The sequence below is a fragment of the Delphinus delphis genome, chromosome X (genome assembly GCF_949987515.2).
Source record: "Delphinus delphis chromosome X, mDelDel1.2, whole genome shotgun sequence".
Taxonomy (NCBI): Eukaryota; Metazoa; Chordata; class Mammalia; order Artiodactyla; family Delphinidae; genus Delphinus; species Delphinus delphis.
The window spans coordinates 106,000,447-106,123,975 of NC_082704.1; the positions used below are offsets into that span (position 1 = coordinate 106,000,447).

Below are 123,529 nucleotides of genomic sequence, written 5' to 3' on the forward strand. Positions count from 1 at the left end.
CTAAGGATGTAATTCAACAGAATTAAATGACAATGTGAACTTTCACTTATGAGAAAATGGTAGACTAAATATTCTGAAAAAACATCCCACTGCAAAAGCCACAGAAACCATAGATAAAATAAAATTTAAAATCTTTCAAAAGGTATAGTTGAGGAACTTCCCTGGTGGTCCAGTGGTTAAGACTCTGAGCTTCCACTGCTGGGGTGGGGGGCGCAGGTTTGATCCCTGGTGGAGGAACTAAGATCCCACATGCCGCGTGGTACGGCCAAAAAAAAAAAAAAGAAAAGAGAAAAAAAAGGTATAGTTGAGCTTGTAAGAATGAAAATCCTCAGGAGTGAAAAATAAAGAGGGAGCTACACACTAGCACATTTGTCACTCCCTGGAACCTAAAGTCTCAGGTTTTAATTTTATTTGTTTACTTATTTATTTTTCGCCACATCTCATGGCATGTGGGATCAAACCCCCTGCAGTGGAAGTGGGGAGTCTTAACCACTGGACCACCGGGGAAGTCCCTGAAGTCTCAGGTTTTAATGATCTCATGTATGTGAGAGACAAAATCGTGGGCTCAGGTAAGGTTGGAACTGAGACCTCCGCATAAAGCCAGACTCTCAAATAACAGTGAGGTGAAACAAAACGGAGATGGAAGAGAGAGAATGTGGGACAATCTTCTTCAGTACAACTGAAGAGCACAAAATACAAAGAGAAAAGAGAGAGCATCTAAAAGGCACAACATAGGCACAAATAGACTGGCAGCAACAGGGGAACAATAACTTCAGATTGCTGAGAGAAAACCATTGTCAATGTAGAATTTGATACCTACTGAAATTATGTATTTAAGAATAAGGGTGAAATAAAGACATTTTCAGAAAACCAAAAACAGAGTTCTCACCAAATGATGCTCATTAAAGAAGTTTTCAAGCTTGTTCATCAGGATAAAGAAAAATAATCTTAGAAAAAAGTCTGAGATTTATAAAACAACAATAATGTCTAATTTGGAGGTTGAAAACAAGGTGGTGCTAAAATATTGGATAACAATAACTTTTAAGACAAGGGGATGGTGATTAGCATTCTAAGACCCTTGGATAAATTTGGAGAGGGGGGGAACTATTGATTTAGATTTCAAGTACACATGCTAAACTTTAAGAGTAATCACTAAGAAAAAAATAGAGTTATAACTTCCAAAATAATAGAGGGAAAAATGTGGAATCAAAAGAACAATCTGAAAGAAAACAGGAAATGGGAGAAAAGACAGAAAAAATCAGGACAGATAGCACAAAATAAAATGGTAAAGATAATTGAACACATCAACAATTAATTAAAATCACAATAAAGTGTAAATGGTCTAAACTCACCAGTTAAAAGAAAGATATCCTCAGCCTGGACTAAAACAAAACAAAACAAAACAATCCAGATATTTCCTGTTATCCTAGAGAAAACCTAAAACACAAAGACATGGTATATCAGAATAATTAATGTTAGCTGCTGTAACAAACCACCCCTAAGATCCCTGGGGCTTAACACAACAAAGTTTATTTCTTGCTCACATCACAGTTCATCAGGTCAGGGTGCTGCTTCGACTGTTGCGCCTTCAATCAGTGACATAGGAATCTAAGATCTTTCAATCCTAGTTCTACCATTTTGGAGTTTTTTTGCCTTGAGCCATGTGAGCAGCTGAAAGAGTACATCGAAGACCATGTATAACGTTTTAGGGGTCAAGCCTAGAAGGGGTATACATCACTTCTGCCCACATTCCTCTGGTGGTCCCAACATAACTGCAAAAAGAGCTGGGAAATGTAATCTTGTGTTCCCAGGAAGAGGAAATGGAATTAGTGAACATCTAGCCAGTCTCTGGCACATAAAAATGTTGCAAATAAGAAAAGATGCAAAAGGATATGCCAGGCAGACACTAACCAGAAGAATGCTAGAGTAGCTCTGTTCATAATGGACAAGTCTTCAAAGAAAAATGTATTATTAGGAATAAAGATAGTAACTATAATACGTAATGATAACAGATTCAATTCGCCAGGAAGAGATGCAGTTTCTGAAATTATATATGTACCTAATGATATTTTCAAATAACATAAAGCAAAAATTCACAGACTTATGAGGAGAAACCAACAAGTCCACCACCATCATAGGATATAACATATATCTTTCTCAGTAACTGATAGCATACAGACCAAAAATTAGTAGCATAGTATAGAAAATATAAATAATAAAATTAACAAGCTTGATCTAAAGGACATGTACAGAATGTTGGACCTAACTATAGAGAATGTACATTTTTCTTAAGAGTACAAGAAAGACTTATAAAAACTGACCATATACTTGGCTATAAAGTCAGTCTCAACAAGTTTCCCAGGATCAGTATCATACAAATCATATTCTCTGATTACAGTGCAATTGGGTTAAAAATAAATAACAGAAAGATAACCAAAAGGGAGAAGACTGTGTATGAAGATGTTCACTCTAGTGTTAATTACCTACAATAGTGAAAAATTAGAATCACTGAAATATCCAGTGATATGGATATGGTTAAGTAAATTATGCCTCATCAACCCAATGGGGTATCATGTGGCTATTAAAAATTATTTTTTTAAAATAGACTATCTTCAAGATGTAATATTAAGTGAAAATTTAGAATCTATATGTTACTTATGATTACAACCATGTGAAAATGTGTGTATTTAGACACATTAGAACAATATGAGCAAATGAAAACAGTTGTTATATTAGAGTAATGAGATTATATGTAATTCTACTTTCTAATTTTTTTTTCCATGTGGCTTGCAGAATCTTAGTTCCCCAAGAAGGGATTGAACCCGTGCTCTCAGCAGTGAAAGCACGGAGTCCTAACCACTGGACCACCAGTGAATTCCCAAAATTTTTTTATTTTTTATTTTTTGTGTTAGTTTCAGGTGTACAGCAAAGTGATTCAGTTATCCATTATAGGTTATTACAAGATATTGAATATAGTTCCCTGTGCTATACAGTAGGTCCTTGTTGTTTATTTTATATATAGTAGTGTGTATATGTTAATTCCAAACTCCTAATTTATTTTAAAATAGACTATATTTAAGATAGATTCTAAATTTTCACTTAATATTATATGATTACAACTACAGTAAGTTCCCTACATACGAACGAGTTCTGTTCCGAGAGCACGTTCATAAGTTCAATTTGTTTATAAGTCCAACAAAGTTAGCCTAGGTACCCAACTAACACAATCGGCTATATAGTACTGTACTGTAACAGGTTTATAATACTTTTCTCACAAATAATACATAAAAAACAAACACACAAAATAAAGAAAACATTTTTAATCTTACAGCACAGTACCTTGAAAAGTACAGTAGTACAGTACAACAGCTGGCATACAGGGGCTGGCATTGAGTGAACAGGCAAGAAGAGTTACTGACTGGAGGAGGGAGAGGAGGTGGGAGATGGTAGAGCTGAAGGATCGTCAGTAATAGAAGATGAAGGGCAAGCTGCAGTTTCACTCATGCCTGACGTTTGTGGCACAGGTTCTGGTTCCTTGCTGGACTCAATTCTATCTACCCTCTTGAAAAAACGATCCAGTGATGTCTGGGTAGTAGCTCTTTTTTTCTCATCACAGATGACACGGTAGCACCGGATTGCATTCTGAATGGCTGCTGCGACCTTCATGTACTGTTCTACATTCAGGTCCTATGCCTCAAAAACTAACAGTGCCTCCTCAGATAAAGAAAATCCCCTTGCTATTTCCTGTGTCATGAATATCTTCGGTTCTTCAGTTACTTCTCCTTCCTCTTGTCTCTCTTCGTCCTTTCTCTGGGCCTCCAATTCCATCAGGTCTTCATTAGTAAGCTCCTCGTGTTGCACAGCCAGGAGTTCAATGAAGTTGCCTTCTTGCAGATCTAGCTCCAGCTTCTCGCTGAGGGTCACTAAGTTGTTGAAGACCTCTTTGGGCTCCTCATCCACCTTCTCAAATCCATGAAAATCATGAACAAACTTTGGGCAAAGTTTCCTCCAAACCCTATTCATGGTGACAGCCATAACCTCACACCAAGCAAAGTCTATTTTTTATGGCCTTGTAGATGTTATAGACCTTCCAAAATTGTCACAAGGTTGTTCTTGATTTGTCACTCGCCTTTACTACCTGACGAAAAGTGTGATGTAAATAATATTTCTTGACAGTCGCTATAACTCCCTGGTCCATATGTAAAGGATGTACACACGTGACAAAGTACGCCAGACACGTGAACTAACTTATGTGATTGGACATCTGAATGCACATTTGCATCTTTGAAAGTTCGCAACTTGGACGTTCATATGTAGAGGACTTACTGTATGTGAAAATATGTGTGCATTTAGACAGATCAGAAAGATATGAGGGACTTCCCTGGTGGTGCAGTGGTTAAGAATCCACCTGCCAATGCAAGGGACATGGGTTCGAGCCCTGGTCCAGGAAGATCCCACATGCCGTGGAGCAACAAAGTCCGTGCACCACAACTACTGAGCCTGCGCTCTAGAGCCCACGAGCCACAACTACTGAGCACGCACGCCACAACTACTGAGGCCTGCGTGCCTAGAGCCCGTGCTCCAAAACAAGAGGAGCCACTGCAATGAGAAGACCACCACCGCAATGAAGAGTAGCCCCCGATTGCTGCAACTAGAGAAAGCCCATGTGCAGCAACGAAGACCCAACACAGCCAAAAAAAAAAGAAAGAAAGAAAGAAAGAAAAATATGAGCAAATGAAAACAGTTACTATATTATAGTAATGGGATTATATGTAATTCTACTTTTTTAAAAAAATTTTATTTATTTATTTTTGGCTGCGTTCGGTCTTCCTTGCGCACATGGTCTCTCTATTTGCGGTGAGCGGGGGCTACTCTTTGTTGCTGTGCACGGGCTTCTCAATGTGTTGGCTTTTCTTGTGGAGCACGGACTCTAGTCACGCGGGCTTCAGTAGTTGTGGTTTGCGGGCTCTAGAGTGCAGGCTCAGTAGTTGTGGCACATGGGCTTAGTTGCTTTGCACCATGTGGGATCTTCCTGGACCAGGGCTTGAACCCATCTCCCCTGCATTGGCAGGCGGATTCTTAACCACTGAGCCACCAGGGAAACCCCGTAATTCTACTTTTAAAAGGTACTTTTTTTTTTTTTGCGGTAAGCGGGCCTCTCACCGTTGTGGCCTCTCCCGTTGCAGAGCACAGGCTCCGGATGCTCAGGCTCAGCGGCCATGGCTCACAGGCCCAGCCGCTCCGCGGCATGTGGGATCTTCCCGAACCGGGGCACGAACCCATGTCCCCTGCATCGGCAGGCGGACTCTCAACCACTGCGCCACCAGGGAAGCCCGAAAAGGTACTTTTTTTGTGATGTGGTTTCATTGTTTAATGTGAGTTAAAAGAATAATAGAAGGCACATTTCTGTCTGGCAGCTGATGTTAGTTATGCCTTTTTTTAAAAAAAATTATTTATTTTATTGATTGATTTTTGCCTGCATTGGGTCTTCGTTGCTGTGTGCAGGCTTTCTCTAGTTGCAGCGAGCAGGGGCTGCTCTTCGTTGCAGTGCGCGGGCTTCTCATTGCGGTGGCTTCTCTTGTTGCAGAGCACAGGCTCTAGGCACTCGGGCTTCAGTATTTGTAGCATGCGGGCTCAGTAGTTGTGGCTCACGGGCTCTAGAGCACAGGCTCAGTAGTTGTGGTGCACGGGCTTAGTTGCTCTGCAGCATGTGGGATCTTCCCAGACCAGGGCTCGAATCCGCGTCCCCTGCATTGGCAGGCAGATTCTTAACCACTGTGCCACCAGGGAAGCCCCTAGTTATGCCTTAATATCCATTATCCCTTTCTTTTATAACAGCAGAATTTTAGTTGGGTACATAACTGCCCAAAACAGGAGTACATTTCTCAGCCTCCCCTGTAGTCAGGCATTATGATGGGACAAAGTCATAGCTAATAAAATATGAGAAGTGTGTGCCCTTAAACGTAAAGAGTCTATCCTTTCTTTGACCTTTTCCTTCATCTCGTTACCTGAAATCTTCCTTAGTTTTGTTATTGCACATACTATGGGTGGACTAGATCTGATATGCATTTGATTAGATGAGGGACTGCTTCCCAACTTAATGAATGAGAATATGTGTGACTCATGAGGACAAATATGTATTTTCTATTCAACCGGTGTCCAGTACAAGCTCTGAAAACAACAGGATTATCCATCCTATTTTTGGAAATCTAATGAGGATATATTAATATTGAAGAGTACACATTTATGTAAAATATATTCTAGTGGGAATTATGTACATTTACTCCAATATTCTTTATCATTTAAGACAATGTTTTAGCAGAGGATGAGATCCATTTATAGGCTGCTTTGCCTAAGTTAAATCAGGAATCAACCTCTACATTTTAAATGTCAAGCAAAATCAAAAAAAGAAAGCCCAGAGATAAATCCACGCACCTATGGTCAACTAATCTATGACAAAGGAGGCAAGGATATACAATGGAGAAAAGAATGTCTCTTCAATAAGTGGTGCTGGGAAAACTGGACAGCTACATGTAAAAGAATGAAATTAGAACACTCCCTAACACCATACTCAAAAATAAACTCAAAATGGGTTAAAGACCTAAATGTAAGGCTAGACACTATAAAACTCTTAGAGGAAAACACAGGAAGAACACTCTTTGACATAAATCACAGCAAGATCTTTTTTGATCCACCTCCTAGAGTAATGGAAATAAAAACAAAAATAAACAAATGGAACCTAATGCAACTTAAAAGCTTTTGCACAGCAAAGGAAACTACAAACAAGACGAAAAGACAACCCTCAGAATGGGAGAAAATATTTGCCAATGAATCAACGGACAAAGGATTAATCTCCAAAATACATAAACAGCTCATGCAGCTCAATATTAATAAAACAAACAACCCAATCCAAAAATGGGCAGAAGACCTAAATAGACATTTCTCCAAAGAAGACATACAGATGGCCAAGAAGCACATGAAAAGCTGCTCAACATCTCTAATCATTAGGGAAATGCAAATCAAAACTACAATGAGGTATCATCTCATACCAGTCAGAATGGCCATCATCAAAAATCTACAAACAACAAATGCTGGAGAGGGTGTGGAGAAAAGGGAACCCTCTTGCAGTGTTGATGGGAATGTAAATTGATACAGCCACTATGGAGAACAGTAAGGAGGCTCCTTAAAAAACTAAAAATAGAATTACCATATGACCCAGCAATCCCACTACTGGGCATATACCCAGAGAAAACCATAGTTCAAAAAGACACATGCACCCCAATGTTCACTGCAGCACTGTTTACAATAGCCAGGTCATGGCTAAATAGCAACCTAAATGCCCATCAACAGATGAATGGATAAAGAAGATGTGGTACATATATACAATGGAATATTACTCAGCCATAAAAAGGAATGAAATTGGGTCATTTGTAGAGACGTGGATGGATCTAGAGACTGTCATACAGAGTGTAGTAAGTCAGAAAGAGAAAAACAAATATTGTATATTATCACATATATGTGGAATCTAGAAAAATGGTACAGATGAACCAGTTTGCAAGGCAGAAATAGAGACACAGATATAGAGAACAAATGCATGGACACCAAGGGGGGAAAGTGGCAGGGGCAGATGGTGGTGGTGAGATGAATTGGGAGATTGGGATCGACATATATACACTAATATGCATAAAATAGATAATTAATAAGAACCTGCTGTATAAAAATAAAATAAAGTAAAATTCAAAAAATTGTATTTTTAAAGTTCAATAAATAATGTACTTTGTTTAATTATCACAGCCTCAAGTAAGGTTTGATATAATCTAATAGCCTGGATCAAAAAAAATATCAATAATTTGTACTACATCAGGAATGAGAATTTATCAATTTAAAAGGAAATTGATAAATATTACTCAAAACAGTCTTTACACTTAAAAAAGTACAACATTGAAGCAGATGCAACATTCTGCCCCAGGTGCTTACAATGCTCAGTAATGACTAGGTATGCTATGTCATGCCTACTGTAGCAACAAATTCATTATTATTTTTATTATAACTCAGAATAGGTCAATCACAAGCTGTTCTGTAAAAAACAACATGCTACAAAAAAAAAAAAGACACTGGAGGCTGACTCAAGAGCAGCCTTTTATTCTGTGAATTCTAATATTTATGCTAAGCATGGCCTGTTCGATACTTTTTTTAAATGAAGGAAAATCACAATTGAATAAAAGTTCCAGGGACGAAATACCATTTCTTGAACAAAACCATATACAGCTAGTTTGAGGGCATCTAGTTGATTTAATTTAATTTATTTAGATTAAAATTCTGTTAGTAAAAAATACTTGTACCTATGGTAATACTAAAAGGGCTTTAAAATCTGTCACACATTTGGTTAAGAGAGCATACTGAGTGCTTGTTTATGTTTTGTTTTCCTTTAACGCATACACTCATCATTTATAGACAGACAAGCAGGTTGTTGAATAACCTGGTTTTCTGTCAATTAGCCGTGCTTTAACATGATGGAGAATTATTAATATACAAGTCTTGACACCAGGCAAATAATTCCTTTTCCTCTTCTTCCAATTCGTCATCTGACATGAGCTCATTAACTTTTACAATGTCAAAGAATGGGGTGGAGAAGACCATCGTCTCGTTTTGCTTTGTACCCGGTGTGTCCATTTTCAGTTGCTAGGTAGAATTATAAATAAAAGCGAAAAGTGTTTTATATTTTGTTTTTACTATTTTATGTTTTTTATATTTGACTGTTCACACTTAGCCTCATCTCAAAAAAATATATAGCAGATTTTTTAAAAATTACAAAGTAAAACATGAATACATGTTCATTGTAAATATTCCTGCAATGTAGTATACTGAAGCCGACTTTCCACACTACAGGTCTTAATAAGTGTAAATAGAAATGACTTCCACTTTGAGAAAAGCACTATTAGCGATGTGCTGAATCAACAGTGCCAATATACAGAAACAATAGGGTTTTTGCCAACTCATGCTCATGTGGAGTCAAAATGGCTGGTATTTATCAGAATAGCTACTCATATTGTTTAAGAATGTTTAAAATATGCGTTACCAAGAGGAATGTAGCTTTATACTATCCAAGGTATATACCAAATGTATGTGTTTCATCCTTGAACTTGTAGATTAGGAAAATTCTACTTAAGGAAGTAGAATTACTTACAGTTTGAATATTGTCCAAAACAATGAATTCAGTACAAGTTAAACTTACAGTTCCCGCAGAAGCAATTTTTTCTTTAGCCATCTTATAAGCTTTTTTCATTTTTTCAACTTTCATTTGAGCTTGCTCGGATCGACGTCCCAGGTGTTTAATTTGACTTTGCTGTTGGTAGGGCCGATATAAAGGTTGAAGATTTGATAAGGATGAAGGGCACCTAGAAAATATTTGTAGTATAGACAGAAAAATTGTACAAAATAAAATTTTAAATTTAAGCAAGTTCCAAATTTTATTAAAGCATCCTCTGGTAAATATATCCTAGACCTCAGTGCTTGGAGCAATACTGCACGTAAGTTTTTAGGCCAAAGTTATCATTTCTGCTTGAGTTACATAGCATAGTTCTTTGCCACTTAGGAAGGTGTATAGATGATGTTTACAACAATGATAGTGAAAATTATAAAATGTTATATCAATTTAAAATCAGTCTTCCGGGAAAATACCGTGTAGTAGCCATTTGAATCTTTTTAAAAGATATACTATATACTAACACCAACAAGTATTAAATTTCATAACGGCTGAAACAGGTTGTTTTTATCAGTGTTGGGACCAGACACAGTTGGTGCCATGCTCATAGTCCCCTTGGGCCATAGCGCACACTGGCCTCACTTAGCCTGAGAGCTTTCTTATGAAAACAAGAGCCCTTGTGCAGGGAAAGGGCCCCAGAATTAATACCTCCCCTCCTAAGCTACCCTTAACCAGTGACTGATGGGTGTTGGTGTATAAATATCCCAACTCCCTTCCCCTCTGTGGGATAGCTTGAGTTGTGTGTTCTACACTGGCCAGGACATTCCCAGGAGAGATTAAGCTCCAGTTACCCACAGTGACAACCTGCTTGCTAACATACACTGTTCTGGCTGCCTGCTCTTCCCTGTTTCACTTCTCTACCCCTCTCATCAGTGGTTCCTGGGATCACCTCCCAAATAAACTACTCATACTCAAATACTTACCTCAGGGTTTGCTTCTGAGAGATCCCAAACTTTGAACTGCCTTCAAAGGAGCCGTTAAGAAAGTACTTTTCCCTCTTCAGTTGATTTAGAATTTGGCTACTTATTTGGTTCTTTAAGTGACTCATTCTAGGATAATCAGTAGCATGAGTCTAAATAGCAGGGAGCCTACAGTTATATATGGTGGCAGAGAAAATTACATCATTTATTTGACCTTGGTGGTAACAGAGTTAAGTTCCATATTCAGTGCTTAGACGGATGAGTTAGAGAAAATCTATTTCATGATGACAGACTGCGCCCTACACTAGGCCATCTGTCTGGCAAATGTATAGCCTTGATCATAAAATAAATGGGCTAAATTATGTTATTGGGTCAGCACCCACTCATCTCTACTCCTGAAAAAAAAAACAACCAGTGTGTTTGCCTGACAGTGGGTCACCAGTGTCTTTTCATGTACTAAAGGAGTATTTTTCATTTCAAATATGACTGTGTGAAAATAGACTACCAACAGGTCCTCTTCAGTCTTATTATCTCTTTCTTTTTCTTAAGAAAAAAAGCTTAATTTGTAAATAAGATGGGCTAGGTGAGACTTGGTAATGGAAAGAAAAAAGGAAGATAACTGGTGCAGTCATAGTCTGTCCATGTTGTTTCAAATCATAATACAGTCTATTTTGCTACAACATGTTCTTTTATAATGTGAAATGGCGCACATGTTATTGGTAAAGAAGGGAATAATGTCACTGTAATTTATATGCAATTTATCCTCTGCAAAGGGAGCCAGAATATCAAGACTAGAATTATAACCTTCAGCAGAAAAGGAAAAAGTTCTCCTCTGTGCAGCATGGGCAAAGGGAGCCCTTTTGGCTGCATTCATGAAAACAAGAATGAGCACCGGCACCTAGGGCTCTCTCCGCAGAGAGGCACTCCCCCGCACACACACACACACACACGATCCACCCTTACTGCCCTCTTCCCTACTCCCTGCCTTGAGCGGTTCATGGTTCCTGGCAGGTCACACTGCCTCTCATGTCCACTTAAAAGGCCACCACATTGGCCCAGGGCTCCACTTCCATCTGCACTGTCTCGGTGCCCACTACCTGCTCTAATGAAAGAGCCGCCAGCATTTTCACTCTATTGTACATTTTTTATATTTGCTGTGGCGGCCTGTCTGGTGGTACAAGGTATCTTCCCAGGTACCAATTGTCCTTTTCGTTAGTGCTCTGTTTGCAAAGTTGCATAAGTCTTGAGCAATCTGCCCCAACCCCTTTTTCCCCATATGCTCTGTTATTATTTTTCATGAGCTATTTGGCAGAATGTGAACATTTCCAGAAATGCCCCTAGTATTGTAACCCCAGTGAAGGATCATTTTTTACCTAACTTGAGAAACAATCTGTAGCTGGTGCTGACGCATCTCTTCTGTTTTTGGTCTTTGTAATAGATACTTCATTTCTTTTTTTAGACGGTTTGAGATTATTCCAGACTCCGCATAATAAACTATGTCATACATTATCATTGTCCTAGGAATGTTTTCGAGATTTAATCTTCGCCAGTAGTTATTTCTGCCACCAGAAGATGCAGGGATCTTATCCAGAAGACTGGAATACTATATAGAAAAAATAACTAAGCATGATTGTCTGTGGTGTTCTCGAATGTTTTTGACACATTTCCCAAGGATCCACTCAAATATTACTTCATGCAAAAGCATTCCTTGATCCCATCTCTGAACTGTATTGGTATCTCACTTCTATGACTCTTATTACTGACTACTTGATGTTCTAGCTATCTGTGTATGTTTTAGCTCCCCTACTGTGACAAGACAGGATCCTTATCACACAGTATCATGCACATAGTACCACGCTCATTAAATATTTATTTAATGCATAAACACTAAATCTTTAAGGCAAATATAACTCAGATAAATTAAACTCAGGATGGGCCTGAAAATTGAAAATAGCTATGTGATCTACATACCTGGCAATACTTATTCATGACATGCTTGCATTGAAAGGACATTTGCACAAACCTTTTTAGAAATAATTAGTTCACCTCTGGTGCTAAGTGGCAAATTTCACTATTTTCATTTGGAGTATTTGTAGAAATCCCACCTTTTTTTTTTTTTTTTTTTTTTTTTTTTTTGCAGTACGCAGGCCTCTCATTGCTGTGGCCTCTCCTGCTGCGGAGCACAGGCTCGGGATGCACAGGCTCAGCGGCCATGGCTCACGGGCCCAGCCGCTCCGTGGCATGCGGGATCCTCCCGGACCAGGGCACAAACCTGTGTCCCCTGCGTCAGCAGGCGGACTCTCAACCACTGCGCCACCAGGGAAGCCCTCTTTTTGTTTTTAATTTAAAATATCAAATTAGGAATTTAAAAATATAAATATATATAATCAATTCAACCTTATAAATGTTCAATTAAGAGATAGGAATAGGGCAGGAGGAGCTACAATCCTGGCATTTAGGGTATAACACACGTACACTCTCTCTCTCTCCCTCTTGTGCTCTCGCACTCACACACATACAGGCAGTGCTCCCTTTGTATCATTTAGGCATGCACGAATTTCAATCAATCACCACCATTTAGTCAAATAAGCTCAGTCCTTCAATAACACAGTTCAAATTTCAGTTACCACAGTAAAACTGAGTTAAATGCATAAAGTACAAACTCTGCTGCTAGCTCTTCAGTCCATAGATTACTACATAAATAACAGATGTGCATGGTGATAAATGACAAATCACGTCAGTTCTTTCGAAGTGTGTCAGTGATTGGTCACTGTAGATCTGCTTTTTAGTTCACTCACAGACAGCAAAGTGTGTAATTGTGTTACCTCTTTGTCTCCCAGTGATAAACCCATATGACATTTTACAAATAAAGATAATCAAAAGAGGGAAAGGTCAGGGCTTCCCTGGTGGCGCAGTGGTTGAGAGTCCGCCTGCCCCGGTCCGGGAAGATCCCACATGCCGCGGAGTGGCTGGGCCCGTGAGCCATGGCTGCTGAGCCTGCGCGTTCGGAGCCTGTGCTCCGCAACGGGAGAGGCCGCAACAGTGAGAGGCCCGCGTACCACGAAAAAAAAAAAAAAAAAAAAGAGGGAAAGGTCAAACAAAGAAAGAAAAAGTGGTAAAGCTGGAAGTGAAATTCAAATCAAAGGTAAATAGAGTTCTAGAAGAAATAGGTGACCATGGGGATGCTGACACTGCCATCATTCAAGACACTGCAGCGAGGCTGCTAGACGAATTTGGTGAAGGTGAACTTATCAACATAAATGGGGAAAATGGCACTGCTGAAAAGGGTAAAGTTTTCTCAGAGGAAGTAATGTTGGCAAAAAAGAAGCTTCATATTAAAGGAGCTCTGAAACATTTCATAACATTTAAAGTACAAAGGATAGGGAATTCCTTGGTGGTCCGATGGTTATGACTCGGTGCCCTTACTCCCAGGGCCCTGGGTTTGATCCCTGGTGAGGGAACTAAGATCCTGCAAGCTGCGTGGTGCGGCCAATAAAAGTACAGAGGATAAAATGTTGGCGGGTGATCCAAACTTAGAAAGGAGTATGACAATTTGCCAGGGCATGGAGAAGATGCTCACTCCTTATTGTAAATTATATGAGAACAAGAAGGTAAGCACTGATTAAACTACTCTTGATAAAACGATTTTTTTACAGATTTATTGAGATTCATGTCTCATATAATTCACCTATTTAAAGTATATAATTCAATAGTTTCTAGTATATTCACAGTTGATAAGCTTTTTACAAAGAAATAAAACATTTTAAATTCTGAATGTTTCTAATGTTTTAAATTATAGTGTACTAAATAAATGTTTTGCTTTTTTCCATTTTCCTATATATTTATAACAGAGTAAGAGAGTTTTTAATGTTTTGATAAGATTTTTTTAAAGGCACGGAACAATCACGATTTTTCCCATTGATGATTAAGTTTGCTCTGCATGGTTTCAGCTTGCATGGTTTCAGCTTTTATGGCCCTGCACTACCATGCAAAGCGAGGACTGCCTGTATATCTTATTTCCCGATAGTGGAATGGTAAAATGGGTAAACATCTCAGAACTGTCTATGATCTGCTCTGCACCTATTAGCTAGCTATACAACCTTGAGTAAGTTTTTAAAAATCTCATTAAGCTCCATTTTCCTCATCTCTTAAAGGGTCACATAATTTACAAACTTGAAGATTAAAGGAGATAATATGCATTTAAAGAGCTAAAAACAATGCTGTGTCCATAAAGGGCTCAATAAATGTCAGCGATCATCAGATCTCTCTCTTCCAATATGTCTATCTGGGAACTTCTTTCTATGACACCAATCCTTGGCATAGGGACAATCTGGAAGTATGCCACCCATGTCCTTAGCAAAGATAGCTGACATCCCCAAGCTCTACTTATTTCCTGGTTCAGTCCCCAAATCTTCTAGGTTAAGGCTCTAAAAGAAAGATAACACAACTGGGAGTCTCTAAAGCACCGCATTAATTTCATGTTTCACATGCAAGCAACTGGGTGAACAGTTAAGGCCATATATTATTATTATTATTATGAGCTAGAATTTTGGGATCCCTTGTTTCTTTAGAACTTACAAAACAGGGGTAATAATAGTACCTGCTTCTTAGGGTTGTTATGAGAATAAAAGGAGTTATTACACCAGCATTTGCTATTATTACTATTCAGGTATCTAGTTTAAGTTCCCTGATTCAGCACTGCTGTCCGACCAGTTATACAAACCAGAAACCTAGAAGCCATGTTGGACACTTTCTTTTAGCTTACCTCTCTGTCCCCAAGGCCCACTGCTTTTATTCTCTAGTTATCTCTTGCATCTCCAGCCTCACAGCCCTAAACCAAGATACCACCATCTCTCCTAAAATATTGCAGGAACCTCCAAACTAGAAGGAGGCTCTTGCTGTCTTCTAATCCTTTATCTATAATACATTGCAGCCAGATGGGTCCCTTCACATATTAGATTAGGTCACCGCATTTCCCGAAACACTGCACCAGCTTCTCATTGCACACACAATCAAGGAAAAAAATAAACACCTTACTATGGTCAAAAGCCCTGCATCATGATCTCTTACCAGCCCTCTAGCCTGACTGCATACCACACCTTCCGTGCTCTCCCTTCTCCAGGCCCACAAACCTGCTTTCATGCCCTGCAGTTTGTCCTGCCACAGAGCCTTTGCCTGGGGTGCACCACCCATTCAGCCGCAGACCGAGGCTGTGACACATTGTTGATTGCCTGCCTATCACCCATTTCCCTCTTCTCCCTTACTTATGGAGCCCTGATTTTTTTTCACATATGGAACAGACATATGCTCTGGGAAGGAAGGCCCCAGCACATGAACCATGATTGTTCTAAGTCAATCATGGGAAACGATCCCATTTCCCTTTACAGTGATTGGTTTAGGGGGAGCATGTGATCCAGTTCTGACCAATGGGACCTGAGAGGAAGTCTGTTGGGGGCTTCTGGGAAAGATTTTTCTTCTTGAGATTTAGAGAAAAAGATGCTGAGTCCTCTTCTTCCTGCCTTTGAATGTAGTTGAGAATGTGATAGTCATCTTGTTACTATGTGAAGGAAGCTGAGAGGACTGTAGTGAAGCTGACCAACAACCCTGATGTCCTTGAGCTGCGACACTAGCTATCCCAGGACGCACCTGTCCAGGGACTCCCTAACACGGGACAATGTCCTTTATTGTTTAAGCCTCTTGTGGTTGGGGATATTCTGTTCCTTGTAGCAGAAAGCATCGAAACAATAATAGACCCCTTCCTTACTAGGTCAAATCCCCGTCATGTACTCTTTTTAGCACCATGTATTTATTTTTGATTTTTTTATTGAGATAAAATTCACATAATATAAAATTTACCATTTTAAAGTATAAAATTCAGTGTTTTTTTTTTTTTTTTTTTTTTTTTTTTTTAGTAAATTCACAATATCTATCACTACTAATTCCAAAACGTTTCCATCACCCCTGGAAAAAACCCTACATTCCTTACCTATCACTCCCCAGACACAAAAGGCCACATACTATATGATTCCATTAATAGGAAACGTCCAGAACAGGCAAATTCAGAGAGACAGAAAGCAGATTAGTGGCTGATAGGGGCTGGAGTGACAGAGGAATGGGGAGTGACTGCTTAATGGATGTGAGGTTTCCTCCAGGGTGACGAAAAGGTTCTTAAACTAGACGGTAGTGATGTTTGCACAACACTGTGAAGGTACTTAATGCCACTGAATTGTACACTTTAAAATGATACATTTTATATTGTGTGTATTTCACCACAGTAAACTGATACATGATTCTTCCTGGAGGATAGGGTCACGAGGCTTATTTTGTTGTTTTCAATATCTAAATTGCAATATCTAAATCCAAATCTAAATTCCTTACTTGCATGTAATCTTTCAGGGTGACAATATCTATTTCATCAGTTATTTTGAACTTCTGGAAAAGACGTTCATCTTCCATAATTTGATGATAAAATTTCTTTTTCCCCATTATTTTACAAGCATCAACCACAGCCTATAAAGAGGAAAAAAATACTTTTAAAATAGTAGTATAATAGCAATAACTATCAGCACACACTTTACATATTTTTTGAGACAAATGCATCAAATATTGTTCCTTTCTTCTAGTAGCTTGCTATTCAATAAAAAGACTGTATTTACAAAGAAAAGATTATATAGATTTTTAAACCACTTAAAATTTGTTTCCATAACCATATCTAAATAGTTTTAAAATGTAGCTAGAGGAGTAGCGGAGTCCACAATCCTCAGAGGACATTATTTTCCTTTAAAAAACAAAACAAACCGCTAACATATTCATGCTGTCAATGCAGAGAAAGCTTATCTGGTTATTAAACAGGTTGCCCTAGGAACCGCAATGAAAGGTACTGGGGCCAGCTCTCTTTTATGTGGCTGTTAATATCTCGCCCTCAAATGGAAACATGTACGTTTCAGAGGGCTGAGACCTCCCTCTCCTTTAGGCTTTTCTCAGTAGCAAAAGAGTAGCAAACAAAGGTTTTTTTTTTCTCTCACAAATGTCAACATTTTCTACTCAAGGAAAGCACCTAAGAGGGCAGAGACAGAAGAATCACAGAAAACATGGAGGCTCGAATCCAGTCTGGCTGTATTTGCACCATACCCCTCCACGTATACCTATCCTTGTGCTAAGAGCAATATACATAGACTGTGAATAGAGAATTAAGTGCTTCCCCACCCTCCTTCCCACCCCCCGTAAGTATGTGCTGACTATTCTAATACATATTTATATTACATATCTGTGCTTCTGGCCACAAAGGTTATGCTTATGTGAAGGGAGACTGGCGTAGATGAAAATTCAAGCATCATTTGATTCCAGATCAGTTTCTTTTTTCCTTTGTATCTCAGAATGTGATACTGTGAAAGTATGGGAACTCTGTGTTTTAATGCTGATATAAGACTATAGAATAGTGGTTGAGACAGGACTAAAACTCGGAACCTGTTTTTACTTAACACGCAAAATAATAGCAAGCCTTAATGTACTTCTTATTCCAATTCTCACTTTTCTTATCCAGAATATTTCCTATTTATTTCTTTATTTAAATTCCAAAGCTTAGAACACAGACACATAGGGAAAGTGAAAGAAAATATTCAAATGGTTGTAGTTTGATTCCTAATGCACTAAATCGAAGGGACAGAAACAGTTTACTAAAAATGTGATGGCAGATCATTTTGGCTTTCCGTTTCATTAGTTTCTTTAAACACTATGCATCTTTAGGCAGATCATTTTGGCTTTCCGTTTCATTAGTTTCTTTAAACACTATGCATCTAAAGAAAAGGCAGTATTGGCACATATCTCCATTATGCTTTCTTGCAATTTATTTCCTGTGGGTTCTAATTAACCATCCCCACAGTGACACTAAAGGTAAAAGCAAATAGTTGTACGCAGAACAGGTCTGAAAACCCTATAATTTCTGCCTTGCGAATTTCTTTAGATATAACTATATTTTACTAGCTCAAGTTACTTAGAAAAGGTATTTCTTGTCAGTTCCTACTCTACTCCACTCAGCCACCACCACCAATCTCTCCAAGTCCCAGTTTCCTTATTCATACAGTGCCTCAGCTGCGTGGCTCAGATTTGTCAAGCCCATCTCAGTCTCTCAGCCAAAAAAACCCCATGCCTGGCAGCACAGGGCAGGCTTGTTGCCCACTTGTGACAGGGGTTTGAAAAAAGTTTGCCCTCCAGTGGTCAAGATGTTCTTTCTCAGACATTGGCTGTGTATGGCCAGATTCAGGAAAGTCCTTCTGGATAGGAAGGGATGGGAATAAAGAGCCCAGCCCCAGGAGAAAGGGAAGGGTGAAAACTAGGCAACGATTCCAGGTGAGCAGCCAATCAGACTAGGATTCAAGAGGAAGGTTCCATTCTTGGTGGGCGACTCAAAGGGTCAGAGGCGGGCATCTCTAAATTTGACTCCTCCCCTGATAGCCATCATCACTCCCCCACAGCTCTGCGGCTACCTGCTGGGCAAGATCTACAGTTAGGCTTGTCAAGCAGATATATGTAGAAGTGAAGTCTCAGTTCTGGCCCGGACGAGCCTCTCCAAGTTCCAGCTTCCACACAGGCAAAATGGGAATGACATGTACCTCATCAGAGTTATCAGGGGGTCATATAAGAGAATGTATTTACCAGGGTTCCTGACACAGAAGTAGTTAAGAGCATGGGCTCTGGAGTCAGGCTCACTGGGTCTTCATGTCAGTTCCTTCACTTTGTAGGTGTGAGACCTTAGGCAAGTTACTTAGTCTTTTTAAAATGAAGACAATAACAGAATCTACCTTCTAGAGTTTATGAGAATTAAATGATAATGCACATTAAACGTTTAACATCATACTTGACAGTGCTCAATAAGGGCTGCTATTATTAATAACGTTTTTCCTTTTTACATAAATGCCCAATCCTCAAAAAGAACAGGGATCTTCAATTTAAAATAACAATTACTGGATGTTCATGTTTAAGAATTGTCAATTACCCAGAGGTGTCCAGGTCATGGGGGAGGGCACCTTTAGGACAGTGCTTGTCAGACTATATTGTGCCTAGGATCATCTGGGGGTCTGGTTAAAATGCATAGGCTAATTTAGTGGGTATGAGGTGGGGCCTGACAGCCTGCATTTCTAATAAGCTCCAGGGGATGCCATTGCTGCAGGTCTGCAGACCACACTTTGTTTATTTTATTTTTTATTTATTAAAAAAAATTTTTGTTTAAAATTTTTTTTATTTTTATCTTTGCAGACCACACTTTGAGTAGCAAGGCTTTAGGATATTCTAAATATAATTGGTGGACTACGATAGTGACAACCCTCTTTAAATAAGCATAGCTCTGAAAATAGATCATCAAAGTAGGTAACTGAATTGAGATCTCTTTTTTATACACATGGCTATCCAATTGTTCTAGCACCATTTAAACTGCCTTCACACCTCTGATGAAAAGCAACTGATCATATATATGTGGGTCTATTTCTGAACTGTCTGTTCTATTTCATTGATCTACATGTTTGCCTTTTTGCCATCACTACACCGCTGGGATTACTATAGCGTTTTTTTTTCTTTATATTTCCATTCAACTTTTATGTATTTTTTTTCTTATTAGTCATCAATTTTATACACATTAGTGTATCCATGTCAATCCCAATCTCCCAATTCATCCCACCACCTCCACTCCCAGCCGCTTTGCCCCCTTGGTGTCCATGTTTTTCTCTACTTCTGTGTCTCAATTTCTGCTCTGCAAACCGGTTCATCTGTACCATTTTCTAGGTCCCACATATATGCATTAATATACAATATTTGTTTTTCTCTTTCTGACTTATCTCACTCTGTATGACAGTCTCTAGATACATCCACGTCTCTACAAATGACCCAATTTAGTTCCTTTTTATGGCTGAGTAACATTCCATTGTATATATGTACCACATCTTTATCCATTCGTCTGTCGATGGGCACTTAGGTTGCTTCCATGACCTGACTATTGTAAATAGTGCTGCAATGAGCACTGGGGTGCATGTGTCTTTTTGAATTATGGTATTCTATGGGTATATGCCCAGTAGTGGGATTGTTGGGTCATATGGTAATTCTGTTGTTAGTTTTTTAAGGAACCTCCATACTGTTCTCCATAGTGGCTGTATCAATGTACATTCCCACCAACAGTGCAAGAGGGTTCCCTTTTCTCCACACCCTCTCCAGCATTTATTGTTTGTAGATTTTCTGATGATGCCCATTCTAACTGGTGTGAGGTGATACCTCATTGTAGTTTTGATTTGCACTTCTCTAATAATTAGTGATGTTGAGCAGCTTTTCATGTGCTTCTTGGCCGTCTTCTTTGGAGAAATGTCTGTTTAGATCTTCTGCCCATTTTTGGATTGGGTTGTTTATTTTTATAAGACTGAGCTGCATGAGCTGTTTATATATTTTGGAGATTAATCCTTTGTCGGTTGATTCGTTTGCAAATATTTTCTCCCATTCTGAGGGTTGTCTTTTCGTCTTGTTTATGGTTTCCTTTGCTGTGCAAAAGATTTTAAGTTGCATTAGGTCCCATTTGTTTATTTTTGTTTTTATTTCCATTACTGTAGGAGGTGGATCAAAAAAGATCTTGCTGTGATTTATGTCAAAGAGTGTTCTTCCTGTGTTTTCCTCTACGAGTTTTATAGTGCCCGGTCTTAAATTTAGGTCTCTAATCAATTTTGACTTTAGTGTATGGTGTTAGGGAGTGTTCTAATTTCATTCTTTTACATGTAGCTGTCCAGTTTTCCCAGCAGCACTTATTGAAGAGGCTGCCTTTTCTCCATTGTATATTCTTGCCTCCTTTATCAAAGATAACGTGACCATCTGTGCGTGGGTTTATCTCTGGGCTTTCTATCCTGTTCCATTGATCTATATTTCTGTTTCTGTGCCAGTACAATATTGTCTTGATTACTGTAGCTTTGTAGTATAGTCTGAAGTCAGGGAGTCTGACTCCTCCAGCTCCATTTTTTTCCCTCAAGACTGCTTTGGCTATTTGGGGTCTTTTTTGTCTCCATACAAATTTTAAGATTCTTTGATCTAGTTCTGCAAAAAATGCCATTGGTAATTTGATAGGGATTGCATTGAATCTCTAGATTGCTTTGGTTAGTATAGCTATTTTCACAATATTGATTCTTCCAATCCAAGAACGTGGTATATATCTCTCCATCTGTTGGTATCATCTTTAATTTCTTTCATCAGTGTCATAGTTTTCGGCATACAGGTCTTTTGTCTCTCTAGGTAGGTTTATACCTAGGTATTTTATTCTTTTTGTTGCAATGGTAAATGGGAATGTTTTCTTAGTTTCACTTTCAGATTTTTCATCATTAGTGTATAGGAATGCAAGGGATTTCTGTGCATTAATTTTGTATCCTGCAACTTTACCAAATTCATTGATTAGCTCTAGTAGTTTTCTGGTGGCATCTTTACGATTCTCTATGTACAGTATCATGTCATCTGCAAACAGTGACAGTTTTACTTCTTCTTTTCCAATTTGTATTCCGTTTATTTCTTTTTCTTCTCTGATTGCTGTGGCCAGGACTTCCAAAACTATGTTGAATAATAGTGGTGAGAGTGGACATCCTTGTCTTGTTCCTCATCTTAGAGGAAATGCCTTCAGTTTTTCACCATTGAGAATGATGTTTGCTGTGGGTTTGTTGTATATGGCCTTTATTATGTTGAGGTAGGTTCCCTCTATGTCAACTTTCTGGAGAGTTTTTGTCATAAATGGGTGTTGAATTTTGTCAAAAGCTTTCTCTGCATCTATTGAGATGATCATATGGTTTTTCTCCTTCAATTTGTTAATATGGTGTATCACATTGATTGATTTGCGTATATTGAAGAATCCTTGCATCCCTGGGATAAATCCCACTTGATCATGGTGTATGATCCTTTTAATGTGTTGTTGGATTCTGTTTGCTAGTATTTTGTTGAGGATATTTGCATCTATATTCATGAGTGATATTGGTCTGTAATTTTCCTTTTTGTAGTATCTTTGTCTGGTTTTGGTATCAGGGTGATGGTGGCCTCATAGAACGAGTTTGGGAGTGTTCCTTCCTCTGCAATTTTTTAGAAGAGTTTGAGAAGGATGGGTGTTACCTCTTCTCTAAATGTTTGATAGAATTCACCTGTGAAGCCAACTGGTCCTGGACTTTTGTTTGTTGGAAGATTTTTAATCACAGTTTCAATTTCATTGCTTGTGATTGGTTGGTTCATATTTCCTATTTCTTCCTGGTTCAGTCTTGGAAGGTTATACCTGTGTAAGAATTTGTCCATTTCTTCCAGGTTGTCCATTTTACTACAAGCATACAGTTGCTTGTAGTAGTCTCTTAGGATGCTTTGTATCTCTGCGGTGTCTGTTGTAACTTCTCCTTTTTCATTTCTAATTTTATTGATTTGAGTCCTCTCCCTCTTTTTCTTGATGAGTCTGGCTAAAGGTTTATCAATTTTGTTTATCTTCTCAAAGAACCAGCTTTTAGTTTTATTGATCTTTGCTTCTATTTCATTTATTTCTGCTCTGATCGTTATGATTTCTTTCCTTCTGCTAACTTTGGGTTTTGTTTGCTCTTCTTTCTTTAGTTCCTTTAGGTGTAAGGTTAGATTGTTTATTTGAGATTTTTCTTGTTTCTTGAGGTAGGCTTGTATAGCTATAAACTTCCTTCTTAGAACTGCGTTTGCTGCATCCCATAGGTTTTGGATCGTTGTGTTTTCATTCTCATTTGTCTCTAGGTACTTTTTGATTTCCTCTTTGATTTCTTCAGTGATCTCTTGGTTATTTAGTAACATATTATTTAGCCTCCATGTGTTTGTGTGTTCTATGGTTTTTTTCCCTCTAATTGATTTCTAATCTCATAGCGTTGTGGTCAGAAAAGATGCTTGATACGATTTCAGTTTTCTTAAATTTACTGAGGCTTGATTTGTGACCCAAGATGTGATCTATCCAGGGGAATGTTCCATGCACACTTGAGAAGAAAGTGTAATCTGCTCTTTTTGGATGGAATGTCCTATAAATATCAATTAAATCTATCTGGTCTATCGTGTCATTTAAAGCTGTGTTTCCTTATTAATTTTCATTTTGGATGATCTGTCCATTGGTGTGAGGTGTTAAAGCCCCCTACTGTTATTGTGTTACTGTCGATTTCCTGTTTTATAGCTGTTAGCAGTTGCCTTATGTATTGAGGTGTTCCTATGTTGGGTGCATATATATTTATAATTTTTATATCTTCTTCTTGGATTGATCCCTTGATCATTATGTAGTGTCCCTCCTTATCTCTTGTAGCAGTCTTTATTTTAAAGTCTATTTTACCTGATAGGAGTATTGCTACCCCAGCTTTCTTTTGATTTCCATTTGCATGGAATATCTTTTTCCAACCCCTCACTTTCAGTCTGTATGTGTCCCTAGGTCTGAAGTGGGTCTCTTGTAGACAGCATATATATGGGTCTTGTTTTTGTATCCATTCAGCAAGGCTGTGTCTTTTGGTTGGAGTATTTAATCCATTCACCTTTAAGGTAATTATTTATATGTATGTTCCTATGACCATTTTCTTAATTGTTATGGGTTTGTTTTTGTAGGTCCTTTTCTTCTCTTGTGTTTCCCACTTAGAGAAGTTCCTTTAGCATTTGTTGTAGAGCTGGTTTGGTGGTGCTGAATTCTCTTAGCTTTTGCTTGTCTGTAAAGCTTTTGATTTCTCCATCGAATCTGAATGAGATCCTTGCCGGGTAGAGTAATCTTGGTTGTAGGTTCTTCCCTTTCATCACTTTAAGTATATCATGCCACTCCCTTCTGGCTTGTAGCGTTTCTGCTGAGAAATCAGCTGTTAACCTTATCGCAGTTCCATTGTAAGTTATTTGTCGTTTTTCCCTTGCTGCTTTCAATAATTTTTCTTTGTCTTATTTTTTGCCCATTTGATTACTACGTGTCTCGGTGTGTTTCTCCTTGTGTTTATCCTGTATGGGACTCTCTGCACTTCCTGGACTTGGGTGGCTATTTCTTTTCCCATGTTAGGGAAGTTTTCAACTATAATCTCTTCAAATATTTCCTCGGGTCCTTTCTCTCTCTCTTCTCCTTCTGGGACCCCTATAATGCAAATGTTGTTGTGTTTAATGTTGTCCCAGAGGTCTCTTAGACTGTTTTCATTTCTTTTCATTCTTTTTTCTTTATTCTGTTCTGCAGCAGTGAATTCCACCATTCTGTCTTCCAGGTCACTTATCTGTTCTTCTGCCTCAGTTATTCTGCTATTGATTCCTTCTAGTGTAGTTTTCATTTCATTTATTGTATTGTTCATCTCTGGTTGTTTGTTCTTTAATTCTTCTAGATCTTTGTTAAACGTTTCTTGCATCTTCTCTATCTTTGCCTCCATTCTTTTTCGTAGGTCCTGAATCATCTTCACTATCATTATTCTGAATTCTTCTTCTGGAAGATTTCCTATCTCCATTTCATTTAGTTGTTTTTCTGAGGTTTTATCTTGTTCCTTTCTCTGGTGCATAGCCCTCTGCCTTTTCATCTTGTCTATCTTTCTGTGAATGTGGTTTTTGTTCCACAGGCTGCAGGACTGTAGTTCTTCTTGCTTCTGCTGTCTGCCCTCTACTATAGCATTTTAAGTCTTGGAATCAGGTAGTGTAAATAGTCTAATTTCGTTCTTCTTCTCCAAAGTTATTCAGGCTATTCTACATCCTTTCACTTGTTTTTGCTTTTGTGTGTGTGTGTGTGTGTGTGTGTGTGTGTGTGTGTGTGTGTTTGTAAATACATGAGAAATGCTGTTGGAAAATGAGAAGGAAATGAAACTAGAATTGGATATAAGAACGAGGGAAAAGATGGAACCAAAAAGAATTGGTGAAACTCCCCTCCTTCATAAATGAACTTAGATTAAACGTCTGAATGGACTACAACTGACTTATTTCTTTCACATGGAGAAATAAATAAACTTAGTAAAGTTGTATCAGTTTGCTAAAGACACAGTGTCTACATTCAAAGAGCAAAAAAGTTGAGTGAACTTAAAGTGAGAAAATTTCCATTTCTACAGGCTTTCTATTAACTATGAATCCAAGAATTGCCAGAATTTGTTTTCAACCTGAACTAAAGGAAAAAGGAATCCTAACCTGTTCTCTCCAAGTTGGGTATGTTCTGATCATTTGTAACCCCTTATAATGTTTAGTGAAAAACTCAAACTGAATAGTATAATCACATTTTAAAAATAAGAATGAAAATATTTAAAATATATTTAAATAAAAATATATTTTATGGAAAAATATGTGCAATAATATGTGTATTTTTATGGAAAAATATGAAGCATACACAATAAACTATTAACAGTGATCACCCAAGGTGAATGAAAGTTGCAGCACAAAGAAGAAAGGCATAAAGGCATATTTTCCTTTAAAAAAAATCTCTGTGCTATTTCTTTTAACAGTTACTTTGTAATTAAAATAAAGTTTAAGTTATTATACAGCATTTTAATGAATTATGATATATACACAGTGCTTTCCAGTCATGGCCTCTAAGGTTCTCATTTGCTCCAGCCTGGGCATAGCAGGGTCTGCCAGGAGCTGTCTTGGGAAAATTTCAGTTCCTAAGAAAGCCACATTATATAACCTCAGAAAAGCAACAGTTGATGAAATTTTATAAGGACAACTATAAGCTTATTCTGTAGATAAATGTGGCATGAATTTATCTCTGGAATGGAGAATAAACATCTACTTTCCCATTTGAAGTCATTCTATACAAATGAACAAATATTAATGTTTCTGAAATACCATATTCCACATGAAACCACTAGTCCTTTTGATACATTTCTGAAACCAAGCTAAATTTTCTCTGATATTGCCTGAGAAGACATAGAAAAGCAGTCTCTTTTCCTTTTCTAATATTCTTCAGAGAATATATGCTGCACATGCTGGATCTGGTCAGAAACTGCCAGGCTGTGTGGTCTTCTATCCTGAATACATGCCATTACTGATGATTTCAGGCGGGTCATACTTTTCATGTAAGATATTTCCAGAAGGCTACAAGAAAACAACCTTTGATATGTGGTTTATAAAAGGCTAAATATGAGAATGTACACATTTTCTCGACTATAGTCATATATAAGGGTCAAAGGAATAAAACCTATGCCGTAGATCCTCATTATTAAAAATGTGGTACATGGATCAGCAGCAGTGGCAGCTGCTGGGAGCTGGTAGAAATGCAGAATCTCAGGACCCGTCCCAGATTTACTGAATCAAAAACTGCATTTTAATAAGATCCTCAGGTGAGTCCTATGCTGTAGACACAATTATGATGAATATTCACGAAAGTTAAAAGTATGAGAACTCATGTAAAAAAGGATAAACGTTTTAAAAGTTCCTTTTCAATACTCTAGCACACTTTTTCTAAACATGCTACCAGAATCAAAGAAACAATGATAAAATACCATTAAAACAAAATTGCATAAATGTTCTGCATAATTAAAAAGCCCTGACCAACAGGCCACTGTAATGCATTATTAGCAAACCAAAATTTTCATACAAAGAAAACTGATGGGTATATTTTAGGGCCTTATATAAAAAATTCATTCCAAATATTTTTTTAGCTAATAAACAGAGTCACTTTGAAACATGATGCTTAAAAAAATACTACCTGCTTGCTGGGCTGTTTAATGGTGAAATAACATAGTCTGTATACTTTGAATGCAATTCAGATACCACATAGATGTTAAAAAGCTAAATTAACACAAACTCTACATCATGAAACATCACCTCACTTGACGGCTTTAATACATTTTTTCCACTGAAATACTTGTAACCAAGGCCTTCAGTATGAAGAAAAATTTTAAACACGATGAAAGGTGGAAATGTTTCACCACTAAATCTGAAATAAAGACCAAAATTAGTCATTTGGCATCAGGTTTGGAGCTGTCACTTCTCCTCCTTGTACTTAAGATCATTCACATATTTTTTGCATGCAGGGTAAAAGCTATACCAGAGCATAAAAAGAACTGGTCATGAAACGGATCACAGAGTATGAAAGAGCCACACTTTGGCATGTGTGCTCACAGTTATTCTCATATGTGTGTCAGACTGAACACATCATGAGAGATGAGAGCTACTTTCAAGGCAACATTTGGCCCAAGAGTCATGCCTCAGTTTCTTCACATAATAAATGTAAATAAGAACAACACATTTACTTTGTAATTACATATGAGGACTTAAGAAAATAAATTTCTAAGATTCCTTCACATTAACGAAGCACTGCTTGAAGTAAATCAGCATAAAAACATTACCTGAATCTAACTTTACACTTCAAGCAAGGATCTTTAACAAGCTCAGCCTCAAAAGGGCTCACTTTCTTCAAAATTTCACGTGTCACATGATGTTCCTGAAAGAGATGATGGTGCTATAAATGGAATGCGGTACCCTGCCCAGGCACAATCTATTGAAAATAACAGAGGGGGCATGGCAAAGTGACAGTACACCAGAAAAACGGAGCTGGAGGAATCAGGCTCCCTGACTTCAGGCTATATTACAAAGCTACAGTAATCAAGACAGTATGGTACTGGCACAAAAACAGAAATATAGATCAATGGAACAGGATAGAAAGCCCAGAGATAAACCCACACACATATGGTCACCTTATCTTTGATAAAGGAGGCAAGAATATACAGTGGAGAAAAGACAGCCTCTTCAATAAGTGGTGCTGGGAAAACTGGACAGCTACATGTAAAAGAATGAAATTAGAACACTCCCTAACACCATACACAGAAATAACCTCAAAATGGATTAAAGACCTAAATGTAAGGCCAGACACCATCAAACTCTTAGAGGAAAACATAGGCAGAACACTCTATGACATAAATCACAGTAAGATCCTTTTTGCCCCACTTCCTAGAGAGATGGAAATAAAACCAAAAATAAACAACTGGGACCTAATGAAACTTCAAAGCTTTTGCACAGCAAAGGAAACCATAAACAAGACGAAAAGACAACCCTCAGAATGGGAGAAAATATTTGCAAACGAATCAACCGACAAAGGATTAATCTCCAAAATTTACAAGCAGCTCATGCAGCTCAATATCAAAAAAACAAACAATCCAATCCAAAAATGGGCAGAAGACCTAAATAGACATTTCTCCAAAGAAGATATACAGACTGCCAACAAACACATGAAAGAATGCTCAACATCATTAATCATTAGAGAAATGCAAATCAAAACTACAATGAGATATCATCTCACACCAGTCAGAATGGCCATCATCAAAAAATCTAGAAACAATAAATGCTGGAGAGGGTGTGGAGAAAAGGGAACCCTCTTGCACTGTTGGTGGGGTAAATTGATACAGCCACTATGGAAAACAGTATGGCGGTTCCTTAAAAAACTAAAAATAGAATTACCATACGACCCAGCAATCCCACTACTGGGCATATACCCTGAGAAAACCATAATTCAAAAAGAGTCATGTACCAAAATGTTCATTGCAGCTCTATTTACAATAGCCAGGACATGGAAGCAACCTAAATGTCCATCGACAGATGAATGGATAAAGAAGATGTGGCACATATATACAATGGAATATTACTCAGCCATAAAAAGGAACAAAATTGAGTTATTTGTAGTGAGGTGGATGGACCTAGAGTCTGTCATACAGAGTGAAGAAAGTCAGAAAGAGAAAAACAAATACCATATGCTAACACATATATATGGAATCTAAAAAAAAAAAGAAAATGGTCATGAAGAACCTAGGGGCAAGATGGGAATAAAGACGCAGACCTACTAGAGAATGGACTTGAGGACACGGGGAGAGGGAAGGGTAAGCTGGGACAAAGTGAGAGTGGTAGTGTATATATGGACATATATACACTACCAAATGTAAAATAGCTAGCTAGTGGGAAGCAGTCGCATAGCACAGGGAGATCAGCTCGGTGCTTTGTGACCACCTAGAGGGGTGGGATAGGGAGGGTGGGAGGGAGGGAGATGCAAGAGGGAAAAAAATTTTTTTAATAAATAAATTTAAAAAATAAATAAAGCAGTGGGTCTGTGGGTCAGACGGTGAAAAAGTGTACACATTTCTCAGAGTTTATCATTTTTTTCAGAGCTGCTAAAATTCGCTTAATGTGACTATTACTAATTATAGATTACTGTAATCACAGGTGATTTTATTAGGAGAATATTTAGTACTATATGAAAGAAGACTTAATACTCTGCCAGCGTTGCCAGAGTTGTTTGGGGAGTGGGGGGATGTGCACCTTTTTCTTCGTTTCTTTGTTTTTATTCAAATAGGACTATATTATTCATAATGTTCTGCACTTGCCTTTTCACTAATGAGATACTTTAGCTATTTTTCTATTGCAGATTCATATGCAAGGCTGCAAGCCTTAACAGTAGGAAAGCACCAACATTTATTTAACCAGTATCCTATCGATGGACATTATAGGGTTTACTTTCTTTGCTGTTACAAACAATACTGCAATGAAACTGTATATAGATTGTAGAATGGATTCCTACAAGTGAAATTGCTGGGTGGAAGGCAAAGGCACTTTTAATACAGAGATTTTTAGTGCTAGAAGATCACTCTCTCACATCTTCAAATAAGAAATAGATTTAAAAAAATCATATTGGTTTCAGAAAAAGACACAGTAGTTACCCATGTTAAAAGTAAATCCAGGGCAAAAAAAAATAAAAAATAAAAAAAAAAAAAAAAAAAAAAAAAAAGTAAATCCAGGGCTTCCCTGGTGGCACAGTGGTTGAGAGTCCGCCTGCTGATGCAGGGGATGCGGGTTCGTGCCCCGGTCTGGGAAGATCCCACATGCCGCAGAGCGGCTGGGCCCGTGAGCCATGGCCGCTGAGCCTGCGCGTCCGGAGCCTGTGCTCCGCAACGGGAGAGGCCACAACAGCAAGAGGCCCGTGTACCGCAAAAAAAAAAAAAAAAAAGTAAATACAGAAATATTCATTTAGAGTCAACCAAAGAAGAAATCCCATAACCCCATGCAATATTATTAGATTCAAATAGACGGGATTTTAAAAGGTTATATATTCTTTCTTTATTTAACACACCTTTTACCTTGATAAGTAATTATATCTGTCAGAGCAAACAAAAAGCAAAATACATACCGCTGCACAAATTGTACACTTAAGGAGTTGAAACATTGACTTGTCAAGATGAGATAACCACACTCTCTGTATCCTGTGAGCTGAAATATCTTTATTATTTCTGAAAGGAATAAAAAGAGCCTAAGATTTGTGAAGTAGTTTTCATTTTCCTAAAATCTTGGGGAACTCTGGATTTATGCTTCCTCCTCTTGCATCTCCCCATCCTCCACCCTAAGACTGACCTAATGAGGAACATTTGGATGTGGTAATTAGAACTGGTCATCTGCCGAATCTAGTCAGAATGAGGATAAGAAATGCTTGAGAATATTTCCCTTGAGACTAAAAAAAATCCTGGCTAAAACTTTATCATCAAAAAAATGTGCTTTCTAAAAACATCCATGACCTAAAATGATTCCATTATAGTTCTTAAAAACACTGTCCAACTAGTTCAAGTGCTAAGAAAATAGAATGTAGAATAGTTGAAGTTACAGTAGGCCCAAATTTTCTTCTGGGACCGGATGACCATGCCCTAGAAAAAGAAACTCCCTTCTCTGATCTTTGTTTGAACCAGGCTCATCCCAGTTAGGTCAGAGCATTATTCTACTTTTGATCATGTCCCAGCCCTGGCAGATAATAGGGATCTCACTCTCCAAGAACTGCCCCCCCACCCCATCATTACCCCTCACAGGGCTACAAAGAGAGGTAGGTACTCCTGTATAATGCCACTGTTGACTGGCAAAGTGCAGACTACAAGATGTAGAGTAGAAAAGGCCTGAAGTATGGAAACAGACCCTTGAATACTAGCTGATGCCGTTTATTAGCTGTTTAGCCTTCTGCAAATCAGTTACCTTGTTCCAGTTGCTACTTCCTCACTTATAAGATGTAATAACAAGACTGCATCACAGGGTTGTGTCAGGATCAAAGAGATGTGTGTTAACATGCTTTGTCAATTATGAAATACTATAATTATAATTATTATTCAATTCACAAGTATTTTTAAAACACACAAAAAACCTCTAATTTACAAAACAAGAAGTGTTTGATGTTAGCTGGGTAAATACCATACGGAAACTGTCCAGTTGTGGAAGATGATACCAGGCGAAAAATGGCTACTTACTGTTGTTTTCCCTTTGTCTTTATAGCATTTGACAAATGTACTTTGTGACCTTTTCCCAAGCGTGGACTATCTGATTTGGGGACACCAGTAACTGATGTCTTTGGGGAATGACTCATTTTCCTCACAATGAAGTACTCTGAAATACATAAATTAAACATTTGAGGTCACAATCTATGTTATTACACTGTTTGGATGAGACTCAAGTGCCATTATGATTGTTGTGCTAATTCCAGAACCCCTGAAAAAGGAAGGTTTCATAGATCTCTTTTTTTTTTTGAGTCACTAGTAACACTTTTTTTTTCTTTTTTTTTTTAACATCTTTATTGGAGTATAATTGCTTTACAATGGTGTGTTAGTTTCTGCTTTATAACAAAGTGAATCCGTTATACATATACATATGTCCCCATATCTCTTCCCTCTTGCGTCTCCCTCCCACCCTCCCTATCCCACCCCTCTAGGTGGTCACACAGCACCGAGCTGATCTCCCTGTGCTATGCGGCTGCTTCCCACTAGCTAGCTATTTTACATTTGGTAGTGTATATATGTCCATACCACTCTCTCACTTCGTCCCAGCTTACCCTTCCCCCTCCCCGTGTCCTCAAGTCCATTCTCTATGTCCGCGTCTTTATTCCTAGATCTCTTAATGTTGCTTACATTCTTTGTGTACTACAAATATTATGAGGTATATGGGAAAGACAAGTGGATCTATCCATAGCCTTCTAACTTGTCTCCCTGTCTGCAGTCTCTTCCATCCTCCACACTGCAGCTGGAGTTAACTTTTCAGAGCAATAATCCAACCTTATCACTCTTCAACTTAAAATCTTTCAGGGACACCTCATTTCCTCCAAGCTAAAGTCCAGACTCCTTAGAATTGCATTCAACTCTTTTCACAATCCAGTTCCATTCTTTCTCAAATCTCAAAATATCAACTTTCCACTAGCATTCCTCTCTATACTCTGTGAGAACAAGAACTTCTTGCCAAAATCAATGTTTTACGACTCTGTGCTGCTGATCATGCCATTTCCTCTACCTGGAATGACTTCCCTACCACCAGCAAACATCAATTCATCCTTCAAGACCCCAGCTAATTGATGCCTCTTCCCTGAAGTTTTCCACTATCTTTTTTCCAGAACTACTGACTACTGTCTCCAAGGTCCCATAATACTGTATATGTTTTTCTTTTACAGTACTTCTCGTATTGTATCATAATTTGATTTCTTGGCTGCCACCCCACAAGCTTGTTGAAGGCAGGAGGCATTTTGCTAACCATGGAATCCCCAGTGCCTATCAGAGTGGAGGGTTTTTACATGCTTTCCAAAAACTTTTCATCCTGGTTTTACCATGGAATAGCTGTGAGACTTTGGGCAAGTCCCTTAACCTTTCAGGAGCTCAGTTCCCTCCCTGGTAAAGTGAGAGGACATGTAGTAAGTGATCTGATTTCATTTCTGATTTTCTATCCTTTGACACATTACTCCAATTTGGAAGCAGCTGCCAAATTCTTAGTCACTGCTTAGTATCTTGTACTAAACCAGGTCCTCTTTATCTTTTCTTTTGGTGCCATGGACCCCTATGGACAAACTCCTTCTACGAACTATGTTTTTTAAGACACATAACATAAACTATATGGGATTACAAAAGACTCCAATTATACTGAAATCATTGTCAAAACATTTTCAAAAACAAAATTATAGAAATGTGTCTTCTTTATGCATTAAATAATACGAGAGTGCTAATAATCACTGTACTTGTGAAGTGGTAATGAGCAGAAACGATATTTCAAGAAATCTGCCGTGACTGTAACATGATATGAAAATACTGTGCTTTCTATGGATGACAAAGTCACAGGTGCTGCTGATACTACTGTGTTTTGTTACCTACACTATAATTGAAAGAAATGCTAAAGTTCAGTTAGACGTTAGTGAAAATAAAGTTGCAATTTTTCCCCAAGTTCATGTACCCCCTAAATTAAGAATTCCTGCCTTAATTTATCACTTATAAGTCACACTTTTATATGCATACGACATTTCATTACTGATGCAGAGCCTTCAGAGTCTCCTTAATATTTCTCCTTAGGGATGGGGATGTGGATGGCTTGGAATACACTATTCTCTCGAGAAAGAGAAAAGCATTCCTTAATATTCAGGAGCTGGGGCTTCCCTGGTGGCGCAGTGGTTAAGAATCCACCTGCCAGTGCAGGGGACACGGGTTCAAGCCCTGGTCCAGGAAGATCCCACATGGCACAGAGCAACTAAGCCCATGCACCACAACTACTGAGCCTACGCTCTAGAGCCCGCAAGCCACAACTACTGAGCCCGCGAGCCACAACTGCTGAAGCCCGTGTGCCTAGAGTCCGTGGTCCGCAAAAAGAGAAGCCACCACAATGAGAAGCCTGCGCACCGCAATGAAGAGTAGCCCCTGCTCACCACAACTAGAGAAAAGCCCACGTGCAGCAATGAAGACCCAATGCAGCCATAAATAAATAAATATATATTAAAATAAAAATATCCAGGACCTGGCCTGGCACTCACAGCTGGGCTTTAGTGTTAATCCTGGCTTCCTAACACCACCGAACCCAGAGCAAAGCCCTGCGTCCTTGAACCCGCCCCCAAATCACCCAACCAAAGCCCAAATCCTAGAATAAATCTTTCTAACACCCTCTTACTGAGATTCCCCACTGTTTCCCAAGGTGTGCGTTTTCCTAGCAGCAACAAGAAAAAAACCCAACTTGTTCAACTACAGATGTGTTCTTAGTGGTCTTTGGCTGGAGGGCAGTGACACAGCACCACAAAAATCCCCCCAATCTTCTGGATGCCTGCCTGGATGGGCTTACACTTGCTATAGGGTTAGAATATAAAATACAGAATGAAATATAGAACACTACCCTATTATGAGCCACTGTAACAATTGTTTAGGTGAGATCACAGGCTTTAAAGGCCGACAACTTAGATTGGATCCAGACTTCCCACTTTCCTTCTGTGTGGCCTTGCACATATTACTTGTCTGTGCCTCAGTTTCTTCATCTATTAGATGGGAAGTAATAATCGTGCCCACCTACTTGGGTTGTTGGAAAGAGAAGACGACTATGGACAAGGAGTTTAGGTCAGAGCCTGGCATATAGTAAACGCTATTGGTGGTTGCTACTCTTGTTAATAAGATAATTATTGTCATTACTACTTATTTCTACTAGTATTAAGGGACAAACATTTGATTCCCAGTGAGGGACAGAAGCTTAAGCATTTTCAAGAGGAAAAAAAATGTCAGGTCTTTCGAGATTAAATGACGTGGCAAATTAGTTAAAATTTAAAATCTTAGAAATGTCCAGCCCAGAGTAAAACAACAACAACAACAAAATCCCCACAAAACTAAAAACCTTTTGTGAGGTAAATCCAGGCCCCAGAGGTCGGCGGCTGCGGCTCCTAGGCTTTCGAAGCCGCCCGAGGCCTGCCGAGCGCCCCCGCCCGGCGGCCTCCGCACACACGATTCTCAGCCCACACCACTGGGCGCCCAATCGCAACGGCGAAGGCCGATTCCCAGCGGGGCGCGGGGCCGGGACCTCCCTCCTTTCACCCCCGCGTGCCGCCCACACTGAGGTGGCGCTTTCCCGCCGCCTAGCAACCGCCGGCGCAGGGGTGGAGCCTCTGAGAGGCGGGGCTTGCGTTCGCTCGCCGCTCGAGGCGCGACGTGCTGCAGCTCAACGTCGCGGTTTCCAGCCGAGGCTTCCTAGCTAAGCCTTGGCCGGATCGAATTGGCTGTACGGTCGTCACCCGCACCGCGGCCCGTTTGCGTCGGAGGAATCGGGCCCTAGCCGGCCGCCGTAGCCACCTCTCTGTAGTGGGCGGGGTCAAGGCCGGGTGACCCCCGCCGGAGACGCCGCTGCCAGAGACATGTTCAAGGTGAGAGAGTGGAGCCGGGTCACAGCTGTCACCGCCCCTTCCCGGCCTCCCGGACCCCCCCCCCCCCGCCGCGCTCTAGTGGGCCTCTCCGGGGACCAGGCCCGGCTCGCCCCGAGGTTTTTCCCGCCTCCGGCCGGCTGCGTCCCGGCCCCGCAGTTCATTCAGCGGTCCGCTTGGAGCGAGGCGCTGCCGGACTGAGGCGTGAGACCCGGGGGTGGGTGGGTGGGGCCCTTTGGGTTGTGCTTTCGTGAATAAAACACTTAAAAAATTAAAGTACAAAGTATCCACCCTCCGTTTGGTGCCCTCTTGGGTTCGTGAGTAGGGTTAGGCCACCTCAGGGCACTGCGGGGTTCGCTTCTGGTTGCCTGACAAGGTCAGGTTTCAGAACCTGGTGTATGAATGGGGGAGGGTCACCTTCAGAGAAGCTGCTGCAGGAGGTCGGGGAGGCTGGCATGGGAATGGCTGGGTGAGAGGGAGAAGTTGGAACTTCTCTGCCATTTCCAGTGAACAGTATATAGTATGGATAGGTCAGCTCCCTTCTTTACATTCTATGAACTCGTGTCCTTTGAAAGAAATACACTTTTACAGGGAAGACTGTTTGGAAAATCTGTACACATGAAGGTGTTATTCTCCTAGTTTTAAAAAAAGTAAATGATATTTTCTATCATGAAAAACAAATCACAGGCTACTAGAAAGGAGTCTACAAATCGAGTCTTGAAGAAGCAGTGCACCCATAAAATATTGCTAATGAAATCTCAGAATTGCACTACTCATTTAAAAGTCTTATTGAGCTTCTGCAATGTGCTTTGGGTGCATTAGGACAGACAATAAAATCAGAACATGGATTTGGCCATCCAATCCTGGCATTGCCACTTTCTAGCTGTGTCACCTTGGACAAGTCACTTAACCTCTCTGAGCCTGTTTTCCCATTGGTGAAGTTGGGGAAATAACATCTACCTCTTAGGGTTGTTATAAGGAATAAGTTAGTATGTGTTAAGCACTTGGAAGAGGTCCTGGCACATAGAAGTGACATCCAAGTATTTGCTTTTATTTTGTTTTCAGGCAGCTCACCGTTTAGTTAGGACAACAGATCCCGTAAGAAACTTGGTTCATTTGATAAATTTTTGTTGAACATCTATTATGTGCTAGGAGCTTGGCGCAGCTTTAAGGTTGGAACAGCAAAGGATATGCTGTGATCAGTTTATATGGTTATCAACGTACTGTGGTAGTAAAAAGAGCAGGAATCTGTCTTACCAGGGGTTTGTGGTTATTGGCCCTTCAGAGGGTCCGTGAATAGCATTCAGGAGGTCCCTGAACTCTGAGGGGGAAAATGCTCTTTTTCACTAATCTTTCACTGCAGTTTAGCATTTCCTTCAGTTATGAATGTAGGTAACTGTTTGTTATCTATTTCCAGATAACGACCTTAAAACAACAATGATTTATTATTTCTCACCATCTATAGGTTGGCTGGGCAGTTCTGCTGGCATCTCCCAGTGGCTGAATTCAGCTGGTGCTAGACTATGAGGTGGACTTAATACCATATCGGTGGGTCTAGGGCCCCTCAGTGTGGCCATCTTGGGCTTCCTAACATGGTTACTGGGTTCCAAGAAGGCTAGTCCTGATGCTAAACACCTGCTTGCACCACATTTGTTGGTGTCATAATGAGTCGTATGACCAAGCCTAGAATCAATGTGGTGGGGGACTACACAGAGCATGGATGTGAGGACATGTGGTTGATTGGGAGCAATTCATTTAATAAGCTACTACAGCAACAAACTACAGTAGTATTAGCAGTACCTGTCACCAGTCGAAGTTAACAGGACCAGTGCATGTCACAGACATTTTCATGTCACATTACGGTTGTTGCAGATCTCCAAATATCATTTATGCTCATCACTACATCAAAGTTATAGTAGTTATGACTCACTACTAGGTCTTTTTAGTATTAATGAGCTAATAAAGAAGCACATATTACTGTATCAGATTTTGGGTCTTAAAAACAATTATATTGCACTATAATTGGCATTTATGCAATTAGAAGCATTATTTTGAGAAGGGGTCCATAGGGCTCACCAGACTGCCAAAGAGGTCTATGGCACAAAAAAGGCAAGGAACCCCTGGGGACTTCAGGGGAGACAAGTTTTGAGAGACAGGAGTTCTTCAGGTGGATGAGCTGGGGAACAGCAGCAGTGGTACTCCATTGAGGAAGTGCCAGTAGCTCAGCTGTGCTGTATCAAGGGAAAGCTAAAGGGAGCTGAAATTGTTGAGATATGTGCTTTGAGTAGAAAAACTCACGACAGACCTTGGTGGATACCAAAATGTAAGGATGAGGAAGAGGAAGAGGGGAGGCCAGAGATTTTCGAGAAGCAACTTTTGATAAGTAGAAGTAGGAGCACAAGAGTGATGTTTAGAAAATTAAGGGAGGAAAGTTTCAAGGACAGGCTTTGTTAGGGTGCTTCCAGTTGGGGAAACCCAGTTGCTTAAATAGTAAGGAAAATTATCTCACAAAGTCCAGAGGAAGGGTGGACTCTGGTGGGTCAACGATGTCCTCAAGGTCCCCATCTCTTTTCTTGGCTTTCCGAAGTAAGATTGGTTCCCCTTATGGTTGCAAGATGACGGCTAGTAACACATGCTTTCCCATCCACTAGAGCAAGAGAAAGAGAGAGGACAAAATTCCCAGACTTGGATTACACTCTTCAGTCTGATTGGACCAGCGCCCCTGACCCAATAGCCAGTGCCAGGGGAATGCCATGCCCTGATTGGCTTAGACTAAACAGAATCAGCTCAGAATGGGATCACTACATTAATCACCTGGGAGAGAAATGAATCCATGAACACAGTGGGGGCATGGAGACTAGATGTGCAACGACAATGTCTATTACAGAAAGATGAGTTAGATGGGTTTGGAGAAGTGTTCACTGTTTTGGGCAATTTGGTTGGAAGGCTTTCACAATGTTTATACATGTAGGTTTACTGATGGAAGTGAAAGCTAGATTAATATGGGTTGGTAGCTGAAATATGAGTAAATGGGATTTATAAGCTTGACTGTCAAGGGAAGGAGGGAGAATATAGTAACTAGAGGGACATGTTTGGTCAAGATTCTAGAGTTGTTTTGTGGTTGTTCCAGTATTCAAGATTTGGCAATGTTTATGGCCTCGGGAGGAATGTAGGGAGGGAACTTTTATAAAAGAGAATTCCTTAGCTTTGAAAAGGAGGAGAGATAGTCCCTTCCACCTGTGAGATGGAAGGGAGCGAAGGATGGCAGTAATTGTAGACCAGTGGTTCTCATCTGGATGGTATCACCTGCCTCGAGCGTGTTTTAGAAACTTGGTTCGTTCTTCACATCTTTAATTTAGTTGTGTTGAACATTCATATGCTGAAATATAACGCTTATAAGTCTCTCCTTTTTGTTCTCCATTGTGTTACCGTCAAATTAATATATGGGTCTCTTTTTTTTTTTGGACTTATGTATGTAGGTGGGTGATGAATTTTACTTCAAGATAGCAAGAGTTACTTAGAAAATTATTTGTCATAAAATGGCGGTGTCAGGTCTAGTAGGTGAGGACCAGTGCTTCTCAAGCTTTCATGTGCATGCGACTCTTGTTAAAATGCAGATTCTGATCCAGGAGGTCTGGGTGGGGGCCTCAGAGTCCTCATTTTCTAACAAGCTCCTGGGTGATGTAGATGCTGCTCGTCTCCTGTCATAGTAATATGAATAGTAAGAACTGAGGCAAACTGGTAGATGAATGGTTTCTTGTGTTTTCCAGGTGAGAGATTTTATGAGTGTGGTGGGATTTGGAAGAGGCATTGACCAAAGAACAAAAAAGATAAGTGAGAGGCTTTGAGGGCGCTGCTGAGAACTGCTACTGGCCGTCTTTCATGATCGTAGCCCGGGAGTGGGGCTGAGCACATGGTAGGGCTTGATCAGCTTGGGTCAACTAGGACTGGAGGGCAGAAGAGTTAATAGTATAGGTGTTGGTGGAAAAAGTACAGTTTGTGTGGCTAGTAATATGCATATACAATTAAAATATTTGTTTTAACCATTGTTTTGATTTAGCTGTCCATCTTCAAGTCAGTAGGGGGCACTGGTGGATCACAAAACACATTTGAAAAGCTGCCCAGTGTTTGCATTCTATTGCAGGAAGCAGCTTTTCCAGGTGCTGCTGCAAGAAGCTTGAATACTGACTACATACACCCAGTCTTCAGATTCATGTTACTAGATTTCATTTGTTGCACAAATGTTTATCACAGTTCATCTATGGGCTGGGCACTTTGCGGTACCTTGGCAGGTATAAATGAAAAGACCCATTTTTTACCTAGGAGAGAGTCCCCCAATTTGGCCACATATCAGAATTATTTGTGAGACACTTTCCAAGGCTCTGACCATGGGTCGGATTTAGTTTTTAAGTGAGGTCCAGGAATCTCTAGTTTTGAGAAAGCCCCCCAGATGACTGTGAAACTTGGGTTTCAGGAGCTCACAATGTAATTAGTGGCACAGACAGGAACAGTTCATTCAGATGCAGTGGGATAAGTGCTCTGATGTAAAAGGGTTGGGGAAATGTAGAGCAGTAGGTCTGAACCTTGCCTGCATATTAGACCCACCTGGGTTGCTTTTATATGTCCCTGTGCCCAGACTGCACCCAGACCAGTGCTATCAGAATCTCTGGGGTTGAGATTTAGGCATCTAGTTTATAGGGCATATAGGGCATGTAGCCAACCTTGAGAACTACTGACTTAGAGGAACAAGCACCAGCAGGGGGCATCAGGAGACTTGATAGAGGAGAACATGCCTTTGAAGCTGAGCAGACATGGTTGAAAGGGCCTTCCAAGCAGAGCAGAAAAGCTCATGCAAGGACACAGAAGTGAGAGTTCAGTGCCAAGTTAAAACTGTGTTACCTAGGGTGAGACACTAAAGTGTCTCTGTAGCCACTCTGTAGCTGTGTCCTCATCTATAAAACAAGGATAAGACTAGTACCGGAAGCAGCCACATAGCACAGGGAGATCACCGCCTGGAGGGGTGGGATAGGGAGGGTGGGAGGGAGGGAGATGCAAGAGGGAAGAGATATGGGAACATATGTATATGTATAACTGATTCACTTTGTTATAAAGCAGAAACTAACACACCATTGTAAAGCAATTATACTCCAATAAAGATGTAAAAAAAAAAAAAAGACTAGTACCAACCTTAAATTGTTGCGTGGATTAAATTAACTCAGACCCAAAGTTTAGCACAGTGTTTGGTACAAAGTAAGTTCTCTGTAAATGTGAGCTATTAATAACTTTTAGTTGGCGTCTTGTAGGAGGCTGCTATGGTAGTGTTATGGTGGTGCACAGTCTTGGGACTTTCCAAAAGTATTTTTTAGTGTCAAATCTTGGTAGTTCATTGGATGTGGCAGAGTTGGGAGAAGGAGAATTTAAGGATGCTGCCCAGGCTTTTGGCTTGGAAAGTTGAGTGGCTCTTAGAACTGTTGATTGAGATGGGAAAGTGGAAGAAGGCTGAGTTCGGTTTGGGGGAGGTGATACTTGCTTTTGAATAGGTTGGACTTGGAGAAGTATCTGTGGACATTAAGAGGTGGTAATCAGTTGACATGGAATCCAGGAGTGAGTAGTTTTCCTGAGAGAGATGTGGGCTGGAGATGGAGGAATCATCAGATGCTTCAAGGGCCAAAAGATGGCCTAGTGAAAGCTGGTCGGCATCACTTCCTTCCTGAAGGACGGAAATGTGAGCTTCGTTCAGAGCTCACTGCTCATAGGAGCCTGAGGTGACCGTATCCTTGGCTATAAGGCATTATTACCTATTGTGGCTCTTTGGTCTTGATGTAATGCCTTTATTGCCTATCTTTCTGAATTAAATTTTCTTTTTTTTTTTTTTGGCTGCGTTGGGTCTTCCTTGGTGAGCACAGGCTTTCTCTAGTTGCGTCGAGCGGGGGCTGCTCTTCGTTGCGGTGCGCGGGCTTCTCATTGCAGTGGCTTGATGGCTTCTTGTGGCGGAGCACGGACTCTAGGCGTGCAGGCTTCAGTAGTTGCAGCACACGGGCTCGGTAGTTGTGGCATGCAGGCCCTAGAGCGCACGGGCTTCAGTAGTTGCGGCCCACGGGCTCTAGAGCACGCGGGCTTCAGTAGTTGTGGCACGTGGGCTCAGTAGTTGTGACTTGTGGGCTTTAGAGTGTGGGCTTCAGTAGTTGTGGTGCACGGGCTTAGTTGCTCCACGACACGTGGGATCTTCCCAGACCAGGGCTCGAACCCATGTCCCCTGCATTGGCAGGCAGATTCTTAACCACCATGCCATCAGGGAAGTCCTGAAATTAATTTTCTTATCGTGAATAGTATGTTACTAGTACAAACTAAGGGGAGAATTACACTGATAACTGGAAAAGGAAAATCATCTGCAAATTGGAAAAGTACTGTAAGTTTATTTTACTTGAATATTATTTTAAATGTCATATATTTTGAAAGATAATAAAGATTTTTTGCCCTTACAGTTAAAACATCTCCGAGGGAATTCTCCTTGAGGAATTATAGTTTGTATCAGTTAATTTTCCCCAGTAATGCTGAAGCGGAAATTTATGGTTAGTGCATACAGCATGAAACTTTATGTGGATATTTTCAGGGGAAAAAAAAACTCAGTCTAGAGGTATATTTTAGAATTTGGAAGCTATTTGTTTTTCACTTTTGCTGAGTTTTTCCTGATTTTTGCATGGCCTTATGCCAGTTTTATTAGAAAACTGGAACAGTGCCAGTTTCTTAATTTAGTGGGTTTTAAAACTTGTGTTCATTGTACACTAAAACTTGTAGAAGGAAGAATTTAGAGCAAGGGTTGTAGAGTTTTCATTATGCCGAGAGCCTATAACTTTGAATATTAAGCTATATTTTCATGATAATGCCATTATAGACAGTAAGTTGTATTTTGAATGAATATTGTTTTAAAGGCACTTTAAATACAGTCACGCTTTGTCTTCCTACTTCTTTCTAAGTCTTTGAAGCAATGCAGCGTGTTTTGTTCAAAGCCCACACTGGCTCCAACTTAAGGACGTCTTTGTTTGCTTGGGTGAGGATGAGGAGCCCTCTGTGGGAGCTAGAGATAGGTTCACAAGTGCATGTTCATTGCTTTAGTTGGGAGCAATACCCAGTGGTTTCTTTTTTTCAGATGTTCCTATTCATTCCTTTGAACAGTCTTTTTAAATAGGATATATGAAAATAATAAAGGTTCATTTTTGTTTTTTCCCCCATTCCATAGACGTCAGTCCTTGTGAAATAACAGCCTGCTTTTCTTTGTGCTTGCTGAAATGAATCTCCTCTCCCATTAGAGGTGCTGCTTCGTGTGTCGTATTATGACATGGGTTAAACTGGTGAGTGAGTAAGAACCAAGTGATACAGGGACTCCAACAAGTTTCCTAAATCGTTTGTTGATGACTTACCTCACTTGGCAAATATTGACTGAGCCTGTGTGTGGAGTCACATCTTTCGGGAGCACTGTTAAAAATTGCTGTGTTTAGTCCAAATATTGACTTCTTTTGTTTTTGCTCCTTATTTTCACAGAGATTTTCATTATGAATCCAGATTGTCATCAGCTGAATCGAGCCTTGCCCATGATTTTTTTTCCAAAAGAATGTTGTAGTTTCCTTTTCCTTAAAGAAGGAAAAGCCTGTGAATAACTGAGATGAGGTTGAAGGCAGTTTGTTGTCAGTGAGTTCGGCATTCTCTGTGCACACAGCGGTCTATTAGGAAACGAAACTTGGGTCTAGATAGACTTTACTTTGACAGAATACCTCTTCCTCTTAGGAAATGGAATTTTTTTTAGTTGTTTGAAAATGTAGAAGCATTTGAAAGGCAAATCTTGAAGTAAATGTTCCTCTGTGACTTTTTTTCCTGCCTATATTTCCTTAACTCATTAAAGATTGAATGGATCTTGGGATGCCATTCCAAAAGAGAAAAGAAATATATATATTTTTTGGAGTTTTAGGTAAGCACTGTTAAGTTTCTGTCTGAATGAGGAAGTTCAAAATAAATTTGCAACATGGTAAATTATGTGTCATCTGTGTTCCAAGACTGTGAAACCAGTACAGCCCAACCAGATGACTCAAAACCTGCCTGAACGAACAATTATCTCACTCTTTGGCTCTGACATTTCCTTCCTGTTTATCAGACAAGTTTATTATTTTTTTGCATGAATTTAACAAAATCCAATGATTATTTTTAAAGGTAAAACAATTGCAAATGAAACATACTTGCTTTGCTTTGTTGACCTAATTTTGGGTGAATTCTGCCCTCCAAAGATAAAATAGAAGCTGGTTTTCTCTTAAAAAAAAAAAAAAGATAATGTTAATCTTGAAAACAGCCTTGGTTTTTTTTCTTCACTTATCTCTTTAGACCACAGTGTGTTTATAGTGGATGAGGAAGAACTAGGAAATATCAGTTACCACAGTACAGAATTACAGAATTGAAAGTTTATCATAAGATAGTTCTATGTTTGTCATAGTTGGAAGACAGTTTTTCTTTTTGTTGGTTGAAGTCTGAACTCTTAAAATATTGGCTTCATAATCCATTCACTATGAAACAGATTAAAATGATTGTGGTTTGTCTTGTTGTTGTTGAAGTGTAAGTGCTCCCAGATTTATACATCCAAATGAGTGCCTGTCAAAACAGTCGTTATTGAGAGGACAGATTTAATTATCTTGTCAATACATCTCTTCCAAACACGCCATCACTGATCAATATATTTGTTCCAGAAATATCATCCCTGATCAGAACATTTTGTCCTTTTTCATTTGGAGTTATCATCATACTCTCTGACAGATTCTTTAGAATATCCTCAGGAGCCAGCTATTTTTGTTTCTTGCATGTTACAAAGCAAATTAATATTCATTGCAAAAACTTCAGGAAATTCAGTTAATACTGAAGAATCACCCTTAATCCTACCACCTGTAGATAACCATTGTTAACATCGTTTTCAGACTCATTTCTGGGCATACTTAAATAGACCTCCTCAGTTTAACATTTTCAAAAACCTCTCAAATCCTCCCCCCTCTTTTTAAAACAATTTAATTTATTTCATTTTCTAATCTGCTTTTATTTTGAATATATTGAGACTGATTTTCTTACAGGCTTAAAATTTGATGTGAAGGCATTTAGAAATGGAAGCTGTATGATCACATATTAAAAGTAAATTTCCTTTATTAATTTGTTGTATAAATAGTTACAGTGGGTTCTGGTATGATCCATCAAGGTTACTGCTTTGGAGAGAAAATACTTATTTTTGAGGAGGAGGAGGCATACTGTTTATTTTTTTTTTCTGGTTGCATTTTTTTTTTAAGTTCCCTAGTTTTAAATTATGCTGATAAAACCCACATAACATAAAATTTACCGTCTTAACCATTTTTAAGTGTACAGTTCAGTTGTGTTACATATATTCACATTGTTGTGGAAAAGATATCCAGAACTTTTTCATGTTGCCAAACTGAAACTCTGTACCTATTAAACAAAAACTCCCATTTTCTCCTCCCCATTTTCTCCTCCCCCACAGCTTCTGGTAACCACCAGTCTGCTTTCTGTTTCTATGAATTTGACTACTTTAGACACTTCATATAGATGAAATCATACAGTATTTGTCTTTTGTGAGCTGACTTATTTCTCTTAACATAATATCCTCGAGGTTCTATATAATATTTCATTGTATGTATATACATTTTATTTATCCATGCATCTGTCCATGGACACTTGGGTGACTTTTCACCTTTTGGCTGTTGTGAATAATGCTGCTATGAACATGGGTGTGCAGATACATCCCTGAGACCCTGCTTTCAATTCTTTTGGATGTATACCCAAAAGGGGAGTTGCTGAATCATATGGTAATTCTATTTTTAATTTTTTACAGAACCTCCATATTGTTTTCCTTAGTGATTGCACCATTTTATAATCCCACCAACAGTGCACAAGGGTTCCAGTTTCTCTGTATCTTCTCCAACACTTGTTATTTTCTGTATTTTTGATAGTGGCCATCCTGAGGGGTATGAGGTAAGAAAATACCTATTTTAAAAATTGTATAAGTAATGCTGAAATAACTTGTAAAAAGTCAAACAGTACAGTTATGATAATTATATGGTTCCCATCATCTGCTTCCCTCTAATTCTCTTCTCAGAGAAAGCCTCTGTTACCAGTTTGGTGTATGGCCCTACAGATTAGAAAGGATTGCTGTATAAAATGTAGGAACTGTACTGAATGCTCACTCTGGGGGGAGGCATATTCTTTTGATCTTTGGAGATTATGGACTCATTTAGTTTCTCTTTATTAATTCAGTTTGTGACACATTACTAAGGACAGCAATGCAGGCTGATGTGGGCAAAATTGTTGATTGTTTTCATCATTTTGTTTTACCCTAAATTCTTTTACATAATTATTTTTTGTTTTATGTTCTTTTTTTAGAAGAAGAATAATCTCAAAAGTATTGTCACTTTTCATAGACGTTTAACAATCCCTATCAGATTTTTACCTCTTAAACAACTGAAAAGAATCAGATTAAAAGCATTTTGTTTTTAAATGAAAAATGCTTTCAGATGGAAATTTTTGCAGAAAAGATTGATTGAAGATCAAAGAAGCAGTGTAACATTTAGGGAAAAAATACATAATTGTGTCTTATTTCCTGTAAATAGAGGAATATCTTATTTTATTTTTTCATAATTAAAAAATTTATTTTATTCATTTATTTTTGGCTGCATCGGGTCTTTGTTGCTGCGCACGGGCTTTCTCTAGTTGTGGTGAGTGGGGGCCACTCTTCGTTGTGGTGCGCGGGCTTCTCATTGCGGTGGCTTCTCTTGTTGCAGAGCACGGGCTCTAGGTGCTTGGGCTTCAGTAGTTGTAGCACGTGGGCCCAGTAGTTGTGGCTCGCGGACTGAGTTGCTCCACAGCATGTGTGATCTTCCCAGACCAGGGCTCGAACCCGTGTCCCCTGCATTGGCAGGTGGATTCTTAACCATTGTGCCACCAGGGAAGTCCCACCTCATCTGATCTTGATATTAAAAGGGAACTTGTGGATTGAGAATGTTGATATGTAGCAGTCATGGTTTATGGTTGTCTATATTTGCTCCATCTAGAGATTGTAGCTACTGATGAGTATAGCTGAAAAGATTGTAGTGTGTCAGAAATCATCCTCATGTTCCAGACCTTTGTTTCTTTTGTTACTGCTCTTTACAGAGGCTGTTCCTAGTGACGCTGAGTCTTTACATCAATCTGTTGGGTGACTTTGCTTAAAACAGAAAGGAAGGGGCTTCCCTGGTGGCGCAGTGGTTGAGAGTCTGCCTGCCAATGCAGGGGACGCAGGATCGTGACCCGGTCTGGGAAGATCCCACATGCCGCGGAGTGGCTGGGCCTGTGAGCCATGGCCGCTGAGCCTGTGTGTCCAGAGCCTGTGCTCCGCCACATGGGGAAAAAAAAAAAAAAAAAGAAAGGGAGGAAGGCAGGCAGAAACGCATAAACTTTGTTGATTCTGCTTCTGTCTACAGTTGTTTCCCAGAATTTCCAGTCGTGGTACATTATTCCTTTTTCTGTGTTACTCCTGTCCTTTTTCTGGTAATGCACTTATTACAAGTGGTGTAATTATTCGTTTATCCGCTTTATTAGATTGTGGAGGCAGCAACCACATCTTATTGTCTTTGAAGTCTATTTTCATTGTTTCGTTAAAGAGTTGCTTTGATGTCCTTTGTGTGGCTTGTAAGGCTATTAAATGAGGTAGGGAAACCCAGAGAAAAAGAGGTTTTTGGAGAAAGAGAATTCATTATGAGGTAGCAATTGAAAAACCTGGTGAAGATGTCCATGGGGAGTTAGACACACAAGCCTGAGCCTTAGGGAGTGGCCAGGCCTGGGAATACTGATTTGGGTATCAATAGCATAGGGCGGGAGTTGAAGAGTTAGATTTTTTTTTTCTTTTTTTTTTCTTTTTTTTTGCGATACGCGGCCCTCTTACTGTTGTGGCCTCTCCCGTTGCGGAGCACAGACTCCAGACACGCAGGCTCAGCGGCCATGGCTTACGGGCCCAGCCGCTCCGCGGCATGTGGGATCTTCCCGGACCAGGGCACGATCCCGTGTCCCCTGCATCGGCAGGCGGACTCTCAACCATTGCGCCACCAGGGAAGCCCGAAGGGTTAGATTTAAGTGAAATTGCTCTGGAGTGAGAAGAGGGTTGGTTAAGTACTACTCTGACTCGTCAGCCTTGAAGAGATGGGCAGACAGAGGAAGAGAAGGCCCAAAGAGAGATGGAAGGAGTGCCCTACAAAGCTTATAGAATGGAGCTAGAGTAGAAACTTGGAAACCAAAGGAAGAGAGACTTTGAAGATGGTGGAGTGGTCACCAGTTTCAGGGTACAACTGAGGTGCCAGATGTCCATTGGAGTTTAGTTACTGGGAGGCCATTGGTGGCTTTGGGAAGGCCACTTTTAGATATCTTGAGTAGTGAGGGGAGGAGGGAATAAAGCAGAGAAAGCAGGCAGAATCTATCTTTCTAACTTTGTGTTGACATATAACATACATACAGGAAGGTGCACAGATCACAAGGAATTTTTGCAAACTGACCATACTGGTATATCTTGCACTCGAGAAGCCTTCAGGGCCCTTCCAGTCACTCCCCAGCTTGCTAAGGATATCCATTATTCTGCCTGCTAACCAGTCTTTTTTTAAAAATAATTTTGTCAGTGGAGGGAGATAGAAGAATAGGGTGGTAGTTAGAAAGGGGATTAGGGGTGGAGGGTATTGTTTGTGTTGTGTTTAAGATGGGAAAGATTTTCTTGAATGTAAATAAATCCCATAACTTCTCTAGACTGGTTGACCAGTCACTGTGTCTTTTTATGTTTAGGACAGTTTTCATTTCATTCTTTCAAATGTTTTTAAAAGTAAGTACGATTGAGTGTTTATACAAACTTAAGTTGAATAACTGTTCCCCAAGCATCTGCTTTTAGAATAGTGGTTTTCTAAACTTGGCTGATTATGGGAATAGATTCTTGGGACTCTCTTAGGTTTACTGAGTCAGATACTCTGGGGGAAGGCAATGGAATCTGTGATTCTAAAAAACTCCCCAGGTGATTCTGAAACTTTTTAATGTTACACAGTCCTGGAAAGTGAAGCTTACGTTTTATCAGAAAGGAAACTGGTGTATGTATGTATCTATTTTAAATTTATTTTACTGAATTATAGTTGATTTAAAATGTGTTAGGAAACTGGTATATATTTTTAGTGGAAGGTCTAATAAAATAATAGATCTGTAATTGTGGGGGAATAAAAGTGTACCCTTTTTTTGTTTATTTATTTTTGGCTGTGTTGGGTTGTTGCTGCACACAGGCTTTCTCTAGTTGTGGCGAGCGGGGGCTACTCTTCCTTGCAGTGCGCGGGCTTCTCATTGCAGTGGCTTCTCTTGTTGTGGAGCACAGGCTCTAGGCACGCGGGCTTCAGTATTTGTGACTCACGGGCTCTAGAGCGCAGGCTCAGTAGTTGTGGCGCACGGGCTTAGTTGCTCCGTGGCATGTGGGATCTTCCCGGGCCAGGGCTTAAACCCATGTCCCCTGCATTGGCAGGCGGATTCTTAACCACTGTGCCACCAGGGAAGCCCAAAAGCATACCCTTCTTAATAATGAGAGAGACTATATACTGGGTTTTCCATAAAGTTGATAGAGAAAGCAAATTGTCAGGGCTTTGAGCCCCACCATTCCTGAGCATCCTTGAATAATTCTGAGGGTGGCTTATTCAGTTTGAGAGTTTTATTTGTCCTTGAAGCAGTTTTACTGGGACACAATCAGGAAGTGGTCCTGGAACTAGAGTTCTGAGCAGTACACTTCTTTTGCAAAACAAGGATAGTTTAGTCTTCTGGGTACCCATGATGATCTGAGTGTAACCTCACCCGATTCATATCTTAGTTAACTGTGTACAAGAATCTGCCCTTGCTGCTAGAGCTGAAGGCTAAACTCAATCTTATGCCTCAGTCTTAAAAAACATTTTTTTTTTAAAGTTGTAACCTGGGGCTTCCCTGATGGCGCAGTGGTTGAGAGTCCGCCTGCCAATGCAGGGGACACGGGTTTGTGCCCCGGTCCGGGAAGATCCCACATGCCGCAGAGCGGCTGGGCCCGTGAGCCATGGCCACTGAGCCTGCACGTCCAGAGCCTGTGCTCCACAACGGGAGAGGCCACAGCAGTGAGAGGCCCGCGTACCGCAAATAAATAAATAAATAAATAAATAAATAAATAAATAATTGTAACCTGAGTTTTTTTTGAGTAAACTCATAAGCTTCCTAGAAACTCTGTAAGGGTAGGGACTATGTCTGCTTAAGTGTTGTGTCCTGTTTAGCATGGTACCTGATGTGGAATAGGTATGTAATAAATATTTGTTTTTGAAATAAAATTCTAGTTGACTGCTTCCAATTGTTATATCATACATAACCCTGCTTTCCTAGCCAGATTTGTTTTGTTCTCATCAGTCCTTGATGAGCTGCAGTGGAGAGAGTAAGAAGCAAAAGCCTTTTAGACAGTGGTGACGTACTCCTTTACAACACTTCTTGTTAGGGCCCCATCCAACCAACTGCCAGTCCTGGTGCTCAGTTTCCGTTGACAGTTAAGCGCTCTGAGGACTCAACAAAAGTTGAGAGCAAAGAGAGTCCAAAGGTCTAAGATGGAGAATGTACCTTGATAGGCAGAGTATATAAGATATCTTGCTGGGGAATATAATCAGACAGAAAGAAAGAGTGTTTTAACCACATGAGCCAGGGAACTCGGTGACACTCCCTCTGAGGTTTGCAAAGCTCAGGGTCACCAACTCACCTGTTTCCCCTATGACTGTGGGTTTCTTACAGCTATATTTAAAACCTCAAACAAGCCAATACGTTGGGTCCTTAATTTAAGACCCTCACCTAGCTGAATTCCAGGAGGGGCATCTAGTGACTGAAGGGCACACTCCAGAGGATAGGCTGGATGTAAAGCAATGCAGCCTTTGGATCTAGTTAGTCTGTAGCTGTAGCTTAGCACTCATTGAACATACAGCTCTTAACAGAGTGGGCTTGACTTTGATCTAGCAAGCCAAACTCATCTAATCCATAGTAGAGAATGTTTAATCAGCTCTTGGAAGGTGCATGTGTACCCAGCTTCTGAGCCAAGCCATCTGCCCTGGGTGGAGAGTGAGCCTGGCAAACAAGGATTCTCAAGGACTGTCACTTGGGACAGTGAGTGCTCAGGCCATGGGTACACACAGTCTAGAGGTTCCAGCCCCTCATCAGAAGAGGTCCAGGGAGATCTCACTTCCCAGGAGGTATTTTCATTCTGGTTGTACCATAATGGGTCAGGACCCCTCATGGAGAGAGAAAGCCTTTGTGTTCGTGTCTCACAAGGCAACCCAACAGGAGTACCCGTGGGAGAAAAGGTGATAAAGCTAGAGCTTTAGTGATTATGACCCAGTTGGTTAAATCTTTCTTCAGGAGATCTAACTTCCAGATTCATGTTCTTTTTCTTCCTTGGGTAGACAAAAGGTTGAAGAAGAAGATTCTTTGCCCCCTTTATTGCCCTCACACTTTCCTGGGGTGATCTCTGCCCATTTTAACAGACTTTCCTTCTTAAATTCTGATATTGAATGGGTTACCCTGTATAATCAATATGAGCTGTAACAAATTATGATAGCCACCCAGTAGGGACTCGGCATTGAGAAATCCCCGTTTGTGATAACGTCTGGTCAAGGCAGGATGGGGTAGTCTCTCACTATGAGGAGCCCTCTTTGATGCCAGAAAAGAAAGTGAACCACCCAAGATGCTGGGTAGTGCATCAGCGTCAGGCTTGTCTGCCTGTGGATCTTTTACCCAGGCTCTTCCTGTGAGTTTCCATTGCACAGGTCAGTACCACCTAGATCCTTACCATGGTCAGGTGTATGGCTGACTCCTTCCTAAGAATGACCCTTGACCTGCAGTTCCCACCCATATTTTGGCATAAACTTAACATGGTTTAGGTGTGTGTGGATTTTTTTTGACATGTAATTTACATACAGTGAGATGCACAGATTGTACGTTGTACAGATCGTGCAACAATTTGAGTTTTGACAAGTGTATACACCTTCTGTAACTCACACCCAATGAAGATATAGATCATTTCTGTCACTGCAGAAAGTTCCCTTGTGCCCCCTTCTTAGTAAGTCTACCCCATGCAAACTTCACCTCCCAGGCATCGACTATTCTGATTTCTATCACTGTGTATTAGGTTTAAGGCCACAGATCTTAAAATCTAGATGGTGGCTGATTTGCAGACGCCGTAACCCCAGAACCTCCCACGCAGCCCAACCATGGTCGGCCCTACCGTGTTCTTTGTTTTTTTGTTTTTTTTTTTGCGATACATGGGCCTCTCACTGCTGTGGCCTCTCCCGTTGCGGAGCGCAGGCTCAGCGGCCATGGCTCACGGGCCCAGCCGTTCCACGGCATGTGGGATCTTCCCGGACCGGGGCACGAACCCGTGTCCCCTGCATCGGCAGGCGGACTGTCAACCACTGCGCCACCAGGGAAGCCCCCTACCGTGTTCTTTGACATTGCCATCGATGGTGAGCCCTTGGGCCGTGTCTCCTTCGAGGTAAGGGGCCTGGAAACCAAGAAGTGACTGCTCATCCAATCCATAAAGCTATGTTAACAGATTGGAGCTGTTTGCAGACAAAGTTCAAAGACAGCAGAAAACTTTCATGCTCTGAGCACTGGGGAGAAAGGCTTTGGTTATAAAGGTTCCTGCTTTCACAGAATAATTCCGGGATTTCTGTGCCAGGGTGGTGACTTCACATGCCATAATGGCACTGGTGGCAAGTCCATCTATGGGGAGAAATTTGCTGATGAGAATTTCCTCCTGAAGCATACGGGTCCTGGCATCTTGTCCATGGCAAATGCTGGCCCCAACACAAACGGTTCCCAGTTTTTCATCTGCACTGCCAAGACTGAGTGGTTGGATGGCAAGCATGTGGTCTTTGGCAAGGTGGAAGAGAGCATGAATATTGTGGAAGCCATGCAGCGCTTTGGGTTCAGGAATGGCAAGACCAGCAAGAAGATCACCACTGCTGACTGTGGACAAATCTAACAATAAATTTGACTTGTGTTTTGTCTTAAAAAAAAATCTAGATGGTGAGAGATATCAGAAAATAATAATTATTCATGTAAATTGGTACTTCTCAAGGCGGGAGGATGCCCCACAGGAGACTTTTGACAATGTCTAGACACATTTTTGACTTATGGCTGGGAGTGGTTGGCAGTGGCATCTAGTGGGTAGAGGCCAGGGATGCTGCTAAGCCTCCTACAGTGCACAGGACAGCCTCCCAACAAAGGATGATCCAGCTCAAAATGTCAACAGTGCTGAGATTGATAAACCCTGAAGCATACCTCTGCATAGAGAATTGTGGCCCTGGGGAGTGTTAATCTCTGGATCTCCCAAGTCTCTGGGGATGAGGTTTGTTTTATGTTTGGTTTTTGTTTGCTTTGTTTGTTGAGGGCTTGCAGGAAACGGAAAGGGCAACTGCAAGAGGGACCTTTCTTGAGTGCTACCACCCTTGTGGCCACAGTTCTTGCTGTGGAATGGGAGTGACTAACAGGAGAAGAGGGAGATGAAGAAAACAACTTGGGCAATAAAAGGGCAGTCTTAGCATAATATTAAAACTAGAAAAATGGACAAGAGGGAAAAATAAAGTAGAAATTAATGACACCTAAAGTACAAGCAGCAAAATAAAAAATAAACAGGTGAGACTACATCAAACTGAAAAACCTCTGCACAGCAAAAGAAACCATCAACAAAGCGAAAAGACAACCTACAGAACAGGAAAAAAATATTTGCACACCATATATCTGATAAGGGGTTAATATCTAAAGTATATAAAGAACACATACAACTCAATAGCAAAAAACAAACAAAAAATAACCCAATTAAAAAATGGGCAAAGGACCTGAGTAGACATTTCTCCAAATAAGATATACAAAAGGCCAGAAGGTACATGAAAAGATGCTCAACATCACAAGTCTTTTGGAAAATGCAAATTAAAACCACCATGGGGCTTCCCTGGTGGCGCAGTGGCTGAGAATCTGCCTGCTAATGCAGGGGACACGGGTTCGAGCCCTGGTCTGGGAGGATCCCACATGGCGCGGAGCAACTGGGCCCGTGAGCAACAACAGCTGAGCCTGTGCGTCTGGAGCCTGTGCTCTGCAACAAGAGAGGCCGCCATAGTGAGAGAGACCTGCGCACTGCGATGAAGAGTGGCCCCCGCTTGCCACAACTAGAGAAAGCCCTCTCACAGAAACAAAGACGCAACACAGCAAAAATAAATAAATTAATAAACTCCTACCCGCAACACCTTCTTTAAAAAGAAAAACCACCATGACATACCACCTCACCTCTGTTATAATGGCCATCATCAAAAAGACAAGAGATGAGGGACTTCCCTGGTGGTCCAGTGGTTAAGAATCTGCCTTCCAATGTGGGGACGTGGGTTCGATCCCTGGTCAGGGAACTAAGATCCCTCATGCTGTGGGGCAACTGAGCCCACGCGCCGCAACTACTGTGCATGCATGCTGCAAACTACGGAGCCCACACACTCTGGAGCCTGAGAGCCACAACTAGAGAGAGAAAACCTGCATGCCACAACTAGAGAGAAGCCCACGCCCCGCAACAAAGAGCCTGTGCACCGCAACGAAGATCCTGCATGCTGCAGCTGAGACCCGACACAGCCAAAAATAAATAATAAAATAAGTAGATAAATATATATGTTAAAAAAGAAAAGACGAGATGAATGCTGGCATGGATATGGAGAAAAGGGAACCCTTGTGCGCTGCTGATAGAATTGTAAATTGGTGCGGCTACCATGGAAAACAGTATGGAGGTTCTTCAAAAAAAATTAAAAATAGACCTACCATATGATCCAGCAATTCCACTTCCAGGAATATATCAAAAGGAAACAAAAACACTAACTCAAAAAGGTATCTGGGGACTACCCTGGTGGCGCAGTGGTTAGGAATGCGCCTGCCAGTGCAGGGGACACGAGTTCAATCCCTGGTCCGGGAAGATCCCACATGCAGTGAGCAGCTAAGCCTGTGCATCACACCTACTGAGCCTGCACTCTGGAGCCCACGAGCCACAACTGCTGAAGCTCATACACATAGAGCCCATGCTCCGCAACAAGAGAAGCTACTGCAATGAGAAAGCTGCGCATCGCAACGAAGAGTAGCCCCTGCTCGCCACAACCAAAGAGCTCTTGCATGCAGCAACAAAGACCCAACGCAGCCAAAAATAAGTAAATTTATTAAAAAAAGAAAAGAATTTAAAAGGTCAACACAAGGCATTATATCAAATGAGGATGAAAAAGGGGACAACATGAACCCAAAATGCTTGGATGAGGAAATGGGAAAAGGGGTGGGGCACCAGCTATTGACAGTAAGAAAGGGAATCTGAAACAAAGTTGGGGCGGTGCCTGCCAGCTGGCTCAGTGGAAAGTCCCCAGTTTAAGCAGTGTTGTCAGTAGGTTGTGGACAAACCCAGAAGGCAGAGAGCAGTGAGTTGGCACCTGTAGATACCAGCAGCCTCATAGGCCCTCTCCTGGGAAGTAGGGAGGGACCACACTGACTGTCAGCAGTGGCTCACTAACCTTTATCCTGGAGGCAAAAAAAGTTCGTGGCAATATTGCCTGGAAATAAATATCTTTTAAGTATTCCACTTAATGCTTTAGGGTGTGTTATTTTTAAACCAGTTTAAGTAATAACCACTCCTTTTAAAAATAGCTTCTAGCTCTTTATTTGCTTCTGAAATATGGGTATTTCTGTTTTTGTGTGCGACTTCAGGCATACATTTAAAAAAATTTTTTTATTTTATTCATTTTTTTTGGCTGCGTTGGGTCTTCGTTGTTGCGTGCGGGCTTTCTTTAGTTGAGGCGAGTGGGGGTTACTCCTCATTGCAGTGCACGGGCTTCTCACTGCAGTGGCTTCTCTTGTCGCGGAGCACGGGCTCTAGGTGTGCGGGCTTCAGTAGTTGTGGTGCCTGGGCTTAGTAGTTGTGGATCGTGGGCTTTAGAGCTCAGGCTCAGTAGTTGTGGCGCACGGGCTTAGTTGCTCCGTGGCACGTGGGATCTTCCCGGACCAGGGCTTGAACCCATGTGCCCTGCATTAGCAGGTGGATTCTTAACCACTGTGCCACCAGGGAAGCCCAAGGCATACATTTCAACAGACCTTTTTAGGTTTTATCTAGCATTATATGTTTTGTGAGTATTACAGAGTAGCGAAGTCTTTCACATTACGGGCACTGCAGATCTCAGGAATATGATTTCTGTGATGCCAGATCATGCCTAAGTAGTTAGAACAAGTCAACCAATCATTTATTTTTTGCCTCTCTCTGTCCATTCATGCAGGCATTAAACAGTTCTTGAGCATTTCTTATGTGTTAGGCACAGTTATAGACATGAGGAATACAGGGTAAGACACAGCCCCATCCTGAAAGGGCTTCCAGTTTGGGAGGGAGAACTTGATAGACATAAATAAATGGATAAATAAGAAAAGAAAAGCAATAAGTCTCCATGCTCTTAGGCAATTGTGCAGAAAGGCAAAGCAAATATGGAACATTCTAGGCAGAGGAGCCAGCATGTGTGAACCCATGAGGCTGGGAAGCAGCATGGGAGAAATATAGGGAGTTCAAGTTTTGTGGGAAAAGGCAGAGTGACAGATGAAGTTAAGAAGGTGGTTGGGGTCAGATCATAAATGGGCCTTGTTTGGCTCACATAAAAGTCCTAGGTAATGAATACCAAAGGATCTCAAATAAGGATAGAAGATACTCGGGTTTGCAGTTCAGAAAGATCATTCTTTTGCATTGTGGTGGTTTGAGTCATCAGAGAGCCAGGTGAACGTTTAGAATTAAGCTGTTGAAACAATCCAGGAAAGAAACAAGGGCCCAAGGGAAGATTGTACAGGAGAAGATAAAGAGGAGGGAGTGAATTAAGTATTTAATAGGCAGAATTAACAGGACTTAATGACCAATAGGATGGTGGGGGGAGGCAGTGGAGATGACCTCAGAGTTTCCGATTGGGTTGTCTAGTTGGATGGCGGCATCATTCCTGAGAGAAGAAGTAGAGGAAGAGGAGGCATTTCTGGGGTAAGGATGCAAGATGGTCAAGTGCTGTGTATTAATTTTTAAAATGTGTCACTTTTAAAACTTTCTAGATTCCACAGCACACATTCACCTATCAGGCCTAGTATAGACTTGGAGGCACAGACAGGATCCTGATGAGTTGGTTTTGGGTGTTCTTGGTGTAGGGAGCTTGTGTCCCATCCAAGTGGAAATGTCCAGAAGTAATAGGATAAATGAGTTGGGAACTCAGGAGAGAGCTCTGGGCTGGAGCTGCATATCTAGGGGTCACGCTTCATGTTGAAGCCATGGGCATGAGTGACCTAGTCAGGGAGAGCAAGGCACAGAAAGAGACTGAGTTTGGGAACTGAGGCTGGGAGAGAGGGGTTCTGAGTGGGAATGGAAAGGGAGAGCTGCTCAAAGTTTGATTATTGGAATTATCGAAAGAATCTTCACCCTGTTCAATGAATTACTAGGTGAGATCATTAAAAACTCCTTCCCGGGCTTCCCTGGTAGCGCAGTGGTTAAAGAATCCACCTGCTAATGCAGGGGACACGGGTTCAAGCCCTGGTCCGGGAAGATCCCACATGCCGCGGAGCAACTAAGCCCGTGTGCCACAACTGCTGAGCCTGCGCTCTAGAGCCCAAGAGCCACAAGTACTGATCCTGTGTGCCACAACTACTGAAGCCTGTGCGCCTAAACCCCATGCTCCACAACAAGAGAAGCCACTGCAATGAGTAGCCCGCGCAGCACAACCAAGAGTAGCCCCCGCTCGCTGCAACTAGAGAAAGTCCGTGCATGGCAACGGAGACCCAATGCAGCCAAAAAAAAAAATCTCCTTCCCCTGTTGTTATTGGGGAGGGTAGGGGAGGTGTATCTTTTATTTTCCTTGAAAGGCTAAGTAGAAAACTCAGGAACTACTGTTTTGGAAATGAAGATAAAGGTGACCTGGAATTTTAAGTCCACGAGAACATGTTCTTTTTTTTTCTGACTTCCATAAAACTTTGGGAATACATTTCTCATAACGCGCAATAAGCCTCTCAGGGCAGGAGTGGCTGAGGTTGCAAATGTGCCCACGTTATGTACCTTCAGTTTGTAGAACTGAGAGAAGGCTTAAGATTGTTTCTGTGTTTCAGGTAATTCAGAGGTCTGTGGGGCCGGCCAGCCTGAGCCTGCTCACCTTCAAAGTCTATGCATCAGCAAAAAAGGACTCATCTCACAAAGCTGCTGTGAAGGTTAATGAGGTAACGTGATACATTTTGAATATGTGATTTGCTTACTATGGGAAGCATACAAATTGAATATCAGGAAGATAGGACAATTCAGAAGATATTTAAAAGGAGGAAATAGTGCTTCCTTGTGGGAAGCTGCTAGACTATGGCTTTTTCAACTTTAATTAATGGTACTTAGCTAAGGACATAATTAAGGAATATTTCCTAGATTTTTAGTGGGGAATCTGCTCTGTCCCAGTAGATTGCAAGCACAAGTCACTTCTAAGTGATCTGCCTGCTTCCAAACTGCTTATCAAGCCAGGAAAACATTCACATTTTTCCCTCTCCTAAGAAATTAAAGACCAGGGTTCATCCTGCTTCTTGGCTGGATTAGAGGCTCATAAGTAGATGCTTAATAAATACTAAATAAATAAAACAGGAAATCAGGGCTTCCCTGGTGGCGCAGTGGTTAAGAGTCCGCCTGCCGATGCAGGGGACACAGGTTTGTGCCCTGGTCCGGGAAGATCCCACATGCCGCGGAGCAAATGGGCCCATGAGCCATGGCCACTGAGCCTGCGCATCCGGAGCCTGTGCTCCGCAACGGGAGAGGCCACAACAGTGAGAGGCCCGCATACAGCAAAAAAAAAAAAAAAAACAGGAAATCATCTCTCCATTGTTTACATTCCTTTTTGTCTATACTTCCCACTGATTATTTTAGATATTTGGTTTCTTTTGACTTTGAGTAAAGTGTCATAAAGATCTACCTTCAGTTATGGTCAGGGTTACTTGAATGGTGTTTACCTAAAGCTAAATAGCTTGTTTTTTTGCCCTTTACTCTCTTCTTCTCAGGCCTTGAGACAGTGGCATTTTTGAGGGTGAAGAAGGCAGCCAGTGGTGGCTGTGAAATGTTTCCTCTCTGGTGGGGAACAAACCTGCTATTCTGCTTTGATTAGCACTAGACTGATCACTAGAGCTAAGTCATATGCTATTCAGTTATCCTCAAGCTTTTTTTTCCTATCCCACCTCCGACCCACCATTTATAGTAATAGAATCCTTTTTCCAAACTAAATCTAAGATGAAATAACAAATACTAATATATAAAATGGGTAAAAGGGGACTACTTTATCTGCTATGAGTAGGGTTGGGGGAGGCTAGGACACCTCATAGCCCTGCTCTCTTGGCCTTGTCCTTATTGATTAAGGTGCAAAGATCGTCTGAAGCAAGGTTCAGGGTGCACATAACCCTTATTCACTGTAGTTTGTGAATTATTACAAATTTAATAATTGATTGTTATTTCATTACTGTATACACTTCTTAATTTCTTTTTATTTTGTTTTTCAATCTTTGCAGCTTTCACTCTACTCTGTTCCTGAGGGTCAGTCTAAATATGTGGAAGAGCCAAGGACCCAACTTGAAGAAAGCATCTCCCATCTCCGACATTATTGCGAACCATATACAAGTTGGTGTCAGGTACAGAGAGCTGTTCTGAAAATGGAATGAATGCATTTCTGTTTAGAGTCAGTAGTAAAAAGTCTGTACTGGCTGCATGTTTTCAGAAAAAGGCACAATAAGGGGCCCCAACTTAAGAGTGCCTGACTTAAAAATGTTCATCAGTGCCATCTCTGGAGTGGAGCAGAGAGCCCTAGCTTCCTGGTGGCAGCTGTCGCCATAGCTGCAGAGAGAGTTTCCCTCCCACTGGGCAGCCTGTGTCACGTTGACTAGAGAGCAGAGGCCCATGGTACCTATCTTTTTTTTTTGGGCAGGCCATTTGGCTTGTGGGATCTTAGTTCCCCGACCAGGACTTGAACATGGGCCACGGCAGTGAAAACGCCGAGTCCTAACTACTGGACCACCAGGGAATTCCCCCATGGTGCCTATCTTGTTGGTTGCGGCTATGAAAACATTATTGTCCACCAGGGGAGGATATGGGGCTGGAACTATGTAAACATTTATATCAAAATTAGGAAGTTTCTCTCCCCACAGAGATTCTGCAAGTCAGTACCACTTTATTTTATTTTTTAATTAATTATTTATTTATTATTGGCTGTGTTGGGTCTTTGTTGCTGCATGCTGGCTTTCTCTAGTTGAAGCGAGCCGGGGCTACTCTTCGTTGTGGTGCGCAGGTTTCTCATTGAGGTGGCTTCTCTTGTTGCGGAGCACGGGCTCTAGGTGCACGGGCTTCAGTAGTTGTAGCGCGCAGGCTCAATAGTTGTGGCTCACGGGCTCTAGACCGCAGGCTCAGTAGTTGCGGCATACGGCCTTAGTTGCCCTGCGGCATGTGGGATCCTCCTGGACCAGGGCTCAAACCCGTGTCCCCTGCATTGGCAGGCAGATTCTTAACAAGTGTGCCACCAGGGAAATCCCAGGATTTCCCTTTAAACAGGAATGGGTACAGAGGATTTTGAATGCTATAATAGGAGGGTAGATAACTACAACAGGGTGGAATTACATACTTGAGTACTTAACTGTTTCCCTTAGTGACCAAAGATCTGCATGTACAGATTGACTTTTACTGCTCAGGTTTTAAATCAGGCATTTGTCATTATGTTCATGAAAGCATGTGTGCAATTTTTAACATTGGAAACCAAAATTTACAGTCTACAGAATGTTTTCGTGGGCTTTGATATGTATATTTGCCACACTTGATCTTGATTTTGAAAACTGATGACAAAGTAAAAGAATGTAGATGTGTGTGACGTGGTCTAGATTTACTTTGCTTGAGATGATAAACTCAATTTTCATCCAGAACTTGTTTTAGAATTTTTAATTTCCACTGTCTGTGCCAATGCTGAACTTTTGTTCACCAATTTAGAAAGAAAATAGCATAAATCAGGCCATTATACTAAAGTACCGTAACCATATTATTGAGTTATGAAATACCTAAAGACTTTATACATAATGTGTTGTAACACACTTAAACTTTATTCTCTTGTTCTAGAAGATTTTTTAATTTTAACATCTTTATTGGAGTATACTTGCTTTACAATTGTGTGTTAGTTTCTGCTTTATAACAAAGTGAATCAGCTATACATATACATATATCCCCATATCTCCTCCATCTTGTGTCTCCTTCCCACCCTCCCTATCCCACCCCTCTACGTGGCCACAAAGCACCGAGCTGATCTCCCTGTGCTATGCGGCTGCTTCCCACTAGCTATCTATTTTACATTTGGTAGTGTCCATTGCCACTCTCTCACTTTGTCCCAGCTTACCCTTCCCTCTCCCCGTGTCGTCAAGCCACTATGGAGAATAGTATGGAGGTTCCTTAAAAAACTGAAAATAGGGGCTTCCCTGGTGGTGCAGTGGTTGGGAGTCCGCCTGCTGATGCAGGGGACACAGGTTCGTGACCCGGTCTGGGAAGATCCCACATGCCACGGAGCAGCTGGGCCCGTGAGCCATGGCCGCTGGGCCTGCGCATCCGGAGCCTGTGCACCACAACGCGAGAGGCCACAACAGTGAGAGGCCCATGTACCGCAAAAAAAAAAAACAAAAAAAAAAACCAAACTGAAAATAGAACTACCATACATCCCAGCAATCCCACTCCTGGCCATATACCCTGAGAAAACCATAATTCAAGAAGAGTCATGTACCACAATGTTCATTGCAGCTCTATTTACAATAGCCAGGACATAGTGTCCATCAACAGATGAATGGATAAAGAAGGTGTGGCATATATATACAATGGAATATTACTCAGCCATAAAAAGAAACAAAATTGAGTTATTTGTAGTGGATGGACCTAGAGTCTGTCATACAGAGTGAAGTAAGTCAGAAAGAGAAAAACAAATACTGTATGCTAACACATATATATGGAATATAAAAAAAAAAAAGGTTCTGAAGAACCTAGGGGCAGGACAGGAATAAAGCCGCAGAGGTAGAGAATGGACTAGAAGATTTTTAAACCATCTGCCGGTGGTTAAGATAAGGTCAGCACATTTGCAAATATTTCTGTATCATGTAGGCATGACTACTGTTATTTCTCTCGCTCTTTTTTTTTTTGTGGTTATAAACGTACTTTATCTCTACCTTTCAACCCAAGGTTGCTTTTTGGTTTTTACATTTTCATCTGTGCATGATGCTTAGTGCAACAAAACCCCTCAGAATAGTTATCAACATGTTTATTTGTACTAGTTATATGTAAAAAAAGCTTTTTTGTGTGATTACACTGGTTTTATTTTCCTATAGATTGAAGTCTTCATGAATGAAAATTTTTCTCATTCCTGGCTCCATTTTCAGGCCTACAAGTTCTAGTCCCTTTCTTCAAGAGCTGATTTAATTTTTCTTCATAGTAAACAGATTATGCTAGCAAAAGAAGTGGGCAGTCAGTCTAGACATTGATCTGTAGTTTTTCTCTTTTCATGTGCAGAAAAAAACTAATAATGGATTTTAATGAAGCAGTACTCAGGTTTTTTTAATGTTCTTTATGTCCTCCGCCAAATTCAGCACTTATTATTTAAGGCCATTTAACAGTATTAGGATAACTTGCTCTGACTTGAACTGAATTAAAATAAACAAATCCTTTTCCATGTGACAGCAGGTTCTGATATCTTCTGATACCCACATATCTCTTTTCCCATCTTTACTGTACACTTTTTGAAGTAGTCCCTTGCTTTCTTTAGGATCATCTGATGTTCATGTACAAAGCCTTTTTACTGTTGTGGTTAAGAGAATGTTAAATACTTCATTTGCTCAATTGGGGTAAATGTTTCTCCAAACCTGGATATAGACTCCTTTGTCCCATTAAAGCTGGTCATTCCTGCTTCAAATGGGCAGTTTTCAGATATAGGCTCTAAAATCATGGCAAATCAGGAAATAGACTTAATATGAATGATTTAATCTCACAGGGAAAGAATATCCACTTTAATTATCAAGGGGATTGATTTTTTTTCGTCCTCCTCAATTTCAATAGAAGAACGAAAAGGCTGGGTTGTTGAAACCACTCTACTTGAAATGTTTGCTTCCTGTGGCAATAATAAGCCATTCTGCTGAGCAATTTGTGGTGAAGGGGAAATTAGAAAAGGAAAAACAACGCAAAAAACCCAGGTAGAGAGTATATCCCTTTGTTCAAAAGTGCTAATAACATGATAATTTATTCAGTAAAGACAAATATATTTATTGCTACTTTCTAATCAGCAAATCCTATTGATTCTTTTTTTTTCTCATCTTTTTAGGAAATGTACTCCCAAACTAAGCCCAAGATGCAAAGTGTGGTTCAGTGGGGGTTAGGTAAGTCGATTTTTAATTAGGCATAATCAGTTTGTTTGACATTGGATTCTTTTTTTTGTTTTTTTTTGGTTTTTTTGTTTTTTGACATTGGATTCTTTAACTGAGAGGCCATGGATGGGCTCCAGGAGATCTGTGAATTCCTTAAAATTGTATGTAGAATTTTAGAGCTATTTGGATTTTTCTGGAAAGAGAATCTATTTTTTTCATCAGATTTCAGAGAACTAGTGTCCCCAAACACTCAGGTAAGTCTCTTCAAGATCATTAGGATTGTTGGCCTAGCAGATGCAGATACACTGGATTTTCTTTCTTTAAATCTGTCTCCAGGTGCAATGTCCTAACTCATCTATAGGTTTTCAGAATCAGGATAGCTCATTGGCACAGCTATTAATACATGTTACAGAAGTTTAGAGGCAGGAAGGAACTGGGCTGGTGTGCCTAGGAAAGGCTTTATTGCATAATTCATAGTGTTCTTACATGTTTTCATTTGTTCTTTATCGCCTTTGATTGTTTTTCACATTCACTTAACACATACACTCATAAACTGGTTTCACAGTCTATGTTCTAACTAATATCAGGAACTGATAAATTTATAGACATTGATCATATTTCCCTTTATTGGACATCTCAGCCAGTCATCCTCTTGTTTTTACAAGTGTTTCCGTGACGATAAAATAAGCATGAGTACAATTTATTTCTTAGTGAAGATTATCATAGTATTGATGCACTGATACCCCTGAGACTACTATATAAGTAAATTCTTCATTTGAAGACAGACATATTAGTAGCTTACCACTTCTTTAAATTATTCATGTATGTTAATATCTTAATTTTATAAACACTTATTTAGTGCTTATTAGGTGTCAGGAACTAGTCTAAGTGCTTTGAAAGTATTAATTTATGTACAATCCTCATAACAACCTTGGCAGTTAGGTACTTTGCTACCTTCATTTTTTACCTGAGGAAGCTAAAGAACTCCTGATCTTTTATCTATATGTGTGACTGAGGTATCTCTTCATTGTCGCCTATCATTCCCCATTGATTCACAGCAGTAGGCAGTATTTGCAATATGAGTCTTTTTTTCCTTCTCCTGGACTCATAGTTACTGCAAAGACTTAAGAAGAAACGTTCCATTATGAGTTGCATTGTTGTCTGCCAAGGCAACCAGTCCATTTCCCAGGAGTCATAGCCAAGACATGTTGCTAGAAGCTGGGCTTCATATTTAGTGTAGTCTTACAGCATATCTTCTTTCCCATTTCTTTGTGATTTTCCCACTTTGGCTCAGCTCACCAAGGCATCTGGGTATCCTTCTATCACCTGCTCTGTGTGCCTGTCTAGAATTGAAAATACCATGCTGGTAGGCAAAAATAAAGGGAAGCAGAAAATTGCCTCAAATGACCCAGACAAGAGGATGAAAAGTTAAAACCAGGTTAAAGGCAAAATAAGTAAAAGGCCAGACAGGAATTGGTGCAAAGAACACAAGCCCTATAGTAGTATTTAAAATGATCACCACATTTCCCAAAGAAGCCAAGAAAAGGATAACTGGCACATGCCTAGTATTATCTAGACGAGAGAATTATTGAGTATTCCAGTTAATTCAGTTCCATGTACATCTGTTAAGTCACCATCATGGCAGGCATTGAAGAGAGAGGCTGATTGAGCCAGTGGTCACAGCCACTGAGGTGCATATAATAAAGTGTTCAATACTAGCACAAATACAGAGACAGTCGTAGATCACCATTGAAGGTACAGAGGAAAGAAACTAGTTTAACAGAGATTGGGGAGGTGGGAGCAGTCAGGGAAGGAGTTCTGAGATGAGTCTTGAAGGAACAGTTAGCCACACCAAAACATGGGGGTGGGAATTGGGAGGCATTCCACACAGAGGGCACAGCATGACCAAGGCTTGGAGTGCTGACTTAGTGTTGCGTGTGCCGGGAACTGGAAGCAGATCGGGAGTGCTGAAGATGAGGTTGAGAGACCTGCAGGCTTTTCAAGTCGTGACCTAGCTGAAATCCCTTTGTTAATTCATTCAGTATCCATTAACTCCTAGCAGGGCTTCAAATAAGTATCTGTTGAGTGAACATCCACTATTTACCACTGGGGGAAAATGACATAGAAGTCTAAGCAGTCCACCATTACGGAGCAGATATTCTCTTTGAGGAGACATAAAATATACCCTGAATAATTAAAAACAAGGGCCGTACAATTAGGCACCAAATGACAGTAGAGAAAATAACTATGGTGGGACTTTAGAGGAGAAAGAGAGGTGTGGGCTGATGAGTATAGGAAAGGCTTTTCTGAGGAGGTAGGACTTAAGCTAGCTTTTATTTGGTGGCATTGGCTCAGGGGAGAGGAGAGGCGGCCTCATGCGAATGAGGTCATAATGCATGGTCAGGCGTGGCAAGTAGACTCACATGTTGCATTTATTTGTATTTATCTATCAACAGCGACTATTTCCTGCATATACTTGCACTACAAATTTCCTTCATTATCCAGAGTTATTCTTGAGTTTAAATAATGAATTCAGATGGCAAAAGATACATTTTTTTTCCTGAGTCTAATGTATTTGGTTCCTGAATTTTAGAGAGCAAGCAGCAAAGCTTCAGATAGCGACAGATCTATCCAAAGATTTATCCAAATTTATTCTGTTTCTGTGTTTGGATAGCAAGGGATTCCTGTATTTGTCTTTCTACCCTTATGAATAATTGATTCAGATCTGTTGCCTTCAGGAATATGAAGGTAACCTAACATTACTTTATTGTCAGAATGTCATCAGGCTAAAAAGTGTTTGAAAATTGGATACTTGCGATGTAACTAGTAAATCATGTTTATCTCTTACATAAAAAGAACTTGTTGAAAAGAAGCATATTAACAGAAAGCAAAGAATACATTATTTGAGAAGCATTTGCTACTACATACGCTACTTATATTTGACTTTTTTGTTTTGTTCTTTTTGTTTATGTTTATGTTTAATTGAAGTATAGTTGATGTACATGTTTTGTTTTTTAATGAGCAATTTATAAAACTGTTTCCTGGTCTGATTCTATTATAGACAGCTATGAATATCTCCAAAATGCACCTCCTGGATTTTTTCCAAGACTTGGTGTTATTGGTTTTTCTGGAGTTGTTGGACTCCTTTTGGCTAGAGGTAGGTACAATTTTGTAGTTTTTTTTTTAAACAGTTCATAAGGGAGACATAACATATACATTTGATTCTTTCTTTTCACTTACCAGTTTTTGGAATAATGAGTTAGTTCCTGAATATGGCCTTCTTGATGTATAATTGATGTGGTTGTCTTCTCCAGTATATTTGATTTTAAACATATATAGAAATTGTAAAAAGATAAAATGAAAGAAATTATATACTTTTGGTTACAAAAAGAAAACTCAAAATGGATTAAAGACCTAAATGTAAGGCCAGACACTATCAAACTCTTAGAGGAAAGCATAAGCAGAACACTCTATGACATAAATCATAGCAAGATCCTTTTTGACCCACCTCCTAGAGAAATGAAAATAAACAACTGGGACCTAATGAAACTTCAAAGCTTTTGCACAGCAAAGGAAACCATAAACAAGACGAAAAGACAACCCTCAGAATGGGAGAAAATATTTGCAAATGAAGCAACTGACAAAGGATTAATCTCCAAAATTTACAAGCAGCTCATGCAGCTCAATATCAAAAAAACAACCCAATCCAAAAATGGGCAGAAGACCTAAATAGACATTTCTCCAAAGAAGATATACAGATTGCCAACAAACACATGAAAGAATGCTCAACATCATTAATCATTAGAGAAATGCAAATCAAAACTACAATGAGGTATCTCACCTCACACTGGGCAGAATGGCCATCATCAAAAAGTCTACAAACAATAAATGCTAGAGAGGGTGTGGAGAAAAGGGAACCCTCTTGCTCTGTTGGTGGGAATGTAAATTGATACAGCCACTATGGAGAGCAGTATGGAGGTTCCTTAAAAAACTAAAAATAGAACTACCATACGACCCAGCAATCCCACTACTGGGCATATACCCTGAGAAAACCATAATTCAAAAAGAGTCATGTACCAAGATGTTCACTGCAGCTCTATTTACAATAGCCGGGACATGGAAGCAACCTAAGTGTCCATCGACAGATGAATGGATAAAGAAGATGTGGCACATATATACAATGGAATATTAACTCAGCCATAAAAAGAAACGAAATTGAGTTATTTGTAGTGAGGTGGATGGACCTAGAGTCTGTCATACAGAGTGAAGTAAGTCAGAAAGAGAAAAACAAATACTGTATGCTAACACATATATATGGAATCTAAGAAGAAAGAAAAAAGATCGTGAAGAATCTAAGGGCAAGATGGGAATAAAGACACAGACCTACTGGAGAATGGACTTGAGGATATGGGGGGAGGGAAGGGTAAGCTGTGACAAAGTGAGAGAGTGGCATGGACATATATACACTACCAACCGTAAAATAGCTAGCTAGTAGGAAGCAGTCGCATAGCACAGGGAGATCAGCTCAGTGGTTTGTGACCACCTAGAGGGGTGGGATAGGGAGGGTGGGAAGGAGGGAGATGCAAGAGGGAAGAAATATGGGAACATATGTATATGTATAGCTGATTCACTTTGTTATAAAGCAGAAACTAACACACCATTGTAAAGCAATTATACCCCAATAAAGATGTTAAAAAAAAAAAAAAAAAGATCAGGGGCTTCCCTGGTGGCACAGTGGTTGAGAGTCCGCCTGCCGATGCAGGGGAAGCGGGTTCGTGCCCCGGTCCGGGAATATCCCACATACCGTGGAGCGGTTGGGCCCGTGAGCCATGGCCGCTGAGCCTGCGTGTCCGGAGCCTGTGCTCCGCAACGGGAGAGGCCACAGCAGTGAGAGGCCCGCGTACCGGGAAAAAAAAAAAGATCATTTTCTCTAATAAGAACCTACTGAATATCACAGGGAACTCTATTCAATACTCTGTGATGACCTATATGGGAATAGAGTATAGAAAAGAGTGGATATATGTATATGTATAACTGACTCACTTTGCTGTACAGCAGAAACTAACACAGCATTGTAAATCAACTATACTCCAATAAAAAAATTAATTAGAATAAAAAAAGAAAAAGAAATTAGTTATCCTTTATAGGCACATTTACTTGGTCAAATTCCTGTTGCTCTTTGATACAGAAAGAGTGAACTTTCATTAATGAAGATCTGTCACACCTGAGAAACTGTAAATGTTTCACTATTAAGATTAAGCTATTAGGGCTTCCCTGTTGGTGCAGTGGTTAAAAATCCGCCTGCCAATGCAGGGGATGTGGGTTTGAGCCCTGGCCTGGGAAGATTGCACATGCCACAGAGCGACTGGGCCCGTGCACCACACCTACTGAGCCTGCGCTCTAGAGCCTGCGAGCCACAACTACTGAAGCCCACGTGCCACAACTACTGAAGCCCATGCGCCTAGAGCCCATGCTACACAATAAGAGAAGCTACCTCAATGAGAAGTCCACGCACCACAACGAATAGTGGCCCCACTCTCTGCAACTAGAGAAAGCCCATGCACAACACTGAAGACCCAATGCAGCCAAAAATAAATAAAATAAATTTATATTAAAATAAAAGATCAGGCTATTATTCCTAGTAACAGTGATTTAATGGAGAGTTTATTAATTTCTTGATGTCTTGTACCTTCAGTCAGTGATGATAAAAACTTGTAAAAATACTTAAAATTAGGGACTTCCCTGGGGTCCAGTGGTTAAGAATCCACCTTCCAGTGCAGAGGACGCAGGTTCCATTCCTGGTCAGGGAACTAGGATCCCACATGCCACAGGGCAACTAAGCCTGCGTGACATAACTACTGAGCCCGCACACTCTGGAGCCTTTGCACCACAACTAGAGAGCCTGTGCATCACAGCTACTGAGCCCCTGTGCTCTAGAACCCACGTGCCATAACTAGAGAGAAGCCCGTGCGCTGCAACAAAGAGCCTGCATGCCACAAGGATCCCGCGTGCTGCAACTAAGACCTAATGCAGCGAAATAAATAAATATTTTTTAAAAATATACTTAAAATTAGGGGCTTCCCTGGTGGTGCAGTGGTTGAGAGTCCGCCTGCCGATGCAGGGGACATGGGTTCGTGCCCTGGTCCGGGAGGATCCCACATGCCATGGAGCGGCTGGGCCCGTGAGCCATGGCCGCTGAGCCTGCGCGTCCGGAGCCTGTGCTCCGCAGCGGGAGAGGCCACAACAGTGGGAGGCATGCGTACCGCAAAAAAATATATATATACTTAGAATTAAAAGCTAACAAATATCAACTTAAAGATATTACTACACCTTACTGCTGGATTACAAAACATTTATAGGAAATACAGGATGATAAAATACTTCATTATAATTAGATGAATTTATGAGCTACTTGAAGTTTCATTGATTGTAAAATTCAGGCTTCACAAAAATTCCTAAATTATAAAGATTATGAACCCTGTAATCGGTCCCCATAAAAGATAACTATAGAGACTAGTTTGATAACCATTTCTCAATATTAAAAACCTTCCTATACATGCTGGGGCTTCCCTGGTGGCGCAGTGGTTGAGAGTCCGCCTGCCGATTCAGGGGACGCGGGTTCGTGCCCCGGTCCGGGAAGATCCCGCATGCCTCGGAGCGGCTGGGCCCGTGAGCCATGGCCGCTGGGCCTGCGCATCTGGAGCCTGTGCTCCGCAACGGGAGAGGCCACAGCAGTGAGAGGCCCGCGTACCACAAAAGAACAAACAAACAAAAAAACCCTTCCTATACATGCCTTAACCGCACTTTTAGAATCTGGAAGAATGCTGCCCTGGTGCCACTCCCCCAGTGTGTGGAATGAACTCCTGTTGTAGTTTTTGTGTCCTCCTCCCGTCTTGTGCAGAATATATAAGAATTAAATGCAGTTTGTTGTTACTAATCAGCTTGGGCAATAGTTGAACCAGCTTTTTTCCCAAACTTCTTTCCCCTCCTTCTGTAAAGCTGTCTAGGAAAGCATTCCTATGTTATTTAGATAGTGTTTAGAATATATGAAGATCCCAAGGCCAGGGTGTTGGAATTTGACTGGGTGTTAGGGAGCCAGGAACGTGGAATCAAGTGAGATTAGCTTCCTCCTTCCCTCTCCATGGGTAGAGCACGTGGAGCAGTTTTACAGCCCTAAAGAGAGCTCCCTGTGCCATGTGTGCTCTTTAAACTGTGTTTATCTCCTGCACATCCACTGTGGTAACTGTCCTGCGGACGACTGGGGACTATGCTCTCCTGGGCAGAACAGCAGCAGAAGGACACCACTACTGCGGGTCCTTTGCCTTTGCTTTTGTTTTCTTGCTTGTTCCTCTCTCTTCTTCCTTTTCCTGAGAGGGCTCGGTTGTATTAAAATAATTTAAAACCTTAATTCTTTTTCAGAAAAGTACACATGCACACATACTCATGCGCACGTACCAAACAACAGAACTTTTCCCGTGGGTGCTGGGGTACAAGGGCCTGAGGTAAACAACATTGGGGTGGGGGGGGTCCCTAAGCAAGATGAGTGGGGAGTAGGAGGGTAGGTATGTTCATGGGTGGTCAGAATGATTTTCAGGCCCCTCCTGGTCCCCTATGCTGGCAGCAGTACGATGGGCTCAGAAGGTCCCTCCTGGTGGAGTTTCTTTTCTTCTTTTTTTTCAGTCTAACATTTTATTTATTTTAATTTTATTTTTTGATAAAAATTATATGTATTTATGGTGTACAACATGATGTTTTGATACACGTATACATAGTGAAATTATTACTAGAGTCGAGCTAATTAATATATCTTCTCATATAGTTACCTTTTTTGTGATGAGAGCACTTGAAATCTCCTCTCTTAGTAAATGTCCAGGGTTCAGTATTACTAACTGTGGTCATCATGCCGTTCATTCGATCTCTAGGCTTATTCATCCTACATAGCTGCACCTTTGTACCCTTTGACCAACACCTCCCCATTTCTCCCACCTCCCCACTCCTGATAACCACCCTTCTACTCTCTGCTTCTATGTATTTGACTTTTTTAGATTCTGCATATCAGTGAGATCTTGCACTGTTTTTTCTTTCTCTGTCTGGCTTATTTCACTTAGCATAATGTCCTCCAGGTTCATCCATATTTTTGCACATGGTACAATGTCCTTCCTTTTAAAGGCTGAATAATATTCCATGGTAAATATATACCACAATTTCTTTATCCATTCTTCCATTGAAAGACACTTAGTTTGGTTTCATGTCTCGGCTATTGTGAATAATGCTGCAATGAACATGGGATACTTCAAGATACTGATTTCATTTCCTTTGGGTATATACCCAGAAGAGGGATTGCTGGATCATATGGATAGGTTTCTTGAGCATTCAGCAGATAATGGTGGTGAGGGTGGCCAGGACTGTGGTGAGGACAAGAGGTACTTCTCTGGAAGAGAGATGAGTGGATGATCATTCAGAGGAAGTGGGCCCAACCAGGACACCCAAGGGTGGCAGGTGGTCGTTGCCCACCATTGTTGCCTTCTGGTGGCTCCCTGCAGCACTGACAGCCAGTGGTTCCCCTCTGGCAATGCTGATGGTTACAGTTTAGACCACTGGCTTCTTGGGAGGTGTGGGTGTGGAGATATGCAGGGAGACAGGGGATTGCACTTTCTTCCAGAAGTTCTGGGGCCCCCAGCTCATTGTGTGAACCACTAGGAGCTAGAAGCTCAAGAGCTGCTGCCTATCAGCTTTCCCTAGAGGAGTGAAAAGTGGCTGGTTGGAGGGTTTGCTGTCCTCCACCTGGTCCTCACCTTCATGAGCTGCCCAGGTGCTTAAAGCTTCAAGTGTACAGGTGGGCTTCCAGGGGTGTAAAAGGCTTTTCTCTTCTGGAGTAATTATAGCCTTTCAGTCAAGGCAATAGGACAGGGAGAGAAACATAATATTAAGAGTCTAGATTGATAGTATTTGTATTCTCTTCTGTAACCCCAGTTCCATTTTGGGGGATTTGTCTGTTTAAAGTTTAAGACCGATAAACAGCACTTACATTCTTCTTTGTAAATGTGAGTAACATACATTGCACTAGCATCTATATGCGTCCCATCTCAAAAACCCCGTGCCTCTGAGTGGAGACTGTTTCTTGTGTCAAGTCCATTTCTAGTGTATTCTCCAGTTTTACCCTCTACCAGTTTTCTTAATCTCATTCTCATTTCTCCCAGCTCTCCATCCTTCTGTCTGTTCATTTCCCCTTTCCCAGGGCTCTACGTATTCTCACAGTCTAGACTGAGACTCAGTCAACACAGCTGTTGTCTTGGGCCATGGCTCCACGCTCTCTTGGGTTTGACCCCCTTTGCCTGGGGTCCGTGTTGTCTTCTCCTAGATTTGCTGCCATGTTGTTGAACTACATGCTTAAGTCACTTTCAAAAAAGCCTATGTTGGAGGTAAACTTTCCAAGTTTTTGCAAGTCTGAAAGGACTCATACCTAGTGATCGTTTGGTTGGTTGTAGAATTTGTTCTCCATCAAAACTTTTCTGGCTGCATCTTCTAGCACCCAGCGTTGCAGGTGTGAGAGTCAGCAACCAGTCTGCGTTGATTGTTCCTTATGAAGTGATTCATTTTTTTCTTTTTTTCTGGAAGCTTTGAGGATCTTCTCTTAGTCTTCAATGTTCTAAACTTCCATGGTGCTGTGACTACATATAGATGTTTTCATTCTTTGGTTGGGCATTTTGGTAGCTTGCAGCCCTCAGCTGTTGGCAAATATATATCTTGTATTTATTTGAAAATTTCCTCTCATTCTTTTTCTTTCCTGAACTCGAATTCATTTGTGATTGAGCTATTTAAACTGACCCCATGTGTCTCTTGTATTTTCTTGACTATTTTATTCTTTTTGCATTAGTTTACTTTGGTCATTTCCAAGAGCTCTTTTCACAGAACTCATTTTTCTTTTAATGCAGTAGCTTCTTGAATTTATTGATGATACTTAATAACAGGTTTAGTTTTGTTTTTAAGTTCTTCTCTTTCCTTTAGGGTCATTTTTCCTTCTTGCTTGTCTTGATCTTCTCTTGTATGTTGCAGGCTTTCCTCAGCTTTCCTCAGTTGTACAGTCATGTTTAAGAACAAGGCAAAAAACAAAACAAGAAAGAACAAGGCAATTGAAACTCTAATAAGAACATTTTGTGTGTAGATGGGGCTTGCTGGCAAGCAGGTTCTCCCTCAGGGTGAGCCAAAAGGGGACTGCCCTTAGGTGGGGGGGTGACAGTGAAGGCTGGACTCTTCAGCACTAACACGCACATGCACTCACACCAGCTGTCTCGGTTCTCAGCAGCAAATCCATGGCATTTCTTTAGCGATACCCTGCCCCCCTTTTAAGATTTTGTCTGGCGAGATGGCATGGCCACAGGCAGTTTTGCACAGGCATGGCATGGAGGAAGGAGAGGCTCACCTGGTCCACGCACAGGACTTGTATTTCTCCCCCTATTTTGATCCCTGTTTGCCCTCTCCACCCTGCATGGTACCTGACATCTCTGGGCTGCCAGGGACATTCTGCTCCCTCCTCTGCTGTGGCCCCTCCTCAGGATTTAAAGGCTGTCTGTCCTTTTGCTCCCATCCACTCTCCGTTTTCTGAACCTTTGCTGACCCTTCTTAATAGCCAATAGCCCCTCCATACATTTTCTCTTCGTTGTGGGTTTATTATCTGTGTTTTATTCTTTTACTGTTATTTTTATGGGGTATTGGAAAGGAGAGGAGAGGAATGCTTGCATTCAGTATTTAAATAGGAAGCCAGTTTACTATGAAAGAATGTAAACCTTAGAAACCAAAATAATGTGTGGTTTTCTTTTTAAAACAATCTTTTTTTCTGTTTGCTTAGAAATGGTAGTTCTCTTGAAAACATTGTATTGATGAAAAAAGCCAGGTGCAAAAGACTACATATTATATAATTCCATTTATACGAAATGTCCAGAGTAGGCAAATCCATAGAGTTAGAAAGTAGATTAGTGGTTTCCTAGGGCTGGAGGTCATGGAGGAATTGGGGAGTGACTGCTCACAGATGTGGGGATTCTTTTTGGGTGATGACTTCTAAAATTGATTGTGGTGATGGGCTTGTACCTCTGTGAGTACACTAAAAGCCATTGAATGGTACAATTTAAGTGGGTGAGTTGTGTGAATTGTATCTTCCTAAAGCTATGAAAATGTGGTGGTCCTTTTTGGTTCATATATTAGGCACATTCTCTGTCAGTCTAAGACCAAAGAAGTCTTACTCAATGTTAGATATATGACACAAACTGTAATGGTAAAGATAATGAATACTCTGATGGTGTCCATAACCTTTTTTTTAATAGGTTCAAAAATAAAGAAGCTGGTGTATCCACCTGTTTTCATGGGATTAGCTGCCTCTCTTTATTATCCACAACAAGCCATTGTATTTGTCCAGGTAAGTTAGATTCAGTAAGCTTGCATGTCCTTTGTTCTTGCTTATGTATGTATGGGTTTACTGCTTAATTTAATTTTATTTTGCAGCCTTTCTAACACCAGACTAAAATTTGTTTGCACATATAAATGAACTACAACAAATTTAAATGTTTTTCTGCACTATGTACCTCAGTTCTGGCCCTCCTTCCAATGTCAGTATTCAGAGAATGCATGCTAATTTGAATATTAATCAAAGAAAATTTGCTATGCCTTATTTTTTTGCATAATTACATGGAAATCTAGAGACTCAAATTCCAAAGCTGCTAGTTACAGGTCATTCTCAGTTTGGGCTTATCTGGTCACAACCTGCCCTCCTTGGAGTTGCAGGCACGGGCCTGTGCTCTGGCCCTCTGCGCCTTCTCCCTCATCATGGTGCTAGCCTCGCTTTCCTTGCTGGGGACTACAGGGAGTGCAGTCCCTTCTGCTGGGAACGCCTTTCTCAGGGCTGTCAGTTGGCTGCTCCTTTCCTACCCTTCAGGCGTCAGTTTGATGGCATCCTGGCAAGTAGAACACAGTGGCAAGAACACGGGTGAAGCTGATGCCTTAGTCAGCTTGAGCTGTCGTAACAAAATACCACAGACTGTGAGGCTTAAATAACAGAAATTTATTTTCTCACAGTTCTGGAGGCTGGAAGTCCAAGATCAAGGTATCAGCAAGGTTGGTTTCTCCTGAGGCCTCTCTCCGTGACTTGCAGATGGCCACCTTCTCCCTGTGTCCTCACATGGCCTTGTCATTGTGCGTGCACTCCCCTGGTGTATCATCCTTGTCTTATAATGACACTAGTTAGATTAGAGGTCTACCCTTATGATGAACTTGACCTTAATTACCTCTCTAAAGGCCCTGTCTCCAAATACAGTCTACTGTATTAACACTGTGGGTTAGGGCTTCAGTATATGAATTTTGGGGGATACAATTCAGTCCATAACAGCTGGACCAGCAGTTCTCAGAGTGTAGTCCCTGGACCAGCAGCATCAGAATCACCTGGGAACTTGTTAGAAATGCAAATTTTCAGGCCCCAACCCGGACCTACTGACTCAGACACTGAGGGTTAGGGCCAGCAATATGTGGTTTAGCAAGCCCTCCGGGGGATTTTTAGCAAGCCCATAATATTTGAGAACCACTGATAAAGACTAGACTCTCTCAGGGCAGTGGTGTGTGGACTTAGTGCGACTCTACATGTAGAGTCCCTTGGAAAACTGCAAGAGCAAGGCAGACTTGAGGTTTTGAGGTCCTAGACAACTTACGGAGACAAGGACTCATTTGCCAGAATTGCCATCTCACACTGACACTTGGTCCTAGGAGGAATAGCAGTGCCATCACCAGATTTCGGCCCTGAGGGCTCTGAGCCAAAATGACCTGAAACTGTGCCCCCTGCAGTCCTTGTGACAGTATCGAGTCTACATTCCTAGACGGTGCTGCAGTTGCAGGTGGGAGCCCAGTGGCTCCAGCTGCGGGAAATTGTTGCCTTTGGTGGCAAATACCAGTAAGATCTTCATAGCATGGCCTTGTCATTGCTTACAGCAGTCCTGGAGGCAGACAGTTACTGATCCTCTGCCTGCTTCAGCCCCAGCTCTGGAACAGTGAATCGTGTCTGCCTGCCCTAGATCATAAAAATAATCAAACATCATCTCAGTCTGTTATGGTTTAAATAGTAAATTGGCTGCTGGCTGAGAGGCATATGTGGCTGCCCTCTGAGTAGAGGCCTTTTTTTATCTTATATGCCACAGCATATGTTGCAAAAGATTTTTTATATTCACAACCAAGATAGTAGCATGCAAATCTGAGTTGTATTCTAATTTATTTTTAAAGTCAGGGGGAAGGAGTTTTGTCTTTTATTTTGTACCTAGGGTAAGCCAGAGCAAAGCAATTAACTAGTTTCACTAGATATAAAACATTAGTGATCTGTTTGGGATGATGAAAACGTTTTGAAAATGGATGGTGGTGATGGCTGCATAGCATTGTGAATGTAATTAATGCCACTGAATTGTACACCTAAAAGTGGTTCAAATGGTAAATGTTATGTGTATTTGCCACAATAAAACAAAACAACATCAGCGACTGAAAGAGAATTTCTGATACCGTTTTAGTGTCATTTAGTTCCTATTTCACAGTTTCTTTTCTACTTCCTCTTCTTTTTTTTCTTTTTTTTTAATGAATGCCATGACCTTGGACAAGCCACTTAATCACTTATATTCTGTTTTCTGTTCAGTAGTGTTTGGAGAAAAGTACTGTAAGAAAACCCTTAAAGTGATGGCAAATATTATTTTTCTCTCAAATTTAAAGCACTGAAAACAGTGCCATACTCATGATAAATGCTTGATATGTCTACCAGTGGATGTGAGAATCATATCATGTCCTAAGAACAGTTGGAGCAACTGGAAGAATATAACTTCTAAGAAACCAGCATGTTGCAGCAACCCCTGGATTTACTAGCGCTGTGATCTTAGTCACTCGGCCTCTGAATATTTCCTTACAGTCTTTGCCTACTTACCACATAGGGTTGTTATATAGAATAGAGATAAATCATGTGAATGTGCTTTGTAAAGTAAAATGCTATACACAGACAAATTATTATAAAAACTAGGAAGAGAATAATAACTGCTTTCAGAAAATTGAAGTACTGTCATTTAGAAGAATAATCAATATGGTCATAAGTAGGACGAACGAATGCAAATTATTGGAAGCATTTTTTTTTAAGAAAGCTCAATACTTAAAAAAAAAGTTTCCAACAATTAAAGCCAACAGGCCAAAGTTGGACAAGTGCATTTTAAGGTAGTGAGCTCACTGACCCCAAAATATTCTCTGACCCTGGGGCCTACCTCTCAGGATGTTGTAGAAAGGATTTTGAAACAGGAGGCAAAATCGCTGTAGAAACTCGAAGACTTTATGTTTTGAGGGATCTGGAAAGACTGAGAGTATCTTTACTGGGCTCACCTATTTTTTTTACCTAGCCCCAAAAATGAATGATTGATTTTAAGCTTGATTTTCAGACTTGTTTGGCTGTTACATGCTAGATGTGATAGGTAGAAGCCTTCCTTCTTGTCTGATCTTCAGGCATTTCCCATATCAGTAATGATCTACATTTTTTTTCCTTGAAATTGTGAAAGTTTGAAATATACACCTATAATTTATGGCAAATTATTTTAAACAGTAACTATACACTGGGAAGCTATTTTTTCTTTTTATGCTATCATTCTTACTATCTTTTATTTGCTTACATTGCACAGTTTTAATGTGTATGTTCCAAGATTCCTTTGTTTGTCGTATGCTTAAATACAGTTCTTTTGGAAACAGGGCAAAAGAAAACAAAATTCTCTTCCTTACTACTTCATGTATGGAATAGCAATGTATCTTTTATATTTTGTTTCAAGGTCAGTGGGGAGAAATTATATGACTGGGGTTTACGTGGATACATAGTCGTAGAAGATTTGTGGAAGGAGAACATTCAAAAGGTGAGAAAGATCTTTTTCATTATCTTCCTTTTGGTTTAAATATGTGGTTTCTCTCAGGTTTTATAAAATTCTTGATGCCCTGTTGCTTGCTCTTGCTTTTTCTGTTTGTATTTCCTTATGCTTCTAGCTCAGATTCTCTGGTGGCCTTTATTGGAGGAGCAATAGAACCTCTGTGCATTTGATTATTTTCAGCAGGGCTGAATAAGTGGGGGCCATAAAATACATTCCACCCCAGTCTTAGACCATAATTTCCACTGTATTGTATTTACAGTTTGCTCAAAGTGTTGCATATTATCTGAAAGTTTTATCAAAACTAGATTCAGGGCTTCCCTGGTGGCGCAGTGGTCGAGAGTCGGCCTGCCGATGCAGGGGACACGGGTTCGTGCCCCAGTCTGGGAAGATCCCACATGCCGCGGAGCGGCTGGGCCCGTGAGCCATGGCCGCTGAGCCTGTGCATCCGGAGCCTGTGCTCCACAACGGGAGAGGCCACAACAGTGAGAGGCCCGCGTACCGCAAAAAAAAAAAAAAAAAAAAAAACTAGATTCAAAGGGAACATGCTATGCTCCCAGCAAAAGACAAATAACCGAGACTCCTCTTGATATTTCATTCACCATAGGCTTTGTTCTTCGCTTTATCAGTACTGTCCAGTTAAGGGCAAATACGGGACCAGCCACCAGTTACAGGCCATTGTGCTGACTGGTGGGCAAACAGCAGAGGGGAAAAGGTTGTGGAATTATAAGGACAGGTCATTTTTTTGTCTCTTCTCACAGCCACTTAGCTGATTAAATGTTGCCTATGTTTGCTGGGACATTCTCTCTTTCCTCTGATAAGGATTAGAGAATATAGAACAAGGCATCATGCCTCCTCCAAGCACTCAGAGGCACAGCTCGATAAGGAAGAATTAGGGTTCTTATTATTAACATACCTTCTGTATCATAGAATACTTTTGACTCCTGTCATCTCAAATCAGAATACCCTTTTAAAAAATATAAATACCTAGGGAATTCCCTGGTGGTCCAGTGGTTAGGCTCCGAGCTTCCACTGCAGGGGGCATGGGTTCGATCCCTGGTCGGGGAACTAAGATCTCGCATGCTATGCGGCATGGCCCATAAATAAATAGATAGATAAATAGATAAATACATACATACCTATCTCAAAACCCAGGATTTCAAACTGGAATTTGGAAGTAACATTAACAGAATAAATTATAAGCCCTCCTCATTAGTTACATAAATAATCTTCCAGTGAAATCTTAAGACTAATTATTGTACTGGTGATTTGTAAATGAATTAGTCTCTGTTGAGCCTGTTTAAACTAGCTCTTGAGTAGGAAGTTCTATATTCATATCAAGTGCCCTTTGGCAATCCCTTTTAAAGAATAAATGCTCATAGTTTTATTTTCATTTCTCTGACATTTTCTTTGGAAGCTTTCTTTCCTGTTTAAAAAATTCCTGAAGTCCACACTGAGTTTAATATGGGAAAGGAAACAGAATGTCAGGAAAACTATACACAGCCTTAGAAAGAAATGTAGAAAATGAAACTCCTCCTCAGTTCTGAGTGCTCACTGTGGTGTCAGTGCAGAACCGATGCACATGAAAGCTATGGTGGAGGGGATCCCCTGGGAGCCTCTGAGCGCTCACTGTGGTGTCAGGCAGACACGTGCACACCAATGGGACTGTGGTTGGAATGCAAGCTAAGCAGAACAGCATTTTATTGTAATTTGAAAACGTTGGATATTACAGCTACTCGTATTTACATGCAAGTCTTTGGGGAGCTAGATAGTAAAGATGCCTAATTAGCCTGGGGTTGGTCTGCATGTCGTCTCTGGTCTTCCTTCTATGCTCTTGCCCTCTTGAGCGTCACTGAGAGCTTAGTGTTCTTCCATTCACTTACTCTCAAAGCACAGTTGTCCTGACAGCTATCTGTTGTGCATAGAAGATAATAAAATGGATGTTGACTACTTAAACATTTAGCACAAGTTTTAAATGAAAAATATCAGAAGGCCTTATTAATTCAAGATTTGATATAGTTAGATTTGGGGAATTATTTGATATGTACATACTTTTGGTGGTAAATAGTCAAAGAAATTTGTGGACATTGTGTTTAAAATGGGGCCCTGAGGGACTTCCCTGGTGGTCCAGTGGTTAAGGTTCTGTACTTCCAGTGCAGGGGAACTAGATCCCCGCATTCCACAAGTTTCTTTGACTACTTACAACCAAAAGTAGGTACATCTGTTACATTATTATAGTACAAACAATTATGAATCAGATTGCACCTAATTGAGACTGGTAATTGAAGCCTAACTTGAAAACCAATTTCCAGACATGCTAAGAAACAGACAAATATCTCCTCCATGAGGTGTTCTTCAGTTCCCTTCAAAGAATTCCCGGGCCCCCAAAGATTCCTGTTCCAGGGTAGCTTAAGTCTTTGCTCTCGTTAATAAAGCAAAAACAAACAAAAAATACTGAAACCCACAAAGTCCAACAAGTGGGGGGCAGGGAAATCAATAAAAGACAATGGCATTTCACGATCAAATAATGGGGCCCTGAAATTTTAAGTGGTATGAATGATGGTTCAGTTCTCAGTTATATTATTTCCCATGGAGCTGTATTACTCTCAGAAACCATCAGTCTGTGGCATTTTTTGCTCTGCCACATCTCTTTTCCCTTTTAGGAATTAATTCTAAATGTTTGCACTGAGTCTTCTATCAACGAAGTTTGGATGAGGTGGTCTTTCAGTCCTGTCATTGGTCAGTGAAGAGGAATTTATCTGCTTCAGCTAAAATGAATTCTTTGTCTGAACTGTGAAGCAAAGATGGGTGTGTCCAGAAATATTGTCATCATAATGGGTCTAGGTTTTTTTTTCTTTTTTTGAGATAAAAGAACATATAAAAATATGTCATAAAATACAACATATATAATATAAAATAACTGCATATATATGTATATTTACAGTTTAAAATCCAACAATATAATGACCATACATACACCAACAAACCATCCATCTTTAAAAATAGGAAATTACCAATGTCTTCCAAGTTCTTCCTGGGCCCTTCCATCTCCCCAGAGAGAACCACGATCCAGAATTTTGTGCTTTTCATTCCATTGTTTTTCTTTAAACTTTTTCTTTTAGTTGAACCACATAACGTATTTATTCTAAAACACTGTAGTTGAGCTTGCCTGTTTTTTGCCTTTATAATATAAATATCAAATATACATATAAATAAATATATAGTTTAGATGGAGTCTTACTATATGTGTTATTTTGCAAGTTGTTTTGTTCCCTAAACATTATGTTAATGGGTTGTGTATGCCCGTAATTTATTAATTTACACTGCTATGGAATATTTCTTTGTGGGAAAATACCCATGTTGATGGCTAACTAGGTGGCTTTCAGTATATTGTCGTTGCACACACAGCTTTGAGCATATTTCTGTACATGTGTCATAGTTTATTAAGAGTTTCTTAGGCCAGGGACTTCCCTGGTGGCACAGTGGTTAAGAATCTGCCTGCCAATGCAGGGGACACGGGTTCGATCCCTGGTCCGGGAAGATCCCACACGCTGCGGAGCAACTAAGCTTGTGCACCACAACTACTGAGCCCACATGCTGCAACTACTTGAGCCTGCGCGCCTAGAGCCCGTGCTCCACAACAAGAGAAGCCACTGCAACGAGAAGCCCATGCACTGCAACAAAGAGTAGCCCCCACTTGTCATAACTAGAGAGAGCCCGCACTCAGCAACGAAGACCCAACGCAGCCAAAAATTAAATTAAATTAAATTAAATTAAATTAAAAAAAGAGTTTTTCTAGGCCAGGATTCCTAGTTCATAATGTCTGCACATCAATTTTACTAGATGACAAGTTTTCCATTTTTGCCAGTCTGGTGCCTTTGAAATAGTTTTTCACTGTGGGGTGTGTTTGTGTGTTTGTGTGTGTGTGTGTGTGTGTGCGTGCGTGTGTATGTCTTTACTTTGTTCCCCAGTTTTTATTTTGAAAAAATATTTCAAAACTACAGAACAGTTGCAGGAATAGTATAATGAATATACCCTTCACATAGATTCGCCAATTAACGTTTTGCTACATTTGCTTTGTCTTTTTACACATGCTTGGGTGCTCACACACATGTGTATTTTATTTTTCTGAACCATTTGAGAGTTAGTTGTAGATACTGCGCTTTCTACCCATATCTAATTCAGCATATATTTCTAAAGAACATGGTCATTTACTGATATAATCACAATACCATTATCATGCTCAGGAAAGTTGACATTTCATTGTTTACATAATCATTATCTAATATACAGTCCATAGTCAGATTTCCTCAGTTGCCACAATAATGTGCTTTCCTTCAACAATTTTTAAATTGATTTTTTTATCGCTGAGTGAATTATTATAAGGCACATACCCTTGTAACCATCATCTAGGACAAAAACCCAGAATTTTGCCAGCCTCCCCAGAAGCCCTTCCATGTAGCTCACCCCAATCACATTCCTCTCTTTCCATCCAAAACTACCTACTATCCTGACTTCCATAGTAGGAAGTAACTTCCCTGTTTTTCTTAATGGCTTTATCACCTAAGTCTTTATCCCTGTCACTTTAGTCTTGCCCATGATTATTTCTGACTTGATATTCCTTTTAAGTCACTTAATCTACTGGTTCCCCTTCCATCCTCTTATTTTCCTTACACTGTATCTGTTAAAGGAACCTGGCGTGTCGGACCTGTAGAGTTTCCAACAGTTTGGGTTTTGCGGATTGCACGCTTACGGTGCAGTTGAACGTGTTCCTTTCTTCTCTACGTTTCCTGTAGATTGGCCACTGGATCCAGAGGCTGCCTAATCAAGTTCGTGTTTGATCCTATTGGCAAGGCTATAGGTCTATGTAGGCATCTAAGTTTTTGCTTCACTTTACCATTTTGGTGTTAGTGGCTATTGAGGCTCAATACCTAGACCTACTGACTCACTGGGAGTTGGAAAATGGTGATATTCTATTTCTGTCATTTCACATAATAGCTAGAACACTTTAATAAGGAACTACTTCCCCTCATATACTATTTAGTTACACAATTATAGGAAAGTTAGGATAAATGCTCAATTTTTGCTCTTGTTTATCTGGTTTTCAAAATAATAAATTGGTTCCCTCTCATCCTCAGAAGGTCACCAATTAGTGGGGTTTTTTTGAGAATCATTTTGAATTTGTAGATTTAAATATATTTGGGTTTGAATGCTTTGTATTTCTTATCCTTGTTGGAGTTCAGATTGTTCCATTTTGGCCAGTAGAAGTTGGCTCTGCGTCCTTTTGACATGACACAAGGACTCTGCAATAGTTTCCTCGCTGTCTGGCATGTCAAAATGGTCTCAGAATCTCTCATTGTTGTTTTAATGTATGTTCCTTTGATTACTAATGAGGTTGAGCATCTTTTCACATGTTTATTGGTTTCTTCTTGAAATGCCTGTTTATGTCTTTTGGCCTTTTTTTTTTTTTTTTTTCTGGTACGCAGGCCTTTCACTGTTGTGGCCTCTCCCGTTGTGGAGCACAGGCTCCGGACGTGCAGGCTCAGCAGCCATGGCTCACGGGCCCAGCCGCTCCGCGGCATGTGGAATCTTCCCGGACCGGGGCATGAACCCGTGTCCCCTGCATCGGCAGGCAGACTCTCAACCACTGCGCCACCAGGGAAGCCCTTTTTGGCCATTTTTCATGTGGGTCATTAGTTCCTTTCTTAATGATTTATAAGAGTTCTTTATTTTTTCCTAGATACTAATATTTTTGGTCACATGTTTGCAGATGTCTTCTCCCAGTTTGAGGCTTGTTTCTTCAGTTTTGGTGCCTTTTGATGATCAGAAGTACTTAATGTAGTTGATTCATAGATCTTTTCCGTTACGGTTTTCACTCTTTGACTCTAGATGTTTAATAAAAGCATGAAACTATTGATTGTCCGTTGCTAATCTGAAACCCTTTCAGAATAGTCCCAGCTCAAAGCCTGAGTTTCAGAGATGGAGGCTATTTGTGGGTGTCAGGCTCCAGGGTCACAGATAGCTCTTTTGGAGTTGTCTTCTACATTAGCCAAACACAGCAGTGTGTTTCATTAAAAGTCATGTTTAATTTTCACTAGATTTTTAAAAAATGTGACAAGTTACTATCAAAGAATTGTAGAATGACTGTTAAAGACCAACAATAACTAAAAAGAAAATTCTTAATAATTCTTTGAAGGTAAGGAAAATATAAAAGAAATGTAAACCTGTTACTAACATGAAAACTGAGCAGAACTTCTAAAGCTGAGCTTTTTATAGTTGTATTCAAGCCTTTGCTGGCTCAGCAGGAAATTGAAAGGGAAGCAGCAGCCATCAATCTGAGTAAATGTGTCCTGCTTTCTTTTTCTCCATTCGAAATTCCTTAGCTTTCTAAACACACTCAAGTTTTGCTGTAAGTTATGTGATTTTAAAGTGATCATCTTTGAAATAAGGCAGTCACAGAAGGAGAAATACTTCTGTGAAGTATCTAAAATGAAGTATCTAAATGAAGTATCTAAAATAGTCTAATTTATAGAAGAAGAGAGTAGAGTGGTGGTTGCCAGGGGCTGGGGGGAGTGGAAAATGGGGAGTTGCTAATCAGTGGGTATAAAGTTTCAGTTATGCAAGATGAATACATTCTAGAGACCTGCTGTACAATATAGTGCCTATAGTTAACATTACTGTATTGTACACTTAAAAATTTGTCAGGAGGGCAGATCTCATATTAAGCGTTCTTACCACAATAAAATAAAAATAAGGACAATGTGGTGGGTTTTCCATAAAGCTAAATTTGTTCTGAATTTGTGCCCTTTCTAGTTTTTGCTGTTTAAAATTCTAAGAAATAAAGGTACTAGGCAATGATTTTTCTTTTTTTTTTTCTTGGCTGCATTGGGTCTTCATTGCTGTGCGCGGGCTTTCTCTAGTTGTGGGGAGCAGGGGCTACTCTGCGTCGCGGTGCGTGGGCTTCTCATTGCGGTGGCTTCTCTTGTTGCGGAGCACAGGCTCTAGGCGCACAGGCTTCAGTAGTTGTGACACACAGGCTCAGTATTTGTGGCTCGTGGGCTCTGGAGCGCAGGCTCAGTAGTTGTGACGCACGGGCTTAGTTGCTCCGCGGCATGTGAGATCGTCCCGGACCAGGATTGAACCCGTGTCTCCTGCATTGGCAGGCAGATTCCTAACCACTGTGCCACCAGGGAAGTCCCTTTCTTTTTTTTAAAACATCATTACTTAACAAAATAAAAAGTAAGAAATCCTGAAAAAAAAAGTCTGCTTTTTCGAAAGGCATACACTTTTGGTATGAGGAAAGGTAGACAAGGCAGGATGCAGCATGGCCTGGTGGCCAAGAGAGTGGACTCCAGAGTGGGTGCACCGGGCTCTTCCCCCACTCCCACCCCACCCCCACCTCTTACAAGCCTTGAAACCTTGGGAAGTCGCTCTGGTGCTCTTGGGAAATGGGGGTAGTACCTCATGGGGCTGTTTCAAGGATTGAGTTTATCCATGTGAGAAGCTGAGAAAATGGACAGACTTTAGAAATGGTAACCATGATAGATGTCATGTGACATCTGCTTAGGAGAAGGTAACATTTCCTCATGGAAAATGGAGCCCTAGGGCTTATTATACTCCTTAGTCAAAAGTCCTCCTATCTGTTTTAGTTTCCCATTGCAGCCATAACTAATGACCACAAATTTACTGGCTGAAAGTAGTACAAATTTATTATCTTAGACTCTGTAGGTCAGGAGTCCGGTGCTAAATCAAGGTGTCAGCAGGGCTGCATTCCTTTCTGGAGGTTCCAGGGGAGAATCCGCTTCCTGCTCCTTGAGGTTGTTGACAGAATTTAGTTTCTTGGCAGTTATAGGACCAAGGTCTGCTTTGCTAGCTGTCAGCTGAGGGTAGTTCCCAGCTTCTAGAGGCTGCAGCATTCCTTGACTCCCAGCCCTCTTCCTTCGTCTTCAGAGCCAGCTGCTGCAGATGAGTCCTTTTCATGTCCCATTTCTTTGACCCTGTCTTCCATCCTCTTAGACTATAGGAACCCATGTGATTCGATTGGGCCCACCCAGATAATCCAAGATAATCTCCCTATTGTAAGGTCAGCTGGTTAGCAACCTTAACTCCAGTGCCACCGTAATTCTCCTTTGCCATGTATGGTAGCACAGTCACAGGTTCCAGGATTAGGGTGCAAACATCTTTGAAGGGGCCGTTATTCTGCCTACCACATCCAGTGAACTGGAATTTCACTGGGGTCTGTAACAGGTCATTTATGTTTACCTTTTATTTCCTCATCAAAAAAGTTAAGTGACCTACCACATAGGATAGGTAGTTTTTTTTTAACATCTTTATTGGAGTATAATTGCTTTACAATGGTGTGTTAGTTTCTGCTTTATAACAAAGTGAATCAGCTATACACATACAGATATCCCCATATCTCCTCCATCTTGCGTCTCCCTCCCACCCTCCCTATCCCACCCCTCTAGGTGGTCACCAAGCACCGAGCTGATCTCCCTGTGCTATGCGGCTGCTTCCCACTAGCTATCTGTTTTACGTTTGGTAGTGTATATATGTCCATGCCACTCTCTCACTTCGCCCCAGCTTACCCGTCCCCCTCCCTGTGTCCTCAAGTCCATTCTCTACGTCTGTGTCTTTATTCCTGTCCTGCCCCTAGGTTCATCAGAACCTTTTTTTTTTTTTTAGATTCCATATATATGTGTTAGCATACGGTATTTATTTTTTCTCTTTCTGACTTACTTCACTCTGTATGACCGTCTCTAGATCCATCCACGTCACTACAAATAACTCATTTTCGTTTCTTTTGGGATAGGTCATTTTTATTGAGCACTTGCTGTGAGCTTGGCCCTGTGTGCTAACTGTATGCTCAGGAAGAGTCTGTGAGGCAGGTTCTATTATTATCTCCATGTTATAAACGAGGAAACTGCATTTTGGAGGAGTTAAGTAATTGATCAAAATAATTCAGCTGGTGAGGGGATCAGACATTTCAAGTGGATTGCTGTACCTCAGAGGTTTGGCTAGAAATCCCCCTTCATATGGCAGTGCATACTAATTAGAAATAAATATTTTGATTAAAACAAATGTTTCAATTTTGCTAATAGAAATTATTATTCATGTGCATGGACATGGTAAGAAAATAAAATTTCTACTGTAGCTTAGCCAAGTTGACACATAAAATTAACCATCACAGTGCAGTGCTATTTAGCTTATTCCTCTAGCCCTTTGCAATCCAATATGGCAGGCACCAGATGTTGACTACATGAAGTGTAGCTAATCTGAACTGAGGTATGCTGTAAGCGCAAATTCACACCAAATTTAGAAGACATGGTACAAATAAAAAGATTGTAAACTATCTCATAATTTTAATGTTGATTGATGTTATATTGATTACATGTTGAAATAATAGTATTTTAGATGTGTTGGGTTAAATAAAATGTATCAATCACTTTAAAAAAACAATGAAACCCAGTATGTATTGAAATTAGATATAAGGAGAATGGTTGCATTGTAAAATATTTTAAATAAAACTGTCCGAAAATGCAAAAAAATTTGATTTCTGGCTTGTGCTAAGTCACAAACTGTCTTTTGAAGTCAGAATGTTGTTTTTGCTGAGATGATGATGGTTTCTGCCAAGAGAGATCTGATTTGTAATAGGGTGGATGGGTTCAATACTTCATTAGTGAGATATTTGACTGTCATGTTTTGTTATACTATAAGTGATATGTAGTCAAACAAGAAAAATTTCCTAGCAACAGTTGTTTTCTTCAACCAGAAGAATGTCTTTATGTACTCATTTTCTTAATGTCCAAAGGATAAAAAAGTTTATGAATTTAGCATCTTATATTCTTATCTTATTCTAAGATAGTATATCTTATCTTATATTTTTGATTAACTAAGTAGGGAACCACATGGTTTTTATGACAGACCCAATTGTTGGACATAGTTATCTCACTTGCCTTCATAAGCCTCTTTTTATCTCTTCTTCATTAATTACATACCCAAACTTTTTTTTAAACACTCATCAGGTCTCTAGGTTCTAGCTCATTTCATTTGTTTATTCAGCAACTGTTTGAATACTGTATGCTAGGAGGTCCTAGGAGTATTGTGCCCTCATGAAACTTAAATATATTTGTGAAGGATTCAAACATGAATGAAAGAATTACACAAATCAGGAAGTACATGGATGCTATCAATGTGAATAAAAGGTTCTTATCTGAATCGAAGGGCAGAGGACAGGGGAAAGCCTTGATCTAAAGGATGAATAGCATTTAGCCAGACCAAAATTGGGATTGACCAGTCTAGGTCAAGGGATTTGTTTTGCAAAGGTCCTATCCCAGGAAAGAGCTTGGCAAGTTGGAAGAGCAACAGCAAGAATGCCTCTGGGGTGTGTGTGTGTGTGTGTGTGTGTGTGTGTGTGTGTGTGAGTGAAAGTGGCTCTCAAGGAATAGTGTAAGGCATAGGCGCTGAGTCCTGTAGAGCTCTGTTCAGAGCAACAAGTAGACCTGGATATTGTGTGATGATCCACCAAGCAATACGTATGGCCTCTTTCCCCAGAACTCCATCATCAAGGGAATGTGGTCTGTAGGTAGGGTGACCATATAATTTATCATCCAAACCAGGATACTCTTGAGAGTGAAACGGGGCACTATTAATTATGCTGGGACAATAAGTATAAACCAGTATGTATAACTTGGGCAAGCCAAGATGTATGATCACTATGCTTAGAGACAGGTTCTCAACCACTTCAGTAAGCCTGAAGTTGCCTAGGAGCCATGCTCTGAAATTACAGGGTTAGGCGTGTGTTCCTGCTTTCTCACATTCCCCCCTCCTTCACCCATGGATAACTCCGAGAGAAGGTCACCAGCAGAACCTGCACCAAGTCTAGACCACAGAGTCACAGCCCTATTGCCCACCCAACTACAGCCTAGTGTTTTTCAGATTGCCATCTCATGAGAGCTCAGATCCTTGACGTACATCAGGTCTTATTAATGTGTTTTCAGAATTAAAGTCTTAAAAACATCTGGGAAAGCAAGTAAGGCCTTAAACATTTAACACGTGAACTTTTCCCACTAGAACCTTTCCTACCTTACTTTTCATTGATGACGTGACCTAATTATATGTTCCCAGATGGTGGCCAGGTGGAATGGGTGCCGTCTGGTTATAACCTCTTCCAGAGTAAACATGTTTTGTGATTTAGCCCCTATGTTGGATGATATACGGAGCAGAGTACCCACAGGAAACCGTCCCATAGGTGTGAAACCTTTTTTTTTTAGTTTCAGATCATGATGACTATTCTTTTTTTTTTATTGGAGTATAATTGATTTACAGTGTCGTGTTAGTTTCAGGTGTACAGCAAAGTGATTCAGTAACCTTCTTTAACAATTACAGTGGCATGAAGTAGTAAAGAAATCTTTTCACTGTTGATTGGATTTTTTATCAAATCAGCTGTTGGCCGAATCTGTGTAGTGAGGATTAATGGAGCTTTATTTCCTGCTCTCCTCTGTGCCTGAGTCACTTTCTACAGCAGGGCCCTCAGGGAGCCCTAGTAATTCCTTCAGTTTACCGAGACATGGGTCACTTTGCATCAGATAATATTCAGTCACAAGGTGAAGATGTGCACTTTGAAACAGTCTACTATTTCTTTAGAAGTTTTACTGTTTCTTTTCAAACTGCATTAATATTCTTACTTTCTGTTTTACAAGTCGGAAAATGTGAAGAATTCACCCGGAAATAAGTAGAATACTCCATGCTCTGCCCATTTTAATCAGGTAAAGAACAAGAAAACTCTGTGGTTATTTTTAGCATTATTAGCACCAATTGAAATGACTTGTCTTTAATTAATTTAATTTGATTAATTATAGCCATTTCAACTTCGTGTGGACACATAAGGGTCAAGATGATATTTCATTCCATCTTTAATTTCTGGGCTTAAGTGCTGTGACTTTTTAATTGTGTTTGTTCCTGAGAAGTACCTGGGTTTTTTATACAAGCTAGAACTCGACATTTGGGATTTGTCTATAAACCTATTTCAAACAATTATTTCCTAGGCTTATTTTTTTTTCAGACAGCATTTCACTATAGTAAGCACAGTTGTATGCATCTAATAATCATTCAATAAACATTTGCTGAATGCATGACTATTGTAGAGAAGCTCAAAATTATATAGAGTAAGTGACATAGGGAATTCATAGGTGTCGCTGTCTTTCTTTGTGGATTTGAGTAACTTGAGTCTAGAGAAATTTAGGATAGTATCTGATAAAGTCAATCAGTGTGATTTCTTCTGGTCGTATACTCAATTCACCATTTGTTTTCATTCATATGTTCAATATTTACCCATTGAGTACTTGCTAAGTAGAAAACACTAGTTATGTTAATATTATTTTGTGTATATATTAAAAATTATATAATAGCACTTATGATTTCATGGTAATTAGATTATATTGAATTTGGAAACAATCTAAATATTCAGCTACAGGAAAATGGTTTAATTATGGTATGTCCATAAAGAGGAATGTTATTATGTTTCAATAATATTTAATTGCATGGGAACATATGCACAATTATTAAATTTAAAAAAAAAAAAGGCTAGTGTGATACATTTTTAGAGAGGATAATGACCAGGAATACAACAAAAATTTAAGTATGTATCTTCAGATAGTAGGATTATGGATGATTTTTATATTTTTTCTTCTGTATAACTTTATGTATTTTTAAATTTTTTGCAATGAATATGCATTTTCTTTATAATAGAAATTTGTTTAAAAAAATCAGTGTCACATTTATCATAAGGCATGGCTACTATTTAAAACTCATGAAAGCTCTGGGTTTGAGGTTTTCTTTCTCAAGTTGTCTCTGTGTTTTCAGAGACCTAGAGAGTCATATAATCTTAGAATTTGAAAAGGATCATCTGGCCCAACCCCCAGCCTCAAGCGTAAATTCTCTGTAGCCCTGTGTGTTCCCACTTTTCACCTCCACTGATAGGAAAAGCACCCCACAGGACAGCCATCTTTGGGCAGTCCTAATTTTTAGGGAGCTGTTTCTTATACTAAGCAAAAATACGTCTCCTTGTAACTCCTACACAATGGTCTGATCTTGCTTTAGCAGTCACAGAAAATAAATCCAGATCCTCTTTCACATCACAGCCTTTCATATAGTAACCCCAAATCAGCATTTCTCAAATTTTGTTATACAAATTACCTGGGAAGTTTGTTAAAAAGCAGAGGCGTAGACCCCACCGCAGAACTGGCATCTCTGGAAAGTGGAGCCCGGTGTGCATCAGATATGCTGTTAGAAAGGCGACTGGTGGGTAAGCAGCCAGGAAGTCACACATGTCCTTCAGAGACTTTACACTGAATATGGTTATATTTCTCTACAGGGGCAACGAGCCACAGAATAAAGGAAAACCATGTACATATCCACTTCATTCTTTCAAAAATATTCTGGGCCAGAGTTCAGCTTACTATATACACAGCCTTGATTTCATTTTTAATTTTTGTTAGCTCTTTATTGGAGACGTAATTTTTAATTATAAAAGTGATACATATTTGTTGTAAAGAGTTTTTTTAGATAAATATTTTTAAAGCTTGTCTTGTCCTCCATTCCTTTCCCAGAGGTAATTTCTGTTGATAGTTTGGTACATCATTCCAGACTTTTTTCTTTATGTGTAATACACACACACACACACACACACACACACACACACACACACACACGTGCACATGCACATGCACACGCATCCATACATGCTTTTGGGTTTTTGATAGAATGAGATCATATTCCTTGTACTGTTTTGCAAGTATACTGAAAGCTCCATGCAGGCACATAGTGCAGTTTTATTATCACACCTGAAGAAATTAACACTAATTCCGTAATATCATCTAATATTCAGGTAGTTTGCAGATTTCCCTGATTGTCTCGTTAATAACTTTTTACAGTTATTTTGTTTGAGTCAGGATCCAAACAAGATCTGCCACTGCATTTGACTGATGAGTCTCTTAAGTCCCTTTTATTTTTTTGTTTTTTAATTTTTTTACAAAGATATAAACTGTCTTTATTTTCAGATGTCTTAAGTCCCTTTTAAACTGTAATAGTTCCTTCTCCCTCATTTTTCTCTTGTCATTTATTTGTTGAAAAACTGGGCTTATTTTTCCTTTAAATTTCCCATGCTCTGGCTGTGGCTGAGTGCATCCATTTAGTGTCATTCTGTTTATCTCTTGGTTCCTCTCCTCTCTGCATTTCCCATAAACTGATAGTTGGATCTGAAGGCTAAATCAGATTTAGGTTCAATTTTTTGGTAAGAGTACTTTGTAGACAGTGTCATGTTTAGTTATATTGAATGAACTTGCTTTTTTTTTCACTTAATATGTTGTGTACATCTTTCCCTGTTGGTACTTATAGATCTATCTCATTCCTCCTTTAGCTGCTTCATAATTTCCTAGTATGGACTACCATGATCTATTGAATCCTTATTAATATAGATTACTGGCAGTTTGTAGTTTTTTTTTAACAATGCAGTAAATCTATTGAATTCTTAGAGAAGTTCAAAACAGGTTAATAAACAGAGATAGAAAAGGTAAGTTAGTGGTTTAGATGTTTAAGAATTTTTAGTTTTATATTAAAACTGAAATATTTATAAACCTCTAATTGCTAAGTAGGTTCATTATGTATTAGGAAAAAGGCAATCTGGAGAAGAGTTGGTTTGTCTTTGGTGTCTTTGGATTTGATGTGTGTTTCATTCCAGAAAAGAATGATGGGGTGATGTGAGGAAAGGTATGCGTCAGACTAGCAATGATGTAATCATGCTCTCCTCCAGCAGATGGATGGAAATGTAGTTGTTTGGTTTTCAGAAGGGGAGCGATGTAGTGTGTCCTGTGCCATTTAAGCGTTTATTTTTAATTTATTCACCCATCCATCTGTTTATCTCAGATACCCAGCTAGCTGAGAATCTGCATGTAGTATTGATGTAACACAAAACCTTTCTGGTTTTTAGTGTACCCATTTATAAAATGGGAATAATTACAGATTTCTCTGGCTCATTGTCATCCTCATGGTCATATAATGGTATTATAAGTATTTGATATGATCACTTAAACCTAAAGAATTTTCAAACTGCAAAACCTTAGAGCTGTTTTTATTTTGGGGGGAACTGTTTATTTATGGTTTTCTTTTTCTTTTATTTATAGGTAAACATTGGAAACTCCATATGATAAACCAGTATTTCTACAGAAAAATGGCAGAGAAGTCAGTACTGAATGTAGTAAGTTGGCATTCTTCTTCAGGAAAAACTATACTAGGCCTCTTTGTTATCTTGGGTGATGCCATACTCCAAGTGGACTAATCTGAAATTCTTTCACCTAGAGATAATGTATAAGTCTTAGAACTCCTCATTCTCATGTTGCTATTTATGTACATAATTAAAATTCTAAGTTAAAAAAAAAGTTGTCCTGCTTTTTTTTCTCTTATTATTTATTGAGTGACAGTTTAAGTGTATCTGATGTCCCTGTGTGTGTCTCTGAGTGTACCTGTATGTGTGTGGGGGGGTATGCGTGTGTGCATGGTGTGTGTGTATGTTAAAACCATTCACTCTGCTTCTTAGCATCAGCTGTCAGGCAGTCTCCAAAGGTCAAGTTGAGAAAAGTGGCTCTGGAGCAGAGAGACGATGCTTCTGTTGCCAGCACAAGGAGCAAAACTTGTAAGTAAAAGTTTGCCTGACCCTGATGAGAAGACATACAAAAGAACAATGACCGTGACCCCTTATTGTGTGCCATTGCCTCCCAGCTTGTACAGATCTTCCAGTTCTTGACTGCCAGCGGGAGATGCATAATGACGTAGTCTCTGTCCTCTGCCAGCGGAGGAATGGTATGTGGTTGTGTGTGTTGGTTCTCTGTATGTAGGCCTTGTATTTGCCTTTGTGGCCTCTAAGTGCACAGCTCATTGAACTCCGTCTTCCCGGTGCTGGTGGGAACAGCAGGAGTTTCTTTTGACTTGTCAGCCAGCCAGGAAGGATGGGTGGGGAAACTATATGAAAGAGGATTGAGAATTTCCAAATTTCAGTCAAGCTTAGAAATTATAAGTCATCTTTGTATTCTTATAGTGTCAATTTAATTCCTAAATTGTTGACCTTCCAGAACTGATAGCAGTTGGTAGGATAGCAATACACAAATGGAACATGCACATGTTAATGTTAAATACATTTGACAGAGCCAAGATGACAGGAACGGTGCCAGCATTGTTACTGGATTAATGAGCTGAAGCATATTTGTCTCCAGAATAATCCCCCTAGTGACCCAGAAATCTTTTATTTCCTGCTATACTGAAATACTTTCGTGTTACTATACCAGTCAACCAAATACATTAAAGCTGTGCCTAAATTATAATATCTCACTATAAATATACTATTATTGTTTCAGGCTTTTCCCGTTGCCTTGGCTTCCTCTGTCACCTCCAGAAAGTAGAGAATCCACAGGTTTCCTCACTCTTGATCTAGAGAAGATGAAGGAATGGCCCCCACCGCAGTGTGCTCTGGAGATCATCAATCAAAAGGTGTTTCAGAGTCTCCTAATTGGAAGGTATTACTTCCATTTTTAACACTTTAGTCGTGTTGAAACACTGCCTTAAAATCTCTTAACTCCTCCAAGGACGGTGGGTCTCACAGAGCTGGCACCCAGTAGTATCTGGCCCATATTTAGGATAACAAGTGAATCACCTCCCACCCAGGGCAACTCAGTTGCTTTTATGCTATGATCTTTTCCTTTCATGGCTGTTTGTATCCAGTGCTGCCTTTTTTTGTATTTAATACTTTTTGCATGCCTTCCATGAACTTTGAACTGCAGGGAATATAAATTTTTCATATTATAGTATCTTACATTTCCCTAGCTGTTTATACTTTTCTAATGCTATTTTCTATCTTTCCTTTTTGGCTTATTTCCTGACCTCAGTGCATTTGTACTCTGTTTTTCTCTGTCCTGAGGTAATACTCTCTACTTACATTTACACTCTTTACTCTGTTTCTTATGACCATTTTTTCTTAGTAATAAGACTGACTCTCAATCCAATTTATCTCTAACTTAATCAGGATGGTTCTATTTGAATAACTTTAGGGCTTTGGAGACAACGTTCTCTACCATACAGAGTGATTTAAGCTTCTCTGAAGAGACAGATGTGGCATGTTTTATTCTGTAATAATGTGTCCTAAGAAAGATTGCTTTGTCAAAAATCAAGATTTAAAAGCAATTGTTTCAGTGGGAAAGAAAGAGACTAGTGGCGCTAAAGAATGCCTTCATCAATCTTATCACCTATGTCACGCCTTGGGACAGAGTCAAAATAATAGTAGTAGATAGAAGAATCGAGGCCCGCTGAGGGACCACCCACCCAGGCAGTGGACTAGCAGGTGCCTGGGCTGCTGGGTCAGCAGCTTTTGTGCTAAGTGCAGTGCTGGATCCCAGCCCAGTAGAGGCCTGTGTGATGCAAAGCACTTCCCTAAATGGATCAATGACATTATATCTAAATGGCTCAAAGAAAATTCAAAATATATGTAAAATGCCTGTGTTCACATATAGAGATAGAAAAATGCAACTAGCTTGTGGTTAAATAGCAAATCTGTGACAGTTAAAATTAGACCAAGTAATGAGTAATGATGATTTTCATTAGTTTAAAGATAAAATTCAGAATGCTTGAGCTCAGCAAAAAAAAGAGATTATGTTTTCCTCATTCTCCTATCTTGATGAACACACTTGGCACAATCTTTTGGAAAAGGCTAGGTATTTAGAGGAACATTTTCGTCTGTGACCAGCACTATTCATGATTATTTATAGGAGCTGAGGAATTTACTGTGAGTGTACGTTTTCACTTTTTATTTAATTCATTGCACCCACCCAAGTTAATGCAAAAACCACTGTCAGAGGGACCAGCAGTATATTTGTGGGACTACACCCTCATCCGAGGCTTAATTTTAATTAAAAGTAAATATTTGCAATAATGGTTTTGTTCACCACTGGTTGAAAGAAACTTGCTTGAGGTTTTGGTTTTCACCCTGTCTACCTCCTGTCTGATGTTTTGTTTCCCTTCTGAGAGGTTCAGATTTCAAGTCAATAATTAGCCAGCACATAGTTCTAAAGGTACAATTAGGTCAAACTCCAGATATAACCGAAGTTCAGGCTTATTTAAGTTTATGAAATGATAGCCAAGCACATTTCTCAGTGGGAGAAAAGTTTGTTTTCATAAACAAGCGTTTCACTATTTCACATTTTGTTCAGTGCTGAGTCACCTATATTTCACATTTAAGGGCCTTTATCATCTTAATCAGCTCTAGAACTTAGTTGTTCAACTTTAGCTGTGACTCTTGAAGGCAAAAGAAAAGCGAAGGAAGTGACTCTTCTCCCTGCCCACCCTCCCACCTGTGACGTAGTCTTCAGGCTCAGCATTGGCAAAGTCACTCCGTAAATTCTCTCTCCTCTCAGGTACACCCTGAAGGTACACACTGAAGACTCACTTCAGTGCTGGCCTGTTTTGGGAGTGTACAGGACAGGTGGAACAAAAAACAAATGCAAAGATGGAGGAAAATCCAGGATGCGAAGACTGCTCCCCACACTCAAAAGTGAAGTCATTAGTGAGTCCTTTAAATGCTTATTTGACACAATACTGGGATTTTGTTAGTGACCCCAAATTTGAGTGTGGTTGGAGGAATGATTTTTTTAAAATAAATTTATTTATTTTATTTATTTTATTTTTGGCTGCACTGGGTATTTGCTGCTTTCTCTAGTTGCGGTGAGCGGGGGCTACTCTTCATTGCGGTGCACGGGCTTCTCATCATGGTGGCCTCTCTTGTTGCGGAGCACGGGCTCTAGGCACGTGGGCTTCAGTAGTTGCAGCATGCGGGCTTAGTAGTCGTGGTGCGCGGGCTCTAGAGTGCGGGCTAAGTAGTTATGGCGCACGGTCTTAGTTATTCCAAGGCATGTGGCATCTTCCCGGACCAGGGATCGAACCCATGTCCCCTGCATTGGCAGGCGGATACTTAACCACTGCACCACCAGGGAAGTCCTAGACAAGATTTAATGTCTTATTACTTTCAGTATGAATAGGAATTTTAATGTCTGGCTAAGAGTAGTACCAGCTGAGATCCTGCAAGTCGTGCTTTAATGGATAGATATGTTTAATTTAAAATTAATATCTGTTTGCATAGTAAGGTATGCCACTGTCCTTTAAAAATCTCTTAGCTTAAACATGCACCATACAATATCTACTGTTGTAATATACTTTTTAAAATTCATTGATAGTATAAACTTCATCTCACTAAAATGATGACAAAATCAGAATATCATTAGACACCAAATTTGAATGTTTCCTTAAGTAAATTTCAAATTAGAGCTTAAGTGAATGCGATGGCCTCTGTGCAGAAGAGAGTTAACATAGCAGGCCTGAGACTGCCATCTTTAGAAAGACTTTCTTGCAGGGTTGGCCCTTAGGAAACTCAGCTTCTCAGAAGTTCCCCAAGCTGATAAAGGCTGAGGCACCAGACTTTGCTCTGTCAGGTCACGTAGATTGTTTGTGCAAATGATGTGATTTATGGCAAACACCTGATTTCCTTCTGGGGCTCGTGAATTTTGGTAGTTGCTAGGCAGGGGCTGCTTCTGCGACCAGCCCCTAGTAAAAACCTTGGGTGCTGAGTCTCTTTAATGGGCTTCCCTGCGGCAGAAGCATTGCACGTGTGTGGCGGCAGTTTTTCTGCTGGAGAAGGGAAGACACTCATGTATCCCTGTTAGGCTGGGCGGGAGAGAGCCTCTGAAGCTTATGCGTGCATTTCTCCAGATTCTGCCCTTGTCTTTTTCTCTCGCTGGTCTTGTTGTGTACCCTTTGCCGTGATAAACCTAAGCCACAAGGACAACCGTATGCTGTCCTGTGAGTCATTTCAGCGAATTGCCGAATGTGTGGGTAATCTTGGGGACACGCAAAACAGCATGTTGAGATGCTATTTGTCTCATTTATGTTGTGCCATCTTCCCCTCTGCTTTAGAGGAAAAACATAAATATAAAAGGACTATTATATTTACATTAAATATTTCCAGGTCACAAGACATTAAAAAACAGTTTTTATTCGTCTTCCTCAAGCAACAAGAAAGTAGTTTTTGAAAGCCACCAAAAACTAAGCTCCCTTATTTAGACCAAATTAGTGATTGGATTTTTTTTTCTGATTCTTACAATAGAGTCTTTCTTCCTTCCCTCACGCTATGGAGGCAAGCTGTTTGGGCTAGTTCATAAGTAAATAGGTCATAAACTGCACTCCATTCAAAAGTGACGTACTTATGAAAGCATTTATTTGTCCTACAGAGAGAGCACTAGCTCATTTCAAATATTGTTCTCAGCCCAGATCAGAATGCTAAAGAGCACACATTGCACATTTTGTTTTAAACACAATAGTTTGTTTGTTTTTTGATGGTGCCATAAATACTTCCCTGGGAAAGCACTACCAAATAGGTAAGATTTTAGACTGTGTGGGATCATAGACCTAAATGTAAGAGCTAAAACCAGAACTCTCAGAAGATGACATAGGAGTAACTCTTGGTAAAGGAGTAAATCATGACCTTGGGTTGGGCAATGGTTCCTCTGATACAACACCAAAAGTACAAGCGACAGGATAGATAAATTGGGCTATCTCAAAATTTAAAAGCTTTAGTGCTATAAACAATACTATCAAGAAAATTAAAAGACAACCCATTGAGTGCAGAAAATATTTGTATAATAAGACGTATATCTGATAAGAGTCGGTGTCCAGATATATGAAGAACTTTTACAACTCAAGAATAGAAAGACAAATAACCCAGTTAAAACTGGGCAAAGGATTTGAACAGACATTTTTCCAAAGAAGGTATACAAATGGCCAATAAATACATGAAAAAGATGTTCAACATCCTTAGTCATTAGGGCAATACAAGTGAAGACCACAGTGAGATACCACATCACATCTACTAGGATGGCTATAATAGAATAGGCAGACAATAACAAGCATTGATGAGAATGTGAAGAAAACAGTCCAGCAGTTCCTCAAAATATTGAGCCTAGAGTATTCATATGATCCAGAAATTCCATTCCTAGGTATATACCCAAGAGAAATGAAAACATGGTCCTCATGAAAACTTGTACACACATGTCCATAGCATCATTATTCATAACAGCCAAACAGTGGAAACAACTGAATGTCCATCAACAGATGAATAGGTAAACAAAATGTATTTTCACACAATGGAATATTATTCAGCCATGGAAGGAATGACGTACTGATAAATGCTACATCGATGACACTTTGAAACCTTATGCTAAGTGAAAGAAACCAGTCACATATTGTATTGTAAGATCACATATGGTATGATTCCATTTACTTGAGATGTCTAGAATAGGCAAATCCATAGAGACAGAAAGTAGATTAGTGGTTGCTTAGGGCTGTGTAGGGTGGGAGTGTTATCAGTCAGGGTTCAACTAGAGAAACAGAACAAGTAGGAGATATATACTGAGAGGTTTATTGCAAGGAATTTGCTTAGGTGATTGTGGGGGTTAGCTAGGCAAGTCCAGAATCCATAGGACATCAGGAAGGGCAGGCTCTCAGGTGTGAGCTGAAGCTATAGTCCATAAGTGGAATTTCTTCTTCAGGGAAACCTCAGTTCTGCTTTTAGGCCTTTCAGCTGATTGAATCAGGCCCACTTAGATTTAAGTCAACTGATTATGGACTTAATCACATCTAGAAAATAACTTTCACAGCAGTACCTAGATTAGTGTTTGATTGGACACCTAGGGACTGTAGTCTAGCCAAGTTGATACATAAAACTGACCATCATGGGCAGGGGCATGGAGGGAAAGTGACTGCTAATGGTTTTCTTTTCGAGGTAATGAGTATGTTCTAAAATTGAGGTGATGGTTGCACAACTCTGAATATATGGAAAACTATTGAATTGTACACTTTAAATGGGTGAATTGTATGGTTTGTGAATTATATCTCAATAAAGATGTTTTTTAAAAGACTGTGTATGTATTTGCATACCTGTGTTTATAGCAACACTATTCACAATAGCTGGGGGGTGGAAGCAACCCAAATGCCCATCGACAGATAAATAAAATGTAATATATCCATAAATGGAATATTACTCAGCCTTAAAAATGAAGGAAATCTAAAACCCAAAAAGTTTTTTTAAAAAGGAAAGAAATCCTGTCAACATGCTACAATGTAGATGAAACTTGAGGACATGATTCTAATCGAAATAAGTCACAAAAGGACAAATACTGTGTGATTCCACTGATATGGTATCTAAAGTACAGTGGTCCCCCCTTATCCATGGTTTTGCTTTCTGCAGTTTCAGTTACCCAGTTTCAGTTACCCATAGTCAACCAAGTTCCCAATATATTAAATGGAAAATTCCAGAAATAAACAATTTGTAAGTTTTAAATTACCATTATGAGTAGTGTGATGAAATCTTGCACCATCCCACCTGGGACATATAAAAGTTATGTTTATATTGTATTGTAGTTTATTGTGTGCAATAGCATTTTGTCTAAAAAAGCAATGTATGTACCTTAAGTAAAAATACTTTATTACTGGGCTTCCCTGGTGGCGCAGTGGTTGATAGTCTGCCTGCCGATGCAGGGGACGCGGGTTCGTGCCCTGGTCCAGGAAGATGCCACATGCTGCGGAGCGGCTGGGCCCGTGAGCCGTGGCCGCTGGGCCTGCGCGTCCGGAGCCTGTGCTCCGCAATGGGAGAGGCCACAACAGTGAGAGGCCCGCGTACCGCAAAAAAAAAAAAAAAAAAACTTTATTACTAAAAAAATGCTGACCATCATCAGCCTTTAGCAAGTCATAATCTTTTTGTAATAGTAACATCAAAGATCACAGATCACCATAACAAGTATAATAATAATGAAGAAGTTTAAAATACTGCAAGAATTACCAAAATGTGACACAGAGACCTGAAATGAGCAAATGTTTGGAAAAATCGTACCAAAAGACTTGCTTGACACAGAGTTGCCACAAACCTTCAATTTGTAAAAAATGCGGTGTCTACAAGGTACAATAAAGTGAAATGCAATAAAGTGAGGTATGCCTGTATGTATATAGGGTTCGGTATTATCTGTGGTTTCAGGCATCCACTGGGGGTCTTGGAACAATGTATCCCCCATGGTTAAGGGGGTATTACTATAGTCAAATTCATAGAAACAGAAAGAATGGTAGTTGCCAGGAACTAGGGTGAGTTCTTGTTTAATGGGTACAGTTTCAGATTTGCAAAATGAAAGGGTTCTGGAGTTCTGGAGTTTCAGATTTGCAAAATGAAAAAGTTCAAGATGGAAAAGTTCTTTTGCATAGCAATGTAAATATACTTAACAGTACTGAACTTAAAAATAGCATACTTAAAAATGGTTAAGATGGTAGGTTTTATGTTGTTTTTTTAAATCACAATTTTAAAAATGAAAAAAAAAGACCTTGTGTCCTGCATTGCCCAAGCAACACCCCTATTACCGGAACTCTGCCCCAACACCCTGTTCTGTCCCATATCGTGTTATACATAGTCTCTGAAATGAAAATGAGGGAATTTCTCAAAATGTAATAAAAGTATACTTAGGAAGTTCAAGTGATATTAGCTCAGTTACTTCTATTTGTGGCTTATTTCTAGGAAGCTGATGATATTTAGAGATGGTGAGTTTACATGATAAAATTTGAGGTAGAGTTGTTTACATTTATTTTTTCCAGTTAACTAAGACAACTGCTAAAAGCAACTAAAAATCCGGTCTTAAATGATAGAAATGTGGCTGCCTGGCCCTCCTCTAAGTTTGATGGACTGCTGGGGGGTCCTCTTCAGGGGAGTGATGCAGAACCCAGTCCCATGGTACCCGCCTGACTGTGTACTCTGTGGTATTCTGATACTATTTCACCCCAGTTTCAGGCTGCAAGTGGGGAAGAAGAGCAGCCCATGAAGAAGGGTTGAACCAGGAAGTATTCTCACTTCATGGTTTACCTCTTTCATCTTCAAGATCTATTGCCAGTTGTCACAGTTGACAGATTCACTGAGAGGGAGAGGCAGCTGGAACTGGTGAGGCCAAGCAGGCTGGGCCCAGTGGTTCTCAATCAGGCAATTCTGCCCCCCAGGTGACACTTGGACAATGTCTGGAGACATTTCTGGCTGTCTCAACTTAGGAGAGTGGGTGCCATTGGCATCTTGTGGGCAGAGGCCAGGGATGCTACTGAACTTCTGGCAATGCACAGGACAGTCTCACAACAAAGAATGATCCATCCGCAAATGTCAGTAGTGCTGGGGGTTAGCAGCCCTGCCCTGGATCTTTGCAAGCCTAGCTCCTTGACATCCAGGTCTTGACCTAAATCGATCTTCAGTTGGGTGGGTTCCAATCAACCAGTGTAAGGTAGTTTTATTTTCCTTCTTGCACTATCACTATGTTTTGTTTGTCTATCTTTTGTCTACACCATCTTTTCCCCACATAGAATATACTAATGACTAGTATAAATTCCAAAAGTCTGCAAAGATTAGATAGAGACCTTGTTCTTCCTCATTGCTGTATCCCCAGCTTCTTGCATAGTCTTTAGGACCTAGTGAGATGGAATCAATATTTATTTCATCAGTGAATGAAATGGATTTAACTTGCTCTAGCAACTGGGCTTCCTCCCTGCTCCCCAAGGCATGCCAGCTCCTCTTTCTTATTCCTAAAGCCCCTGGTCCCTTCCTGCCTCCCAACTCCTCCTATCATTGTGGGAATTGGGGAACCTTTTTTTTTTTTTTTTTTTTTTTGCGGTACGCGGGCCTCTCATTGTTGTGGCCTCTCCCGTTGCAGAGCACAGGCTCCAGACGCGCAGGCTCAGCGGCCTTGGCTCACGGGCCCAGCCGCTCCACGGCACGTGGGATCTTCCCGGACCGGGGCACGAACCCGTGTCCCCTGCATCGGCAGGCGGACTCTCAACCACTGCGCCACCAGGGAAGCCCCTGACCATACATTTTTGAGTGGGAAAGAAAGAAACTAATATTTATTGGCTGCCTTCTTGGTGCAGGGCAAAATAATGTCATTGAATCATTTTAATAATTCTGAGATGAGGATCCTTAAGTCTGGCATAATCAAGTCCACACAGCTAGCACGTGGCAGAGTTGAGATTTAAATCAAGAATTGTGTGATTCCACCATACACAAAAATAAACTCAAAATGGATTAAAGACCTAAACATAAGGCCAGACACTATAAAACTCTTAGAGGAAAACATAGGCAGAACACTCTATGACATCACAGCAAGATCCTTTTTGACCCACCTCCTAGAGAAATGGAAATAAAAACAAAAACAAATGGGACCTAATGAAACTTAAAAGCTTTTGCACAGCAAAGGAAACCATAAACAGGACGAAAAGACAACCCTCAGAATGGGAGAAATTATTTGTAAATGAAGCAACTGACAAAGGATTCATCTCCAAAATTTACAAGCAGCTCTTGCAGCTCAATATCAAAAAAACAAACAACCCAATCCAAAAATGGGCAGAAGACCTAAATAGACATTTCTCCAAAGAAGATTTACAGATTGCCAACAAACACATGAAAGGATGCTGAACATCACTAATCATTAGAGAAATGCAAGTCAGCACTACAATGAGGTATCACCTCACACCCGTCAGAATGGCCATCATCAAAAAATCTACAAACAATAAATGCTGGAGAGGGTCTGGAGAAAAGGGAACCCTCTTGCACTGTTGGTGGGAATGTAAATTGGTGCAGCCACTATGGAGAACAGTATGAAGGTTCCCTAAAAAACTAAAAATAGAACTACCATACGACCCAGCAATCCCACTACTGGGCATATACCCTGAGAAAACCATAATTCAAAAAGAGTCATGTACCAAAATGTTCATTGCAGCTCTATTTACAATAGCCAGGACATGGAAGCACCCTAAGTGTCCATCGACAGATGAATGGATAAAGAAGATGTGGCACATATATACAATGGAATATTACTCAGCCATAAAAAGAAATGAAATTGAGTTATTTGTAGTGAGGTGGATGGACCTAGAGTCTGTCATACAGAGTGAAGTAAGTCAGAAAGAGAAAAACAAATACCGTATGCTAACACATGCATATGGAATCTAAAAAAAATGGTTCTGAAGAACCTAGGGGCAGGACAGGAATAAAGACGAAGACATAGAGAATGGACTTGACGATACGGGGAGGGGGAAGGGTAAGCTGGGACGAAGTGAGAGAGTGGCATGGAGATATATACACTACCAAATGTGAAATAGCTAGCTAGTGGGAAACAGCTGCATAACACAGGGAGATCAGCTTGGTGCTCTGTGACCACCTAGAGGGGTGGGAGGGAGATGCAAGAGGGAGGGGATATGGGGATATATGTATATGTATAGCTGATCACTTTGTTATATAGCAGAAACTAACACACCATTGTAAAGCAATTATACTCCAATAAAAATGTTAAAAAAGAAAGAATTGTGTAATTCCAAAGGCCAAGCTTGTTGTTAAATCCTTTGGGGAGACCATGTAAGATGGGTCCTGTCCTTAAAAGAGCTTCTAATCTGGTGGGAGGGGCAGGTAGGCCTACAAATTAGCATATGAAAGTTGTAGTAGGTATGACCTTTTCACCAGCTTGGAGGTACAAATGTCACTTCCCAGTAACCAAGTTAATTGCTCAAACACCCACATACCCAAATTAGTAGCCAATCCAATATTGCACTCTCTCTCTCAAGCCCCCCCCCCATTGTATTCAAGAACCCTAGGGGCTTAGTAGGTCTGAATCGGTCAGTCCTAAATGAAAGATAGACACATGGCCGTTACTACCTGCTCACTACTGAAATTAGTCATTGCAAGGGCTGGAATGGTGGCCTAAGATTACCACTCTTTATATTCCTGTAGCTGATTTGTACTCGTGGACTCGGCCTTTGTCGCACAGGGAGTCCCCATGCCAAGATAGTTCCAGCCTCTGGCATGTACCACCAAACCTGCTATGATCAAATATGGCCATAGCAGTATTTCTGGTTCCACATGTTCTTGTAGAACCTGGCCATACCTCCCACCAAAAGGAGGAATCTAATTCTCCTCCCTTTGAGTGCGGGCCGACCTTAGTGATTTCCTCATATCAAATTGGATGCAGCAGAAGTGAGCTGCATGACTTTTGAGGTTAGGTCAGAAAAGGCAATGTGACTTCCACCTGGTTGCCTCACTAAGCTTGCCCTCAGAACCCAGGCGCCATGCTGTGAGGAAGCCCAGGTCGCACGGAGAGGCCAAGTGTAGGTGTTCCACTGATGGTTCCAGCTATGATCTTGGCAGACTGTCAGACATGCGACTGAGCCAGGCTTCAGGTCTTCCAGCCGAGATGCAGTGGAGCAGCAACCTTCTGTGTCTGCTGAGCCGTGATGGAATTGACAACTCACAGAATCCATGAGCATAAATAAAGGGCTGTTTTTCCGCTTCCAAGTTTGGGTATAATTTGTTTCACCACCATCGCAACAGGAACCCCACATAACACCTGTGAGAGTTTCAGTCCTGACATTGAGATCGCCAGTCCAGATACTCCCGTCTTCGTTGTTCTCAAAGGCCTAGTCAAAGGTCACGCTGAAAAAAAAGGTCACCCTGTAATCATTCTGACGCCTCCTAGGGAGAATTCATATGTTTCACCTCTATTTTGATGTAACGTTTGTCATATTGTATTAAAGCTACTTGTGTCTGCCTCCCAGGTTGACTGTGAGCTGTCTTGAAGGACGGGCCCACATTGTATTGTCTCTCTTCACTGGCACCTAATATGTGGCAAGGCTACCAGCTCCTTCTATACTCACCGCACGAAGCATAGACTCAAAATTCAACCCCTTTGTACAGTATCAGATAACTTCAGTGTCTTTGTTTATGTACACATGTATGTATCTTTTCTTTAAAAATAATTCCTATATCTCTCCATACAATGAAACATAATTCAGCCCTGGAAGGAATAAAATTCTGACACATGCTACCACGTGGATGAGCCTTGAAGACGTTAAGGTAAGTGAAATAAGCCTAACACAAAAGGACAAATGCTGTATGATTTTACTTATATGAGGCACCTAGAGTAGTCAAATTCATAGAGACGGAAAGTTGGATGGTGATTGTTGAGGGCTGCAGAGAAAGGAACAGGGGCTTAGTGTTTAATGAGGAGAGAGTTTCAGTTGGGGAAGATGAAAAGAGTCCTGTGGATGGATGGTTGTGATGGTAGCACAACAATGTGAATGTATTTAATGACACCGAGCTGTATGCTTAAAAATGGTTAAGATGGTAAATTTTACATTATGTTAATTTTACAACTTAAAAAAAAGATTTCTCTATAGCCGGTTTTCTGAATATCACCAAGAAGATACGAGACCCATACCACAAATTTAGCCCTGGAAGAAGCAATAGAGATGCCTTCTGGGCAGTTTCATCTATTCCTCGCAAGCCTTCCATGAAAGAGCCACACGAGAGAAGTCACATGCACACAGTGGGAGCCTCTTCCCTTTCCCATCATGTGCCGCTCAGAGCCTTGGGGTTAAAAGTTCAGCCTGTGATCCTCCCCATGTGCTTCCCACTCCTGTGGCTTCAGCTCTGCCAACAGATTATAACTTGGCAGAGCTCATAAGGCACTCGTCTCACCCTCCACATGCTCTTCCTGGACATGGCAACACCAGTTTTGAAGTGGAGTGCCTAATGTGCCTGACTCCTTGGCTTGAAGGAAAGAACACTGAACCAGGAGGTAGAAGGCCTGGATTCGTGTCCCAGACCTGTGCCTCACCGCCTTTGTGACCTCACAACTCATTTTACAACCATGTTCCACTCTCACTCTCCCCAAGTGACAAATGCATTCTGAATTATACACCCATAGAATGTGTGCTCGCCTACCCTTCTCCCTAGATGAAGACTATTATTCATTCTCACTGTGAATCAGTTTAATCAGATTGCAAGAGGGTGTTGGACAGTTTTGCCGTAGGGAGAAGGCAGGCCTAGAAGAGGTCACAAGGGAAGGCGGCAGAGAGGCCAAGGGGAGTCTTTGGTAAGCACCGTGGCACTGAACTGTCTTCTAGCAATACGGAAGAGGAGTCAGGAGCCAGGAGACTGCCTGCCAGTCAAATTAAACTACCTTTGCAGTAATACAGGAATATATCATGAAAACAAAGGGGTACCTTTGTAAGGTAGAGGACTGGTACCCTCCCTAAACTGAGTGTGATGTGTTAAGGAGAGAAAGGGGAGGGTCTGAGACCTCTCTCCTAGTTCTTTATTTTCTGAGATCACAGCTGTATCTCTTAGGATTGGGTTCAGCCTAAAACTAGTGGCTGAAAATACAGAAGTTTATTTCCCCAATAAAATAACCTTCGGAGTAAGCAGTCCAAGGGCTGGTGTGACAGCTTCATGGTCATAGGGACTAAGGCTCCCTTCAGCTTTCCGCTCTGCCATCTCTAGGATAGACTCTTCATCCTTATGGTCTAAATGGCTGCTGGAGCTCCAGCCATCACACCATAGTTCCAAGCAGCAGAATAGAAGAAGAGAGGATGGTGCATATGCCACCTCCCTTCCAAGACTTCCCAGAACTTCCACCCATTACTTCAGCTTACTTGTTGACTATAACTTAACCTAGCTACAATGGAGTCTGACAAATGTCTTTTAGCTGAGAAACAATATGCCAAGTGAAAAACTGGGATTCTCTTAATGTGAGAGAGAATTGGAGAGTGTATTTAGTAGGCAGCTGGGCCCTGCACCACAACCACCTAAAAGGCAACAGCGGGCATGGTTACTAGGAAATCTAGTTCATTCAGCCACACATTACTTTAGCATTTATTGAGGTGTTGTAATGCAACAACCACTTTTACTTTAAAATTTTTAGCTCATTTTCATGTGTAGAAAGATACTAAATTTGTCTGTCCTATTCATTCAACAAAATTTCCTGAATGCCAGCAAATGGCAGCATAGCACTGGAGAGGAAGAGATGAGTAAGATACAGCTTTTGTGCCTTCCCTCACTTCATCACTACTGCTCCTGATGCGTAGATTTGCACCGCCTACCCCAGCTCTCCACTCTCATGTGCTGAAAACAGCTGTGACCCCCCCCCCAGAAAGGGAAATATTGTGGGGGAAGAGAGGAGGTCATGACATTTTAGGCAACACTGAGAACCCAGAAAATATGGAATGCAGTGTGAATATCTATTGTTTCAAACTGAAGAGAGCTGTTTCCCTGAAAGGGAAAAAGTTAAATTTAGTACTAAGAATAGAACAAGAGAAACATAGGCCCAGTGCCTTCAGCTGAGAAATGGATTTCATTAGAGTCACAGTTATTGTCTATTGTCCCCATTGGTTGTTCTAGTCGGGCTGAGATCTGATTTCCACTTCAATTCTCACAGTTGGCATTATTATTTCCCTTTGTGTAACTTTTGGGAAAAAATTCAATATGAATCAGATTTTGTTTTTAGTTCCCACCAAAGAGAGACTTTTCTTTTAATAGAATGAGAACAGACTCAGATCAAAATACATCACAATGGAATACCTTTTCAGAGTACTGTTGAGTCCTCTGCCTTTTATTGTTTCAGAGTCTGCAATTGCACGACTGTTCCTGTCCCAATTTAGAACGGAGGGCACCTGCTGCCTAAACCCTTTGACTTCCTTTAGCTCAGCCTTCCTTTTTTAGTTTTTTTTCCTCCATGATATTTATGAACCCGAGATTTATTACTGGATGCTTCCCAGTCAAAGGAACATGCAAAACTCACCAACTTCAAGGGACCACCCAATTTCCTGATTCCCAGTCTTTCTTGTTCTTAAAGTTTGGCTCTTCAGCCTTCTCAGATTTGATCCATGAGTGATCACATCATCTTCCAAATTTTCTTCCTTTAAGTTACCCAGATTCTGTTTCTGACGTTTGAAACCAAGATTTTTAAAAACTTGTCATAAAAACCACATAACATAAAATTTACCATTTTAAAGTGTACAGTTTAGTAGTAGTAAATATAGTCCCATTGATGTGAAAAAATCTCCAGAACTTTTTCATCTTGCAAAACTAAAACTCTGTACTGTTGGGGAGGAAGCAATTTTCCTTTGCCCTCCTAGGTTTTTCTGGCTGGTCTAAGAATTAAATTGACATGAACAAATTAATAGGAGAAAATCAAACAAAAGTTTAATAACATGTATACATGGGAGAGACCCAGGGAAACTAAGTCATTCCTCAAAACGGCCTAAGCCCTCACCTTGAATACCATCTTCAGCTAAAGACAAAAGAGCATGTTGGGGGTAGTGGTTTGGGACTTCAAAGGAGAGGAAGGCAATTCATTGTGAAGATGGAACCATAAGCAAATGTTTCGTAAACAATGTTTGCTGGGCCAGGCAGAGACAGTGGGGTACATAGTAGACTCTGATCTCTGTAGGCCCTGCTGAGTCTCCTTCATCACACCTCGCCCATGTTCTTTACAGAGCTCTCTGGTGATAGCTCTATTTGGGGAGCAGGCCTTTTACCTAAATTCTTTTAGGCAGTTAGGCGGCAGGTCAGAGGTTCTTTCTGAGTCTTGGGCCTTGGTTGTTTTCAGCTCGAAATAATCCACATGCCGAAGAGACACATTTTGGGATGGCAAGTTTTGCTTCCCTATAATACCGATTAAATGACAACTCCGTTTCTCCCCACAACCCCTGAGAACCACCATTCTGCTTTCTGTTTCTATGAATTTGACTAGATAGATACCTCATATAAATGAAATAATATAGTATTTGTCCTTAGTGACTGCCCTTATTTCACTTAGCATAATATCCTCGAGGTTCATCCACATTGTAGCATGTGACAGGATTCCTTTTTAGTGCTAAATAATATTCCACTGTATGTATATACCACATTTTGTTCATCTGTTCATACATCTGTGGACATTTGGGTTGCTTCTGCCTCTGGGCTATTGTGAATAATGTTGCTATGAACCTGAGTGTACAGATATCTCTTTGAACCTGCTTTCAGCCATTTTAGATAAATACTCAGAAGTGGGATTGCTGGATCATGTGGTAGTTCTATTTTTAACTTTTTGAGGAACTTCCATGGTGTTTTTCTCTTGCAGTTTTAACCCAGAGATATGTAAATCTTAATCTCTTTGCAGATTCAGAAGTGTACATCAAGGAAATACCAATGTTTTTGGCAGACACAGAAAAAAAGGTGGAGCAGAATTTATATCAAATTGAAATGATCAAAATGAAATTGTAATGAAGTCACAGCAGTGAACGTTTCATTTCGAGATCAGACTTGAAAATGTATCTTCATTTTCAATCTGATTTTCACTTCTTTATACTATTTTTTTACCTCCTCTCATTAAACCTCATTTTACTTTACTAGAATGAGTTCTCAGAGACAAAGGGAAGTTACAGATCACTTTTTCCCTCATCTAGCGCTGTTTAATTGTTAGGTGAAATAAACCTAGACAGAAACTAAAGCTCCCGCTTGTGCATCATTACATAAATATTTTTATGACTAAAGTTACCTGAGCTTTTGGTCAGATGGAGGTAGCAATAAGTGTGATGTCATGCACCTTTACACCAGATTTCTCTGATTGTCGTTAAAACACACACACACATGCAGGTCACATCTCTTAAACAGTCTAACTTCGAACATTTTTGGCGTTCAAACTCAGCCTAAGTGGTGGTGAGCAAACCCAGCATGACAGATGCCAGCTGTGGAACTTTTCCTTTATACCCTTTTCTCCCAAACATCTGAAAGAATGGGAAAATTAAAAGGGATTTTTTTGTTTTGTTTTTTAATTTGGCCACACCGAGCGGCTTGCAGGATCTTAGTTCCCTGACCGGGGTTTGAACCTGCGCCCTCGGCAGTGAAAGTGTGGAGTCCTAACCATTGGACCCCCAGGGAATTCCCTAAAAGTTTTTTTTGATGCCCAGATTTCTTGGAGTAGAAACTCTCTGAGGATACACCTGTGGTGGAGGGTGCTAAGCTAAGGGGGATGGAATCAGAACTATGGATTCCATCTACCTCAAATTCCCCGAGACTTCCCTGGTGGTCCAGTGGTTAAGACTCAGTGCTCCCAATACAGGGGCCCCGGGTCGATCCCTGGTTAAGGAACTAGATCCCGTGTGCCCCAACTAAAGATCCCGCATGCCCATGCGGCAATTAAGATCCCACGTGCTGCAACTAAGACCCAGAGCAGCCAAATAAATAATTTTGTTTTTCAAAAGAAATTCCCTTCTTTCTCTGGGCAGCTGCCTTGCTTTCTAAGCAATTTTGAGGACAGTGGTTCTTGCCCTTAACCACACATTTGAATCACCTGGGGTGATTTTTAAATGTCCGATGTCCAGGCTGTACTCAGACCAATGACATCAGGTTCTCTCTGGCAGGCAAGTGGGGGGAACCCAGTTATCAGTATTTTGTAAGACTCCCCAAGGCTGGGAACCACTGTGCCAAAGAGAAAAAGCAGATTGCTACTGCTTTCCTCTCAGCACCATGATTTGTAAATTTACCATTTTTATTAAAACACAGCACACAAACTTTCATTTCAAAGTTGAAGTACCATATAATCTGTGATATTTATGGTCTGAAAAATATAAGAGCAAGTATCCTTCAAGGATTATTCTCTCTACAAGAAAGAACAAATGGCTAGCGTGTACGTAGTGCAGGTCAGTATATCTCCAAATTAATTTCCATTAAAAATCATTTTTCTGTCTTATGAATATTTTCCCTGTGACTTATGTCTTATTTCTCACATTTGTATAGAACTTTATACTTTTCAAAGAGCTCCAGGTCTGCTCTTCCTTGGGGTGTCCACTTCTGCGTTCCCACGCTATTTGCTTCTTGTGGTTCTAGTGAGTTTTGAATGCTTGTGACTCACTGGAATGTTTACCCTTTTAATTCTTTTTCACAGTCGGCCTCCTGGTCTCCTTCTACCTTTGATGTTAACTGGCTAACACTGTGGTTCATTTCCTGTTATTTGCAACTTTGGAATTAAAAGCATAAATAAAGTCAAAGAAATGAAAGGCCCAGGTCAGCTATCTTGTTAAGGGTCACATCTGTGGTTCTGGAAGGTCCCAGTCCAACAACTGGCTTGTCCTCCCTCCCTCCATTCCCCAAATGTAGGCCTCTCCTGCGGAGACAGTTATTAAGGTTGGCCAAAGGCACTCTCAGAAAATGTGTTATCTTCTTGAGCAGTTAGTTTTTTCTATGCTGAATCACCTACTTTGTTGCTTGGGAAATGTATTTGATGAAATTCAAGTGGATAATTTGTCCAGTTTATTCAGCTTGTAAGGCCTTGTCTTTGAACATCCTTTATCCCTGAGATAACCAGGAATAACAAGGTGGTGCAAGTTTGCTTGTTGGTTGCCGGGGGGGGGGGGGGGGGGGGGGGGGGGGGGTGGTGGCGTGAAGAGGAGGCGTTATGGGCCGTTTGTTTTCTTATACAGAATTTGGAGTCAGAGGTACTTGCATTCATTGCAATTTATAATTCAGCTCAAAATTCCAAGGTCATAAACTTGAACATCCACCTCACAGGTTAGGTGTGCAGATTAAACGAGATAATGTAAGTTCTGTACCATAAATACTGTTTTTTAAGCAACCATCTAGTGTGCTCGCTTATTAGAAAAGCATTCTGGTTTTAGTATACTTTCTGTCACAAGAAAATAATTGAACAGATCTTAACTACATTTCCTTGTTTCTTGGGGGAAAAAACCCAACACAACATGGCCTGCTGCCAAGCCATTTAGGACCTAGGTGGGGAGAAGAGCTACCCTCATGGGGTAGATTCAAGAATATGAGGCAACCTATAAATGGGGAGGCTGTGGTTCACGGTGGAGCGTGAGCTAAGAGTTCAAGGGGAGGAGGAACATGTCAAACCCAGCGCTTGGCTCTGGTTCCCACAGGCCTCTCACAGCAGGTGCTCCCTCAAGGCGAGGAAGGTGGCAGCCAACAGCTCCTGGCTACAGCCTCTAGCCTGTGAACTAGTGGGAGCTGTGGAGCCCGGGTACACCCAGCCCTGAGCCAAGTCCTGGGGAGATGGGAGCTTCGAAAGGAGCAGGGCATCCTGACTGATAATCTTACCAGGACACCGGGACCATGTAGGTGGAAGGGGAGTTCTGCTAATGAACAGAAGGAGGGAGATGGGGAGTGGGCTGGGCGAAAACTAGAGCCACTGCAGGCCATGGTATTTGCACTTTTGATTTTTTTGCTTTCTAGACAGAAAACTAAAAATCTGGACCGTTCCATAAAAAAAACAGAAACCAAACAACCTTATATGTAGCCCCCCCTGTATTGTCTACAGGATGCTATTGGTACATTAAGGTCACTGTCATACCAACGCCTATACAGACACTTCAAAAAATGTTCAGTATGGTACTAGCCTCTCTTCGCTGCCACTCAGCACAATTTCTCTATGATTTCTCACCACCCCTCTTTTTTTTTTCTTCTTGCTTTTTCCCTGCTTGCAAATCATGTGATTCTATTTCAAAATGCTGTCTCTTTCTCCTCATGTTCCTTATCCTGTAGACTTTTCACCAGATCCTCTTTTGGACTTTTTCTCAAACAAAACACTAATAATGAAACACTTTGAAAAAAGTTGTTAGGATGTTTGTATGCAATGTATACTGAGAGAACTGGGGCTCTTACCCCTGGAGCCACCCCAGGGTTCCTGCTGAGAGTCCAGGTGGGAGAGTATAGATTGTGATGATGACAGGATTCTATTTTACAAGAAGAAAGAAGTTAGGTACGAATCCAACCGCATCAGCCACAGAAGCTTCAGAAATGACCTTCCATATAAAGTACTCACATGAAAAGATAATTTTTTTCAATCAGAACAAATAATCCCCTTCTAAACCTTTAAATAATCATGAAGACTTATTTGAGATTTTTCCTGGTTTATTTCCAGTACTCAAATAGTAAAGGCAAAGGTTTATCTGAGTTTTGAAGATACTGTTTCCTTAACAGGAAATGAAACTGCCAATGTTCCACAAAGCAGACAAAATGCATAATTTGATGAAGAAATCATGCTGATTCACCAGAAGAAAATGGTCTTAATCGTAATCAACTGAACATTTGTGTGCAAGTCTTTTTAAAATTAAGTTGCCTTAAAAATCAAATTGCTTTATAGACAAAGTCATGTCCTGGTGTGATTCACAATTTAAAATGCATTTTAGGAATTTCTGACTTACATGCTGATTAGGAAACGTGAACGTCACAACCATTTAACACTTTGGGGTAGGGTGGTTGGAGTTGGGAGTGGAAAGAGAAGTCACTGGAAAATTTTAAGAGCAAAGCAATGTCAGGCCATATATACTACCTTTTATTTTTTTGCGAATCTACATTTTTTGGTGAACTGTTTATATTTTTGCTTTGACCCAGCTAGAAAATTGCGTAGCTTTACACATTGTCAAAGGTTTGTTTTGTCTTAATAACTACTTTGTTAGCTGATTATTTAGTTTACTTTACAGTCTTCCAAATAACTTCTAAAACCATAGCTTGTAATTTTGCCAATATGTGATTTATCACTTTGCTCACCTTATGCCCATGGCTTTCTATAAGAGTAACCGGAAAGCAACATACTAGAATTCCCAGCCTCCTTTACCACTAAGAGTTTCCTTGTGACACGTCCCAGCCAATGAAATGTAGATGGAAGTGATTAGAGAAGGCTTTCTTTTTTCTTTTTCTTTTTTTTGAGATGGCTTTCTACAGAATTTTTTTTAAAAGGACAAGCTGTTTAAGGACAGGCTGTGTATTTCACCCTCTGCCTTCCCCCTTTCCCTGCGTAGAAAATGGACACATTGCTTGGAGGTGCCGGAAGTGACATTTAAGCTGATTGCTGAGGGCTTCCCTGGTGGCGCAGTGGTTGAGAGTCCGCCTGCGGATGCAGGGGACACGGGTTCGTGCCCCGGTCCGGGAGGATCCCACATGCCACGGAGCGGCTGGGCCCGTGAGCCAAGGCCGCTGAGCCTGCGCGTTCGGAGCCTGTGCTCCGCAACGGGAGAGGCCTCAACAGTGAGAGGCCCGTGTACCGCAAAAATAAATAAATAAATAAGCTGATTGCTGAGGAAGAGTAGGAGTCTATAAATTAGGTGAAGGGGAATGGAGATCTTCAAAGAAGGATGGTGCCCTGCCAAGAAATAATATAATACAGAATTTTTAAAGGGTTGGATATTGGATGTGTCTATCTTGGAATCATTAAAAGCCTGCTCAGTGGGTGAGGGGCTATTCCAGCTCCAGTGGCAGAGTTAAGGCCACAGTTGGGTGAATAGAAACAACAAAGAGACAGTTTTCGACTTCAAGCTAGGTGAACTTTTTCACAAATGGAGCTTTCCAACAGTGCTTTGAGCTAGCATGTAGGGTAGTAACTTCCCCAGCACGGAATGTGTTCAAGCAGATGCTGACTGACGCCCACCCAGGAAGAGTAGAAGTGGGAGTCCTGTGTTCATGCAGTGATTGTACTATTTCAATTTCATTCAAGCATTTCTGTTCAAAAGAATTTTGAACAGCTATGTACCTCTCCATATATTTCATCTTTTAAAAATTTAATTTTCAAATTTTCTCTTGTACATTTTGAATTGACATTTTATATTTGTAAAATCATAGGTTAAATAGTTGCAGAGAACACGATTTCTGATGTACTGTACATTATGCACGTACTTTAAATCTATTTTATTGCTTTGAAATCTCGGCACAGCTCATTTAGCTCATTCAGTTAATGGAAAGTGCCTGCTGTACACCTAATGGCACAGCCAGTCCTCATTGTCAAACCAATCAGCCAAAGCAAACTAACTTTTAAAGAAATGTGCAAAATATTAACCGTCTCCCTGCTCACCAACCAATGGTGGACCTAAAACTGACATGATTCTTGCCGTTATGAGCTTCTGTTCTAATGAGAGAGACAGATCTTAAAAGAATTTCACAGATAAACAGCAAGTCACAAATGGGAAGACTGCAATGAAGGAGGTGTTAGTGGAATGTATACTAGGAGGTGGTCTGGGAGGGCTTCCCTGAGGAAGTGACATTTAAGTGGAGAGTTGAGGAAGAGTAGGAGTTAATTAGGTGAAAGGGAATGGAAATCCTTAAAGAAAATCTGACTTTATTTTTCAATTCAAATAAATGTTAAATATTATCTCCCTTCCACTTCTAATGCTTAGATAAAGCAGTTTGTCACCTGGGTAAAATAAGTTACGGTTCCTCTCAATTTGTTTTTTAACCAAATGATCTCTTTCTCAGATCTTGAGAGAGAAAACTGTCCCAAATGTCTAATGGAATTTACAGTCTCTTCTGGGACGTAATAAACAATCATGATAAAATGCTTGAGCCAGCAATCTCGTGGAAATGTATGGTCATGTCGTTTCCCCCACCCCCGCCCCCGCCCGGAGCCAACTGACTGCTGATACTCTTTAACCAGTAGTTCCTTTATTGTACCACTTAGATTTCTACCAAGAGAGACAGTTTGAATTGGCTTGCTCAGGAGCCTCTTTCGTTGTGGAGTTTGAAATGTAAACCTTGGTTTGTGCTCCTAAGCAACCTGAGAAGCTGGTGAAGGGGAGCAGAATATCCCTCCCCCCAAACATGCCTCTTTGGCATGACGATTAATTTAGGCTGATTATTTTTAAGAACTAGCAGACACAGGAGAAGCTCTGAAAATCGAGTAGAAATTACACTTTTATAAGAGACATTTACACTTATAAGAGAAATATCCGTTTGTAAGGGTGTCTCCCTCTGTGTACTAGGACAAAGAAAATGTCTAAGTCTCTAGAAGCTCTTATCAGTGGAGAAGACAACAACTTAAATCTGCCATACCCTTTACTGTTTACTGTGCTTTTCCTGGTAACCATCCGTAGCTGGCTCTCCTCTCCCCTAACATCTTTCTTTTGTCTTTAGCTAGAGATGGTATTGAAGGTGGTGCCTTGGGCCATTTTGGAGAATTAGTTTTCCTGGGTATACAGGAGGCATACATGTTGTTAAACTTCTGTTTGTTTATCTCTTGTTAATCTGTCTTTCATTATAGGGAGATCTCAGCCAAGAACCTAGAAGGGTAGAGAAAAAATTATTTTTTCTCCCTGACTCTGGCTTAACTCTCAGGGAACTTTCCTCAGGAGCTGTACATTGCTGAATTATTCCTTGGTTTGGTGCCCAGAGGTTTTTACACTTTGAGGTAACACACTCTGCTAAGATTCAGGGTAGATGAGGGATACATCTTTTTGTATTCAAGTGCAAGTACTATTATGGAAGGGGAGATGGTCAAGAGGAACCGAGCGTGACCTTGTTACCTCAGGGGCACTGTCAGGCAGATTATTTCCAGAAAGAGTACATATGGAATATTTATTTATTTATTTATTTATTTATTTATTTTTTATTTTTTTTTTGCGGTACGCGGGCCTCCCACCACGGCGGCGCGGAGCACAGGCTCCGGACACGGAGGCCCAGCGGCCATGGCCCACGGGCCCAGCCGCCCCGCGGCACGCGGGACCCTCCCGGACCGGGGCACGAACCCGCGCCCCCCGCATCGACAGGCGGGCCCCCAACCACTGCGCCACCAGGGAAGCCCTACATATGGAATTTGAGGTTTGGAAAGCAAGTTCCTAAATCTCAGTCACCTGGAAAGTTCTCATATACTTCAAATGGCAAATATTTCCCAGTTTGAAGGACTTGAACTAGCAGACTCCTCTGTGCTAGGGGCAGAGGGTTATATAAATGACTGTAGAGAGTGATTTATCAGAGATCATGTCAAAAGATTATTCTTAGGGTTTGGGGACAGAGGCCCCTGCGGCAGCAGCCTGCATCTTGTCGAGTATCCTCAAAGCCCACTCTTCTCAGTGGCTCCTTTGAGGACAGAGTGATTATTATTCAGTGGTTATTGTTGCAGAAAGATCATGCTGTGCTTTAGTTTCTGAAATGCAGGCCTTGATGAAGGAAACTAGAAAGAAAGTATTCTGTTTCACCCCTAGGTGTTGGAGCATATGAAACCTAAGGGTTTGTTTTAAAAATGAAGTCTTAAACAATTAGCATTTGACCCAAAAGATGGTGTATTTTTCATTGGAAAAATAATATTTTTAGTTTTGTCTTATCACTTGTAAATAAATTCTCATTTCGTTTCTCAATCCAAATCTCATTCTTTCCTACAAGCCATTACCAGGAAATACCTAGGTTTTAAAACATACACTTTGCTTTTTCCCATTGAGTTTTAATTAGAAAGAATAATAAACTTCATGAAATTCAAACCTAGGACAATACACCCAGAAAAATACTAACACAACAACCTGGGTTGCAAAACTTGTTTAGCAAGTTTCAGCTGGAGGTTAATTAAAACCTGCCTGGAAACCTCTTAAAACACAGACAGGAATGCAAACTACACACACCACCACCTAGATTCTTCCCTCTGGAACTTCCTCCTCCCCACCTCCCTGGATTTCAGTGGGAACATTTCCAGAGAGTTCCATCTGGTCGGACCCAGTGTCCATGACCAATAGGATTCTGTTTGTCCCATCCCAGGGGAGGAGCGGTAGGAGGTTGGGTAGGCAGCTCCCCCGCCCCCTTAGCAGTTATAACAAACAGCCTGCTACACCACTCCTTAAGCTTTTAGCTCCTCTGGGAGGTGGGGGTGGGGACTGAGGGATTGTAAGAATTTCCTCCGGTGTTTCATGTTTTAGGTCAACATGTTTCAAGATACAGAGGAGTTAAGTGATGTTATTCTGGACAAGACAAGAGAGCACAGAGAGAGCTCAGAGCAGAACAGGAAAAGGTAGAAATGCTGCCTGACGTTTGACCTGCCTGTAAGAGACTACTGAACTGGCCGAACGTTCTAGAATATTAGCTGTATATTCTTTCAGAAGTTCCTCAGGGTTACCGCTATTATTTCTTCTGTCCAGGCTTGTTTAGAGTGATTGTCAGCTATCACCCCGCCGGTGGATAAGCATCTGCGAGATGTGCAGGAAACAAGGCTGGGGTGTAATTATAACATAATGCTGTAACAACATTGCACAAGGCTGCCTCAGTACTATATGCCAGAGTGCATCGCCACCATCTCACTGACAGGCATTTGGATGGTGATTAGTGTTGGATCATGTCCTGGAATCAGGCTTGAAGCCAGAGAAACTGGAAAATGATTTTTGTTTTTCAGTTCCTTGGAGGCCCGTGTGGAAAATTTAGGAGAGCAAATTTTTGTTTCTTGTAACAACTTGTATATAATTTGAGGAAGAGAAAGTGAAGTGGGGTGGTTCCTGAACCACTTGCCTTGCCTTGAAGCTGGTCCTCTGCGGAAAAGTCGCATTTTCTTGCAGAGCTGGCTGGGAAGTGTTGCCGCAGGAAGCAGTTGGTCTCAATCCCACCTTCCCCCTGGCTCCTCCACACCTAACGTAAGCACAGGCAAGACCTTTTCCAGGTGACAAAGAAAGTCTGAGTCCCAAAGCACCACCAGTATTAATGACTCAAGGCCACTGTGTACAGTTAAATTAGACAGTGAGTTGTGCTTTGTGAGGTGTGTCTGGGGCCCAGCTGTCCAGTTCAAAGCTCAACCCCATTGCCTTCCGGTTGTATAACACAGAACAAGTTGTTTCACCCCCTACACCCTACCTGCCTCATACACAGAAGGATGGATTTGTTTTAAGGATTAAATGACATAATCCATGTATAACATGTGGAATGTAGAAAGTGCCCTATAATTATATACTTTTTTTTTCCCAATTAAATTCTGACTCTCAAAGTGGATGCCTGTTACAGGTAAAGCATGAAATTAAAGTTGATTCTCTCTTTCTGTTTCCCCCCAAAACTGGGGCTGGTTGATTCCATTTATTTAATGAATGTTTGTTGAATGCCTACTGCGTGCCATGCGTGGAATGAGGCCCTGAGGATATAAAGATTATGGGACATGTCCCTGCTCCTGGGATGTTGACAGTCAAGGAGGTCAAAGAGTGTGGATCAGCTGCTTCGAGAAGGGCCAGCTATGTGGTAGAGAAAGCACACGTTTGTGGAGGCACAGACCGGGTTGACAGCCTGGACCCACACCCCCTGCCGTGAATCCAAGTTGCTCAACCTCCCTGAGCCTCCATTTCCTCATCTTTGAAATGGGCCTGATTCAGTGGTGTGCTGAAGCCTGCTCCTACTGGCTTGGGAGAGCCTACTGTTAAATATTCGGGAATTTTGCAAGCTAGTTGTTGAAGCCTTTGGTAGCTTGAAATCAGCCTTGGTGGAAGTATTTACACGCTGTTAATCAGCAAATTCTACAAATCAAGGCTCCTCCCTAACCCCAGCTGGTTCACTGGCACACCACAGGAACATGTGGGGGGAGGAAAAACTTGACCTTTACCCTCTTGCGGTTTTTGGCTGGGCCTGAGAATTTAATTAATATAAAACAGATCAACAGGAGAAAAAGCACACAAATTGATCAAATATGTTTTACAGTGACATGGGAGCCCTTATAAGGAAATGGACACTCGAAGAGGTGGCAAACGTAAATGCTCTTCTAACAGATTGGACAAAGGGGTGATTGTGGAAAAGTAACAAATAGATGGGAGTGTTATCTCCTGTTTTCAGAAGGAAAAGGGGAGATTAGAATGCTCTTCTTGCATCTGCTGTTTTTCGAGTGCCTTTAGCTCAAAATAATCCTTAATGCCAAAGTGGCATATTTTGGGGTGGCATATTCTGCCACTGTTGTTATGAAGATTAATGAAATAAAATCATGGTATCTAGCACATAGTAGATGCTCAACGCAGGGTTACTCTAAGTATATCATATAGAATATATTAATCATGTACATCCTGCACTTCCATATTCATAATCTCACTTGCAACTCTGAGGTAGTTTATTTTTAGTCCCGTAAATGAAGAAGTGCCAAGATCCAATTCAGTTTTCTTTGACTCCAAGTGGAGCGTTCTTTCCACCAGACCCAAACTGCCCCTGGACAGACCGTGTTGCTCTGCAAACAAGGATCGCTGTCATTGTGGATTTAGCTGTTTTGTAACCACTTTTGTTGTTTTTGTTATTGATTCACTGAATGAAAGAAAGCAGCATAAGCCCCGAGGTGGAAGAAGACAGCCCTGGGCCGCAGCTGGTGGAAGGCTCCCTGAGCTAAGCTGGAGGTGAATGGCACCAGTCGGCTGTGCCCATGTTATTGTCAAAACAGAGCCATGAACACTGCTTGATCCCAGTAAATGTTGCTTCCCTGGAAATCTCAGAAGCTCGGAGTTACCTAGCCATTGATGTCAGGTCTGGGGTAGGAAATGTACAAGATGAACCTGGGACATCTTAAAAGCGAGGAAGCTAACAAAGAAAGGCTTCTGCAGTCATGTCCAAAGGATTCTGAAGCCAACTTGAAGAAGCTCTCACTGGACAATTAGAGCAATCCAAGCTTCAATCAGAAAAATGACGCAATTAAGACACAGGAAATATTTAAAGTCCACGAGTTAATAAAGATACTTGGGGGGGGGGGAAACCGAATTGGAAGATGCTGGGGAAGCCAGTTCATTCTTTGAAACCTAGTAAATTAAAAGAATCAAGCATGTATCCTGCCTTTGCTGGGTGAACTGTACTTCATGGTAACGAAACACAATATAGGAGAAGGTTCTCTTTATAGAAGTATTTTAGCTAAGAAATGAAGAAGGAATGATAGAGTATCACAGTTTGAAACTCCTAATGAATCAGTGCACCTAGGTATTGACATCATCGGCTGCATCACAAAAAGAGACAAACAAACATTATATGCCTCTTGGTGGAAAAAAAAATATCTATGAAATATTCTTGCTGAAATATCAAGATTAAATCTGTCCAAATTGGGGCTTAATTGGTAAAGTCTTACCTCTGATGCCGTTGGCCTTTTTCTAACCAATCAGAAGCAGGCAGTATTGCATTATGGTCACAGCAGTGTTTCTCAAACTCTAGTAACACAGACTCCTTTTTTTTTTTTTTTTTTGCGGTACGTGGGCCTCTCACTGTTGTGGCCTCTCCTGTTGCGGAGCACAGGCTCCAGACGTGCAGGCTTAGCGGCCATGGCTCATGGGCCCAGCCGCTCCACGGCATGTGGGATCTTCCCAGACCGGGGCACGAACCCGTGTCCCCTGCATCGGCAGGCGGACTCTCAACCACTGCGCCACTAGGGAAGCCCTACACAGACTCCTTTTAAAGGAAAGACTTCTCATAGTGGTGATTGAAATTATTCTTATTATATTTACTTACTGTAGACATACAACTAGATGTGAACGTTTGATGTTCGTAGCTCCTATACAACTGTGAAACCATATACATTTACAAGTCAAATACAGACAAAACTACCAAATGAATAAAATTCAAATGGGCAACACTGATTTAATGTGAGGGAAGATGTTTTGCTGAAATGAAGTTGCTCCTTGCAAAGGAGCGTGGTACTGTTGGCTGTTTCCTGTTTCAGCACTGTAAGCAGTTGGTTGACACAATTCTCCCACCATTTTTCTCTAAAAACTCTCCAGGAGGTTCTCCCTCATGCAGCGTGATGTGATTTCACTTGTTCTTTGCTTGTTAATGATGTGGTGCCAAGGTGAGCAGCGTAAACACAGACTGAAATGGTTGTCCTCACGGTTGTGACTAGGATTCGGTTAAAAGGTAATTATCTACATCAGTGGCGATCAATCCAGCCTTCACTTTGGAATGGACATTAAGATATAATTAAAGATTCTCTCCGGGTGGGGCGTTAGTATTTCTTAAAATCTTTCTAGGTGATTCTAATGTGCAGCCTGTACTAAGAACTACTGATTTCAATGATCTAGAAAATGCTTATACAGTTGGCCCTGCCTGATCTGTGAGTTCCATATCTGCGGATTCAAGTAACAGTGGATGGAAAATATTCGGACAAAAAAAAATTCCAGAATCCCCCTCGGATACTGAGGGACAACTGTACTTATTCTTCTTTAGAGTATAATCCAAAAGAAACACCTAATTCAGTCATTCTTATGGAGAATATGAGGTCCTCTGAGAAGATGGCAGTGAACCCCCAGGGGTTTGAGAAATTTTGTTTGGAGTTTGATTCCCAGGCCTAGTTGTGTGGCCTTGGGCAACTTAACGGCTCTGAGGGTTAGTTTCTCATTATAAAAAGAAACAAATAGTAGCATCTAGCTCACACGATGTTTGTGAGAATTAGATGACGTAATAACTATACAAAGTGCTAAACACAATGCCTGGTTCCTGGTGAGTACTTACTAAACGTTAGCTCTCATTAACTATTATGTTGACAACCACCTGGAAGCTACTAAAACATTTGCTGGGCAGATGCAAGCCACAAGAAGGAAAGGTGTTGGGGGAAGAGGGCGCTGGGAGAACTTTGCAAGGAAGGGTATTTGGCGGCCTTTGATAGATGAGGCATAAAAGGCAATGATGGTAGGGGTGGGGGTGGGATGGACTCAATAAGGGTGTGGGCCTGTCAGTCTGGGCTGTGGGTGACAGCTGACTAGCTTGAAGCCCAGACCGGCAGCACAAAGAAAAGGGATGAGAATAAAGCACAGAGTCACCCTGAGATGACAATCCACGTGAAGAAATGATGAAGCAAGGAGATGAAGATGAGGCCGGTCTCGCAAACAGAATCCTGGGAGCGGACGTGGCCACCTGCAGATTCTGAGCAGCCACTCGCCTCAAGGAGCACAGATAAGTGCCATCATTCTAGGCCCTGCTGGGTAAAGCGGGACTGGGTAGAGTGGGTGTTAAGACATTAATAAATCATTAGATTTCTTCTGAATTGTTGCTTGTGCATTTCTGTGAAAAAGACTCTACTTTCTTTCCCTAGAAAGGCTGCCCAGTGGAATCTAAGCAGTTGATGACCTTGGGCTCTGGTTTGGAGCGTGACAGAAGGTGCCTCTACTGTTGACCCTGTAATCAGATTGGTGGCAGGATGTCTTGTAAGCCTATGTGTGGACAAAGCCA

General features: G+C 40.7%; 2 protein-coding genes and 1 pseudogene across 3 annotated transcripts; 2 read left to right on the top strand and 1 right to left on the bottom strand.

Annotated features, from left to right (window-relative positions):
* Positions 1-8,306: 8,306 nt before the first annotated feature.
* On the bottom strand, positions 8,307-34,839 carry CXHXorf58 (chromosome X CXorf58 homolog). The gene is made up of 9 exons (XM_060002165.1): positions 34,753-34,839; positions 31,383-31,518; positions 30,287-30,386; positions 27,462-27,556; positions 26,938-27,049; positions 16,564-16,695; positions 11,559-11,788; positions 9,236-9,398; positions 8,307-8,682 (listed from the first exon to the last, which is right to left on the bottom strand). The coding sequence occupies exons 2-9, from the start codon at positions 31,496-31,498 to the stop codon at positions 8,506-8,508; spliced, it is 1,125 nt and encodes a 374-aa protein (XP_059858148.1). The 5' UTR covers positions 31,499-31,518; positions 34,753-34,839; the 3' UTR covers positions 8,307-8,505.
* Positions 34,840-35,026: 187 nt separating this feature from the next.
* APOO (apolipoprotein O) lies at positions 35,027-93,114 on the top strand. Of its 2 annotated transcripts, XM_060003125.1 has the most exons (9): positions 35,027-35,275; positions 57,494-57,601; positions 58,919-59,038; positions 62,740-62,794; positions 65,844-65,939; positions 74,104-74,195; positions 77,605-77,685; positions 89,397-89,462; positions 92,877-93,114. In XM_060003125.1, the coding sequence occupies exons 1-8, from the start codon at positions 35,267-35,269 to the stop codon at positions 89,430-89,432; spliced, it is 597 nt and encodes a 198-aa protein (XP_059859108.1). In that variant the 5' UTR covers positions 35,027-35,266; the 3' UTR covers positions 89,433-89,462; positions 92,877-93,114. The 2 variants fall into 2 exon arrangements, with proteins under 2 accessions (XP_059859108.1, XP_059859109.1); XM_060003126.1 differs by lacking the exon at positions 65,844-65,939.
* Positions 36,937-52,343, top strand: LOC132418690 (peptidyl-prolyl cis-trans isomerase A-like; annotated as a pseudogene).
* Positions 93,115-123,529: the final 30,415 nt, after the last annotated feature.

Excerpts from the sequence above, each read along its gene's own strand:
- CXHXorf58 (XM_060002165.1), bottom strand. The coding sequence starts at position 31,498 with ATGAGTCATTCCCCAAAGACATCAGTTACTGGTGTCCCCAAATCAGAT. Across the intron at positions 27,050-27,461 it reads AAGTGTAAAGTTAGATTCAG|ATTTAGTGGTGAAACATTTC; the intron begins GTAATGTTTTTA and ends TCTTTATTTCAG. Across the intron at positions 16,696-26,937 it reads TATTAAAGCCGTCAAGTGAG|GCTGTGGTTGATGCTTGTAA; the intron begins GTGATGTTTCAT and ends TCCTCTTTATAG.
- APOO (XM_060003125.1), top strand. Across the intron at positions 57,602-58,918 it reads CTGCTGTGAAGGTTAATGAG|CTTTCACTCTACTCTGTTCC; the intron begins GTAACGTGATAC and ends CAATCTTTGCAG. Across the intron at positions 59,039-62,739 it reads CATATACAAGTTGGTGTCAG|GAAATGTACTCCCAAACTAA; the intron begins GTACAGAGAGCT and ends TCATCTTTTTAG.